We start from the raw sequence: 142301 nt of genomic DNA on the forward strand, positions 1-142301 counted from the left end.
TTTAGAAGGCGATTGTGCCGCATCTGGCCCCCGGGCCTTAGTTTGGGGACCCCTGCTCTAGATTCTCCCTTCTGCAATACTGAAGGGGGGGGGGAATGAAGATATGGCCTGGCTTCCAGAATGGTTGTGCAGATCACTGAAACAATGGGAAGTTCTTTGAACACTTGAAATATTCTCTATCAGATGCTGGATACTATTAACAGCATGTGATTGCGGCTGCATGTCAGGTTTTCAAGGTCTTCCTTGGGTTTTGGTTCCTTTTCACTAGGAAATTGAGGTCACTGGACCGTCTTGGCTGAGTCCTGGAAGACCTGCTCTCTGCATTGCAATCATTTCCCACCTGGCCTGGGAGGGCAGGGCCCTGACTCCAGCTACAAAAGCTGAGGCTGCTGGACAGAATCCTGGGATTGGGTATTGTTTAGGGATGGGCAGGTTGTTGCTATTAATTTCTTGGATTTTTATTTGGCACTTATGATTTATGTGGAAAATTTTCAGTTTGGTTGCATACTTTTTGATGTTTTGTTTATTTTCTATGACTGCTTTATGTTTGTAGTTATGTATTTTTTTATGCTGTAAGCCATCTTGTACATGGTTTTAACTTTGTAAAGGCAGCATACAAATAAAATTGATGATGATGGATAATACCACCAGAGTCAGGTAGCAAATAATGACTAGATGTTGAAGTCCAATGCGTAACGATGGCTCAGGGATGGAGTCAAGTTACCAGTTGCATGCCTGAACCATGCACTGGAGCGACCTGTGTGTACCGTACGCGAGTACAAATGTACTGCGACTTAGGAATCCCAATACAAAAGCACATGGGGCAGAGCAATTCAAACCCCCAATCCACCATGCTGGGAGGGGCTTAAATAGAGTCAACGCAAGGCACCCATCCACCCAGCTCTGCCAGCTTCCGCCATCAGAGACCCACTTTTGTTGTTTAGTTGTGTCCGACTCTTCGTGACCCCATTGACCAGAGCACGCCAGGCACTCCTGTCCTCCACTGCCTCCCGCAGTTTGGTCACTCAGCTTTGAGAACACTGTCCAACCATCTCGTCCTCTGTCGTCTTTCCCAACATCAGGGTGTTTTCCAGGCAGAAGCTTCCACAGGCATCAATCCAATTGGCAGTAGCCAGCAGAAACAGGTCAGCACAGAAACCACTGGATTCTGTGAATGTCCCACTGCAATAAGGTGACAGCAGCCATCCTGACTCAGGCCCCTTCACTGTGACAGCCTAGGAGCTGGCAATGCTCAGGGGCAGTTTTCCTGCTCCATCTACTGGCATGTGCCTGGGTATGCCTTGCTACTGCTGGCCAGGGGTTGAAGTTACACCCCAGAACAGGCTACACAAAGAGTGGGCTAACGGTAACCGAACTATATTCCTCTCAACTGGTGAGGAACACCAAAACTAAGAAACAAGCAATTGGCAGAGAAATTAAAGGAAAGGAGGGACATCATTTGGGAACAGCTTGTATTTCAAGCTTTAACTCTTAGAAGTTTAAGGAAATGATGATGGGATGCCTAATAGAAGACTGCCCTCGCCCCCTATGCAGCTGTGTGAGATTTAAAATCAGCTTTAGGGGCCTGTGTCCTGTTTCTGTACGAAATCAAAGGAGCAGAGAAAGAGGAAAGGAAAGCCTGCTTTGGAGATGAGCAATAGGAATTAAATGAAGGGAAAGAGCAGTAAGAAAAACTGGCAAGTCAAAAGCTGCAAGGCACAAGCCGCAAACTGTGGGAGGAGATAGGAAGGAGTGAGACATCTAACCATGAGTATTCAAGGTGGTTCCTAGAAGCTAAACCATTGCGAACCTCTGCAGATAAGAGACGAAAAGCCACTTGGGCTGCAAAACTCTTCCCATACACATCCCATTCCACAAGGTCACTTACTTGCAGTACTTTCACCCCCCTTTTCCACTTCACCCTCAAGGCAGCTTAAGGGCTGTATCCAACTAAGTCCCATCTAGACACATTGGAATTAATTAATTAGTCATGTCCATTAACTTTGGTGGGCCTACCCAGAGTAGGATTAGCACTGGATGCAACCCCCATTGTAATATGTGTGCATCCTTGCAAGTAACCAGCAGTTTACAGAGTTCAATCGGGGGCCTGGTCCAATCAAGTATTGTAGCCTAAAATGCATCATGGAAAGAGGTGATTCGTCTCATTCTGTGCCTCAACCAACAGATTTCTCTTCCAAGCAACTGGACACAAGTGCTTTCTGATATTATGCATACACCATGTGGGCAAAGGAAGTTGCAGCTGTCAACAGATCTCACGTGGGAGATTTACATATAGTACATATTTACCCTTGAGGAAATGCTTGTATGCTCTGCTTTGGTAGTGGAGAGAAGAAATGCCTACACACTTGCAAGACACGGGGTGAGGTGGGTGGGTGAAAGCATAGGAAAAAATGAGGCAGGGGGAATTTACATGAAGGGTACCAGGAAACGGGAAAGATTTTGTATTTCCCCATAATATAAAAAGGAACATCAATGTTGTAGAGAGGTTATCATATTAACAACAGAAGCAACTGTGAAGGCTCCAAAGCAGGCATACACATAGGAAGTTAATTTTGGTTTCAAACAAGAAAACAATTCAGTTTTCATCGATGTAATCTAGAAATAAAGGCCTCTTCCCACATCATTATTTATTCAGCGTATGTAAAGTAAGAAGTTTGTAGTACCGCACTGAAAGTGGGGAAAACTCAAAACTTCTCTCCATCAGTGCCCTCCAAAAAATAGTTACTGTTTATTCACAAAAGCAGTTTTACCTTTGCAGCCCTACAGGGCTTAGGTCTAGGATACCTGGAGTACTGTCTCCTGCCCTCAGATTTGCAGGAGAGGCTCTTCTGCACATCCTGAAGGTGAGCAGCTGGAGAGTGGGAGAAGGCCTGCTCTCCTTGGCAACTCCTAGATTACGCCTGGAACCCTGCGCTTGGAAGGTACGGAGTTGACACTTTCTCTTTTAGTTTTCTGCCACCTGCTGGAACAGTTTTTATCCCAAGAAGCATTTAGCTTATTGGGCTGATGGGGAGTTTTACTGCACTGATCCACTTTTAATTTTACCTGCCAACTGTTCTCTGTTTGATTTTTTTTTTAAAGTTACCCACAGCAATTATGAACAGTGGAAAGGCAGGGGTATAAATGCACCTGACAAGCAAATGTGGGTTTAAAAAGACAGCAAAAAACCACAGAGGAAAGGGCTAAGTTTGTCCACTTTTGCTTTAGGCATTGGGACTGGAAGAGATAGGCCGTTAAATGCTCAGTCAGGTTCCAGTGAAAAATATCCTTTAATTAGTTAACCAGGAAATCAGGGTCAATTCAAACACACACAATTTCAGCTTCTACTGGCCAAAACCTCCCTCTGTCAAGTCCCAAAGTAGCTGTGCCATGTTACCTCAAGACAGAACACTCCTGAACTAGACAACAATCAGTACTTTGCAATCCTGGAAACCGAGTAAAGTAACTTACAACATTCTATCATTACACTGCTTTTTCGTAAAATAGCAGAAGGAAATAGTAAGTCACAGCATGGGAGCAGCAGACGGCACATAGCCTCTCCTTCTTTGATTCTGAATGTAGCAGATGCTGTTAATCGACGGCTATAAACTTAGCTGGCCTTAAAAACGACAAGTGGCAGGTGTTTGTCAAATTTATCGGGGAGGGGGACACCCAAGAGTAGCTACCTCAACAACTGAAAGGCCTTACCAAATAACGGGTTTAATCTCCTTTAATATTATTCTGTATTTTGCCCCAGTCGTCTCAAAACGATCATTTTGTGCATGAATAGCAGCCCTGGAATCTTGCCTCTACTTTGTTCCAATAAGCACAATTTGCTCACTTTTAAAAAGGGAAAAACTGAAACTGACAATCTTTATTATTCCAATGCTGCAGAGATAGCATATAAAAAGTATGTGCATGTGTAGGTGTGTCAAACAATAATTTTCCCCCATTAGTGTGTAAATGTTCCTAATTGGATAAAATGCATTTTGATAAGAGATTCAGTTAACAATAGAAAAGTCAACAGTCATAATCAACATCAGTAAAATGAATTTATATGAAGAGAGCTTGGTACACGGTGTCAAGCTTTCTTTAGCTTTTCATTCCAAAAGGTGACTACCCCGTCACATAAAGTCCAAGGTGTTAAGCTTATCCTGGGGAAGGGTTTGCTTTTGGCTCTTTCTCACAACCAGCTTAGAATACCCTCTTCTTTTTCTCTCTAGGCTTTCTTTGAGTATCTCACATAATGATGAGCATTTCACATAAGGTCAATTTTATACCATCTTATATAAATGCTTAGTTTGATGAGGATAAAGCAGTGCAGTATAGGTGAAGTTTATGCACAGAGAGGGAAGGAAAGTTGCCAAGAAACTCTTAGTTTTTTAAAAAAAACTGAATAAAATTATCAAATAAACAGGTGAAAGCTTAGGCACCAAATATTAAAAATCTAGCATCAGAATGTCCATAAGAACCACCCTGGAAATGATAAAACAGAAGTCCGGTGCAATATAACTTGTCCATTTCTTCTAAGACCTTCTTGCCTTAATTCAGCAGGTTTCTTTGAAATTTACATTCTTCTAGGGTGAAAATTTAAAAAGAAGAGACCAGCCTTTCTGAGCAGATTGCTGGGTCCAGCAACTTAACATGAAGGTGTTAAGGTTATTAAAATGCAGCACTCCAGGATGCTTGTGTTAGAGGTTCTGCTTATTCTAACAGAAACCAAATGATGGGCATTTCCCACAAGTGCTTCCAAAATATCAGGAACCAACTTGCGGGTAAGTAGAGTGACTCTAGCAAGCCCTAGTTTGGTGGAAATGGAATAAGAAGGCTGGAGTAACTCTTGCAAAATTACAGCTTGCCGTTGAATTTACTGATCTTGTGGCTGTTTTGGAGATGGCGCTGCTGTCACGACAACAGTGGAGACTGCTTTTGTAGAGCCAGACACCGTTCCCTGCTGGAGATGGGAGGCTGGGAGTGTCTGAATTCGCACCTGTGCAAAACGGCATGCAGAAGGAAAGAAAATACATTTAATCATTCAGCTCAGCCTCTGCCACGTTGCAGAAACATAAATACTACTGGGAACTGAAATGTAATCAAGCAAAGCCCTCCACTCCCATCTTGCCCTTGTCTTCAAGTTACCAGTTCCAATGACCACCCCCCCCACCAAATCTCAGCTGCTTACTTGAATTTCAAAAATGAAAAATAATCAGAACATTTGTGTGGTACAATGATGTTTGGACTGTGCCATGTCAAGGCAAAGTCCTGATGCAACAGAGGATAAGGGGGAAATAAGATGCAGGCCTTACCTGTGTGGCCTGGCCTTGTTGCTGCAGCTGTTGTAGCTGCTGTGCGGTCAGGAAGCTCACTGGCTTGTTCCCAGCAATCAGTTTTGTCCCAGCTGGCATGGTAGTGAGAATGATGTTTCTACCCAGTCCGCTGATACTATTGGAAGAAACCCGTTAAGAAGTTAGTGGTGACACAGTGGGGCTGGATCTTGCTGAGGTACCTCTTGCATAATAGCAGAACTTAGAAAGTGTGTTTATACCACATTGGCCTTTCAGTACTGGTCAGAACCACCCTCAGGCTCTGAATATGCTACAAGAATGTGTCTAAACACAATCCTGTGCTCAGGATTAACCACCAGCTGCACTTTTTATCCTTCCCCTTCCAAGGGGTGGCTGCAGAATATCTGCACGATTCCATGCTGCTTTATTGGGGAACTGCCTAATGAGTAGGAAAAACAACCAAGCCTTCTTTTGAACTTTTAAAAGGGCAGCTTGAATTTGTGTAAAAAACCAGCAGGGACAGATTTTCCATGCTTAGAAACAAAACGCTCCCACCTGCCAACATCTGTAACCCTAGCAGCTGTCAAAGCAACAGCTAAAAGGGCAGGCTGAAAAGTTGGCAACCCCAGAAGGTGGGTATGTGAGGTATCCAAATCAAAACACCACCAACACTGGTAAACTCATCGGCCACTAGTTGGATTTGGGAAGCAAGACTCAGTAGTGTCCATTAGCACTTCCTACAGGCAGAATTTGTTTGACTCATTTTCTGTGACTAAGAGGAAATTTGCAAATTTGAGTGCTTTCAAGTCCTTTTAGCTAGGCCTTCCATTAATCTAATTGTGATCTGCAATAGTCGCCCATCATACACAAATGCAGTCCTGAAGATTGCACAGAATCCTCCTGTTTTACTCACTTGGCCCCAAGGTTGCCTTTGATAATGGGAGTCGTCATTACACTCTTGCCTTTCACAGGCTGGCTTATGACGGAGAGGGGCACTGTGATACGGGCAGGCAGCTTCCCCTGGGAAAAGAAGCATCAGACACATAAATTATAGAGGTTCAGCAACCACCTCTCTGCCACACAGTTACCAAGAACGGGGGGGGGGGGGGAGGCCCTCCCCTAAATTAAAGTTTTCAGGATGCTGAGGGATTCCCAAAATACATACAGTTGTTGCTAATGGCATTCAATGCTCTTCCATAAGTCAGAGCCTACTTAAGACAGACAAGGTGGCATCCCCACTTAGAAACAGATGCTTGTCAATCAAGCTTATCCTACCAAAAAACAACATGAATCATAGAATTGTAGCATTGGAAGGGACTCAAAAGGGTTATCTATCCCATGCAGGGATGACTTACTGCCTGGGAGGTGGAGACGACTGTGGTGCTCACTGGAACCTGTCGCATAGTCGTGGTCCCTGTTCCTATTGTTATGGGTGTCCCTGCTCCCCCTGACACAACAGCAACCGCCTTAGACACAGAAGCAGTCATGGTTGGCAGAGAAACAGCGGAGGTGTGGACTGTGCCAGGGACGCTCACAGACGAGGCAGCGGTCATCTGCTTGGCATGAGTGGCCACTGTAATGGTCTGCCCAGCTTTTGGTGGCATCACCCCCATCCCCTGCACAATCCTTATCGTGGCAGCTGGCTTGGCTTCAGTGGATGCCACTGTAGTGATGCCCTTGCCCTTCTGGTCTGCCACAGCCATGCCCAGAGCAGGCATCAGCCGGAACGCAGAGCCAGTGGACTCCACAGTCTTCAAGTCAGGAGTAACTTTGACCACTGTGGGCCCAGCTGGGCCTGGTGAGGCAGAGGTGGGCGTGCTGGTCTTGGCGGGAGAGTCAGAAGACTGGATGGGGCTGGAAGTCACACGCAGAGTGGCCGAGATGCCCTTGCCGGCAGAAGTGTTGCCAGTGGCTGCAGCAGTGAAGAGGTCTTGCGTCAGTTTGACAGTGGTGACTTGGGACTTGGCCAAGGTGGCCATCATGTCAGGAGTAATGCGGAGAACTGTCTGTCCCTTTGCATCAGTGGTGATCGAGGAGGGAGGCAGGCGCAGAACGTCCTTGCCTTGGATGCGGAAGTTGGAGGCGGTAAGCGGGATGCTGCTCCCAGGCTGGCTTTTCATCCCTAGCTGTCCGGTAATAGCCACCTGTAAGGAAAAATGTATTGTGCTGAATATCTCTTGCACAGACACGGACACATACCATTTCTGCAGCAGAATGCTATACAGCACTGGGTGCATGGATGAATACCATGCTGCATTAAAGAGAAACAAGGCACACCAAACTAAGCTACTAGGAAAGGGCAAGATTTTCAGCAGATGCTCACATGCCCATGTATATTTTGCCAGCCATAGCATTTTGGGCAGGGACCTGTTGATATTTTATAACCACAAAGTCATTGTGCTCAGCTTGTCAGCTTCTCAAGGGCATCTGGCTGGCCACAGCTGGAGCCAGAACACCGAACTCACTGGACTCAAATGTGATCAGCATAGGCTGGCTTCTATACTCCAAAACCATTTCTCAGTATGGTACAGCTCCTCACCTGTTTGATGATATTTTGGCCAGCTACGTTCTGGAGGACTGTGGTGGATGAAGAGGAGGAAGTTGAGGAGGAGGAGGATGACGACGACAGAGACACAGAGGAGGAGGTGGGGGCAGAGCTGCCTGGAGAACTGGTCACTGGCTTTGGGGCAGGGCTGAGGGCTGCTGAGATCCCTGTCCCAGCAACACTGACTGGGCCTGTGACAGAAACTGTTGGCCTTTGCACTTGGACTGGGCTGGTCTGAGCTTTCACCGTGACAGTGTTGACAGCCTAGGGACAAGAAAAAGTAGATGTTGTCAAGGTGGTTGTCTTTTTGCCTATTTGGTGCAACACCCTTCTATTCAGTTTCATGATGCCCTAATATTATTAGAAATCCTGAGGCAACAGTCCTCACCCTTGCAAAATTAACTACTGGGGATACTCTTTCCGAAAGCTTCTCTTCCAAACGCCCTTTAAAACCGATTTTAATCAGGAATGCTCTCTCTTCCAGTCACACTCTCTCTGCACACTTGCATGGCTTTCCTTCAGTTATAAATTGCCTATGGGATTTACTTGCTTGCAAAAAGTATGTGATGTGTCTAAGAGATGACCATAGGCCATAATTCACATAATTCAGATGACAATTTGGGAAGACGACTGCTAATCCTTACTTCTGGCTAACTTTCCACAGAGATATCCCTCACCTGAGGCAGTGCTTTGGTTTGTGCAGAAGTGGAAGGGGCATGAACCTGAGGAACAGGTGCTGGTGGGGGCTGCTGCTGGATCACTGGTGGGGCTGGCTGAGACACAGGTGGGAGGCTGGACTGTGTTGTAACCACTCGAACCTGTGGGAGTCCTGAGGAAGACGTGTGGCTGGCCACCCGTGGAGGGGGGGTTTGCTGAGGCCCAGTTTGTGCTTGGGTACTTTGTGCCGTGGAGAGCAAAGTCCCCAGCTGCGGCATGGTGGGAGACGACACCAGAAGGATGCTGTGAATAAGTTGAAAAGAGTAAGTTGATTAACTTAAAAGCACAAGTTTGTTCTAGATCAGTCCAGCAATCAGCAAAGTTTTCACTATTTTGTTTTAAGCTACCAAAATCAATCAAGCATTTAAAACGGGTATTGACAGGTAATAATTTTAGCTGCAACCAAGCAATAAATAGCTCACTGAACAGATAATTCATTGCAAGATTACATAAACGGTTTTTTTTACAACTGATTTGCAATATCTATGTGATTTTCACCTTCCCTGTCCCACTCAGGCAAGTAATCAAAGTTGAATGGTTTTGCTAATATAGACTTCTTTTTTTGGACCACTTCGGGGAAGGTTCACTTGTGGAAGATTCTGCTTAGGGCAGCAGACTGGCTGAATTTCTTTCTTAACTCCATATGTTCCTAAAGCACCCCCCCAACTGTATTTCCCCTCCTCACTAGAGATATCTATGACCCAAATCCTGTGAAGAGTTGCACCCCTGCTTTTTGCAAAGACAGGGAAAGGACTTACCTTTGGTTGGGTTTAGCTTGCTCTGATGCAACATTTGGCAAACTCTTGTTAACCACAGAGACTGGCGGTGGTGAAATGGGCATTGCTGGCAGCGGAGGGGCAGTGGGTGTCACTGGAGTCACAGGGGTTGGTGGCATGCTGGAATCACTAAGGCTCAGCTGGCTAGGCTCAGAGGTGCCACTAGTAGCCACTTTCACTGAACTCTCCTTGCTACTGGACTTCTGCAAAGGCAACAAAATAGTGGGCACCAATGGGGGTGGAAATGCACTAAGCCTGGACAACCCTGTGCGAGTGGGAAGAGGGCTGTTTAGGAATAGACCAGAGCTATCCTTGAGTCTATTGGTGATAATTAAATAAGCCCTTGAGATGAGATTGGGTGGCAACCAAAACAGTTGACAGTCTAAATCTGTGCCCCATGTATTTACATTGAGCAACTTACTATCTTTGCAGGAGGTTTAGACTTCTGCTGAAGGGCTTTTCTAGCTTTAGCTGCAGCTGCCTGAGCCTGATGAATCAGCTCTGCAAGGAAGAATAAGGAAGGGTTCTCAAACAGATGCTAAGAGTGAGGCTGCCCACCTACATAGCCAGATTCTTTTTCCTTGAAGTACACTTCTTCTTCCAAGAATTCCTACTCTGTGATCAATAGAAAACATACCAAACTAGATAATTTGCCAGCCAGGAAGAGGCAGGTCTTGCATGAAATGCATGTTTATGACATTTTCTGTAAATGTGTCCCCTGGAGGAGGCTTTTATGCCTTTCAATTTGAATGATGAATAAGAGAAAGTGATTGCTGTTCCGTCAGGAACAAGAGGCAAATTACATGTTCAATCTCCATAATGACAGAATTTACAGTAAACAGGGCAAAACTTGTTTATATCTCATTTTTACTAGCTGGCAAGGATTTTAGTTAAATACACCTTTAGGGGGGGAAAGACATACTAAAATTGGACATATATCTCTCTCTCTGTGTATATATGTGGCTACCCTAAGGCATGAACAACACCCTATATCCTTGCACAATCAGGTTAACCCAAGTAACACGTGTGGGGATATAGGATCCTTCTCCAGGACTGGGAGTTGGAACTACACCTGACCCCCACCCTGTTCCTGAATTTGTAGAATGCTGTGAGTTTTTGAAATGGGATTTTTAAAAATTCAGCACCAGTTTTCTTCTTCATTTAAGGCAAGGCCACCTCTATCCATTATATTGCAATCTGGTTGCTGTAAGGCCCTCCAGCAAACACCCACCAAACTCCTCTTCGCTCCTGTCTCGATGTAGGTATATCCATAGCTTACGTCCAATATCATATTTCACACAGGGATCCTTCTCATAATGCAATCGATCCAGTGCACCACTCACCACAGTGTTAACCTGACAACAGAATTCACAATTAAACGGAGGATGCAAAACTGATCTGCTCAGAATCATCATAGCAAATATATTTTGCACATGCAGGAAGGAAGAAAAGGGGCATGGCAATTAGAAGCAAAATGGATATCTAGAATAGCCCCATACTGAGATGGTAAATCGTCTGAGAAACATACATCAAGCTCTCAGGCTATTTAGATCAAAACAGACCTCCCCTCGTTACCATGCATAGCTTCCTCAAGTGCTGTAGTTCTACAACAAAGATGACAGCACCTGCAAGCTGTAGTGTATCACTACCAAAAACTGTTGTTTCAGTGTTCAGACTTCATTACAAAAAAAGCACTGCCAACTCCATAAGTTGGTCTACAGCTTTATCACTCTCGTAACCTATCGAATTGTAGACCTTAAAAATCAATCACAAGGTGCTTCTCCATTCAATAGGAGCAATTCTCATCAGAGAGGAACACTGAAAAGAAAATGCCTGTGCTCTCCCAGTTTACCTGAGCACTGGTGACATCAGGAGCGAGGAACTGAGAGTCTTTAAGCAGCTCACAAATCTCAGCACGGGTTCCCTCTCCATTAGGAAGACGGGCAGCAGCATCCCTAACTGAGACAGCAAAAAAGATCAAAGCATTATGAAGACCTCAACTGACACAAATACTGAAGTAACACTTGAACGATTCATGTTCCACTCACTGTGTAGGTTCCTAACTTTAACTTTGGGCTTTATACCCAAACTTTGGGCTTTATAACACTTGCTTTGGATAGCAGTCCCACACCCTGAAGAAATCCTTAAGGTCATTGGCTACTTATCACACAGAAAAGCAGCTGGATTTAAGAATAAATCTGGGTTTCTTTGCTGCTCATCTTCTGCCGGTGTTCGCATTTCAGCTTGGGCTATAGCCCCAAACCCTGCAGTTTAGCTCTCTACCAGAACAGTAAGAATGTCTTCTGTTTCTGTTTCTCTTCTGCTCTCTCTCGTTCTTCCACACCCACCCATCTGGCTGGGTTTCCCCAGCCATTCTGGGTGGCTTACAGTACATATAAAAACATAGTAAAACATCAAACATTAAAAACTTCCTGATATAAGTCTGCCTTCAGGTCTTCTAAAAGTTGTGTAGTTCTTTATATCCTTGACATCTGATGGGAGGGCACACACACTGTGTGTAATTGGTCCCTCAAATAGACTTAAAGGTTTCTGCCTATTTTAAGCAAGTTTAACAAACTTTTCTTACTTGCAGGCTTTTCAAGGACATGCTTATTCCACACCACAGGTTGTTCCTCCCTGTGTTCCCTTCCTGTGTTACACTGTAACTCAATCCCTTGTTAATCCTGGCTACAGAAATTCCTCATGGACTGTGCTTCCTACATGGAACAACCAGGTTGAACCCCTGGCATCTCCCATTCCAAAAAGGCAGCAGGAGAGGGACAGGCCTCCAAGAAGCCACTGGCATTCAAAGTAGGCAATACCAGGTTACAGGGACAAATGTTCTGACCTGGTATAAGGGAGCTTCGTATTTTCAGCCTTTTCACTGCAATCTTTTTCTCTAAACCATGAAGATGCCCTATGCCGTGTCAGAACATAAGAACAGCCCTGCTGGATCAGACCAAAGGCCTATCTAGCATTCTGTTCTCAGTGTCCAGATGACTATGAGAAGCACAAAGCAACACATGAGAGCAAAAATATCCTTCTGCTCACATTCCCCAGCACCTGGCAGTCAGAGGCATCTTGCCCAATACTGGGAATATATATAGTCATCGTGATTAGCACCCACTGAACATGGTGGCTATGTTTTAATTACCTCCAGTATCAGAGGCAACAGGCCTTTGTATAGCAGTTGCCAGGGATCACAAGAAACAAGAGTGCTATTACCTGTCTTGGTCACTATTGCCAGCAGTGGCCACAAAGGTCTTGGGTGGAAGTCTTCCTAGTCCTACTTCCAAGGGTATTTTAAATGGACACACCATTAATTGAACCTGGGACCTTCCTTTATGTGGGATAGTTTCCCCCCCTCTTCAGTGTCTAATTCTCAAGGTGACTAACACAACAGTTTATCACTGTGAACAATTAAAGCTTGACCCCGCTGCACTGCTGTGTTTCCCATCTTCTTACAATCTATTGTCACTGCGAACCTAAATAAGACTGTAACATGTTGAAATCTCTCTCTCTCTCTCTCTCTCTCTCACACACACACACACAGAGAGAGAGAGAGAGAGAGAGAGAGAGAGTGTGTCAACTTACCAAGAGACAAGATGGTGACATATGCAGGCCTGTCTGATCGCAACAGAGAATGTTCTCGGGCTTTGTTCAGAGAAGTTTCCTTGTCAAACACACCCTTCACAGGGCCGACCACTGACTCAAAGCCATGCATGCGGAAGGTGAAGGCCTTGTGGGGCTGGCTGTACCTGTAACGTTCCTGCACATGTCAGAGAAAGAGAAGTGTTCAGATCAGCAAGAGATTGAAAGGACAAAAGAATAGGGCAGGTTTCTAGATTAGTGTCTATGGCTAACACTTAATGTGAACTGAGTTAATAACAAATGCTTAGGGAAAGGCAAAGATTAGGAAGGTCAACTGCTTATATTTCAGTCATGTATACTGAGGAGCATATAGGCAGCAATCCTCTTTATACTAAGCATTAATCCCTTAGTTTCGAGCATCTCTCTGTTTTGCGTTTTCAAAGATTAATGCTGGTCAGATATAATACTGATAATATTGGTAAAGACAAATGGAGGAGAAATGTGTGTATCTTTCAGTCCAACTATTATCCCCTCTCCCCCCGAGCCTCCACATCTCTAGTTACAGGCCAGTATTATCTAATGTCTGCATAAGAAGTTATAAAGCCCAACACCTTGTGGAATCTCTTATTGCTGCAAAGATCAGGGCTTAGCCTACAATAAAGAGCAAGACTCAGCTAGGTGATGTAACATAGCCAGCACATACAATGCAACTATTGGGACATTAGTATTTGACACCTTAATACTACGAAGCAATACAATTGTCATGAGAACATAAAACACAATCTCTGTGTTTTTAGGGTTGTCTAACTGTTTATATAGGGAAGCGGGTGGCGCTGTGGTCTAAACCACAGAGCCTATGGCTTGCCTATCAGAAGGTTGGTGGCTCGAATCCCCGCGACGGGGTGAGCTCCCGTTGCTCGGTCCCTGCTCCTGCCAACCTAGCAGTTCAAAAGCACACCAAAGTGCAAGTAGATAAATAGATACCACTCCGGCAGGAAGGTAAACGGCATTTCCATGCGCTGCTCTGGTTCACCAGAAGCGGCTTAGTCATGCTGGCCACATGACCACGAGCTGTACGCCGGCTCCCTTGGCCAATAAAGCAAGATGAACGTCGCAACCCCAGAGTCGTCCGTGACTGGACCTAACGGTCAGGGGTCCCTTTACCTTTAAATGTTTATATGCTTTTCTGCTAGCTAATTTTTCAGCACCCTCTTGTCAAATGGTGTGCTGGTTACTTTTTTTTTTTTTTTGAACATTTAAGAAAACAGGTTGAAAAAAGGAGAGAAACTGAAATGAAATAAAAGTATTTGTCATTAGGAATTTCTGTTTCTTCTGTTACTGATGCAGATGAATATTTTACTCATAAAATGGAATACTTAAGCTGAAAAGCAAAATATGTATAAATTGGAAGGCAGGCATTTTAACTGATTTTATAGGTTTAAATGCTTTCCACCCACCCCGTTGTATCTTTGTAAACTACTTAGAGACTATTGCAGTTAAGCAGTGTATCAATTGTTTAAATAAACAAATACAGTGGTGCCCTGCTAGACGAATGCCTCGCTAGATGAAAAACTCGCTAGACGAATGGCATTCGCTAGCGGAAGGCTGCCCCGCAAGATGAAAAAGTCAATGGGGCTGCCTCGCAAGACGGGGGGGGGGGGGATTTTTCGCCGCAAAAACCTCTGCACTGCATTGCCGCTTCACTAGACGAAAAATTCGCTCTACGAAGACACTCGTAGAACGAATTATTTTCGTCTAGCGGGGCACCACTGTAATAAAATACAACTTCCCCATCCAATCCTAGCATAGCATAGCCAATGCATGGGACGAAATGTGTGTCATCCTCACCTGTTCCTGGAAAACACGTTTCTCTTCCCCAGTGCTAGGCCGGACTACGTAGTCAGTCCTTCTGAAACAAACAACAGCATGAGGTCGGAGTGCATACAACCACCTGCCCCAACATGGTTCACTCCAAACCTGATCAGAACCCTTCAGAGTCAGATCCCCAAACCAACTAAAAAGATGGTTGTGAGAGAGAAGGGGGGAAGAAGGTAAACTGTATCCAGAAGGTACATACTTTTGAGTGTTGGGGCTGTCCAAGAAACAGAAGGGGGGGGAGAATCTAGCAACCTGGATTACCTCACAAGTTCTGCTAGAGACTTTTTGCAGCACTTCTTTAAAAAATTACAAATCGCCTTTCTAGGATTTACCTTTTGTCATTGTAAGACAAAAGGTCATGATGCAAGGTGCAGCATGTTATTCGGACATGAGCAAGATAAAATGTAATGTAGAAAGGAGGTTAATACTTCTTGGCAAGTATGCATTCATTTGCTGCTAAATGCTGAAATTCGTTTGGTGAATGCTTTTTAAAGAAAAGTACAGCTAGCTACCCTATGCAGCAGTTAATATTTGGAAGTAAAAGGCAGCCCAACACTGAAATTATAGGGAGAATATATGGGAAGAGTGTAACTTGTCCAATGCACACTCAGTATTCTTGCCAACCTCCTTCTGCCTTTGGCATGATCAGTGCTAGCCAAGATTTTACAGTCAGAAATAGACAGATGCAAGAGAAAAGAGCAAAATCCAGCTCATTTCTGAATATTTATTGACTGGAAAAATGAACCACACTTCAGAACAATGTAATTCACACATCTGAGTAATAGTTAATGTTGAGCTTTCTCTTTAGACAACTTGTTTGTTTCGCATTAACTGATATAATAATCTTTGTAATAAAATTCAAAATAGGAAAAAATAAATGTAACCCTATCACTTGAGCAGATTTCTGAACTGAATATATACTTACACTCGGGGATTAGGTGTGGTGGCATCTGAGCTGTCTTCGTTGTCCTACCAATGAAAGAAAGATTTTTGGTCAGCACACTGAACAAGCCAGCTGGGATGCTGCCACATTCCTACAAATATCCTCTCTCACCTTGAAGAAGATTTGGTCTTTTGTTTCCAGCCAGAGCTGGAAGAGCGCTGCCAGCTCCTTCTCATGGTCTTGTGAAGAGCCTAAGGTGAGAACCGAAAAAGAGGAAAGGAGAGTTGTTACCAACTGCTGATATCTGCGCTACAGTAGTGGTACTAAAGATGACATGGGGTGCACCCACCTTAGCCAGAGCCTTTATGCAAAAGGACATGAAGCAAAGGCCTTTCAATGCATTCCCCCTTGCAATGTTCCAATTGTGACAGGGGGGCATAGTGTGACTACAGTTGCTGACTCACATGCTGTGCTGCATCCCAGTTGCCTTCCACTTATTGGAGGGCTGAATGTCTGCAGCACAGAGCTTGTTTGACTCCTGGAAGCCCCCTGTACTGCACAGAGTCCTAAACTGCACAGGGAGCCTCCACCAGTAGACATTCAACTCCAGTGCACTGAGGCAGCCAGGAGCACAGTGGAGTGGTCAGCAAGTGCGTCTTCGCTCTCCCTTGTCATACAATTGGAATTGGGATTGCATTGATACATCTCAAAGAAGTCTTCCAGTCCTTGACGCTTATTTAAAGCCTCGGCCGTGACCAAGAAGGAAGTGAAAAAATAGGGAAAGCAACATTTATTTGCCTCTTAGTAGACAACTGGGATGGTAACATAATGCAAGATCCATGCAAGAGAAGATTTTTTAAAAACACACACACACACACACACACACACACACACACACAGACAATGATTTTACATAGTCAAGAGTCTGCTACACACATAGGACTATACAGCTATAAAGGTAGTAATAGAGGATGAAGCAGAAGATGTTCAGCCACTCCAGTTCCAAATGGAAGCTAAATGCCTCAAGAGAACACCAGGCAAGACTTATTAATAGGAGGGCACAGAGAAGCGAAGTTACTTTACCTATCAGCTTCCACTGCTGGGTTTTCTCTTTGAATTCAACAAATGGAGAAAAACTGGAAGGAGCATCTGTAATAAAATATAATGTTTCATATGTCTAGACATTACTGGGATATCCTTTGTCTCTAATTTGTCTCCTGTAGGATGAGATAGTCAACTTCTGGCTATTGGTACACCTTATTCTAAAGTATGGGACAGGACCCAAGAAGTTTGAGTGCAGTTTCAGTTTTTAGTGCTGGTGATAAGCACCACCAGAAGGCTTTGTGCAGCTAGGTACCTAGAGCTCTGTCACATCCATTCATTGGGTGTCTGCATTCCCCTCTGCAGAAGCTGTCAGGACTGGGGAGAGCAAATACTCTTGTGCAAAGCTTTGTACAAGGGTTTGCACGAAATCACCACCTCTAGATTTCAGTTCACTTTTCTTATGCAATGCTCTTTTGCTAAGATGGAAATAGCCCTTCCCTGTACAGAAGTGGCTGGGCATATCTGAACCCAAGCTATCGTCTCCAAGAGCCACCTTGCCATGACAGTACAAAAGCTGTGGGGCTGCAATCAATGTAGTCACTGTGCAAGTGGAACAACCTGTGCGATGGAACTTTTTCCTCTCCTTCCCCCATGCACCCACACAATCTGTTCTGAGGACTCCCCATACCATTTGGAGCAGGTGGTGGGAAGGAGTTCTGTTGTGCAAGCAGAACTCATTCCATTCAAGCAATTACTTCACTGGATTTAACTCAAAGATACAACAGGTTGCCGGCTATTTTTGCTTACTAAACAGTTTTGAATTAAGTTTTTCAGGAACAGAATCGGATGTTGCATCAAGGTTAAAGGGAACAAATTTGGAAGATAACAATTTGGATCTCAAGAAATGTATCCCTTCTGCAAAAAATTATCATTTCACATCAAGTGGCTACTATCATAAATAAGAACAGGAAGAAAGGTCTGGATCTAAGCCATCTATGACACAATGCAATTTTATAAGCAATAGCTGTTCACATGCCATGACAGATAGCCAACTTACTTCATTCTTGGCACAGCTCAAGAAGAAAAAACCCTGAAATAATGGAAATAGGTTTCAAAGTAAATGTTATTGGTTGTTGACGGAAAAAGTGCGACTTACCTCTGCTATCACCTGTGAGATACTGCAGTGCGGGCAAAACGAGTTCTGACCAGTTGGGGGCGAAGGAGAACCAACTGTTTAATGTACTGGCAGGGGAAGACTGCCAATCCATGACTTTATCCTCAAGCTGAGCAAAAGAAGGGAGGGATGGTGATAATGAGAATTAACAGTGAAATCCCAAACCATCTTGGAAATCACAACTGAGACAGAAATATTTTAATAAATAAATATAAAGCACTTTCAAATCAAAGCACAGCAGATGACATCAAAAAGACTGCAAATCCACAGAAATCAACTATCTAATGATGGTTGAAAACCATCATTTTGGAAGGATCTCTTGGTTGGGACAAAAGGAAGGACAACAAATACAAAAAAGAAACAACAGATTGTTTTAACAAAGAATAGGCACCAATCTAAACACTCTTAGGCTAAACTTGTCAACTTAGAAGGCACACTGAATTTGATGGGACCTATTCCCACTTAAGTGTATAAATAGGGTTACATCCTATTCCATCCAACTCCCAACTCAAGAAAGATGTCCAGGAAAAACTCTTACCACTGAGAGACTCGCAGGGCCTTCTAGAAGCAGAATCTCCAGAAGCAGAGAAAAGAAGCTGAAGGAGATTTCATTTACTCCAAGACACGGCTTGATATCTTCAAGAGGCCTTTGATAGAAGATGAATTTGCTTTAACTGAATTTGCTTAACTGAATTATGAGAATAAGGAGGCTTAGCATATCTACCTGTTTCTTTCTTTGTATTCAAAGTGCTTTCATGTACAATATTTCAGCAATCTTACATACAAACCAGTAAGACAAGAGTGGGGAACCTGTGGCCTGCCTCCAGATGTTGCTGAACTCCCATCATCCCTGACCACTGGCCATGATGGCTGGAGCTGATGGGAGTTGGGAGTCCAACATCTGGAGGGCCACAGGTTTCCCCAATGCCTGCTGTAAGAGAAAGTAATACTGACCTATTTTCATGATACAATTTTTTTAAGGGGAGGTTTAAAGCTTAAGGTTGTCTAATGAATTTACAGCTGAGGAAAGTTATGAATCTATCTTACCACCAGAAGGCAGCAAAAAGGCACTAATCGGCGATGGATCTACAACTTTTTGACAAAAGGATCGTACAACATCATTATTCCTCACCTGGAGTCTATTTACACGTATACCAGTATTTTCAAATTACAGTCTTTCCTCCTGCCATCTTTCATGTGTCAGTGTGCCCTGCAGGCTGACTTTAAATTACATTACTGCATTACTGCACACCATGCATTTTATTTTCAACCACTATGCAACACAGAATACAGTGGTACCTCTGGTTAAGAACTTAATTCATTCTGGAGGTCTGTTCTTAACCTGAAACTGTTCTTAACCTGAGGTACCACTTTAGCTAATAGGGCCTTCTGCTACCACCGCCGTGCGATTTCTGTTTTCATCATGAAGCAAAGTTCTTAACCCAAGGTACTATCTCTGGGTTAGCGGAGTCTGTAACCTGAAGCATTTGTAACCCGAGGTACCACCTTATTGAATAAGGCGGACACCTTATTCATACATGCAATTTATATGGGCTACATTAACTATGCTGCATCACTTCTACCAGGACAAAAAAAAGCTTCTTTGTGCTGAACTTTTCTATTTTGATTCATTCCAGTGTGACTAGAACTGGCTTCGTTGTAAATATGCCTCATTATGTAATTCGTGGACCACAATCATTGTGTGCATTCTCTTCTGGAAGGAACTTACTCTTCTTTAACAGATGAGAGAGATGGGGGATCCCAGATAGGCGGGATGGGGGAAGGATTCTGAGACATTGAAGGCATCCCTTCAGTGTTGCCAAGGGACTCAGAGAAATCCTCTGCTTCTGATTTAATCACTTTTAGCTTCTTCTTCTTCTTCTCTTCCTTTTCTTTCACTTTCTTTTTCAGGACGGCAAGGTCAAACAAAGCTTCAGTTTAAAAAGAGAGGAAGAATTTGTATGTTGCACATTACAAGTTAAGTAGGGTATCAAATATTAGCCAAGAGGTACGTTTGCCCAGACTTTAGCTTATAGAAGAATGCAGAAGTGCAGGTGTGACTGCCTCTTCCGCCATGTCAAGAGTAACAAAAAACTCTCAGTGCAAAAGATGTAATACTCCATTTTACGACAGTTACAGCAGCTGACACTGTTTCAAGAGCTGCTGCTGAAGGAATTCAGAAATGGTTTGGGCACATTACAGGAAATAGCTAAAAAGCAAACATGGTTTTAAAAACATGTACCTCTGTGAATCACAGCCAATATGGTTTAGAATCAGAGCATTTCTTGCATGAATTGAAATGAAATATAACCCAGTTGTAGGATGTGGCAGGCAAGTATAATTAACCAAAAGAGCAAATATGATCAAGCCAGCCCAATATTCTTTGCATTTACATAAATACAAACATAGTATTTTGATTCCTAGACACATTTTCAAGAGATGTGCAAGCAAGTCTCCCTTTGAAACAAAAATGAAATATGGAGACCTCCAAAAACAAGGAACCCCAAGGGTCATCTAGTTCAACCCCCTGCAATGCATGAATATTTCAACCAAATTTATGTTGTCTGAGAAATGGTTGCTTAGAAGCAAAGGGCATTCTCAACATGGAAAGCATCATGTTATTGTGGGCTCTTCCTGATTATCACTAAGTGACACTGCAAATCTTGCCACATTTTAGTTGCTTATAGTTTTAGCTCCCATTGGTAGTAAAACCTGAAAGATACAGTGACAGATGTTCATCTGCTAACAACTCCAGCTAAAAGTAATAATAAAAATGCAGTTATGTAGCAGCCTTAGAACTTGATTCACATACCTGCCAAGGATCCCTTCCTACCAGCATTCACACGTGTCATGATATCATTCAGAGTCAGATCCCCAGTCATGAGGTCAGGATGGCTCTATATAGGACAGAGAGACATTCAACAAGGAGAACGGCAACCATAAAGCAAAACTGGAGAATGAAAGACATCTGTTGAGAATGAACTATCATACATTGCTTTTCCTGTTGTTTGCCAATACAAATTATTATTTTTATCAGTTATATCTAGAGAAAAATCTCTACTTAAAACTACTTCAAGCAAAATTGAACGCAAGCACCTCCCCACTCATGTGCGACCATTGACATGTGCATTGTTTTTGGCGTCGAAAGGGGACAGGGAGGGCCAGTACGGACTTGCACGCATCCCACTGATGTGCACAGCAACCCAGAATGGAATCCCCACATAAGCAGGGATTCCCCTGTACTCAGAAATCACAACACCAAGTCTCTTTGGGCTATAATTCTGAACTCTCTTCAGTGGGAGTAAGCCTCATTTAAGTCAATGAAACTAACTTCTAAGTAAACATGCTTAAGCTTGTGTGGCATCTTATTTAAACCAGGGATGGGGAAACTTTGGCCCCCTCAGATGTTGTTGAATTACAACTCCTTAATCTTCCTTGACCCCTGGCCATATTGGTTGGGGCTGATGGGAGATGGATTCCAACAACAACTGGTATGCCACAGGTTCCCCACCCCTTGCTTAAACTTTCAGTCTTGCTTTCTGTAAGGCAGAATAAAAACCAAATTACACCATCAAGCAGCTAAGGTACACCATTCCAGCAGGTTCCAAATTGTCTCAAGTATCCCAAGCCCTGTCCAGGATATAGGCTGGATTCCCAACTTGCCACTACAAGCTCTTCCACCTGAACACCCCAAACTTAACCTACAAATGAAAAGCAACTGAAATCTCAACGGAATCCTTTCACTCCCATACTGTACTGAGTCTGCAGTGTAAGATCAGCTTCCAAATATTACTGTGGCTGCAGGCAAAAGAGGATCAAGTTTCCTCTCAAGCTCCCTGGACTCCTTTTTTTTTTTTTTACTGAAAATCTGCTTCTCATGATGAATTCATGCTGTGATCCAAAGCACACTTATCTGGGAGTAAGCCCCACTACACACAGTGGAATGTACTTCCAAGTAAACATGCTTTAGGATAGGACTGCTAGCAAGGAAGGAGGGCCTTATTCTCTAGGTCCTTTGCTGCAAAAAGAGGCACTAGCAAAAGAGTACTGAGAAGTAGTGGCCTCCTCATGGTTTGCTTACAGGTTGGCGCTTGCGTTTTTCATGATGTTTTTTCAGTATCATCTTCAGGTCATTCTCACCAAACTCCAGTTTATCTAGGGGAAAACGAAGTCAATACTATCAAAAGTTTGCTGTAAATCTATTTACACAACACATTTAACTGAAATGCTTCCATCTTCAACAAGCTTTAGGTGCTTACAACGAACTTTTCTCAATTGACTATAAATTCCCATCAGTTACAGCCTATGGCTTGTGAAATCTTCTGCTATAAGTTCAAGCAGGTAAACAGGGTCTTATACTTTTCCTTTCACAGCAAAAAGCCTTTATAAATCAGCATCTCATATTAGACTGGCATGAATCTAATTTAAAATACATTTTCTTTTGTAAAACAATGTCATTTTCACTTGGTGGCATAATGCAGATGCATGGTTAATTAAGCAGCTATAAAATGAGCCTTGACACTTCAAAAAAAGAAGAAGGGGGGGGGAGTAGGTCAATGTGCATTAATATAGTGGCAGCTACTACATGAAAAATACAGATGTGTATTGTTGGCAATATATGTTAATACATGTCAATCAGTTGTAACAGTACAATTTTAATTGTATTTTAGTATGGTTTAATGCAGGCATCCCCAACCTGCAGCCCTCCCAATGTTTTGACCTACAACTCCCATGATCCCTAGCTAACAGGACCAGTGGTCAGGGATGATTGGAATTGTAGTCCAAAACATTTGGAGGGCTGGAGGTTGGGGATGCCTGGCTTAATGTATTTTATATGCACCTATTTTGTTGTTCTCTTTATTGTTTGTGTATGTGAATGGCCTGACTGGCTAACAAGCAATAAACCTGGCTGGAAAACTCGACTGGATCATGGATTGAGAGCAATAATGCCCAACATAGGAGGAAAATAAAATGGTCTTTATAAAATGGAAGGAGGAGGTCTCTAAATTCTAAAACTAAGAAGGAAAATCCTATGCAAAAACGTCTTTTTAATGTATAAAGTTTTCAAGATGAGTTAGACTAAGATACCACTTGAGCTTACCTGCTGTTTTCATGTCTTGGGTTGATAATGTGGGGATTACTCTGAGAGGAATAGTGGGGCTTGGGCAATGGGCTGGAGAATTTGGAATCCAGGAGCTCAGATCTGAAATGCAACACAATAGTGAGGTTTCTACAGGAATAGTAGCAGAACAGAAGAACAAACCTGAGCACAAGGCTCATTTTTCTAGGCAGTAGATGCACTCATACATCCAAGTTATTTAGTAATTTTGCTTTTTCAGTCAACTGAGTTGAAAAAGTATGACTCTTTTGAAAGGCCATAGAAAGGGGAAGTACTGTTAATCAGGATATTTTCCTAACTGTAGCTCTAAAACTGATAAAGCCAGCTGTGATGTTTTAGTATGTTAATCTGACTGAGAAAAATATTTAGGTTTATTAGAAAGCACCCAAAATAAAGAGCTCTGTGAGCACAATTTTATTTATTTATTTATTTTAAAGGACAGTAAAAATGTTGAGAAAGGCAAACAGGAAATAAGATCTGCTCAGTTCTCAAGCGGAACAGGGTTTAGGAAGAGGGCACCAGAGGGGAATCAAGAGGAGGACTACATTGATAGAAAAGATCACCCAGAAGATACACACATACTTAGAAAGACATTGGCCCTACAGGTATTTAAAAGTACTATTAGCCTAACCTTAAACATGAATATGCTTAGAGCATGAAGTTTTCCCTGTATTAGCAAATGCACATTCAGCCTAGCATTTGTAACCCATCTTCCATTAAAATCATACTATTATATAGTACAAATAAAAATATCCATGACATTGCACCATTTTTATAGGGAGACATGTCTGGGGTACCCCACTGTTAAGGACATAGTAACAGTCTCTTGGATCAAGCCAATGGCCCATCTAGTCCGGCATCCTGTTCTCACAGTGGCCAACAAGATTCCTGTGGGAAACCAGCGAGCAGAACATAAGCTCTCTCCCCTCCCATGGTTCCCATCAACTGGTATATATGCAAGTGTATATCATCACTGATTTCCATGTTCAGGTTTTTAGCTTATACTGCATTAAGGACTTCACCATACACTCTTCACTTAAGAAGCTTTTGTTTATTCTAAAGAATACCCCGCCATTACCTTCTTCATCTGAGGATAAGGTGGTGTCTCCACATTCCTCTTTCACTTCCCTGAGGATTTTCAGGAACCGTCGATGTGTTCGCCGGTCCCGTTCCTCAGCAGCACAAGCAGCTGCTGAGTATTTCCTCTTCAGGGCCAGATCTGGACCACCTTTCCTGGCAAGCTCCAACAGATGCTGAAACAGACATATGCATAGCAACATACCGAATTCCATCTAAGCTCCTGTGACTTACAAGAAACATATACATTAATTTTGTAACGTTTAAACAAAAGCCCATCGTGTAAGTCACCATGACAGCCAAGTGGATGGGGCAAGATACACATCTTCTTAATGAGTAATATGCAAGGATGGAGGAGTTCTAATATTCAGGGATCAAAATCAAAGCCTTAGGAACCAACATGACTTCATTTAGGCACTGGTCCCTGCACAATACATGCCATTGTCCCTGCACAATACAGGCTGGGATCCAAAAAGCTAATAATTTTATGCAGAAAGGATTGAACATTCCCAAAAGGTTTAAGCAAATAAAAACTTTTAAAAGGAGACTCCCATGCTGCATCTTAAGCCACTTTAAGAAGTCCCTTCCTTTTCTAATATTATTTACTTTGGTATGTGGCATAGGAGAGGGGGCACTGCTCAGACTTGTAACATGCTTTAACTCCTGGTAGCACCTCCAATGAAATGGTTCTCAGAGTGCTTTGTACCCCAGACAGCTGCCACCAAAGGAAACCACACCAGGCTAGATGGCAGAATGACTCAAGCATACAGACCCCTTAAGCGGTGAGAACTAGTTTCATAGTTCTTCAAATCCCAGCCTTGTGTGAAGACACTTGGGCAACCAAATGAGAGATTTCTCCAGTCTTAGTGACAAATACTGCACTACAGTCGTACCTCGGGTTATGTACGCTCCGGGTTGCATACTTTTCAGGTTATGAACCTGCGCAGAGCGTTTTTTTGGGGGGGGGGTTCGGTCTGCGCATGCGCAGAACGAATTGTTCGGATTACGTTCTTTTTGGGTTACGTACTGTAACTCAGAACGGATTAAGTACGTAACCCGGGGTACCACTGTAAATCTTATATTCTACAGAACATTTTAGTTTATACAAATGCTTACATTCCGGGAGGAAAGGATCTGTTTCAGCAACCGGTAGAAGTACTGCTGCTGGGAACTGAGGTAGCGCTTGTACTGAGACTTGAAGCAAAGCTGTCGATACTTCACCACTTCAGGATTGAAGTGTCCATCTGTAACAAGAACATGTACCATGGTTACTGCTGTTTTGGTGTCCTGCTGCCTGAAAGCTATTTTTTATTTATTATACAAAAGCTGTCACGTGTCAGATCTAACGAGAAGGAAGGCACTTACCCCACCAAAATAACCGGTTATGCAATAATCATCTATATTGGGGTAGAGTAGAAGGCACTTTACTAAGGATCAAGAACAAATTGAATATCTAACTTTTACCCAGTCAATGGGACCCTGACCACATAGAAAAGGGAACTGGGCTAATGCAAATTGCTGATGCTGAACTTACGACTGAATAATTTCAACACACACAAGGAAAGAAGGAAATGGGATAGACTTCCCCTTCCCTTCCCTTCCCTTCTCCCCGCCCCCCTCAAACTGCAGGACAGGACAGAGATTGGATGAGACACAGAGTGTGAATGTATTGCATATGGGAGCACTTACAAATATGCAGCACTACAACACATGCAGCAGCACATAATTAGAAAAAAAGGTGACTTCCACTTTCAGGACCTACAACTTGTCACGTTACATAGCAAAGTCATGAAGCCAGATTAAAATATAGACAAAGCTGCCACTGACCGCGGAAGAGTTTCTGGGCAATGTGCAGGGGGTTTCCAAACCGAAAGTTCTCTCCACTGAACAGGGACAGGATAAGATTGTTTTGATGTTCAGTGTTACTTTCTGGGAAGTGAGGCAAAAACTTTTTCAGGTGTTCTCGTTGCGAGTCCGTCAGCACCTCCTGCCATGTTGAAAGACTGACAACTTCAAAAAAGATTTCAGGCTAAAGAAGGGGGGGGGGGGGGAGAGAGATGAATGAAATAAATTCCTTCAAATGTGATCCAAAAATTCCACTTTTGAGAAATGCAACAGTATCATATAAAGCACAATTTTGTATTTATACAAAAAAGAACAAAACGAAAATTGTTATGGACTAATAAGATAAACTAAGAAAACCTGTTCTTTAGCAGGAAAAGCTGTTAAGTTACAGTATGTTCCATTAAACACTGTTGAAAGGCTCTGAGGAGTTTACAGACCCAATGGCCTAGTTTGCACATCAAGGTTAGCTGTGTATAATGACTTACTGTGAACAGGCAGCATCTTATCCATGCTGCGCAATCACTCATGCTTCACTGAAGCTTGGCTTGTCATTAGATCTGAACCCAAGATCTATGATTCTCCTGAACAAACTATGATGAACAACGGTTCATGAGCGTTGTTTGCTTGGGAGAAAATACAATGATCCCAGGTATAGATGTAATGATAATCCATGTTTCATAACTTGTTGCTCCTGCTTGCTGCAAGGGAGGAACTAAGCAGGCAGTGATCAGGTAGTATGCACTAACATGTCAATCACTGTTATGTCCAGGGTCAGGAACCTTGGCCCTCTAAATGTTGTTGCACTCCAACTACCATCAGTCCCAGCCAACACAACCAATAGTCAAGGATGATGAGAACTGAGATGAGCAATTAACTTTGACATGGCATGCAAATTGGGTTACTTAATGGTTTCTTACAGATAATGAAAGCAAAGACACATTATTTGGGTTTCCTTCACAAAGTCTTCACAACAATTGTCATATACCCAAGGACTGGATGCTGCCCAAGTAACAAAACCCTGCTGCCTCTCTCATTCTCTACTTGCGAGCTTTTCAGAGGTATCTGTTTCTGAAGCTGTTCTTGTCTAATTTAGTTATCAAATGTTTGCTGAGATGCCACCACTTTTGAATTATTCCTCCAAAAGATAGCAATGGTTCCTTCTCAGATCACACTGTTGTTTTACACTATATGGAAGAAAAAGGGTTACTCCAGTTCTACTTACATCTTCCAAGAGATCTTCTGGCAAGCTAATTCGAATGGATCCCAGCATGCAATCCTCCATAATCTGTGTGCCATTTCCTTCTCCAGATGGCCCCAACTCTAATGGGTCGGTGAGCATGTGATCCAAAGAATCCATTGTTCATGCCCTAATGAAACCCTAGAATAAAAAGAAACTTACTGTGACGAAGAAGCTATTTTCACAATTCCACTATAAGCAGATTTAATATTAAATAAAGTGTATGTAATTATTGTTATAGACAAACTCAGTTGGCACTTATTTGAAAATCATGTTTGTGTGTGTAGCTCTTACTGCTCTTGGAAAAGATAGCCCAGTTTAACACTTCACACTTTAAAACATACTGTTCTGCTACAGTATGGTATAGTTTGTTCTCTGTCCCTCTCAACAAAAGCTCTTGCCAAAAAGCTCAGATATGCTTACCAGGAAGCAGAAAAAGAAGCCTTGCTGAATTCCTCAGGATTTGTGTGTGGTGGAAGGAAAGTAAAAACACAATAGACAAAGTGTGAACTGCCGCCAGAGAATGCCTGGTCAACAGGAGGTCTTTCTTAGTTACAGGTAACCAAGGGAGACATGTTTTTTGCAAGCCTGTTCTATAATTGAGTATCTAAAAGGTGCAACTATTTATTATAGAACAGCTTCTAAAGAATTACGTCTATGCATACAGAACAATTTCAGTGTCACAACAGCAACATTTAACTGAAATAATGAAAATACATTACTATTTGGCAAAAGAATGTAATTCATGTTCCAAAATAATTATAGTGCCATGTCTTGAGGAATTACTAAAAAAGAAAGTTCATTACTTGCAACTGGTGATATTTACCTTTTATTTGAAGAACACACAGCTTCTCAAGCTAGGGACTTGGAACATCAGTTACAGAGGATGGAAGCAGACATATAGCTGCCATCTGAAATATATTGGTCCTGAGAAAAAGTAACATTTAAAACAGTGTATTTTATTAATTGAATACTGCCAAACCAAACAAATTTCCACTAAGTGGTGGGTTTTTTAGTGCCCCGTTACAAAAACAATTTATCAAAATGAGTACACCTCTTATCTTTGATAGAAATTCAGACAATAAAAAATGAAGTCTCTGTCTTCATCAATGTTTTGAAGAAAAAAGGGAGGGGGAACCAGAAGTTTATCTGCTATGCCAGCAATAAAAAATGCAATGCACCAGACTTCAATGAGATGTTTTACCTTCTAGTCAAGCAGAGAATTTGCACTTGAGCCCCAGAAGAACATTTAGTTGCCCACATTGCTGGGGTTCTTGTTGCCATTTGGCTAGTCTTGGGTAACATTGGTCAGTCTAGGTTAACGTTGATTAACTTTAATGAGAACAATAAGGCATTCAGTTTCTGTGTTTCAGTTTCTGTGGTCATGCATCTTTCTACTTTTATTAAGAAGAGTCACTGGATCTATCTAAACCATGGTTTGCTCAACAAATCAAGAGTTGTCTCATAGTCAAGCACATAACCTACAGCTCATTTCACTAGCTTGCTTTCCAGCTGTTCTTACCTCGTGCAGCTTGGTAAGCATCTGAGATGCAGTGGAGAAACAAACCAAGATTCAATAAGGCTGTTTTGTTCACACATGACACCAAATGATGGTTAAAACAAGCCACAGTTCATAAACCACCAACAAATCTTGGTTTCACATTGTGTTTTGCTGCCAAAAAGCAAAGCATGGCTAGTTTGACCAGTCTGCATATTTTGGGAATAATTTCATCAGGAAAGCGGCACACAAATAAACAGAGGAGTACGATGAGCAACATACAGTATAATCAAGTTAAACAACCAAGTGTTAATTCATAAGGCCCCACAATAAAACACAAAAAAGCAAAAATAATGCATCTCCAAAATCTAGATCAATCTGTAACCGATTTTAAGCATTGCAATCTTCTAATATAATATGCTGCCAAGTTACTAAGGAACAGATTTTAAGAGTTATGTTTAGCACAAATACTTATAAGAACTGTGTGTGGCAAATTTCTGGTAATTTATTTATTACATTTATGTACCACCTTTTCCTTCAATGAGCTCGAGATTGTGAGCATGATTCTCCGCCTTCCCATTTTATGCTTACAAAATCCCTGTGTACTAGGTTATGCTGAGAGACGGTAACATGGTAACTGCATGGCCAAGTGGAGATTCAAACCCTAGGCTCCCATGTCCTAGTGCAACACTCTAAACGGCATACCATCTGGGCTGGAAAAATTTTCAGAGCTATATTTCTCCAAATAATGCTTTCCACTTTGTAACGTTCATTAGTAACAATGAATGGAGCTTTGTTTAATACAAATAAAATAGACATGCTAAATTAGATCACTCTTCAGAACATTCCAAAATGTTCTGATGAAAAAATTACCCTAATTTCCCCTCCAGTAGCACCTTAGAGACCAAGTAAGTTTGTTCTTGGTATGAGCTTTCGTGTGCATGAAGTGTGCATGCACACGAAAGCTCATACCAAGAACAATCTTACCATAGTTGGTCTCTAAGGTGCTACTGGAAGGAATTTTTTATTTTATTTTGTTTTGACTATGGCAGACCAACACGGCTACCTACCTGTAACCTAATTTTCCCACAATTTTTGTCTGGAAACGTCACCACTGCAAATTTCATTTTAGAAGAGGCATTCCCTCCTTCATGGGAGAGAGAGCAGGGGACTGCCACTTCCAAGATGATGCTAGGAAGATCTAATTGCATGCATCATGCAAGGCACCCCACTTCCACTGATTCTACTGCAACCCTTCCACCAGCAGTTGAAGACTGCTTTATACTGGCAGGCTCTTGGGAACAGTTTTTAAAGGAAAGGGCTTTTAGTAGTACTGTTTTGACAATCTGCATTTTAATTATATATATATATATATATATATATATATATATATATATATATATATAATTTTCCAGTAGCACCTTAGAGACCAACTTTCACATGCATTTTAATAGACTTGGTTTTATATTGTTTTAATTCTCCTATAATCACTTTTGAACCATTACCTTTTATGTATTTTTAGCTTTCCGTATTTCACCTGCCCTGCTTTAATTTGTGTAAACCAACTTGAGCCCTGGTCTAGGAAAAATACAGGCTATAAATAATAACAACAATAATCCTTCATCTATGTTATAACCCCATCCTGTTTTGGAAAGTCACCTGACTCTCATAGGAGCAGCTTTTGGGAGCTGCATGGCTAGACAGTGGGAAGCGGGCATCCCGTTTTGCACGAATAGATGCGTCTTCAGCCAGCGCAAAATAATAATAATAATAATAATTGTGGCCAACCCCCTAATCCTCACCCACCCACCTTTGGGAGAATTTCCCTCATGATACAAGCTTAGCCTGTCAACTACACTAATCCATTCTCACTGCCAACAATTTGATGAAGCAACAGCCTTTAATGTCTGCACAGCCAGGGTAGGCTGTGCACCTTACAGGCTTGCACAGGCAAGAGCAGAGGCAGCCCCCTGCCCCCCGAGGAACTTAAGGCGAGGGGGGCGGGAGAGAGAGGGCAAGGGGAGGGCCCACGAGCAAAGACAGTTCCCCCCCCCCACACGCACCTCATCCTTGCCCCCCACAAACCCGCCTCCCTATCCTGCCCCTACCTTCCCCATATTCCCCCAGGTATATCTTAGTCGTACCCCCTCCCCAAAGTTCCAAATGCCCCCCCTCAAACTTTGACCCACAGGAGACCTTCAGCACAACACGCGCCTGCCCCGCTTGTTACCTCAGAGGCCCCTGAGGCGAGTTAGAGGATCCGGCCCCTCCGCGTTCCAAACAGACGCTCCCCCCCCCAAACCCCCGCTCACCTGCACCCGGCTCAGGCATTCCGTTTCCAGGTCGAGGTGGTGGTAGTGGTGGTGGTGGTGAGAGCGCATGCGCCGACGCACGAGAGGCCTCCCCTTCCAGGCGCGCGCGCGCGAGAGAGAGATCGGCGCGTGGGCGCGCCCAAGCTTGATCCTTCCCTGCCTCCCGCGGAAGGAAGGAAAGGAACGAGGGAACGAAACGTCGCACATGCGCGCCTTCCCGCCTCCTCCTCCTCCAGACGGGCGAAAGCGCGCAGCCGCACTCGTCGTCGTCTTCTTCGCATGCGCAGCGGCGGTACCGTCTGCCTCGTGTTCCATGTTTGCGTCTCAAGCGGCTGGAATGATTGAGCCCATTGATTGATTGACGGCAGGAGGCTGTTTCTGGGTCAGCGTGTCAGGTTGCAGCAGCATATATGATCCATTTGGCTATTTTATTTAGAGCATTCCTTTTAGAGCATGTAGAGTTCTTAGTGCATTATGATTTTAATTTTTGAGTGTTTTAAACAGTTGTTGAACTGATAAATTTATTGTTTTGTTGTAAACCTCTTTGAGGTTTCTGTTTTTACGGTCAGTTTTATGATTGTGAAATTTTATATGTTTATGAATATATATACTGTTCACACACAGTGCTTTTTTCTGAGATATGCAGGGGTATGCATACCCCTAAACATTTTGTGTATCTTTGTACTTTTGTTCATTTACTGTATTTATTTTTCCTGATTTGAACTATAAAATGGTGATTTTCATGAGTCAAAATGGTTTTAAGGGGCGGGGGGAAGCACTATACTGTATATATACCGGTATACACCGCTCTTCAGCCTGAAAGGCTCCCAGAGTGGCTAACATAAATTAGAATTAAATGGTCCCTGGGGGTGGAATCAAACTCAGGTGCTAGCTCTTCAACAGTTATTAAAATGACCAGCTTGCATAGTTCAGAGGCAGGAGGTGCCTGTTGGAATGAGCCTTGCTTCCCATCTCTCCCACCGCGGCAGGAGGCCTGATGGAGCTGGCCAGTCCTATGATGGGAAAGTCTGATGAACACCTGGGTTTAGTCAAGTGCTGCTGGTCTTAACAGCAAAAGCAGCTTGTAGCACCTTGAAGTCAGGCTCCAGTCTAAAAAGCTGATGGCTGTGCTATGTAATGAATTTGTTAACATGCAACAAGGCTCTTTGGAGCTTGATGGGGCTTCCTTCTGGGTAAGGGCATACAATGGCAGCCTTACCCCAAGATTCACACACATTTAGAAGTAAGGCTCATTTCTCCATCTGGGTAGCTGGTATTCAGCAATAGAATGGTTCTGAAAACAGAGGTTCCAAACAGGTGTAACTCTGAAGATACATTTAGTCTGCATTTGGTATGTTTTACTTTCCGGGGGGTGGGATTGGGGGGGGGGGACATTTGTATTCTAGCATTGTGTTGTTAGAGTATGTGGTGTAGTGGTTAGAGTGCTGGACTAGGACCTGAAGGAAAGTTTGGATATGAATGTATTAAAATTAAGTCCCAGAGTTCAGTGGGGATTACTCTGGAATGAACATCAAATGTGTCATGGAAAGAGATTGAATACCTTCCTATTGTACTACTAGGATGTATTTTATTTGATGCCTAGCTTATCCTTATCTGCTCTTGGAAGAAGTGTTTTATGTTTCTAGGCAAGAATGTAGCAATGGAATGAAGCCTTTTCGTTATGCAAAAGAGGCAGAAATTCAAAAGATGTAGGTTTCTCCAATATGGAGATCCAGTGGGCAAAGCTTGCCTTGCTGAATTCCTGCCTGTCACAAAGGTACAGGAGGAGCTTGTGGGCTGTGGCCAATGTTACCCCTACACAGAGTAGACCTATTGAAATTAATGAAACTAACTTAGCCCATTAACTTGAGTTTTTTAAAAAAGGGTAAAGGACCCATGGACAGTTAAGTCCAGTTAAAGGTGACTATGGGGTTGCGGCGCTCATCTCACTTTCAGGCTGAGGGAGCTGGCGTTTGTCCACAGACAGCTTTCCGGGTCATGTGGCCAGCATGAACTAAACTGTTTCTGGAGCAACGGAACACTGTAATGGAAACCAGAGCACACGGAAACACTGCTTACCTTCCCGCTGCAGCGGTACCTATTTATCTACTTGCACTGGTGTGCTTTCGAACTTCTAGGTTGGCAGGAGCTGGGACAGAGCAACAGGAGCTCACCACATCATGGGGATTCGAACCGCCGACCTTCCAATCGGCGAGCCCAAGAGGCTCAGTGGTTTAGACCACAGCGCCACCCACGTCCCTAGAAAACCTTTGCCATCACTCGGATTCAAACCGAGGTGGCACACCGTGATCGTATAGTGGTTGGTACTCTGCGTTGTAACCTCAGTAGATCTACTTTGAGTGGAACAAACATTGGGTGCAACTCTATATATTTTTGCATCAAGTAAAATGGCGGAGGGGCTTCTGCCTGTTTCCTGCCCAACATGCAATTTATTATTTCTATAGCCTTATCAGGAAATTACAATGCATACAAATAAACAGGAACCAAGGCTGATTTTTATTTTCTGGCACGGCGCTTGTGCTTTTTGACAACTGCAGAGCACTGAGAAAAGCAGCAGTTAAGGCTTGTCACATTACTGAATGTTTATACTGAAACAAGTTTTGCCTGCTGATTCTGCTGATTTATGCAGCTGTGCCAATAAAGGCACAGGGATCCTCCTATTAAATTCTACTCTGAAATACACAGGTTCAAACACAGCTCTGAAACTACTAGACTGCTTTAACACATTTCCCACGCATAAAATGGTAACTGTTCTAATTCCTGTCACGAGGGAATGTATGCATGAGCGAAAGAAGCGAAAAGACCATGCAGACGGATCCTCTGTTTACTTAGAAGTAAGTCCTACTGAATTCAGCTGGGGCTTACTTCCAAGAAATCACGTGCAGCATTGCAGTCTCATGAAGAGTGAGCATAGATGTCTGCAGTGCATGGGGCATCCCATTATAACAAAAAGAGGTGAAGGTTTAAAAAATCACACTGTTAACCCAGGGCAGATAAAGTTCATTATTATAACCATATTGCAGCAGGCATGACTGGTGAGAGTGTGGGTTATGCTAGCCCTGCAAAGTAACACTAGCAACAAATCAATATAGTTTATACCGTATATACCCGAGTATAAGCCGACCCGAATATAAACCGAGGCACCTAATTTTCCTACAAAACCTGGGAAAGCTTATTGACTCGAGTATAAGCCGGTTCACCTTTGCCGCTGTGGAGGAGGAGGAGGAACGACCAGCCCAAAAGCAGCCCTTTGGGCTGCTCCTTCCTCTTCCTCCTTTGCCAAGTTTGCATTTATGTGAGCAGTTCAGGAATGGAACAAGCTGCCTGGGGAGAGTAAAGAACCGCCGTTCTTGTACGCTTCTTAAGGAATGGTTGACTGGGGAGAGTGGGTGGCGGCATGAGCGGAGAGAAAGGGCTTCTTTCTCGCTGCCCCCACCGCCCACCTCACTCGAGTATAAGCCGAGGGCAGCTTTTTCGGCACAAAAAATGTGCCGAAAAACTAGGCTTATACTCAAGTATATACAGTATATTGGGGGGGGGGCTTTCTTTTTACTCCTGGGAAGGTAGTGCAAGAATATTAGCATGCTACATCAGTCACTGAGTGTACACTGAACATAACACTACTACTGTAAATAAGACTAGACCAGCATATTGGAGTAACTTGTGCCAGGTTCTTCTTTCATTAAATGTTGTGATTTTAATGCCCAGCTTTTAGCAGAAGAAAAGGACATTGGGTTGTATCTAACAAAGTTGATCCTATTTGTACAAGGATTTCCACTCATGCAATAGATCCCCCGCTTCTCCTCTGTTTGTCCCTTGCAGATCCGGTTCACAAATCTGTTCAGTTACATTGGTCACCCCCATCCTAGTTACTTGGTAGCCTAGTGATGTTGGTGAGAAGACAAAGAACAACAAGTTTCTGCCCTGTGGTGATGCAACATTGTTCTGCTTTTAGCAACAACTTGGAAGAGCCTTGCGTGCCCTTTCTGTTTAGGGTTTGTTTTTGTATGTTTGTGAGGTCTAATGAACACATTCTGCTTTGCCAAATCACAGAGCTCCTACTTGCTCAATGTGGTGATTGCTGTACATCTGTCCAGAGTGGCTAACTCAAACTAATAAAGGTAGCCATGTGGGTTTTTGGGTTTTTTTTTAAGACAACAACATTGTGTTATCATGGAATCAAGCTGTGGAGCATTTGCCATTTATTGAGGAAGGCACCTGCCTCCTTCCCTGCTCCTGTCTGCATTATATGTATATCCATTTCACTGGAATTAATTGGATTTTCTTCCAAGTAATAGGTTTATGACTGAGGTGCCAGGCTGATTTTGTGATAGCTGAGATGGCCCAAACAACTTCTGTTCCTATTTAAACGACTTAACACTTCAAAACAAATGGATGAAGGTGCTCCACATACAATTCATCACAGCACCAGAGGGTTGAAGAGGCCTGGAATAAAAGCAGTGTATTACACAGCGACACTCCAAGGTAGTATATATCTCCCAACAGTAGTAAAAAGAAATCTGTAGCTTCTGTTTGCCCTAATATTGCTGTTGAAATGATGCCTCCCAATTGGTTTCAAAAGCAGACAGACTCCTGAATGGGGCCAGCACACAAATAAAGTGCCTTGAAGAAACAGCTTCTCCTTTATCTGGTCCCAAACTTTATCCTTGTCTCACCTGGAATGCCTCTTGTAGCAGTGAAATGAAGGGGTGGGGGGACACACAAGGTCAGAACAGCTCTCTTGCACAACCCCATGAATCTCAATAATATGCCTTTCACAAGGGATGTTCCCATTGGATGTCCCAGGCGTACTCAGTCAGGCAGTTGTTGTTTTTAATGTCTTTTGTTGCTGCCCTGAAATAGCGGTTTGCTGTCTTCGTGTTCATTTTCCTGAGTGCAAGGTTGGTCATTTTATGAAACAGCCCAGTTATTTGCAGTTTTTATACAGCACCTAGCAAGGGTGGGAGAGGAATGGATGAAATATTTCAGGCAGCAGAGATACAAGATCTCCAGCTACGCTGAACTGAAGGTTGGGGATTTATTATCCAATACTGTGAAGTAAAGGGGTCCCTCCGGCAACAGCAACTGTATAAAAAGAACAAAGTTCAAAACAGCTCTTTAAATCAAATGCACTTACCGGCAGGTTTCAAACCCCAGCCCTGATACAAATAAGTAACATATACAATGAAAGCTGCTGGACACATTAAAACATCACTGAGCCTTTTTATTCTTGTTTAATAGGGAAAAGGAATCTTCCCCCTTGTACAGAAGGAACACAGACAACAAGGTGAAGGTTGAAACTCAGTGTTACCTTAAATGCTCCTGTGATTTGAATAGGTTTGAGACTTGGGAGGGCTCCAAGATAGCTTCCTTCATACTCTCCAGAACTCAGCACCAGGACAGTGCAGACGGTATGTAAACAGTTCACAAGGTTCCAAAAAATAAAAATTTTAAAAAAGAAAAATAACTTAACTGCTTCCGCACAGCTTCACAGTTTCACTGTCCCAACTGTCCCAAACACTGTGGGAAACAATGGTCAGTAATTGCTTCTTTCCTTTCAGGCAATTTTCTTATTTATTTCTCTCCCCCCACCCCCCTTTCCCATGCTGGTATATTCCCTTCGTCCATGGCTACACAAGAAATTAAGCCAAAAGAAATGTAATTAGCTACTGAGACAGACTGCTTTTTAAAACTGCAGGTATGAAACACATACATGAGGCATATTCTGCCAGCAGTTACATGTTCAGCAAACCTTTCATTGTTGTGAAGGCTTCAACAAATGAAAAATAAGGGTTCCCCTGGAATAAATTAAAAAGGGGGGGTCCAGAAGAATCTTAGTTTCCATTTTGTTTTACACCCTTCTTTGTTCAAGAGCTCTGGGAATTGCTGGCATCCTAACAGGGCTGTGAGTAACTTTAGGTATCATTTAGACCTGAAATTCTGCGAATTCAGCATGAGACGAGGAACTTCAAGTTATATAAACAAACTTGTTAAAACATCTCTTAGTGCCTCAGATATTCAGGATTATGAATCTAAAAAGTCAGCAGATTCAGCTGGATCTCCTCCTTCCTTTGCCACAAAGGAGAATTCATGGCTTTTCCGTGTGCACATCACTGCTTCCATTGCCATTGGTTGTGGTGGTTATGATGTATTGCGTCGTTTGCTGCTGATTCGCTGTTTGTGATTCCAAGGAGTCCGAATGTGTTGATGGCTGAGACAGACCCACTTCTATGCTACTAGAAAGTGCGAGGTTTGGCTTTACATCCAAGTCAGATTGACCTTCAGCTAATACATAATGCGTCTACAGAAAAAGAAACCAACATAGGTTATCCTGTTCTTAATATTTTTCTCTCATATCCTCAATAACTTATTTCTGCCTCAACTTCGGTTGTTGTATGTTATGAATACACAAAAAATATAGGTTAAGTCAATGAAAGTTGGAACTGTAAAATAACCTGGTGTTTGCTACACCCTGTGGCACACAGGTGATTTATTATTTAGGGCAGGTCTTTGAGCTGGGTTAGTTATTCCTTAAATGTTCCTTGATACAGTAATCCCTCATCTTACATGCATCCAACTTGCCTGATTTCAACCATAAGTAGCTGAAAGTGGGCTGGCTGAAACTGCACAAGTCCCAAGCAAGGTGGAGAGCCGAAAAGCTCGTTTCGCACCAGGTCCACTAGGGGCTACCTGGTGTGAAAATGGTTTTTAAGTGCTCCATCTTGCTTGCTGGGCAAGGCCCACTCAGCACACTGTCTGTGAAGGCTCTGGGATGCTCTCACAAGTTAATGTGAGAATCCCTAGCCTTCCAGGGCCAGTGTGCTGAGTGGCCCTTGCGCGCAGGCAAACGCGAGAACTAAAAAGCACACCTGGTGCCAAAAGAACTGTTACGTTCTTGACCTTGCTTGCTGGGCAAGGTCTGCTTAGTGCACCAGCTCTGGGAGTGCCGGGGATATTTTAACTATATGCCATTTTCACATACACATAAACCTTTGAACCAAGATGAGGGATTAGCATACAGAAAAGGGGCAAATTAATATTTCTAAAATAACAGATTTCATGAACATAACTGACTCATTCTGCTAAGCATATATGTGATCTGACTTTGCCAGAATAAGATGCATTTTTACTCTTAGGCACTCTCAGTCCCCACATCCATAATATGGGATTAATCCTGGAACATTTAGAAAAAGCCCTATACAATAGCTTCCAGTTATTAATTACCAAGAATTTTGAATGTTTCTTTGACCACCCATAATAATGCTGCTTAGGATGTATGCAACATATTTCAAATGTTCAAAGTGCTTTACTTATATTTCCTCAGTCATCTTACCTGGGCGACTGTTTTCACTTGCCCCGTGTTCACTGTAGTGACAGGAGTTCCTACGGCTGCCTCCGCAATCACATACTGGCCCTGTGGGAGGGTCATCATCTGAATATCAGAGGCTAGAGGGGAAAATTCAGAAGATAAGGAAATAGAGTTAAGGTGTAGTCCTAACCCCACTGAATTTAGCCCCAGGCCTGCTCCCATATAAGGAGGGCAGGACTCTCACTTAAACACCATGAATACCAAAAAACAAACAGACATTCAGAAGGTCAAAGTAAGCCTTGTGGGTTTACCTGAAGCTCGCTGAAGTCTACATTTCAGCCTGTGGCTTTTAAATATAAATATATTCAGAAGATCAAGTCTGAAAACACAGGGCCCTAGCATCTGTAGGCTACAAGTGCATTTAAAAAACCAAAAGGTGCCTTCTGAGATCTCTGTAAATGTTTTTGTGACTTGTCAGAGCTAAACCTGGGACCTCCTAGCGTAACCCCTCCAGCCCTAATTGTGATTTTTTACAATCTATGGATGGAATTGAAGTATCATTGGCCTTCTAATAAAGGAAGCGAGGAAAATGTGCCTCGCCACCCTCTCTTGTAGTAGTGTATTAACATAAGCATCTTGTGAGGCTTACAAAATTTTATCAGCTGTGTGATGCTATGAACATTGTTTTCAGTTTACACAACACCCTACTCAAAGCAATGCAATTAGAACAAGAAGTTGGCCTGCTTGTATAAGACGTCAGAAAATGTATGGCTTGTATCTCAACCTGGAAAATAAAAGGCTTGGATATGTAATAGAAGAAGCATTACAGCTGTTATTCTTCTTTAAGGGGCTTCTCAACCATTATTTATTAAATCACAGCTTGGAAACTGCAAATGAGGTACAGGTGCTTTTCTAACACCTCTGAGAGCAAGCAGTAGCAGAGCCTTTTTGAATACTTACGATAGCTGCGGAATGAGTTCCATGAACTGGGAAGATATGCTTGCTGGACCGAAGAACCTTGCTGTGATTGGAGAGTTTGGCTTTGTGACGAGCTGGTTGCCTGCATCTGGGAAGGGCTGAGCTCCTGCTGAGATGGTTGGGATGAAGGACTTAAGGGCTGACTTCCCACCTGGAATAATAGAAGTGTCAGTTGCAGCATAGATCTCCAGGATCTCGATACTTGTATTGGTTACACTATCTCCACTTTAAAGTTCCTGTCACTCACCTTCTCAATCAGTGAAAAACAACAACACAAGGCAAGATGAAAGTTATTAATGTAGCACTTTTCACCTACAGCAAGTTACAGCAATAACTTTCCCGTAAGCGGTGACTAAATCTACTTGCACAACTGAGCTAAGACAACCACCTGTTGTTTCAGTGCTTTTACCTTGGAATTAATATACCGGTACACAATTTAGGCCAATACATGCATACCTCATATTGTGCTTTGCTTTATCGCACTTCACAGGTGCTGTCCCTTACAAGGACGCAGGTGTAGCTGTAGGCAGCCTGGCCCCCTGCTGCTACCACCGCCCCTCTCTTCTGGCCATGAGAATAGAGCTCACTAGGGCTGGAGATGCATTTTTCCACTCCCACCCCTGCAGCCAGGGGGTGCTGGCTTAATAGACTATAGTACAGTGTGACTTTTACATGCGCTGGGAAGCAAAAAAATTTTTTTTAAGTGTGGCTCACTTTATTGCAATATTTGCTTTATTGCGGTGGTCTGGAACTGAACCTGCAATATCTCCGAGGTATGTCTGTGCACAGTTCTAATTTATAAACACTGGTTTGGGGTGTAAAGCAAAATAAACAAACAAACCCTCAGCCAAAGCAGCATTTAAAGGCTTTTCATTGTTTTTCTCACAACAAGGGTGATAAAAAGCAACCACAGCCTGCCCTACTTATCAATAATTGCAACAGATTTAGCAAAAAGGGAGAGTGTCTGGATGTACACACTGGACACATTAACACAGCATGGCTTCAGCCTGGAGGATAGGACCAGCGCTGCTTCGCTTCAGTGAATGGGAGCCCTTCTGAGCATTATTACATCCTCAAACCTCTATAACAGCTGCCTTTTTCTTTTTCATTTTCATCAGACAGACCAAGGAAGGCAGAAGCTAAAAGTCACTGTAAGAAATAAAATAATGTATATATGGCTGACCTGTGAAGATGCTGGGGCTGTTGGGCTTGATTCTGTGACCTGGATATGCTGCACTTGGATGGCATGCTGGGCGTATGTCTGAGTGTCCTGCAACTGTCCGACGTCCACTGTGGAATGTTGAGACTGGTGGGGTGAGGTAGCCTGGGAGGAAAGACATAAAAGCACAAGTCCGTCCTGTAAATGTTTGATGTCCTATTCTAATTTGTTGGAAGCCGCCCAGAGCGGCTGGGTAACCCAGTTGGATGAGTGGCATAATAATAATAATAATAATAATAATAATATGGGTCTGTAGCTGCATTTAGTTCAGAATTGCTACTCCTCTTATGGCATTTAGACCAGGGTCTGGATTCACATAATATTGGGGCCGGGGCACAATTATAGCTTCCCTGTAGCTTTATCCCACACTGGTCTGGTAATGTAAGAACAAAGAAACTATTTGAAAAATGCAAGGGTGAACAATACATTGAGGATTAGGGTTCCTTCTGCATAAGCCTATTGGCCCACCATGGCAGGTAGCTGAAAAGAATGAAATAAAACCCTTCCAGATGGTAATATTTAGTCTGTTGGGAAGGAACCACCCTTTGCATGCAGAAGGGCTGGGGTGCAATCCCTGGCATCTCTGGTTAGAAGGGTGTAATACTGCATAGCAGGACTGGGAAACTTCTGCCTGAGACCTTGGAGGGACGTTACCAATCGGAGCGGACAGTGCTGGGATAGATGTCTTGCTTCAGTATAACCCAGGCTGACAAGCCACTATCTCACAAACTGCCCCCCAAATTGTAGTGCCTGGGGCTGAAAGTCCAAATGATGGCAAAAATAAACTAAATAGCAATTTGCTGACCTTGAGAGTACTTCCTAAACCAGCCACCTAAGCAGGCCACATTGCCCTGCCTAATGCTAGGGCTGCCCTTACTGTCCTCTTGTGATTCTCATGTGCTTTCTCATTCATCTGTTATGGGAACAGTGTGCAATCTTGTCACGCAGCAGCAACCACACAGCTACCGTAATGTAATTAATGTCAGAGGCCTAATGCCTTGGGCATAGTGCCTCTAGAAACTAGCATGATATGAATATATCAAGTAATAATGAGCCATCATTGGTCTAGCAGGGCAGGACTGCTGATTAATAAACAATTTAAAAAAATAAAATCAAACTCTCCACTTAAAGCTAAACAAGAAATTTACCACCAACAGGAGGTAATTATCTTGATTTGTTCATGTATCTGAAAATGCTGTTAACATTTTGATTAGGTGTAGAATCTTACACCAGGGAAACAGAAAACATTTTTAGAATATTACTTGCTAAACAAAGCCTAATTAATTTTAGCAATTTAATGAGAAATAACCACAAAGGAAATGCAAGACTGCAATAATATGGACTCAAATCAATGTTCAGATTGATTCAACGACAGCACTGTTTAGCCAGTTATCAGCGGCAACTAAAATTATAGGGCTGAAAAGATTGTCTGCTCTGCATTTTCAAATCTATACATCTCATGTCTTTTGCAGCCTACCTGAAAGGCTCACAACTAATTATAATATATTTCATAGTTCACACTCCCATTAACCCTGCAAGGTGATTTCTCCCCTGCATCCTAATCACAGAGAATTTTGTTTTTACATTGGGACCACTTGTCAATTCCATCCCTCCAAAGCAGAGGCCAAACTTTACCTCCTAACCTGCACTATGCCCAATGCTCACTGCCACCATTAATCTGATCTGTCTCCCACCCTTTTGCCAAGAAGCTTGTGCATGGCATTTTCCTTGCATTAAAAAAAAACTTCACTGGAAGCCTGTTAGGCTGAGAGAGAGCGATAGGTTCAAGTACACTCGGAGAGCTTCATGACTGAGCAAATATTTGAATCCAGATCTCCCTGGCCAAGTCCAATACTGCACCCATTACACCCAAACTGGTGGGCAATTCATGAATCTTCCCCAACTGTCTGGTGGACCTTTCTTCCCTAGTTCATCTTCAGGTGATGGTCAGTTTTCTCAAGAGTGCCTCTGAGACAAAGGCACAGTAGAGGCATCTGTGACAACAAGAAAGACAAAAGCAAACCAGACGGAACACTCACCGGAGCCACTTGCACAACCTGCAGTTGTATGTGTTGAGGCTGCTGCAAGCCGGCTGTGGATTGTGACACGGGGATGTACTGGATTCGCGGGAAATCACCCTGCGGAGTTCTGTAGTCGGTGGTCAGTGTCTGCGACAGTTCTGTCATGGCTTGGGTCAGTAAATCTGTTGTCTGAAGAAGGGGAAGATAGGCAGAGGGATAGACAGGTGAATGCTTGGTAACCTGGTCATTATTTCATTGCATAGGACATAACTAACGGAAACCTATCACTGAATAGTTAAAAGAAAACCCTACTCATAGCTTCCCTCTACCCCCAAAAGGTGAGGCCTAGGCTATGCAGATGACAGTGTACCACAATCAGAAGAGGTATGCTAGAAAAATGGGCCTACTCAGCAAACATCTCCAGGTGTCTTCTGCAAAAGACCCTAAGCCACATTCTGTAGGGCATGGGTGAGGAACCTCGGGTCAAATCCTTTGTCTAAATCAGTGGTTCCCAACCTTTTTTGGCCATACCCCACCTAAGCATCTCTAAAATCCTGATGCTTCCACACACACACCCCTGGTGACATATAATTCTTATTATTCAAAAGTGAACTCCTATTCATGTGGAGGAAGCCAAAAAGGCTATTAACTGTTAATAACTCATTCTCGAATTGCCCCCCTTAAAAAATCAAATTGCCCCCCTGTGGGGGGGGTGCCCCACATTAGGAACCACAGGTCTAAATCCTTTAAAGTCTCTGCACACCACCCCCTTACAGTCCCAGCTTCTTGCACTCTTAAGTGTTTTTGTCTGATCGGATTGTGTCCTTGAACTGTACAAAGGTTAATTCTACATCTGTTTCTCTGCCTGCTTTCGCACCTGGTCCTGCTCTCCAATAGCATGTGGCACTCAGAAGGCTGCCCAGAAGGGAATGCGAGTAAAGGGACTGCAGGGCAATGGTTTCTAAATTTCCTGCTCTCAAGGAACCACTTTTCACATTCATCAGTCTGCTAAGAAACATCTGACGTGAGAGAGCCTAATTCATACTTTGTGGGAGACTGGATTACTGTATCACGTTCCACTTCAGGCGGCCTTTAGAGTTCTCAGAAAACCCAACATGGGACTTGTGCACTCCCCTGCTCCCCCTTCTTCATGCATGAGAGGAGGCTGGAAGCTTCAACTTTCATTTTTGAAGTAACTATAGTTTCCCACTCTGTCAGACTCAGGGAACTGTGGTTTGTTCTGACTGTGCTTAATTAAAGCAAACCAGGATGTCACACTGTGACATGATACCTTGGTTTGTTTTAACTAGTCACAAGGAACCATGGTTTGTCATTTGGTCGGAACTGGGACATAATCTTCTGGAATTTCCCAATGGTTCCATGATAGCTCTACTTCTTTACATAATTTTGTTGTGTACCTTCAAATACTTACCACAACGGTCTCCCCAGCAGTGCTGTCAGAAGTTAATACTGCAGGGGTAGCACTGATTACAGCTGTTGTCAACGGCACATGTATCGTGTTAGTTGGAATCTGAGCAAACTCAGGGTGTTTCTTGCGAATGTGTTGCACCATCTTGGTCTGTGGAGAGGTGGAAAGTAGATAGGGACAAGATAGTATGATGATGATGATGATGTATTAAATTCCTATATCACCTTCAAATCAGTACTGACCACCGAGTGGTCATTTTGCACAAGTGGCTTGGCAGGTAGCACAAAACCACAGCCTTTCATTGTTTTTTATTTATGGGATTTATGGGATTTCTAAACCCACTCTTCGCCAGATGGTATCTGGATGGGATACAACTGAAAATGATTAGCTATTCAGCACTGTGAATAAAAAGCTATGGCACTTAGGTACAAGGCCAGTCTCTATAATCTAGCCATTAAACCATTCCTGAAAAGGAACAATACGACTCCAGCGCAACCTACTAATTGCAGGTGCATCACTGCACAGAACAGCTATGTGTGTGGCAACTGGTGATATCTATTCTTCCTTAGTGCCTGGATGCGTGACTTGCTCTGGAAGGATGCAAATGGGATGCCCTTAAGAGGTGCCCATCTCAGGAGGGCACTTGTATAGCAAGCTAATGCCTAAACAGGATCCTCAGAAGTAAAAGCAGCTCAGTTAGTGAGGTGAGCATCACAATCGCGACACAAAACCAAGGAAGTATCTGATTTGAGAGTCATGACTATCAGTCCCCTAGTCTAGTCCACCATTTAATGAATGAGGTACATTTAGACATCTCTGATGCTTGATAACATGTGATACGAGAATAGACATACTGCATCTATACATTAAAACCTGTTATTGCTGAAAGTATCCACGAGCAGGATGCACATTTGGATGGAGTGTTAAGTCTCACAGTACCTTACTGCTGTACTGCTTGGAACAGTGCGGACAGCAAACTGGCGGCGTTGCTATTGTGCCCGTCAGCTGGGTGTGTGTACTTAGCATGGGATCTGGCTCTCCTGGGCCTGCTGGACGTAGCTTTCGGATGCTCGGAGGGAGCTCAGCACCTGGGTGGTTTTTCAGGATGTGGGCTTTGCGTTTGCTGGCGCTCTTGTAAACCTGTGAGATGAAGACTTGGACCGTGAATAAATAACGCTCTGCTGAAAGCAGGCATCTATCTCCCACCACACAATATGTAATCCTCTATAATAAACATTCTCAGCAGCTGAGTGCCGTGTCAGATGCATGGTTTTCTTATATGCACACAACTCACATATGCAGGTTTGGTTGTTAACTGTGTTACAGAGCTATAAAGCCCAGGGATGGGAAACCTGTGGAGGCTCTCCAGATGTTGCTAGACTACAACTCCCACCACTCCTGACCATTGGCCATGCTGGCTGGGACTGATGGGAGCTGAAGCCCAGCAACATCCAAGGGCCACAGGTGTCCCATCACTGAGCCTTTCATCTGGCGTTCTGCATCACTATGTAAGATCGCACATTTCTATTCCATATTAATGAATATAGAACAACTACCACATCAGCATGAAAAATTCAGTTAGCAAGCACTTGTAATCTAGTGTTCAAGCCCTGCTCAGGGAAGTTTTTAATATTTGATATGTATTGTGTTTTGATTTGTTAGACGCCACCCAGAGTGGCTGGGGGAACCCAGTCAGATGGGCAGCATATAAATTATTATTATTGTCGTCGTCATCATCAATCTACCCTTTTACTATTCTTTCACCATCCAGATTCTAAATACAACAGTTAAATGACATATCTGATAAATCTCTAGTATGCACCGATGCAGACTTTCGTTCTAGGATCCTACACAATATTTACTGATACAAACTTTATGGAGTACCTTACAGAACAGAGCTTAGGTCCGTGACTGGTATTCTGAGCTTATTTGAATCCAATTCAGTTTTAAGAAATATTATGCTAGGTAAATACTTTCTCCTTAGTTCTCTCAATTTTCCTGATTGTGCTCCCCTGGCTGACACTAGGTCATTCTTTCTGATTGACATGGATCGACTTTGACAAACATAGGCATTCAGTGTGAAACTACAGCTCATTCAAATCCTACAAATTCCAAGTGGGAAAATGACTTGTTGCTTGTTAAAAGCAAGACCCTTCTACACCACCCAACAACACAATACAACAAACATCCCAATTTGTAAAGCACCTTGGAACCTCTTCTATGGAAATGTGCTATTTAGATTCCTGGAAGTAGACTGTGAGCTCAAACCCAAACTTCTCTTCTTCAAGTGCTTTCCATTTAATTTATTAGAGTGGCAGAAATATATTTTTAGTCCTCTCCTCAACAGGAAAAGAAATGAATCAGAAAAGGGGGAAATTGCAAGATCTGTTACAGATTTATACATGGAGTATGATTCCATGCACGCACCGAGGGATAGGTAGGTTCATTTCATACCTTATCACAGTACTGACAGAAATAATCTCTGTTGGGCTTGATGATGGGCAATGTTAGCTCTGGCACCTCCTCTATTTTCATGTCTGGATGTCTCTTTGATAAATGGTTCACCTAAGATGAAAAAGCAGCGGAATAAAAAATATGTTACAGCAAACAGCTGGCTCATGTGGCCATGAGGAACAGAAACGCCTGTGCTTCAAGCCACTGAGATGTTGAGAACAAGTGTGGCCAGAGTGTCAGACTGGACCAAGGAGTCCCAGGTTCAAAAACCCACTGGGTCATGAAGTTCACTGTGTCACTTGGGCCAAGCACCTCACAGCTTAATCTACTGTATAAAGATAAAATGTGTGTGTGTAGAACAATGCACACCACTGTTAAGCTTTCTGGAGGGAAGGCAGAGTAACAATGACATGAATAAATACATTTCGCTCAGTGCTACAGACCTATTCAGAAGTGCTAGATCGGTGTTTCCCAAACTTGGGTCTCCAGCTGTTTTCGGACAATTTCCATCATTCCTGACCACTGGTCTTGCTAGCTAGGGATGATGGGAGTTGTAGTCCAAAAACAGCTGAAGACCCAAGTTTGGGAAATGCTGTGCCAGATCTATCTGTTGTTTAAGATGGTTAACATTCATTTGCAGATACCATCAGCAATGAAACCAAGCTATCAACCAGCCATTTAATAGACCTATTTCTATATTAGCAGGTTATGGAAAGGCAAACAAAATGGCACTAGAATATATGTGCTGCGGTGAATGATCCTATTTTATTTTTTGCACAGTCTTAAATTGTAAAACTGGAAGTCCCTGGTTTCAATCTCACCTCCCTCGTGAGAAAGCCTGAAGCCAAGCAACCCTCTCTCGCCAGTCTCCCTACTGACCTGATTTCCAAGGCTCTTGTAAGGATCATTGTGATTATGCATGTGAATCACTGTTAACTCCTTGGAATGAACTGTATAAAAGCTAAGTGTTATTATCACTATTCTAGTATGCGGGCTGGAAAATGCTGAAAGCCTAGTCTGATTTACTAAAGTGCCTAAGGAAGATGTCATGTGCCGCAGGGCCAACTCACATCACCAAACAGGAGTGTTGTGAATAGAACTTGAGTGAATTGGTATGCTTAGCACATGCCCAAGCAGCTGTGTGATTTTTTCCCCAACATGTGCTCAGCTTGTAACTCATCCTGCACTGTGCCACTGCAAAGCGTCTGAAAGCAAGTGGGTGCTGGCACAGTAAGTCGTACAAGCTGAGCTGTCAGGTGGGCGCCTGCTGATGCAGCCATAGATCTGCTTCAGGCACCTACCAAACCCACACAAGCCAGATTCACACTGCTCCAGCTTGTCCACACAGGTGTAATGTAATGTCTACATGCTGCTCAGCCATATCAAATCCACCGAGTTAGGGAAACACAAGTTCCCTGGCAGCATTTCCAAATAATTCCAAACTGGCTAATAAGCTAAGCACATGCTGGCAAAATTTACAGGGCCATAGAACAGTATCGGCCTGTCCAGAGAGGGCAAACACTTTTCCTGGACTTGTGGCAGCTGTTTTATTTTTCTCTGCAAACTGTGGGGGCTCATATCGCTCACTTGCTGCTGCTGCTGCTACTACTAATAGTAGTTTTACAGACCACTGCATGCTGGATTTGCTGCCTGGTATTCGTGCAAAGAGGCCCCAGATTTGACAACCACTCTGACGAATGGAGAGAGTGTAGCACCTGAATCTGGGAGACCAGATCCTACTCAGCTGAATGGATAAGTCTTTGAGCAGCCACCCACCATTTCACAGGATAACATAGCATAGAATCACACATACTAAACAGAGAGTACTTCCAGACTGTCGCTATTTTCAGCAAATGTAGGTTGCGCGATGAAAGGTGATCTAGAGCTATAGCACAACAAAGCAATTTCCCCAAAAGATAAGACTTTTTGTGATAAGGGAAGTGGCAGGAAAATGCATTGGAGAGCATGGAATAAAAGCACTTGCTTGGGCACATCATCTATGCTCCACGCAAACAAATCAGAATGAATGCTTGCCAAATAGCTGGCATTGCCTAAGGTCCTTGAAAACAAATCAAGATGGTTACTCAATAAAAAGGTTATTTGGAAGTGCCCCGAGTTCCTTGGAGGATAAATGATAAATGATATGGACAAGACTGAAGAACTGAAAGAACAAAAGAACTTTCTCTGATGGTGAGGAGTGGTCTCTGCAGCAGTGTGTTCCCTGCTCTAAATTTGCATGTCTATCTTAATAAATAACATAAGCTCACAGAGAAGGTTTCTTGCCTAGTGAAACCAATTCCCAATATGCAGAGATTGACTGGCTCAGACAGGCTTCCTCAAACTTGGCCCTCCAGATGTTTCGAGACTACAATTCCCATCATCCCTGACCTCTGGTCCTGCTAGCTAGGGATCATGGGAGTTGTAGGCCAAAAACATCTGGAGGGCCAAGTTTGAGGAAGCCTGGGCTAAGATCTCAAGGGAAGCTGGGGCATAATATTATAGAATTGTAGTGTTGGAAGGGACCCTAACGATCATCTAGTCCAGGCTTCCTCAAACTCACCCCTCCAGATGTTTTTAGCCTACAACTCCCGTGATCCCTAGCTAGCAGGACCAGTGGTCAGGGATGATGGGAATTGTAGTCTCAAAACATCTGGAGGGCCGAGTTTGAGGAAGCCTGATCTAGTCCATCCCCCTACAATGCAGGAACATGTAGCTGTCCCATACAGGGTTCAAACCTGCAACCGTGCTCTTACCCAGTGGTTTTCAACCAGTGTGCCGTGGCACCCTGGGGTGCCTTGAATGCTGGTCAGGGGTGCTGTTGGCAACCCTGGCCTCTGTCTCTCTTTCCTTCTCTCCCTCCTCTGATGCCGTTGCGCAGCTGTTTGTTACAGCAGCCCTGGCTACAAACGCTGCAGGCAAATGGTGCCTCTGGGGCTGGCCAGGGGGTGCTGGTTGCCAGGAGCTGAGGCAGCCTCGGAGTAAGCAAGCAAGTGGGCAAGGAAGCCCAGCCAGCCAGTCCACCAGCCCCTGGTGTTGGGAATGGACATACAAGTCCCAGGCCCCTATGGGGCAGTGTGAGGAGGCACCTCTCTTAGACGCAGGGGTTGCAGCTCAAGAGACCAGGGGTGGAAGCAGCGGCTGCCAAGAGGACTCCCAAGGAGAGGGGAGAGGAGAGGAGGCTAAGGGAACACTTTCCAAGGTGTGAGAGGGGTGCTGCAGAAAGAATGTAGTTGGCCAAGGTTGAAAACCTCTGCTCTAACCAAGTGAGCTATCCATGCAGCCCTTCCAGCATCCTCACACTAACCAGCATGCCTCGCCTCCGGAACCCCATCATGCACAGGCGGCACTTGAACATGAAGCTCTCGTAGTCTGTGGAGGCTATCCGGGGCTTGAATGTTTTGGAGCGGCTAATTCGGTCAGCTTTCTTTGCTTCTCTTTCTGGATTGTGCATTCTCTGCATGTGCTCCCGAAGTTTGTCCTTTCTCTGAGAGGTGAGGAATGGAAAAGGAAAATCACAATGATCAGATGGGGAAAATACTTACGCTTCGAGTTACCTACACGTTACTGTAAGACGACAGAATGCTGGGCAAATCACAGGGTCAAAAAATAAGGTCAGCAAAGCAGAGAAAGCACTTTGGCACTTGAGGGAAGGTTTAATAATGCAGAAAATGGAAAACGTTTCCAGGAGTCACTGAAGTTCCTTGTTAACAGCACTGCTCACAACGAAAGAGAAAGAATTCTTCACCACTGTGATCCTACCAGCATTTAGGTCCATTACAATAGGTCGAACTGACGCATCATGTACATTAAATTAATATTTTTCTTCCATGTTACTTGTGTGGCTGAGCACTAGTAAGTGCAAACTGAGATTCTTACTGTTATTACACAGCTCTATCAAGGTATCCCCTTCATGGATCACTGCTTTGTCGTGGTGAAGGGGCTTGAATAACTCCTGGTATCTGAAGAAGTGTGCATGCACACGAAAGCTCATACCAGGAACAAACTCAGTTGGTCTCTAAGGTGCTACTAGAAAGAATTTTCGATTTTGTTTTGACTATGGCAGACCAACACGGCTACCCACCTGTAACTGGATCCAAAGAAGCTATGAGGTATGCCATGCAGGGCCACCCAAGATGGACAGGTCATAGCCAAGAGTTTAGACTAAATGTGATCCACCTGGAGAAGGAACTGGCAATCCACTCGAGTATTTTGCCAAGAAAACTCCATGGACTTAAAAAAAGGAGAAGCTTTGAGAAGAAAGTGAGTTTCCAAGGCATGCTCTGGCTCATGGGGTCACAGAGAGTTGAACTCAACTAAGACAACTAAACAAATCAAGGTATAGGGTGCATTGCAGAGTGCCACAAGCTGAAAAGACACATTCCAGGCCCAAGGAATTTACAATTTAATATCGATAACAAATGGACACACTCCAGATTTCAGTTCCCTGCCAGCAGGCCTAATTTCACACCAGAAAATCTCATCCTGGGTTGTAAATAGCCACTTATCTGGTCACTTGTGGCATTTAAGAAAAACCTCCAGGTTACCGTGCAGAAAAGATTCACAAAACTTGGTTCTTTTTCTTCCCTAGCATAGGCACGCGATGGCACGAGAGCATGTAAAAATTTGTGTGGTATAGTGATTGCTACAGATTTGTTTGGAAGGCTGGTCTGATCTCATAAGCAGAAAGTGTAATGGAAATATTACGTGGACTTGTGTACTATGCTGGAATAAAAAGGAAGGCATTTGTGACTCATTAGTTTGCAATATATTTCTAACGTGACTTTTCATGAGGAGCCACTTGCTCACAAGTTGCTGAGGTAAAGCACTACCCACATGCTTGCATATGTGCACATTGCAAAAAAAAAAATGTTCACAGTGTGGGTTGGTGTGTGCCAAATTCAGCATGACTCTGTGTGCTGGCAGATTATGTCTGTTTGTGAAAAATCAGTTCTGGCGAGGAGAGAGAGAAAGCTGTCACTCTGTCCCTGCCTGTAACATCACATGCCAAACCTGTTGACCAAATTACCTTGAACTGCTTGCCACACGTAGAGCACAGAAAGTCTTTGCGGTCCGAGTGCCGCAGCATGTGGAGTCGCAACTTGTCAGGGCGGCAGAAAGCCTTGTCGCATTCGGTGCACTGGTAAATCTTTTCTGAATGGAAGCTGCGTACATGTTTCTTCACCTGCGAGAGATTATCAGTGGGGAAAACCAAAACGTTATCCCTCAAACATACAGCAAATGGACCAACAGGCAATTCTACTTAGTGGCACTAGTGGGAGACTCTACTGCTGTTATTGCTCAAGTTTCTTCCTTTGCTAAGTATCCATCTGCACATAGTACTGTAAAAGAAACCTTGAACCATTCAAGAAAACACAACGCCGACTGATTTCTTTGCAATCCAGTTCTAAACAATTCTAAGCATCCAAGAGACAAAGAAGGACAACTGTGAAGAGCTCTTTGGCCTTTTCCAGCAAAACACTGCATCTTTAAGTGGCCGGGTAGGGGTTGCTCAAGGCACCCACAGGGAAGGGAAGGGAGCAATGTGAATGAATATTCACCTGTTTATTTGGGAAACAATGTGACCTTGCTCAGAATAGTTTTTGACAACATCCAAAGTGTTGTGTCTACTACTGTAAGCAGAACAGCATCCAATAAAAGGAAAGCATTTTTCCAAACCAGCATCTTGGAATTATCATAATTAACAGAACAGGAATAGCCAAATATGGTCCCCAGATGAACTTTATCTAGCTGCTAGTAGCCCCACATTTTAATCAAGATGTGTGTGTAAAAAAAAGTGCTCAAACTTTCATTTATTATGAAAACAAATGAGACACTGTGTACTTCATGTAACTACTAGGCTGCAACATGGTCTTTGCACATTGTTGGAAAGGCACAGAGCAAATCAAATCCCCAAGGGGCTCTTTTCACAAGCATATTTGCTCCTCAATCCCATCCCCACTGATGACCTCATACCATCTCAATGCACAGGTTCTCTTCCTATTAAGTCCTGTCTGCTAGGTGATGCCATTTTTAAAAACAGTAAGTCTGCAGGAAAGACCTGTTTTATTTTAAATTTAGTACAGTGGTTAGTGATTTTAGGTGGTTTATGATTATTATTAAAGTATTAGTAATAGTGTACTGTATAACTTGATCATCTGTTAGTGGCATGGATTATTCTGGCCCACAGAGTAGTGGATAATACTGTGGATTTAGGAAGAAAGCAACTGGCAATTGGCAAATGCTGCTATCTAGGATATATGCAATTAATCTGGGCCAATGATGAGCATGAAAAATACTGGCTGTGGATAGCTGCATTCCTGGCCAAAAGACTGAGTTTTGAAGCTTTGGGGATATGATCCTCCACTGCACTTTCATCAGTAATTATTGGGATTGATGACACTGCATGACTGAGTTGTCTTTTTAAAAAGACACAATGATTAGGGAACTATAATTGGAACCAGAGATCTATCAAGGGTTTATGATTCAGAGAATGGACAAAATGAGTGATGAGCTATTTGAGAGAAATGGGAAATAGAAAGAATATTTATTTTGTATGATGACAAAAGTAATTGTGTCTGTGATCTTTGGTCACTGAAATAAAATAATTTGAACGTGTTCATTTGTTCCCCTTCCTGTCACTTGCAAGAGGTCTTGATCTGAATGGTTGGCCATGATGGCTGATGTCATGGACTGGCTGGATCCACAGGAGTGGTGGGGAGGCACCAGTTGGAACCCCCTAAGGAAGCAGGCTCAGAGCCAGGGGACTGGTGGTAGGGTGACAATGAGTAGTGAGAGGGAGAAGAGGGAGCAGACTGGGAGGAGGTGTTGGAAGCTGAAGATGCAACAGGGTTTAGTGAGCAGGAAGAGGTTTTAGCAGAGAGGAGTCCAGAATCAGAGGCAGGAGCGGAGGCTGGAGAGGAAGGGGGCCAAGAGGCAGAGAAGAGGCAGGCTGGTGAGGAAGCCAGGCTGTCTCCCCCTCCTGCTGCGACCAGCTCCTCTCCCCCCTGGTCTCCCAGAACTCACAGAGAAATGAAGCGGGTGGAGCAATGAGAGGCAAGACTGTGAAGCCTTAGGCTGCTGGGGAAGGAACTGGGGAGCAGTCTTAGAAGGCAGTGGGAAGGTGGGAACCTTCAGTCCTTGCAGCTCTTTCACTGGGGCAAGAAATACTGGGAAGGGTTGCTGTGACCACTAGGAGTGAGCTGTTTTGTCAGGTGCTTTATTGTCTTATTGCTGCCCCACGCCTAAGTCCAGTTCCTCACTAATAGCTGTCCTCTGCCTCCACAGTTGGGAGAAAGCAATGCTTTGGAATACCAGTTTGCTGGAAACCACAGGAGGAGAGAGTGCTCTTGTGCTCAAATCTTGCTCGTGAGTTTCCCACAGGCATCTGGGCCAGACTAGAGGAGCCATTGGCCTGATCCAGGAGAGCTCTTCTTATGTTCTTAACTACACATATCAAAAGTGGCATTCATTCATTTCAAGTGCTTTCTGGAATTAAGAAATTGGCTTACCTGTGTACTCTCCTCCTACTTTGTTTGCCAGACAATGGCCCAGACATTGGAAATATGCCTGAGATACCATATATACGCCAGAGCCTGGGGCTGTGGGGAACAGAGGCTGACCTTGCCTTTGCCAGTGCACATTCTGCCCCAGGGAACTTCCCTGCCCCTCCCCCTGGACGCTCAGGTGCAAGATTATCACATTCATCCAGGGCCCTCTCAAGTGATTGCAATAAGCAAACAACTACATAACAGAGCTGTGATTGAGAATTTTATCCAGCTCTGTTCAGCGTTTGGGGGGTAGAGAAGTCTCCCCCACAACTCTCTCCCAAAAAAAGCTACTAAGTGGTACCAAGAAAGAATCCTGCCTTTGTTTCATCCGAGTCGCAAGAGGATCTCTGATAAAACATCCAGTGAAACCTCAACATCTGAGCACTAAAGATAAAACAGATCCTACTTCCCCCCCCCCCCAGCGCTAATGACACCGCAGAGGGATTTTGTTACTTTATCTTTTCAAAGCAAGCACTTAGGGAGTTGAAAAGTAATAGCCACTTCACAGATAAAACATGTTTAATTATGCACACAAAACTGCATGGAATGGGGTAGTAAAAAATTTCAAAACAGAAACAAGAAATGTAGCTGCTCGGATCATATATTTACAGCGCTGTAGCACCATAAACGTTCCCACAGCAAACCAGTAACGTGAAGGATGTGTAGGCATGTCTTGAAAACTAGCTTATCGTTAACCAGTTTCTTAGGCCAAAAGAGTCTGAAGATGCTGGCTGTTTTGAATCCAAGGCCCTCTCTAGCTTTCAATACCAAAGAAGTGGTTGCCTCATTGTGGGGGAGGCTGGCCTAGACTAGCCACCAGTTGGGTGGGGAGCAGATTCCTGGTCATTGGACCCACGGGCCTCCAAAGAGGAACCCTCTTCCTTCAATGATGGCACAACAACAGGAGCTGAAGGCTCAGCCTTCAACACAGCTGAAGCCAGATCTGTCTTGGAATATGTCTTAAACCTTTTTGAGATCTTAGACTGGACCCTGTCAGACACCTGAAGGGCCTTCTCTAACAATGAGGCTCAGTTTCTTCTGTGCCCACCTTGTAAACATCTGAGCAATGGCAAGTGTCTACCTGTGACAACCAGCATGGTGTAATGGTTAGAGTGTCAGACTATGGACCTGGAAGACCAGGGTTCGAAACCCCCCTTGGCCACGAAGCTTACTCTCTCCAGGATCAAATTTTAATTTGCCAGATGGAGTGAAGGGCACTGTTTGTCTGTTTTTGAAGTTATTTTGTTTCTAAAGTGCTACTGTAATGAAGAATAAAATAAAAGTACAGAATCAGAATCAGAGAAAAGCTTCTGTCTGTTAAATTGTGTTTTTGCATTTTTGTAAATATCCCTAAATGAATTCAATTTATTATTCAATTAATTGCTATGAAGGCAGGTGATTAGTCAGTTAAAATGTTGTAACTGGTTTCTAGCCCTTGTTTTAATTAGTAAGTCAAGCTCTCAAACCCCTGCACTGAAAGCGGAGTAAACTCTCAAAATGAATTTCATAAATGACTGTGTGCACATTTTTTCCTACACATAAATTACTGTGCAAAGGAAAGGTCTCAATTAATCTTGCAGCTTGGCAGCTTGGGACTCCTTACAAATTCTCAGTTGTGAGAAAACAACACAACAAAGAGACTCAGCTAAGAACAAAGCTGGCAAAAGCCTTGGAAGTCAGTGCTTTTGATTCACCTACTACTCACCTGGATAAAATCTGGAAAGCGCTTTTTACAGGTAGGGCAGGTGAAACAACCATCGTTAACGTGGATCGCCACGTGATCTTTCAACAGATCCAAGCGGTCAAAGGACTCTGGGCAGAAAATGCAAGAATAGGTCTTCTGGTCCAAGTGGAACTTCATGTGACTCTCCAGGGCACTGGTATTAATGAAGCCTTTGTTGCAGATGTCACAGGTCAGAGGACAATTTCCTTCCCGCCCGTGGAACCGTAAGTGCTGATCTAACTTTTCCTTATCACGGAACGCCTTCCCACAGTGCAAGCATTTGAAGGGACGGAATGACTTTCGGATGAACAAGTGCTGGAGAGCTGCGTTCTGAAAAGATACATTAAAAAAACAAAACAAGCCGTGTCAACTAGCTAAGATTCTAGCTAGCTGTGTTTCCATAAAAAGCACCTAGAACCTATCTGCAGTCTGCACACGGAGAAACAGAAAGAGAGGTAAATGGATTTGCCTAAGGACACAATGTTGAGTCGGGAGCAGAACCTAGGAAGACACAGGGCTTTAGTGCTTGAATTATGACTCCCCATCATTTGCACCAAGACACATTTTGACAGATTCTTGCCCTGATCCAGCAGTCTGTGGCATCACACATAGATCACTGGGTTGCTGCCCAAAGCGACTCTCCTGTGTTAGGTTCCCCCTCCTATTTCTGTTAAGGAAACACAAGACAGGGCACCATCATATTAAACATTTCCTCCTCACTTAGCAAACCCACTGCTTGCAAGCAAGAATGTGAAACTGGGTAAGGGAAACCCTAGATGTGTGAAGACATCACATCAGAGGAACACTGGGTGTCACTTTATGCCAGGTCGGATTAATTTGTCCATCTAGCCCAATAGTTTCTGCTCTGACTGGCAGTGACACTCGAGGATCTCAATCAAAAGAAAGAAAGAGAACCCCTAGGTGTTTGAAATGCAATTTATTCCAGGCCCATTGCATTATGGAAGAAATCCTTCCATGGTGTGGGGTGGTGGTGGTGGCAGTAATTCTCAGCAAATGCATGGTGACTCCTGTTCCCTGCGAGCTGCCAGGGATTAAACCTGGGACCTTCTATGAGCATTGCTACCACTTGAGCTATGGTCTCCTTAACTACAGATTAACAGGAGGGGAGGGGAGGCTCTCTAACCAGCACAAGTTGGCCTAGCACAGGGATGGGGAAACTGTGGCTCTTCTGATACTTCTGAGTTCCCATCAGCCCTAGTCCACATGGCTAGTGATCACTGCTGGTAGGAGTTGTAGGACAATGATATCTGGAGCCCCAAAGCCACCCAATCCCAAGCTTGACACCTTCTGGTCCAAGAATTGCAAGAGGCAAACAGGCTACTCATCCTTTTTGGCTTCAGCTAACTGTTACGAAGGTTTCACAGGACTCCAGCCGAATCTAACAAAGGATCCTGTTGAGAATTAAATGCATGCCTCTCCCACAGTGCTCCCCCCCGGGGGTACTCAAGGATACACAGTACCGGAACCTCTTTTTTGTTGTTAAAAAGTGTGGCACATTTGTAACAACTTAATGGTGAGTACTGGTACCTATTTTTCTTGGGGGGGGGAAGCACTGGTCTCCCAGATTATTCAAAAACTGAGGCATCCAATAGATTAGGCACTAGAGCTGCAGCTCCTTAGGTGCTAACTTGAATGCTCTGGGATTGCTTCTTTCCTTCTCAATGTTTTGTATAGCTAAGCAAAAAGAAAAATTCAGTTTTCATTCTGTTAATTAGACATACATTAGAGAACCCATCATTTTCTTTTAAGTATGACTCATGATCTCTGGAAACCAAATTAATCTTAACAATGATAGCGTGAGGCAAAATATTAACTACAAACAAAACATTATTTATTCAGACTCGGGGAAACACAGGCTAATCAAACTTAGTCACAGAGAACAAAATGTGTTTAGTAGTAGAGAACCTAACGATAATTGGCTGTCATTAATACATGTGACAAAAACTCATTAAAGTAATTATGGAGTTTTTTGTCTGTAGCTTTCTCCTTTCTTGGAGCCATTTTGTCCCTTTTCTTTCTCTTTAAATATAATTACAAATACATGCTATACTAATCTGTACGCAGGTTGTAACATCTATCCTTCCTTATAGCAATAAAGGGAGATTTTACTGTACCAAGCCTGGAATCACAATTTAAAAAGGGGGCAACAGATAAAAATTAATGCCTCCAGTATAATATTTAGGGTTGATTTAGAGTCACTAAACTCAAGGAGAATTTTTGCATGAACTTAATTGGGATATAGATTGAACTGAGCCACAATAGTCTTCTTCCCACCCTGTGTGTAATTTTTAGGGTACATGCATGTTTCCACATCACAAATGAGTTAATCTAGAACAGGGGTCAGCAACCTAAGGCCCATGGGCCAGAAGCGGCCGACGGAGGCCATTTAATCAGCCCACAAGCAGCCCCCGAACTGAGCCACCCGCTCAGCGAGTCCCCACACGCTGCATTAAACCAGCACAGCACGGTGCGGGGACTTTCTTCCGCAGCACCAGAAATCACTTCTGCACATGCCCAGACGCCAAAAATCGCTTCTGCGCAGGCGTAATTTTCGGCGTCTGGGCATGTGCAGAAGCAATTTCTGGCACCACAGACATGAGCAGACACAATTTCTGGCGTAGCGCTGTGCCGGTCCAGCCCACGGAGGATCTATGCCCCGTAAGCCTTGCCAACCCCTGATCTAGAACAACTAACCTCTACATTATCTATGCTCACAAACAACACTGCAAATTTGGACTTAAACATTTATCCACACTGAAGAGAAATGCATTTTGTTTTCTGCTAGTGCAAGATCTTAATTATGCACTCTTCACTAAAGATAGATGTAACATTAGGATAAATAGTCAACGTTAATTCTTCTAAAGTCTTTTGGTTACCATGGCTCCTATTCAGTCTCAAAACTGAAACAACCAAAGAAAAGGTGCTAAGATGTTAGCTTTGTTGCTGCAATAAAAGCTTCAGTGCTCTTTTCATAAAATAATATTCAGATGTTTGCTACATGGTGGAAAACAGAAATGCACTCCATCCACTGCAAAAGGTTGTGGTTTTACGTTGTTTTTAGATGGAAGAAGAAAACAAGTCACTTTCTATATCACAGGGCAATTCTGTGTGAGCAAGCACACAACCTTGCAAGGTTTTTGTTTGTTTAATTGAGAGGCACGTGTGTCTGTCTTTTGCATTCCAAAGATTATCAGAATAATTTCAAGAATGGTTGACTTTTCTGAGATGCAGGAAGGGAAAGGGAGAGAAGGGTATTTGTGATGTCACGGGTGCTAACCAATAGGCACCCACCACAATTAGCATTTGTTTCCCTAAAACAAAGTAAATGACTTTCACTTGATTCAACCTTGCCTATACCCAAAACATGTAGAACCACTTCATTATTTCTTCACAGCTCAGCATAGGACAAAAAATAATAATAATGCATGTGTGTCTGAAGGGCAGTGAAGATGCTATCATACCACCTCTGTTGCTCTTCAAATGCTATGTGTACCTTCACTCTTAGTATCCACTAACACTCATTTTAAATAGCACTAAAAAAAAAAATAATCCAACACACACACACACACTTATGTCCTTCTAGATTAACCCACTGCAACAGAGTCATCTCTCTTAATCTCTGCTTTGGCTTCAGTGGGAACAGTTCACAGCTGGCTTTGCAGCCTTGCTTCCAAGTGTCCTGCGTGCTTCAGTAATTAAAGAGGAATTTTGAAGTTGGCAGGTAGCTGGTGTGGGAGCCATTTCTATGTTTTTGTACATGCAATCTCCAATTACAAGACACCAGCCCAGCAAAAGATTGAAAAGGCAGCAGGACTCCGTATACCCCCACCGAGTGGGAGAAAACAGCAAAGGAAATTTGCACTCTTGGGCTGCAATTTCTCTTCTATTATTAACCATTGTCTGTTTTCCACTCTACTTCTCAGACATTAAATATTAATTCTGATCCATACCAACAAGGAGGGGGAGAAATCGCAGGGCGAGACAGAAGGAGCAACTGTATTTAACCATGTAAGTTATTAGCATGCACTGCACATCCCCACACGTCAGGCTTATGGAAACGCTTTCACATTCCCAAGTTAGCATTGCAACTAAGCTGTGGTGAAGGAAAGTTTAATGCCACATGGACAGAAACTCTGCATGGAATTGGAAAGTGCCTGTCAGATGTGTAGAGCTGGGGCTTGAGAAACATCCGCCAGGGTCTCTCCTTCAGGTGTCCTACCCAGCCTCTTAAAGAAGGTGCAGGGCAGTACGTGGTCGTAAATGTTTGTTGAAATCAGTTTAGGCTCCTCTGGTGCTGGCTATGAAAAGAAAAAGAGTATTTACCTACAGCTGTTGCACAGCATACCATAGCTGCAATCCAAAGGACTACATGGAAACTGGTTTTTCCCCTCTCATTCCTACACATCTCTCTCCTCGCACTGCTCTCAATGATTAGAGCACCGTCTGGAACAGCAATTGATGCTGCCCAAGGGGATAGGGTCAGAAGGAGAATTTAGACTCCCTTTGGGGTACCTATAGAAGCGCCTGAGCCGTACACAAGGGAGTCTTTGAGCTCACAGTCCCATCATCTGCACTATGCATTTAAGCCCCCGTGATGCTGCTTACAGCAGCTGTGTCTTTCCCCAAAGAATCCTGGGAACTGTAGTTTGTAAAGTGTGTTGAGAGTCATTAGGAGACCCCTGCTTCCCTCCCAAGGGGGTCAAACCAGTGATGGCCAAACTTGGCTACAACTCCCATGATCCCTAGCTAGCAGGACCAGTGGTCAGGGATGTTGGGAATTGTAGTCCCAAAACAGCTGGAGGGCCAAGTTTGGCCATCACTGGGTTAAACGAACAATTCCTCTTCCAAGGGAACTCTGGGAACGATAGCTCCATCAGGGAAATAGGTGGCTCCCAAAAACTCGCAGCACCCTTAACAAACAACCATTCCCAGGATTCTTTGGGGGGAAACCATTAGTTTAAAGTGCTACAAAAGTGCTTTAAATGTGTAGTGCAGATGGTGCCCGAGTCAAATATGGCTCCCCCCCTAATTACAAATAATCCTAATGTTCCACAGCCACTTACTTGCGTGGAAAAATGTTGACTACTGCAATCACAACTATATCTGGCATGTTCTTGGAATCCCAGCAGCATTTTTTTCTGCCACTGCAATCGCTGCCAGCTGTATCTGTGATTGCTCAGTTTGCTTGCTAAAAACCTCCCCCATGGAAATGCACATCCAGAATAGTCAGGAAGCTCATTCGTAGGCATAACTTGTGTAAACCAGTCCTGTGTGTCTTTAGGCCAGCCGCTACCCTCCTCAGCTTTTATCTCCTGAATGGAAAGGGGAATAATAAACAACCTACCTCAAAGGGTTGTTGAGCAGATGGATATGAGAAAGGGTATAAAGCTATACTGCTATAAATAGCTGTTCTGGAAAAGAATCTGGCAGTTCATTATTTGCCCCAGAAACCTAATAATTGGAGAAAAAGCTCTTGCACACTTGGAAACATAAGGTGATGTAGCCTACTCTCCCCAAGGACGATTACTATTTAAGGCCATATGTGGGGAAGCACATATCTGAATTCTTCCGTGTGTGAAAAAATAACAACGTACCTTTCCTGCAAACAGAAAACCATAATGTCAGGGAGAAAGGCTCTAGCCCAACATCCTAGTTTTCTATGATACAAACCACAAAATGACTGATGAAATCTGTTACCTTATAGCAGGAGGAAAAATGGGACAGGCAAATCCATTGGAAGCTAACAGGAAGTGACATGGTAGGCAGTTTTATGAAGTTATGCAGGGCGGAGGGAGAGAGGGGGTAAAAAAAAAAAACAACACCAAGCAAACAGACCTGCACTTCCAACTGAGCAGAAAGCACTGGGGTGGGGTGGGGTAAATATCTGTTACAAATCAGACTGTAAAACAGAAGCTTATGCAGGGAACCATTACAAAAGGGGTTTTGTAGCCTGATATTCTAGAATCAAGACACTTAGGGTTGTATTCAACGAACTCTTGCTCAGAGCAGACACACTGAAGTTAGTCATGGCCATTCATTTCAATGGGTCTACTAAGGGCTGTCTTTACCTAGGGGTGCAAGGGGTGCCAAATTCTGGGGGGCACCAGGCGCCCGCGGTTGAAGCCGCCTAAGCTCTTAACTATCTACCTGTTATGAAATAATAAATAATTTCGATCAAGCTAGAAAAACAAAATACATATGTACCTAGGTATTACCAAAATGTATACCTACTGTTTCACTAAAGGACTTCCAACTTTGTGCACTCATTTACCAAACACACGCCGTGCCAGCGGCGGCGCTTGTCATTCACAACAGTGGAGCTTGACTCGTAAACTAGAGATAAGGCATAAGCGTGGTGTCTGACATAAGCATAATAAAAGTTAATTTGGGGGCAAAACTAAATTTTGGGGTGCTGGGTGGATCTTTGCACCCCGGTGGTGCATATGCTAAAGACTACGCTGGGTCTACTCTAGGTAACAGTTAGCAGAATGCAACCCCGAAGGGGCCCAAGAGAAGTGTTTTCCTAGAATGGGGCCTTTCAGAACTAAGGAGCAAGTGGCTGCTGGTTTTTTCCTGTGCCTCTGCTGTGTCCCATAGGCATCTCTGTAATTTCAGCCCGAAGAGCCTCAGCAGGGTGCAGCAGCACTCTCCCCTCCTGAAGTTTCCAACAAAAGGTATTCAGAAGCATACATACAATGGAGGAAGAATTTGTCCATCAGGGTTGGTGAACCTTGCTAGCCTTCTCCTCCATGAATTTGTCTAATCCTCTTATAACCCCATCCAAGTTGGTGCCCATCACAACACCTTGTGGGAGCAAATTCCATAGTTTTGACTATGCACTGCGTGGCTGCCAAGAAAAAAACTAAGCAGAGAAGCTCAGGCAAATGAACCTCACCTAACACTGCAGAAGACGGAAACTGCATACAGCAAAGTTTAATCATGCTGCAATGTGAAATACACAACCAGACTACAGATGCCTATATAATGTAGTCCTCCAAAATGTTTTCACATAAATGATGCATTTAAAAACGACACCCGGTCTTGAATACTCAGATACTTCTCACAACATTCCATTAGAGATTCTAACCCAATGCATTTGAAAGTGAAGTCCAAAGATTTTCAGGGAATGTTGATAAACAGTTCTTGTCCAAGCTAGTTCCATATTGCTATGCAAAAAAAAAATCTAAAGACAGAAAACGAGTGATTTTTTAAAATACCGGTAAACTTTTGTATGCGAGAAAGCTTCTTGTGGAACAAATTATATTTTAAAAACCTATTTGATATGCATTGCTACTTCTGTATTGGAGGAGGTGAATGTTCTTCGGCCAGTAAGGAAGCATTGCCAAAGTTTACTCTTAACATGCCATCTTGCATGTGGAGCAAGTTCTTTGGTGGTGTTGAATTCACCCCGGTGCAATTAACTTAGATCTTGCTCAATCTCTTTCTTTAAGGCATCCACACACTTTTTGAAAAAGAAAGAAAAGCCAGCCCTCTGAAGCTACAAGCGAATGAAAGTTCAACCTGTTTGCAGCTGTTTCTTTTTGCAATCAAAATATCACACACAGAAAGAAGGATGGGGAAAGAAGTATTTAAGCTACACAAACTGATCTCCCAACTGAACAGTTTGGAGGATTACTTGTCTAAATCATTTCCCTCTTAAACTTGACAGAAGAGTAGCACGCAGCTGCCAGAAAGCACGGGCTCAGAGTATTTGTTTTTGGTATACAGAGTTCTCATTGCAGGTTTTAATATCCCAAAGGTCTGCAGCCCCCCGCAAAAGAACTTTATCATTAAATGAAATCTTTGCCTTCGAAGGAAAAATGGATATGGGCCAAGGTCATGGTGCCTCTTTGCCAATGTCTTCCAACACCAAGAGCACAGCGACATACACACAGATGGTGCTGCAAGCAGCCTGCTAGTCCACCCCACTTCATGCGGCAGATTGGAATACGCCTGTCTGCCAGACTGGATGTACTAGATTCTCAGGAAGGACTAGCTGAGCATCATGAATCTAATCAACTTCAATTGCTGCCCAGTTCCTCCTAGCATCACGAGAGGCACCGAGCAATTTGTGTGAAGTTTGTCTTTGCAGGAGCAGTGGGATGTGCTCAGCTTGAAATGTCACGCAAGAAGTTTAGAGATTGACACCAATTTAAGGTAAAAAGGTCAGCAGTAACCAGCAGGCAAATCAAGCATCCGCAAAGAGGCAACAACTTCTTAGCGCCAAGTCTGTCTTCCTTTTATGAGCGATGAGATGTTCTCTGCCTGAAATGTCGGGTGTAGGAAGTTTAGAAGCTGACACCAATTTCGGGTAAAAGGTCAGCAGTAACTAAGAGGCAAATCAAACCTCGAGTGGAAAATGGCAACTGAGGGGCTGTGCAGTGGGGCTGTGCATACTTTACAGCAAACCACCCCCAATTTTGAACAAAGGACACTAATTCTATAACCCATATAAATTAAGTATGAATATTAAACATGTATGTCTTATCCGGCAAAAGTTACTGTTTAGAAGACACAGATTTTAATACAATTTCTTTTTGGAGCAGGAGAGCAAGAGAAGGCAAATAATGAAAGGAATAGGGAGGAAAGGTATGGTAAATAAACCAACCAACATAGATGGCCAATGGAAGTTATTTGGGGCACTGAAACTCCAGCCACTGACTGCTAGGTCTATCAGCTTCTACCTTCTGGTGTCTGAGTCTGTGCCCCAAAATTGCTAAAGCTCTTTGTTTTACAACGTGAAATCTGAGGTTCTCAGGGCATCAGTTTTCCCACAAAATGCCAGACTCCACACTTACAAATAAGGCTACCAATTATTTTTACTAGCCCTGCTGCTGAGCCTTTAGAGCAGGGGTAGTCAATATGGTGCCCTACAGAGGTTGTCGGACTACAGCTCCCATCCGCCCCAGCCAGAATGGCCATGGTGTTTATTAGATTGCAAGCCTGCGGGAAGGGACTGGTTTTAACAGACTGTATGCATGCCGTTCTGGGAAACTTTTTTGGCTGAAGAGCGGTGTACAAATGATCTAAATAAATAAATCATCAGCACAGATAACGAGAGCTGAAGTCCAGCAACATCTGGAGCACAGCATATTGGCAACCCATTCTTTAAGAGATTAGCCTGACACGCATTAATTAAGGAGACAAAACCTTTTAAGCATGGAAATATAATTATGGGGTGGGGTGTGGGGGACATTGCCTGCTTAACTCCTGCATATCAGTCTGCTGTCTAAAGGGGTTCGAACAGAGCCAGTAAAAATGGTGATGACCTTAACAGTAAACCCACAGGCACGCAGGGAGCACACACAGCCCCAGCCAGCTGCTGAGTTCTTCGCTTACCCGGATACGCTTAGCTCTCCGCATGTCGTCTGCTGTCATTGTGCTCTGGGTAGCCACCACAGTCTGTTCATGCGGCTGGAGCTGTAAGGGGTGGCTCTCGGGCTGCTGATCCAAGGATGATGGCGTCTCTTGTGGCACCGGTGTTTGTTCCTGTTGGTCCAGTCCATTCAGCGTGGCTTGCCCAGCCTCATCAAACTGCCCCTTGCTGGAGAAATGCAGCAAGTCCTGAAATTGGAAATCAAATGGATGGTGGTCATATCGCCGCCCGTCGTATTATGGTATAGCAATGACGGTTAGGCTATACTGGTTTTGCAGAACTAGGTCCATTTCATACCAGAAAAAGAAGGGGCATGGTTTTTTTTATTTTATTTATTAAATTTGTATACTGTGTGACAATTCAAGATTGTCCTCCTTGTTCTGCTGATTTTTTGCAGCACAGAATTGCCGATGGGCAAATGCTGCTGAGGATATTTCTGATGCAACTTCAACATCCCTTGTATGTGTTCAGCAGTGGAAATTCATTGCTGACAGAAGCTACTGAGATACCCCTTCCCAGGCTAGTTCTGATTCAACTTTATAAGGACTGGGGGGATGATCAGGAATGCAGTTAAGCAGACTCATGCTCCCAATTTCATTGGAAACTCCTTTGCCTGCTCCTACCAAACGATACCTGTGTCCCTTCCACACATTTTCCTCCATTTTCACTGGTTACTTCTAAGCGCATAAATTTAGGAGGGCGACCCGGTCGCCTGCCTGGTCCAAATCTTCGTTTTCCTCGTCCACGACCTCTGCCTCTTGCTCTGCAAAATATATAGGAAACTGAGTTAGAGAGGGGAGCGATCTGTATTCCTAAGTCTCATGGGTCCAGTCAATTTAGCAAAAGTTTTTCAGACTTCTATCAGATGCCAAAGACATATATTCCTGTGGTGAAACATGGGAACAGGCTGTACAATAGGGCTTCCAGAAACGAACAGCCAGAGGCTTCCAGGTAGCAGGCCACAAAGGCAATAACCCTCCCCTCTTGTTTGCCCTCAGCATCTGGTACCCAGGGATATGCTTCCCCTGGAACATAGTCCAGATCACTGATGTAAACAGGAACATCTCAGTTTTGATCATGGGTGAGCAACCTGCAGCCCCAGGATCATATCCTCATTTAATGTGGCCCCAAATATCTCTTGAAATTGCCCTATTGTTCCATTCCATCAAAGGGTTGTATCCAGTTTAGCTTTACTCAGAGTAGTCCCACTGGAATCAATGTACCTAACTTAGCCGTGTTCATTAATTTCAAGGGGGCTACTCTGAATATGAATAGCACTGGAGACAACTGGAGGCTATACAGTCATAACTCCGCCCAGACTGGCTGGGGAAACTCAGCCAGATGGGTGGGGTACAAATAATAAATTATATTATTATTATTATTACCTCAGAAGTTGAACGGAATCCATTCCAGAAGTTCATTCGACTTCCAAAACATTCAAAAACCAAAGTGCGACTTCTGATTGGCTACAGGAAGTTCCTGCAGCCAATCGGAAGCCGCGGAACCCCCGTTGGACGTTCGGCTTCCAAAAGAACATTCGAAAACCGGAACACTCACTTCCGGGTTTCGATCGTTCGGGAAATGGGTCAACTTATGAAAGCCTAGAATGCTCCCTGAGCACCTCCCGTATCTCCCACTATTCAGCATGGGGGATTCCAGAGCAGAGGCATAGGAAGGTCAGGTGGTACCCGGTGCAGAAAATTTCTTGTCAACCCCCCCCCCCACATTGATTATTATTTTTTTGCCTGCAAAAATCGTTTTACATTATTTCATATTTTCTTACAAAGGAATGTGGATTCTGGATAACAAGTAGGCGACTATGGACAGATACTTAAATCTACAGGATGGATTGTGTTTTGGCTTGTGTTATTTTATTTATATTTACTGTTTATTTATTTAATAAAATTTATTTTTTAAAAAACCTGCAAAGTGGTTTACCGAAACAAACAAACAAAAAAACCGCAGCAGTAAAATCAAGAAAAATTAACAATCCTACTTTAAAACATACAAAAGCTAAAATACTAAGATTAAAATTACTTCAACTTCCTAAGCATCTAGGTATGCTTTCCTAAAGAAAAATGCTTTTAGCAGGTGCCCAAAAAGAGTCTAGCAAAGGCACGTGCTTTGTTGAAATTCCAGCCTTCACGACATAGGAAAACGGGCAAGTAAACAGCTATTTTCATGGAGGAGGGTCAAGATATTAACTGATGTGCCTGAAATTTCATATGTAGCTATATAATCCCTAGTGTAGTAAAATAAGACCTTTGCAGCAGGCATTAAAAAAAAAAAGTTTTTTAAAAAAATGAATTGCCCTAGTAGGGCAGTAATTGTTCCTTGATAATTTGTCATCCTCCTCCATGATGGCACGGCCACCCCCCACCCCACCCCCTTTCCTACGCCCCTGTTCCAGAGGTGAGCTGCAACATACTAGCCTCTCAATCCCAAATGGACCTTGGACAAAGGGGAGAGGCATGAAAGAGGGAAACAAATACGATAGCACTCCTGCAGTCAAGGAGGGCACCAGCCTGAAACACACTCTATGTGGACATTATGTGATGGCCTGGGATTTGGGCTCAGACTCGGAACCAGAGGAGGCTCAGTCCTCTGCCACAGGCATCAGCTCAACCTAGTCTGGGGCCTGATCCAGAAGAGCCTCAGTCTGCACAGCCTCCCCTGCAATAAGCATCAGCTGAGCCGAGTCTGGGGCCTGAGCTTGCCCTGGTTCCAAATGCAGGGGATACCTTGTTGCCGTCAGCCGAGTTGTCACCAGCAGCTGGCCCACTACCAGCTGGGGCTGAGGCAGCTCCTGGGTCCAGTAACTCTCCGGCGTCTCCTGAGCTGCAGAGACTCAGGGCTGAGAGAAGGAGGGACCTGAGTTCTCGCAGGAGGAGTGCTCGCCTTCAGGCAAGGCAGGGTGGTGAGTCATCAGGGGATCAGGACCGGCCATTACCTCAGCAGAGATAAAAGGGCGGTCAGATCCCACCCCAGGTTGTGGGAGCAACATTGCTGCTTGCCAGATCCTGCCCGTGTACCTGAACCTGCTTCCTGCCGGACTGACCCCCTGTTGGACTCCTGGATATAGGACTGGACTTTGACCTTGTTTCACGGACGAACCCCCGAGGCCAGCACACATTAGAGGCCATTCTGCCGTTTAGTTAATTGGTTGTGGTCCTGACCCTTTGAACCTCTGCAATACATAAATGTGCCCCACTTGGTTCTACATGGCACAAGAGCAATCCAGCCCATTACTGGAGAAAGGGGCTCTCATCTTTGAGCTCAGGAGACTGTGGCACACAACCTTCAGGAGAAAATAGTCTGTACATTCTTCTTAGGAAAACTAATTCTTTCTCTCTCTGTGTGTGTGCTTTCAAACAAGAACCTGCAGGGAACAAGTCAGCTTTGAAAAGCTGAGCTTCTGCACACTTATAAATACCTGCTGAAGAAATCCAGCTTTTCATCATGGGAGTTCAGGTGCTGCTGGAGCTGCTCTGAGCTCATGAACCGTCGGTTGCACTCATAACATGGCCAGTTTTTTTCTTGCTCTCGGAGAACTGCATTTTCAAGTTAGACCAATCGATAAAGAAAACTTCAGACGCCACCAAGCTTTTCAGTTTTGTACCAAAGATTCCCCCCCCAATCCTCTGTACTTTCAGGGGGCCACAGAGATCAGAATGACTAAGGAATATGCTCTACACACCTTTTGCTCATAGTCTGTACCGTATTTTTCACTTCATAAGACACACTTTTTCCCTCCTGAAAAGTAAGGGGAAATGTCTGTGTGTCTTATGGAGTGAATGGTGCTCCCTGAATTGCCCAGGGGCCAAAAGCAGATCGTGCTTTTTTTTTTTTTTACAAAGAGCGAAGGGGGTGTTGAAAGGAAGCCGCTGATCAGCAAGAGATCAGCAGAGAGATAAGGCTCCTTTTCCGCCCTGCCCCCTTACCCAGGCCTCCATTGTTGAATGTTCTGCAGAGGAGGCTGTTTGTGTCCCCAGCGACATGTGACTGGCTGGTTAGATTATCTGTCTGAAAACTGTAGAAACAGCTCCCTTTCCTTTCCTAAAGAAGCTGCAGAACTGTGAGTTGAACCCCATAAAAATGGGGCTTTTCCTCTTTGCAAAAGAAGCTGCACAACTGTGAGCTGATCCCCCCCAAACAAGGCTTTTCCCCCTTTGCAAAAGAAGCTGCACAACTTTGAGCTGATCCTCAAAAAAAAACGGGGCTTTCCCCCTTTCTGCCTCTAAAAACTTGGTGCGTCTTATGTTCAGGTGCATCTTATGGAGCGAAAAATGCGGTATTTTATTCCCCTCTAAACATGGGTTAGGCACACAGGACAGAGAAGATTATAAGAAGACAGGGGATACTATATCTACATTCCCTATAGTAACTAGTTCTTACACCTTACAGAAGTGCTCAGCTGCTCTGTAGTTTACCTACTGGAAAAAGCCTTTCTGGCTGTTGCTGCAACTTAAATTCTGCATTCCAAATAAATTATTCACTCCTACATTTATTTTGCATACACTCACTCAGTTTGAATATTTTACTCTGAATTCAATGGTGGGATATATTTTTTTTGCATAACACGGGATTTTTGGCCAGGAGAGGACAGGAATTAAATGTATAAGACTACCAAAGACGGTAGGAATGGGAATGGGGGGGGGGGGGAACATGCCTGGAATGAAAGAAGGAAAGTTAGGAAATCAAGCAGGGTCTTTGCTCCTGTCTGTTGCAGCTTTGGAAAATACCAGCAGCCAATTGAATATGGTTACTGCACAGTCTGCTTGAAATATATATGAACGGCATGCATTGAACCCAGGATCAGCACATTTTCAAACCTATCTCAATCATGAGAACTAGATGCTTGAATTTTTGTTTTAAAATAAGTGCAAATTCTGTGCCAAAGTGCAGCACAGACGATGAAGAGCTCAGTCTGTAGATCAGACTACAGAGGTTTAGTTTCTATCAGAATCTTTCCATGAAGCAACTAGAACTTATATTTGTTTTCAAGCTCCTTTTTTGCATAAGGAGTCAATCTGATAATGACTGTGCACCATCCATCATAGTGATGGAACAAAAAGGGTTTTTTTTTGGGGGGGGGGTACTTTGATTGCAGGCCATGTTTGCCAACAGCAGCTATTACCATGTGCATCAATAAAAGGCAACCTCTTCTAATGTGTACTGCTAATTACGTAGAAGCATATTTAACAACAAACAAAACTTGGCAATGCAGCCTTAACCTAGATCCAATTATTATTTGAGTCTAGCTGGAGCTAGGCATGAAAAATTCCACCTGCTAGTGCTAATTCAGTGCTGCAATATACTCTATGATTTAAACAATCAACTGGAAAAGTAAAAAGGAGATAAATACCTTTCCTTTCCTCTTCGGATACATCATGGATTTTCTGATTGACAAATTCAGCATATGAAGCAGCATACCACACCTGCAGCAAATTCACATTAGAATTTTCACTGGAGAATCTAAAAAATTAACTGCTTGTCTATCACAGCTATATCCTGCCCTTCCACCAAGGAAATGAGGGCAGCATACACAGAGGCCATCCTGTTTGGGAGATAGTGGCCTCCCAGCATTGCTAAGAAAGCTTCTTGGGTGAGCTGTGACTCTAAGCCATGTCTTCCTGGTCCAAGTCTGACACTCAATTCACTAAGGTAAAGGACCCCTGGACAGTTAAGTCCAGTGCTCATCTTGCTTTACAGTCCGAGAGAGCCGGTGTCTGTCCACAGACAGCTTTCTGGGTCATGTGGCCAGCATGACTAAACCACTTCTGGTACACGAAACACTGCGACGAGTGCCAGAGCACATGGAAACGCTGTTTACCTTCCTGCCACAGCAGTACCTATTTATCTACTCGCACTGGTGTGCTTTCGAACTGCTAGGTTGGCAGGAGCTGGGACCGAGCAACGGGAGCTCATCCCGTCACGCAGATTCAAACTGCCAACCTTCTGATCAACAAGACCAAGAGGCTCAGTGGTTTAGACCACAGCGCCACCCATATCCCGCCTCAATTCACTACAACACATCTGGGCAGACAGTGGAATAGGATCTACTGGTAGATCTGCAAAGATTTCAGACTCCCAATTGCTTAACAATGACAACAACAAAATGATTCCACCCACCCCTGCTACCCAAATTATACAGCTGAAATGAAATAAGATGGGATGAGGGTAAGCAGGAGTAATTTTTGTGTGTGCAGAAGGACAGCAAGTTCAATTCTGGTACTCAAAGAAAATCCACAGGCTCAGGATTATATAATTCCAAATATGCTGTTTGCACTAGGCTCCAGTGAGTGGATCTTGGGGAGTTATAGTAACAAACAAAGTCTACCCACTACATCACACCGGCTCTCACTTGAATCAGCTAGCATTTTATAATTCATTTTATACATGGGTGACATTGACCTGAAAGGGAAAGAGATAAATTCAAGTACACATGTCTTTAGTAGCTCTAAAAGTGATTTTATTGTACACGTGTCAAGAGGCCTTTTAAGTGTGCCAAGCCATGAATATTCTGAAGAGGCTGTTCCTTTAGCAATTTATTTCATCTTATTGCACATGCTGCATGACAGACACTTTTGCCAGACAGTGTGGCTGAGTGGTTTGATTCTAATCACAAATCGTCGTTCACTGATTGTCACAATAGTGAATGTTATGTATTGGTTTAATATGCATACATGAGTTTCGCTGCTAGTTCTGTAACTACTTTTCCCACTCCAGGGTAATTCAAACGGGTGCGGTGACAGTTGCTATTGGTTAAATTGTTGGCACAATTTGGATCCTTACTCTGATTGGGTCCTGCCAAAATCTAAATGTATCCTTTCCCCAACTCCTGTTCCTGAGAGTATAAAAGGAGCTCGCCCTTTCCCTCCAGTCAGTCAAGTTCCTACTGCAATAAAGGAGACTGTACTTGTTAGACTTGACTCCTAGCATATCCTTGCTAGCATGTTGAATCACTACCCAGAGCTGATTACACGAAGAGCTGAAATCATATAGACTTAACAACTGGCAACAAAGGTGGGCACCCATGACTTAACAGTGAAAGTACGGCAGGAGGGTCAAGCACTTTCCAAAATGCCACAAGTTATACTGTGGGGAGGAACGAGGGAAATACATGACTCTCTTTTGTGTCTTGGATTACACCTTTCATGTTTTCTCCAGTAAAACCATTAAAAACAGATGGAAACAATAAAACAGTACTACTAACTGTAATTCTAGCGGCTGCGCTTGTGTAATGATTCAAATGAAGGGGTGAGTGGGTGTGTAGTCCACAGCAGCATCTCCACCATCCTGTGGACCAGGGGTGCAGTGCCAACTTGAATAAAATATTTTTTGGGGGGAGGCAGGTAAACCATGACCCACATAATAGGTCACATGACATGACACCTGCACACTATTTGAATGGCAATGCCCATTAATGTTTGGGGGGACAGCGCCCTCAAATGTTTCATTTGGGGGCAAAGGGACCTCAGCCCCTAGGAGTTGGCTCATATTCTGTGGACAGAGGGAAGGAGTGGGTAAGTCAAGAGTCACACACTACAGATTCCTTCTCAGTCCTGTCAAGATCTTGCACATTTCAAGGACTTGCAGGATTAGGGCACAAGGCAGAAAAGAAAGTGGAGAAGGCAAAAAACAGGAAAAGCCCAGATGGCGGCACTCATCTTTTGACTGCCCTCCAGATCTCAAGCTGTAAGCTTAATATAAAAAGCTATTCTCCCAACTGTTCCAAGTTCCACTTGATTTGTTTTAAGCATGGGATAAAAATAACTTCGTGGTGATTGGAATCACAAGCAGAAAAGTCAGATTATCACACACACAGGCCAAACTGCAAACCTCAGAGGTACGCTGATTGAAGTAAATGGTACCTCATTAGTTGTCAAAGCCCTTGTCATGGAGAAAAGCCAATCCCATTCATGGGCGGGCAGGGGAAAGGGAGAGAGAATTAAAATAAACCAAGATGCTTCAGTGCATACAGGAGGTGTATGATATCAGGCTCATCTCAACCTCCAGTGTGCTTACACGTTCAAGGTGAACCAGTGGTTGGAGTGAACCGAGAGTCAACAGACCCAAGCAAGATCAAGAATTCTTGACCCACATTTCCAGTGTAAGTGATCAAATGGGCTGTTATTTCTGGTAGGTGAAGACCAATAGTGATTCAATACAGACAACAAAACATGTCGCCCATACACCCTGGAATGCCATGGTTGTACAGATAGGGTAGACATCTCAGAACAAGAACCATGGCAATTATGAATGAATAAATCAAGCCCTAAGGCTTTATCTCTCTGCTGAGTTGTAGGGAGCCCTTCTAGCAGGTTGCGAAGCTGTGCTGTTTGACTCAGCAAAAAGAAGCTATATAATGCAGGTTGCCCCATACCTTGAGTTCCTGTTTGGGCTCCACGTTCTTAATCGTTGTGTAATAAATATGGTGGCCATACTGGTAGGCGACCAGATTCTGCTCCAGGTGATTCTGGGCTGGCCGCACAAACATCATCCAGTTGCAAAGAGCCTCGCTAGACAGTTCAAACCAGAGATCCTCCTGCAGACCCCGGTCTTTTCTGTCACCTTTGTCAAGGGACACCTAAGGCAAGATAAAATATATTACCTATAAACGTACACACACAAACAAAGCAGGTCAGTGAGATGTGGCTGTTGTGTCCACAATGGAAGAAACAGCTTGCATCATGAATCCAGGTAATTAGAAGAAGAAAAAGGGTTTACGGGGCAGACAGAGCATGAAGCTGCTGAAGACTGGCAGATTTGTCAGCAGCTTTTGTTAGCTTGCATCACAGTCTAGGTTGGTGAAGTCATTACAAAGAGATTATCTCACAGGTGATGTTGTGCTAATTGAGCACCAACCTGCAGGACTGAGTATACCTGGACCCATTTACATCTATGGGCTTAGCACAGAATACTTTATCTCAAGTCATTTATTTCAGCTGATTGATTCAAGAATGCAATCTATGCTTTCAACTTTTTGAAGTCATCTTGCGAAACAGTCCTTTTTTAAGTGCACTGGGTCTCTGCTTGTGTGAGCACACGTGCATATATGTGTGTCTATCTATCCACACACAAACACACAATTTTGGCAAGTTACAAATAAATAACAATAAATAAATAAATAAATAAATAATATGTATGTGTATCTACACACGCACAACACACACAAACACTTTCAAGGGTGCCATGACCCAAGGGACAACCATGGAAGGCCTGATGGAGGCTGCTTGATCAGTCCTCCCCAAGTTTAAGTCATGGATGGGGTCAGCTGCGGTGAGGAGGCAAAAATGAATGCGAGTTGAGGTAGCCCCTAATTTTGGAAGGGGCTGGCCCTGACCTGACATAAGCTTTGCAAGGGAGGTGTTTTTCAACAGCTGGAACTTGGAAGCCCCTTGATTTGAAGTTCAGTCCCATCACTAACATTTGCTGTTGAATGAAACTTGAATTCTGTCTGCAGAGATCTATGCTTCCGGCTGTCACTGTGAGTCCTCCCCCTCCTGAAAATTGAAACCCAAAGAGGCTATAGAACTCTCACGTCCAAGTACTACCAGAGGGATTTCAATACCTCTGTGAGTCAGTGACCCATGCATCTACATATAGACAGAAATATATGCCCATTGTTTTCACTTTGTGTATCTCACAAAGTAGGCTCTTGTCTTCTAAAGCTCATGCCACAATAACCAGTCTTTTATTTAGCACAAGGCTTATTGTTGCTCCTGATCGTTATGAGCTAGTTCTCCATAAGGAAGTGGGAATCCTGCATACTGAATGCCAAGATGCTTCTGGCACTAGATGAAATGTCTTGCCTCTCCTCTATTTGCACTGCGTACTGGATGTGTATGATCACATAGTTATGCCGATCCCATTTCTTGCGAGTCCCTGGAGTTCCTTCTGCACAAAACATGTGTCTCGAAACGCATAGGTCACACAGCAAATGCGTGGTGCCCCTTTACCTTTAGATGGATATAGCAGTCTTTAAGCTCTGACTGTCTGACCAGGGGTCCTTCCACAGGGCCAAACTGGGTGCGCTTGGGAATGCGCCGCTTGGAAAACACTCCTCCGAGGAATCGGTCTATGTGAAGCACTAAGGGAAGGCTGGCTCTTGCTCTGGTCAGTACAGGCCGGTTTGGGATTGGGTGTAAGGGTCCATGCTTTGGGCAAACTGAGGGGTGTGCATTATTACACTCTTCACACCCTGAAAGACATAATTGGAAAGGACAGGAATACATGACACAGTCCCACATCCCATTTATATTAAGGTTACCAGATTTTTTTCAATGAATCCGGAGACACTTTTCAACTTCAATGGGTTCTGTATGGGGACTGATTTGTAAATCCGGTGACAGTCCCTGGGAAACGGGGATGTCTGGTAACCTTAATTTATATACTAGAAGCAGGAGGCACAGAACCTGGAAACTCTCCACCAAATCCTAGCAACGAAGGCCTCCACATTCAGAGTAGCTAAAGGAACCTACTGCTTGAAAGGGTTGTCCCCACTGCACAAATTCTCAACCTCATGGGCTTAGTTAGAATCAATCCATCTCCAGATCAGTTGGATCTATGGGATAGTGGAGGAAAGATTCTCCTCCTCCTCCTGAGAAGCAGCAGCACCTGGTTGTTGACTTTTAATGCAGAGAGCTTTGCCCTAAAGATTCCAACAGGGAAAGGTGGTAGAACAGCTCAGAGGAAAGTGCCCCAGTCCACTTGGCTTGTTCCACTGCCTTCCACTCCCCTCTGCCCTCCACAACCCCCCTGCACAATTCAGATGAATAAACGGTTCTTGGAGCAACCACCCACTGGTGCTGAGGAGGCAGCTTGTGCCAGCACTAGTAGCATTGCACTAGATCCTGTGTAGCAGGGAGCTGACTTAGGCCACTGAGAGCAGCTAACTAAGTAGACAGATCTATTTGTAGATCTCTGAGTGATTTGTAGTAGACTGCCAAGGTTTTCTTGACTCCCAACAGTTTAACAACAGTAGCAACTAAATGACTTTCCCCATCTTTATTAGGCTGCTAAAATGCAGAAAGCTAACCAGGAGTAAGTGGACTGGACTGTGAGCTCGGTTCGAGTACGGAAAATCTATTCCTAGAGTCAGAATGTGCTCAGAAACAACTTGCCATAGGAACATAGCAAGATGCCTCATACCAAATCAGATCATGAGTCCACCAAGCTCGGTGTTGTCTGCACTGATTGGCAGTTTCTCTCGGAAGGTCTCTGACATGGATCTGTGTCCATTCCTACCTGGAGATGTCAGAGACTGAACCTGGGACTTCTGCAGATGCTCTGCCATGGAGCTATGGCCCTTCCCACATTCTCTAATTCTAAATGTTTGTCTTTGGTGCCCGGCACTGGTTGATAAGATTTCAGGGTTCAACTAAAAACAAAGTAAATCCAACAAGAGTGACCCTATTTCTCTGGCTCAGTGGGGCTAGTTTCAACACTCCCCTTGCTTCCAAGTACAGATTCCTGGAGTGAAATTCAAACTAAAAGGCTTTGGGTTCATTCCCATATTGCAGTGGTAAGCCAGTGAAAGGGAGAAGAGGCATAGCAAAAACAAGACACCCTCAAATGCTTACACAGGTCATTTGGGTCAAAGGGATGAGGTGGATCTGGATCCCATTCATCCATGTCGGTATCTTCTCCCTCTTCTTCCTCATCTTCCTCATCCTCGTCGTCGTCATCATCCTCATCATCCTCATCGTTTTCCTCTTTTGCTTCCGTATCACTTATTGGGTTGTGCAAAGGTTCCAGAGGACCAGACTCATCCACGGCCTCCATAGGAGGCAAAACTTGGCTGTGCACTGGTATTGATACCTAGGGAGGGCAAATCAGCAAAAATGTGCTGTGATCCAGAACAGCAAACCAGAAAATAATAGTGATCATATCTCAGCTAATACCAGTGGCATCTGGGGTTGTACCCCTTGCTAGCCCTGCTCAGAATAAACCCAGTGAAATCAAACTGCTTTGAGTTTTGTTTTGTTTTTACAATCAAGCGGTGTGCTAAATTTATGAAATAAATAAATAAACAACAAGCATGACTAACTTAGGTTCATTCATTTAAATGGGTCTGTTCTCAGTAGAAGTTAGTTGGAGATGACCCAAGTTTGGAGAACCTAAACAGGGCTTCAATTTTTGCCTATAGCAGGTAGGACAACTGGGTGGTGTGAGAGATGGGTGGCAGGCAGCATGGCGGCTGAATCCTCTACTGCCATGTTGAATGTTGAAAGGGATGCACGCTGGGCCGGCCCTACCATCAGGTCGATGGAGGCAGCTGCCTTGGGGGTGGACACTAGGGGAAGGAGAGAAGTGTTGGGGGATAGCGCAGAGTAGATCACACAGGCTTCTGTTTGCTCCCTAAATTGCCCTGCTGCCATTGGACACTGCCACATTTCTAACTACAGGTGAGCTCAAATCTCACGTAGTTCACTCTCCACATTGTTCAGGCATAGGAGACAATTGCCAGGTGGGGAAATTTACTAAGGGTGTGAAAATATATCTCATAACTATTAGAGGTCTGGTGGACAGTGTTACACTTGATTCTAGAACAGCTGGCTTCAAATAGTTTTGCAACCATGAACACAGTAGGCATCTTGAGCCAAGCCACCATCTCAGGTCTATTTGCTATAAAGTGAGAGAATATCAAGAACCTGCTTTCATGAGACCAACGTATTATTAAGCCTTGCAAAAAAGTATTTAGCACACTAATAATAATGGAGAATGGCAAGAAGGCGGCATTAAATCAGAAAAACCTTTGGCTCCCCAGAAAGGCTTTTCGCAACTCAGCTTACCCCTTTCCTTATTCCATCTCCAAGTGAAGTCACCCAGGGTCTCCATTTTCTGCTTTAATTAGTTTGACATTAAAATATGCCCTCAAAATGATCCTGTCTATAATTTTCTCACACCATGAAAGCAAGTGAAAACAACACCAGTGCACTCAAAACACAGGGTTCGGTTAAGAAACTAGCTAATTAAAATCTAAAACCTTTGTAACGAAAAGCAACCTTCTAACTGCTTAAGGGCAATGGGTGCTCTAATTTTAAGGAGTGTTATATTTTATTTTCTATGAAGAGAAGAGTTAAATGCCCATAGTGCACTCGAGATGAGGCAGAAATCAGTATAATGTGTGTGTTTGTGTATGTGTGTAGGGGGAAGGGAATTGCTGTAAGAGAGCTTAAGGAAAGGCTACACACACACACACACACACACACGTCACAAAGCATTACAGTCTTTCAGTAAGTTAGAAGTGAAACCTGAATGCTAGGCATGCTTAGAGCTATGCATACTTGGCATTTAAATAAAATGGACCCAAATTCTGGGTCAAGGTAGCCAAAACGTTGCTTTTTTCAAATAAACAAACAAATAAATTTGCGAGCTGAATAAATTATGCAAAATTCTTCAATCCGAATACATGGTGCAAATAAAAATGTGCCTATGCTGGTTTATTATACTTCTTCTCGGCCTAGCTGGAGAATAAAGTGGAATGCAGATGGATGAAGTCCCCACAGACAAGCTGCAGGAAAGCTGGCTTCTGAGATTCCACAAGGCATTGCCAGATGTCTATTTAAGCTTATCTTCACAGTCAACAATAAGGACTAGAAACCTGCAGGGGTTTGCTCTTATTGGTTTTTACCACAGCTTATTGGAATGCTGAATTGTGCACTAAATAACAGAACTCCCTGAGGGTGTGGCATGGCAGCAAAAGTATAGAATGCACATCAGCATTTTCCAAACCATGTTCTGAGAAAGCTTATAGGAATTCCTCAATGGCAGATAGGCAATCTGAAATCCAGCTTGCCTGCCACTGTCAATCCTTTCTGTACTGACACGGGTAAATGTTCAAAAGACAGTTGAGCATAATTTACCAGAAAATTTCTGGTTAAATTATCAGTTGTTGTTGTTTTTAAAATAATAATCTACCATTACTAGCCATGAATGAATCCGTTATCTCTTATCCTCATTATTCTTTAATTGTAAAATATTAATATTACTTGGTTGCTTTTGCCTAACTCTTCTGAGCAGTTTTAGAGTTTCTGCTCAATTCCCCGATCCGTAGCCACTCAGAGGCAGATTTTTACTGTATATGCAGCTTATTTTATCTAGTCCATATGAATTACACAAGTTTGATTGTTTTTAAATTATATCCACCTTTAAGAACAAGTTCCCCCAAGGAGGCTAACTAAAAAAAGGAAAGGGATAAAACAGTAATACAGTGGAACCTCCGGTTATGAACTTAATCTGTTCCGGAGGTCCATTCGTAACCGGAAACTGTTCTCAACCTGAGGCGTGCTTTCGCTAATGGTGCCTCCGGTGCATGATTTCCACTCGCATCCTGGGGCAAAGTTTGCTTCCAGGAGCACATACTTCCGGGTTAGTGGAGCTCGTTACCCGAAGTGTGCGCAACCAGAAGCCTTCGCAACCAGAGGTACCACTGTACAGCACACAAAAGATGCAGCAGGCAATTTTTAAAGTCAAATTCAAACCAACATCAAGCAACATCCAAAAGCTGATGAAAAAGGGGACTGGCAGGGCACTGGGAAAGGGATTGTGCAATGCTGGAGCCACCACAGAGGAAGCCATGTTCTAATCCCTGCTAATCTAATCTCTACCAGTAGTAGGTGAGAGAGCAGAGCCATTGAGGCAGATAGTAACATTAAGGTAGGGTGATGTGGGTTATCCTAATATATGGTTCGCTGCTGATGCGATGCAGTGCATAACTGGTGCTGCCCTTGCAGCCATTATTTTATGTCTGAGCTAACCCCCTTCCCCTTGCTATTTTACATGGGGGCTTTTAATGAACACAAAAAGCCAATCCTCAAATTTCTATTGGTTTTGTTGGGTCCTGGTTTCTTTTAATGGGGGCATGAAAGGGAGAGCTCAAATTTAAAAGCAATGGGGCACCTGGCAACTTACTCTGTCTGCTTGAGGGTCCTGCTCCAGAGCCGCTGAGGGGTCGGCAACGTTGCCAAGCACAGAGAGGTGGGTGGGATTCATGCTCTGAGCAGCAGCAGCAGCATCAGGAGGAGGAGGAGGAGTAGCAGGCAAGAGCACAGTTACCTAAAATCACAGGCACTCGTTTTAGTCCTGTGGCATCTCCATCATTCAGATTTGTCTGGCTACAGCAAGTCCTGCAAGCCAGGTCTTTTAGGTTGCAAAATACAGTATCCGAAAGGTGTCTGAATGGGTAGAGGTAGGTGTCAGTAATTATTTAAAACTTCGAGAGACAATGCAGATATAACATCCCCACCCCCATCCCTATGTGAGTTTCCTTTCTGTTATAAAAAATATAGTGGAGCTGCCTGTGTAACTGCTGTAAGTTAGGAACTAGAGGAAGTGGCCTTATCCTGAGTCAGTCCTCTGGCCCATCTAGCTCAGCACTGCAGGCACTGACAGTGGCTCTCCATCACTACCTGGAGATGCCAGGGATCGAACTTGCGACCTTCTGTATGCAGAGCAGATGCTCTACCACTGAGCTACAGCCCTTCCCCAAGTTAATGTGCCAGAAACAGTACAGGTCAGAAACAAGTTTTATTTATTTATTTTATTAAATGTGCATCCCACGTTTCTTCCCAAAGCAGCCCAGGGTGGCATGCTTTGGAGGGGATGCCAGTCTGAGAAGGGCGAGAGAGTTGCCCGAGGCGTGCACAATGGCATGTTACCAAATCTCATATTCCGCAAATCCTCCTTTCCCTCTGGATTGATAACTGAGGAAGCGGGATGGCAACCCTCCCCCCCCCTCAAAGAGCCTGATTTCGACTAGAAGAATATGCAATAAAGTGACCACAAATAAGGGGGGGCAAGTAGAAAGGGGCTGACGTGAACAGAGTGATTTTCCCCTGTTGCCAGGCGCACACCCACAAGGCATCATTAGCACACTTCCAGGCGTGCTGGCAGGGAGAAGTCAGCACAAATCCTGCCACTGCAGGGTATCAAAACAGCTTACAAGCAAAAACACCCTTAGTGAACTCTTGTTTCATCCTGGTTACATATGTTGGGAGAAATCAAGAGACGAATACACATAGGCTTTTGAAGCGCTAAGATTTCAATAGGTCTTTCCAAAAAAAACAGCAGGGTCCTCGATTATTATTTTAGCAGCTATGGTAGTTCAGGGAATTCTCACAGGAAGAGGGTACATGCAACACCTGCAGGGCTAGCAGCTGCTCTTGATAAAATGATAACCACTCACAAACAAACTGGAAATCTCTCCATGGGAACATTTGCTTTGCCAACAGTGCTGCTGTCTAGGCTGCGCCAGGCCTTTAGCAAGAGGACTGAGGATACAGCGATAAGGCACTCGTGACACTTGCATGCTTTTCCTATTATCATCAGTCCGCGTAAGGCATGCGTGCACCAGTATTAAATATACATGACCTGCATCACATACGAGGGGTGTGTGTGTATGTTTAGGCTGTTGCTACTCTTGACCACTGCAAGCCTGCTGAAATAACACACATGCACAATGAGAAAGAGGCAGGGTGCAGTTTGTTTCTTCTGGCCTAAAGAAATGGACTGATGGAAAGACTTGGATGCCATCCTGTTTTCACCACAGAACAGGAACGCAGCATGTTACAGCTTTCACTTCATGCTGGTTAATGTCGCAAAGATCAAACTGTGAATTGGTTAATGTCAAATATGTGGTATTGGACTCTGTCATCTATGGACTCCTGTGTCTCGACTTTGAAAGGTTTGAGAGATGTTCATTCCTTTGGCCCACTCATAATGCCTCTCCCTTTTCACAGTGAAATTCAGAGTTATTGTATTGTTCCAAGTTCTTTTGGTTATACTGCTCTGTAAAGCGCCATATACAATGATGATACTAATTATAATAGGTTTAGGAAAAATGTGGGGAAATTGGCCTGTGTGTACAGTGGTACCTCTGGTTACGTACTTAATTCGTTCCGGAGGTCCATTCTTAACCTGAACCTGTTCTTAACCTGAAGCACCACTTTAGCTAATGGGGCCTCCGGCTGCCGCTGCGCCGCCAGAGCACAATTTCTGTTCTTATCCTGAAGCAAAGTTCTTAACCTGAAGCGTTATTTCTGGGTTAGCAGAGTATGTAACCTGAAGCATCTGTAACCCGAGGTACCACTGTATTCTGTCCCTACTGTTTGTGTTGATTCCCCCCATCACTATTTATTACAAATTAAATGCAACATTCTTTTGATCCTGAATATTGTTTTTTATTCTTGTTTATTGAACATTCTATGCATTTTTTATTAAAAGAAGCATAGAGTTGTAAATAATAATAATAATAATAATAATAATAATAATATAATTTATTTATAGTCCACCCATCTGGCTGGGTATTCCCAGCCACTCTCAAGGGTCATCTAGTCCAACCCCCTGCAATGCAGGAATCCTGTCCACAGCCATCCCTGCATGGGCTCGAACCACCAACCTTCTGGTTAACAGAAGAAAGAGCTATCAATCTGTCAATCCTTTCCATGTCCAGGCTAGGTATTTATTACTGCCCCCCTTTTCTCTTTTTCCATAAATTAATTCTTCTATTTTTGACCAAAAAAAACTTTCAAAACTTACATTAACATTTTTAAGAAATGCAAGCTTAATCAAACATTGACACAGCAGGTGTATGTTGCCAGTAATTCACATGTATTCCTTCCCACCATCTTTTCTTCCTTTAAAACATCAGTCATAGTTTTCAGCTTATTGTTCGGTCCTTCCACTGCTTCCATTTGCCTTTTTAGTGTTTGAAGCAAAAAGGATTCAAATTCAAAATGATTCTTCACGACACTTGCCTTAATAAACCCTGTCATGCTGTGATTCTCTAAATTTGTCTTTCTTATTTCTGCTCAATGAACATGCAATTTTAAGCATGTATTTCTTTGCTGTTCTTTTTCCAAAATAAACCTGTATTTTTTGTTTGTTTGTTTTACTATGCTCCTAAAAAGTTTGCTAACGTACATCCCCTCTTCTTCACTGCTGGCATTTTCCTATTGTTTTTTATAGCTAACCTTGCACTATGTGTTTCTTAGGATGCAATCCTGTACAGTACTTGAGATCTGCTTGCTGATGGGCTCTAGCAGGAGCCCCACAGCACCAGTAGAACTTAATATGCTTTTTAGGGTATACTTGAAGCTTTTGCTAGAAACTACTTTGGAAATCAAGAGAGTCACCTGGGACTAGCAGGGAGATGGGACAGGGTGACAGGAATGAACACACACACACACACACACACACACACCCTCTCTGGGATTCTAATCCTGGGCCCTCCTAACCCAGGCAAGGACCGTCCCAGCCCACTAGATCTCTCCCCAGAATCACTGGCTAACCACTCCCTTCCTCTACCCTGACTTGGCCAGGCCACTCCCTGCAGGGCCCATGAGAACGAACCTGATCTGAAACAGAGACTGACTGGGTCCATTCAGTTTACCAAAGATCTTGTTCACTGCCCACAAGTGAGCTTTGGGCTTTACTAGATACGAGGTAGAGATACAATCTTCCATTAAAAATAAAAAAATGCCTGTGCTTCTCATATTTTTGTCTTTGGACAAACAGCCCGGCTACACATTACACTCACCAAATAGAAAACTGCCAGGCTATAGAGAGCTCTGAAGGCTTCCTCCCAACAGCTGGCAGTCAAGGAAAGCTGAAGGCACCTCATTTGAAGTCATACTAAAAAGGAAAGAGACATTCTAGTTATCTCATTCAGCTAATCACCCCAGCTGGTTGGGGAGCAGGGGAGATTAGATGAGAGAGATTAGAAAGAACCACAAAAGCCCACCAGGTAGCTACCTCTCTTTCTCTCTCAGTATGAATACGAAACAAAATAGGAAATTCTTTCCAGTAGCAACTGGAAAGAATTTCCTATTTTGTTTTGACTATGGCAGACCAACACGGCTACCCACCTGTAACTGGAAGTATGAATACGTATAAGCTAAAACCCTCCCTTAACTGTCAGGAGGGAGGCTGGAAAATTCAGAGCCACCAGAATCTGGCTGCTTTTTTGCTTGGTGAGGGTAGCATGAAGCAAAGCACTAAAGCATCAAACCATTAATTTGGGAAAATCCCATCCAAAAAAACACCCTAGTTGTCTTCTAATCAGTGGTGGGTTCACACCTATAGTACCAGAGGTATCCGGAATATTAACTGAAATGTATTGTCTCACTTTATAAGTCGCTAACACAGCTATCAAGTCATTTCGAGTGGCTACTTCCACAAACCTGTGTTGTACATAGTGGTTTAGGACTGAAAGGATCTCAAGCCTTGGACCTTAACCATCCAGTTTCCTGGGAGATTAAATGAGAAGCTAGACCTTTTCAAATACAGGGTCCCCCCCTTCCTTCTGCATCCTTGAATCCTCACATCCCCAGTCCTCAATTTCATGCTACTCCTAGTCAATTTCACACTAGTGAGCACATCAAGCACAAAACTAGGACTATATACATCAGACACAGCAGCAAGTAATTGGAATTTTTAGCTTTTACAGTTATATCCCAAATAAAAACTCGAAAAAGCTTCTGCCTGTATAAATGAGGAAAAGCTGTTATCTCCCAATTATGTGGGTGTACAAACAAAACAATAAAACAGGTTGGGGGTTTGTTTGTTTTTTTGATAACTTAAATGAAAGGTATAGTAGTATGTTTTCAGAACAGGAAATCTTAGTTAAGCAGTCCTCTTAACATTCTTAAAACTGACTTTACAGGACATCCTTTAGACCAGGGGTTGTCAACCTGGTCCCTGCAGCCCACTAGTGGGCATTTCAGGATTCTAGGTGGGCGGTAGGGGGTTCTAGGACACAAGCTGAATCCTCCTTCCATCGAGCACTGGTGGGCGGTAGGTATAAAAAGGATGACTACCCTTTAGACACTAAGTGGCCTTTCGTCATGCTAGCTGGCCCAAGAGCACCTTAACAATTTAAGAAGACACCTGCCGGATTAAGCCAAAGGCCCACCTATTAGCACAGCATCCTGTTCTCACAGTAGCCAACCCGATGCCTATGGGAAGTCTATGAGCAGGACCAGTGGCGGAGAGCAGGCGGGAGCTGGGCTGGCATGCGTCCTGGGGGCGGGGCATGCAGCCTGCAGGGATGTGGCGCACGTCTGGGGTTGTGGCGTGATGCTTGCAACCTTGGCATTATCGGCACCATGCTCTAACCCAGACGTCTCCAAACTAAAGTCCGCGGGCCAGATACGGCCCAAGGGACTCAGTTATCTGGCCCGCGGCACCAGCCGCCGCCCACTGCTGCCACCCGCTCTGACCGGTGCGGCGCACGGCTACCCACTTCCGAGTCGGCGGAGCACCGGAAATAATAATAATAATAATAATAATAATAATAATAATAATAATAATTTATTATTTGTACCCTGCCCATCTGGCTGGGTTTCCCCAGCCACTCTGGGCAGCTTCCAACAAATATTAAAATACATTAAAATGTCACACATTAAAAACTTCCCTAAACAGGGCTGCCCTCAGGTGTTTTCTAAATGTCAGGTAGTTGTTTATCTCTTTGACATCTGATGGGAGGGTGTTCCACAGGGCATGCACAAGCTATTTCCAGCACTCCGCAGACCCGGAAGTGTGCTGGAAATAGCATTTGCGTATGTGCAAGCGTCATTTCCGGTGCACATCCAGGTCTGAGGAGATCGTGCGAATGCACACAAGCTATTTCCAGCACTCCGCCGACCCAGAAGTGCACCGGAAATAGCGTGTGAGCACGCGTGTGTGTGCGCACTCCCCTGGCCTACGGCCCACCATGCGATCGGCACTGGAGGAACCGGTCCAAGGCCTGGTAAGTTTGCCGACCCCTGCTCTAACCACCTGAGCTATCCACTCTCCTACCATTTTTCTAAACTAAAAATTTTCTCTGTGATTGCCACCGTGCTAGAACTGCATGACTATGGCAGGAAACAAATGAGTTCCTTCAGAAAGGTGAATGTACATTCACGCCAATCCCACTATAATCTCTCATTGAACAGGTTTTGCAGAGTTAAGAACAGGACAAAATAAATGCATAGCCCATCAATAGACACATGTAAAGCTCAACCGAAAGGCCTGAACCTTACCTGCTGTGTCGCTGCATCCTGCTGGACGTATGCCACTTGGGACGGGTCTGTAAACAAAGTCTGAACAAAATAATAAAGAATGATTAAGAGGGTCTCGGTAACGCGAAGCTCACAGTGACGGAACAAACTTGCTGAAAGGAAAGTGACATTGGACAAATGGCTGATTTCATTCAATTTTCATAAGGCCAATTACCTTGGCCACCATTTATATTTCTGAAATGCACTCTTAGTGCCATCTGTCCACCTATAAAGTGTGAGGTGGTGTTACACTGACATAGCAGCTTCCATCTCGAAAGTACTGAACACGAATTCCAAATTGTAGCACGTTGTTTGCACGTGCTTTCTCTCTCTCTCTGCGTCAAGACTCAAGAGTGCTCCCATCAAAGCTTAAAAGCAAAATCCTGCTTGACAATTTAAGCCAAGGGGTAAAGAAGTAGAAGGACCTGATTAAAACAGGAACAGTAAAGCACCAAAATGGAGAGCAATGGAGATTAGGGGGCGGGGGAAGAAATAGGAATGGGCACTGGGCAGCGTAAGGATATTATAGAGGGTGGACTGGGATTTGGGAATTTAGTAGGCTACTGTTACCAGCAGCTATATGGCTTGTCTAAATTAAAACAGTGGTTTTCAAACCATGTTCCTGGGGTTCGTTAGAAGCTTTTTAGAGGTCTCCCAATGAGAAGATCAGTAACAATAGATACGCTCTCCTGAAAGACAGCTTTCCAACCACTACTGATCTTCCTCAGCAATGTGCAAACACAGAAGTGTTGAGTGTGATGTTGCATTTCTATCTAGAAAGTACTAACACAAATTCCAAAGTGTACCAAGTTGTTTCCTATCTCTCGCTCACATGAGCCACTGCAGAATCCAAACAAGTCTGATCAGTAAAGATGCAAAGGGCTGTTGCTCAGCAGCACTGCAATGCTTTGCATGCAAAAGGTCCAAGGTTCAATTGCTGGCATCTCTAGGCAAGACCGCCATCTGAAACCCTGCAGAGCTGCTGCCAGTCAGTGTAGGCAGTACTGAGCTAGCTAGCCAGTGGTCTGACTTGTGTCAAGGCAGCTAGCTCCCTGTGTTTCCCCCCTATGAATGCACACCCTAGAACAGGATCCAAGGTCCTCCGCAATGCACAAGTAATGCATAGAGCATGCAAACAAATCATTGTTTCAAATATTTCCTAAAGGCACAAAGTTTGAAAACCTATCAATAGATTTGTCCAATTCAAGTCTACGGACTAGTACAATTGTTAGAAAAATACAAGTTCCAATGCCCGAATTATTAGTAGCTACCTAAACTTGGCTATGCAAATAAGGAATCTGAAAAGAATGGATTAGGAACCCCCTTGTTTTACAGAACACTGTGATGGCTGATATTGTTGCACTGATTACTCGTGTCATCTTCTGAAGGGGAACAAAGGCTAAATTATTCCAGTTTCAGAGAAGCGCAATGGACAGGGCTTCATACCCCATAGCCTCCCAGCATTTTTTGATTACAACATCTGCACTCTCATTTAGCATGAAAAGTCCAAACTCCCCCTTCGCCAATGGCTAGATGATTATGCACAGCTGAGGACTATTAGGCATTCACACAGCTTTGCAGGCAGCTGGCCCAAGTTCTGAATGAAATTATTGCTCTTTGCAGCCACGAGTAGACAGAGACAGGGGGTGTGAGATGTCACATGCCTGAGTGGCTTCCACGGGGTGGATGTACACCAGTGTATGCTCCGAGGTGTCCACAGAGGTGTAAGATGTGCCGTCGGCAGTGTAGACCACCTGCTGTGAAGGACGGTCCTGATCATCGCTGTACACAATCTGAGCCACAGTTCCACCTTCAGGGACAAAGTGGACCTGGAGAAAGGGAAGGTGAACAAGGACAGAGAATAAATGTCAGGAAGTGTCCAGACACAAAGCTGTGCATAAGAATGTACGGGAACATACAGGCTACTCCCAGTTCACATACATTTCAAGGCACTGTGTATGTCAGTGCAATCATATATTTGAAACACCATTGAAAAAGCCTGAAAACACATGCTAAACTTCTGAGAACCCCTGGGGAAAAAACCTTAAAAACCAGTAGCACTTACTAGGCTGGTCAAACTCCACAGTCACTCCTTCCAAACCTCCCTGTTCAAAGAGCAACTCTCCACAGGCCTCAACGGTCAGTGCAAGGGCTCCTGGTTTTGCTAGGCACTGTTTTCACACTTTTCTTGCCCCTTCTGGGCTCTTCTAGTGCCGTTTTTGCACTTTTATATTCACTTCTCGGTTCAGCACAATGCACGCTTGCGCGGTTGCGTGTCAACTGCATGCACATAAATGGGGAGTTGCCTGTGTATCCCTAGTACAGTAATATCCAGACTACATTGGCAACTCATACAGAATCAGCACAGAAAAAAACCAAAACTAGGTGAATAAGAAAGCCTAACCTAAAATGCCACTTTTGTTGAAAATTGGGCACTGAAATCACTAACAGTTCAATCCAAGACCCAGTTCAACTGGGATACTATGAACAAAATCAGTTTAGTACCACTGAGGTCAATTACAGCTGTCTTGTTTCCTAAAAGGCTGTGCACCTCTATCAGCTTCATAGTACATAAAAATCCAATACATATAATACTTGCAGGCAGGTAGGTGCAGTGAAAGAAACTCGGCCTGTTGGATTTCTATCTGTTATGCAGCTGTTAAAAGTACAAATCCTGTTATCAAGGGAAAAGGGGACAACCCTAAGGATAAAAGGTAAAGGTAAAGGAACCCCTGACCGTAAGGTCCAGTCGCGGACAACTCTGGGGTTGCGGTGCTCATCTCGCTTTATTGGCTGAGGGAGCCGGCGTTAGTCTGCAGACAGCTTCCGGGTCATGTGGCCAGCATGACTAAGCCGCTTCTGGCAAACTGGAACAGCGCACGGAAACGCCGTTTACCTTCCCGCTGGAGTGGTACCTATTTATCTACTTGCACTTTGACGTGCTTTCGAACTGCTAGGTTGGCAGGAGCAGGGACCGAGCAACGGAAGCTCACCCCATCGCGGGGATTCGAACTGCTGACCTTCTGATCGGCAAGCCCTAGGCTCTGTGGTTTAACCCACAGCGCCGCCCTAAGGATACCTGGACCAAATGAAATTTGAGCCTAATTGTTAATCTTCAGTGGCCCTACCAATACAAAACAGTCATCAACAACTATTTTGTGAAGTACAGCTATTAAGTTATAAATGACAGAATGTGCTATCCTCAAACCCTCCGTTTCCTCTCTTACCTAAGTCTATATTACATTATATATGTATAAGAAATACAACATAACTTTTTAAAAGTAATGTAGACTGATAAGATTTATGGGAAAGGTGATATTTCTAATAAGCTGGAACACAAATGATAATGTCTCTTTTCTTTCTTGTGTTATAGCCAATTTTTTTATAATAAAAACATTTTTTTAAAAAAACAAAACAAAACCCCAACATATTTTATCTGGTGTATCTGAAACCTTAGGAGAACTTCATAGAACAAAATCTATAGCCAGGGAAATTTCTGTATCATGCAAAAATCCAAGCCTCAAGACAGTTTCACATATATCCAATAACAATTTACACACACAAATCCCTTTAAGAAGCAGGCTGAGCTGCTGTAAGGATGCCCTATTCATATACACAGACTGCGTGAACACCAGCAGTTATAAAATGAGATAAGCACTAGTCACCTGAGCAGTATTCTGTTCCTGCTCAGCTGATTCAGACCACACCTGTGCGGTTTCCTCTTTCAAGTCGATGTCATCCCTGCTGTCAGGCTCCATAGTGTGATAACTAATTATCGAAACTGAGCTTGGCTGAAAAGATTCATCTGGCTGTTTTGTCTCGAGACAAGGTAACCTTCTGTACCATGGCTATACAGAAAGAGAGGGGAAGAGAATATATATCAAAGAACTGCATACATTACAGTAATACAAAGGGAACCATGAAACTTGACCACCCACCATGTTTTTTAAATCTATACAACTAAAAAAATCCAGCTCTCTAGGCTTCATTGGGCTCTAGTGTGTTGCTATAAAGAAAGGGAATAGCTCAGTTGTCCATGGTTCCCATTGATTTCTATGGGGGAAAAGGAACATGCAATCTGGGTCACAGCAGAGAGAGAGAGAGAGAGAGAGAGAGAGAGAGAGAGAAAACACAAAACTAGATGCTGCAATCAGTCATGAGCAGCTGAGCAGGTTTAGCTGCCACTGCAATATACAGCCACTTTTCCACACACACAACCTTTGGCGGGCACAGTGATGGGCATCTTGCTTCTACCATAACAATACAAATCCTTTTTTTATGTAAATATAATCAGAGCTTCGGCACCTTTCCCAAGAGATCCTCATACCAGTGTCAGTTTCCTATATCAGTAGTGAGCAGGGATCAGGATAGATCTATAGTATATCTCTGGGTGATTTGATCAGCAAGGATTTTGACTTTCAAACATTCAATAATAGCAGCAACAAAATAACTTGACACCACCAAATATTGCTGAAAGGAAGAAGTCCTGGGGTAACTTGGGAGTGGGGTTTTGCATGTAAGGACTGTGAGCTCTATTCAGTTAGGGTACTCAGAACAAAAGCCTGGGTTCAGGATTCTTTAATTTTCAGTGTAGTGTATATATTTTGCACCTGGCACTAGGTGATGGACTCTGTGTGTGTGTGTGTGTGTGTGTGTGTGTGTGTAATGAATGAGAGAAAACTAAAGCAGATCCTTCAAGCCTGAAGTCTGCCCATCCCTGTCCTAGATCTCGAATACGGTGTCACGCAAAGCCAAGCTGAACATGTTCTAATGTTCATGTTTTTGTGTTCTTAGAAATACATACCTTCCAACATTTCTCCGATGAAAATAGAGATGTCCCATTCCATAATAATTTTACTTTTTATACCCCCACACATCTTACTGGATTGACCAAGCCACTCTGGGTAGCTTCCAGCATATATAAAACCATAATGAAAATTAAACTTTAAAAAAAAAAAAAAAAAAAAAACCTTCCCTACACAGGATTGCCTTTAGACGGCTCGGGGGTCGGATAACTCCATACCAACATTTCTCCAATGAAAATAGAGGCATCCTAAGGAAAAGGGGGACATCCAAGGATCAAATCAGAAACTGGGGCAGCTTGTCTAAATCAGGGATGTCCCTGGAAAATAGGGACACTTGAAGGGTCTGCAAATATCAACCACCTTCCGGTATGTGAAGGCCACAGGGCTGTTTCCCTGTGGCCAGTTATGATGATTGGCCACTGACAGCAGGCATCCAACGCTGGCTAGTCCCAAGAACAGAAACAAAAATACGCCTGTCAGGAAACCCCCCTCGCCCAGGCAGGTAGCGTTCCCGGGGCATTTGCGATACAGGGAACCACCATCCCCGGTGCGCAGTTCGTCGTCTTCCTCAAGCGGAGGAAGCGACTGATCCTCCAGTGGGGAGGGGGAGATGGAAGCAGGAAGTGGGGGCAGGGGCTGTGTCAACATCGGAGAGCCTCAGCACCAAGCAGGAAGTGGGGGACAGGGACCTTTTCCCGCACCCCATTTTCGCAGGGAGGAAGGACGTGGAAGGGGGAGGCGGGGGTTCAGGATCCCGCGCCTCTTATGTTGGACTAAAAACCGGAAACGGACATTCCCGGACTCTGCAGAGGGATGAGCTGGACGTCTTTACAGTTACTCCACTGTAAATATCTGCACAATAAAGAACTTAGTTTGTAGAAGTTCGGAGTCAGCCTGTTTCCTCAGGAGCAACCACTGAGAGTCCTTACAACGCCCCTGGTGTCACTTGTGAAAATATATTCAGTTATTCAATCCTGAAGCATTTAGAATGCAGCATACATTTAAGAGGAGCACAAACTGTTGTGTTGAACAGTGATGATAGGCCTGGCAGAGACGCACACTCGATTCAATTATTTGCCCTGACTGATGCTGCACTCCCCTAACAGGGAGGCAATAGAGCAGGGGTCAGCAAACTTTTTCAGCAGGAGGCCGGTCCACTGTCCCTCAGACCTTGTGGGGGGGCCGGACTATATTTTGGGGGGGGGGATGAACAAATTCCTATGCCCCACAAATAACCCAGAGATGCATTTTAAATAAAAGGACACATTCTACTCATGTAAAAACACACTGATTCCCAGACCGTCCGCGGGACGGATTTAGAAGGAGGTTGGGCCACATCCGGCCCCCAGGCCTTAGTTTGGGGACCCCTGCAATAGAGTTTGCAAACAAGTTATTCCTACCCATTTGCATTCCCCAAATCAAAATGAATCTGCAGCAGACAGAAAGCCAGATTTGCATGGAAAGTCAAGACACAGCACTTGCATTCATGCTGTCCAGGAGGGGGTGCTCCATAGCAACAAAGTTTGCAGCTTATTTGCAGGGAGGAAACAACCAGTGGACTTGTCCGCACACTCGGTGCTATTTCACTGAGCAAATTATCTGATTATAACTAGCGTTATCCTGTTTCAAATGAGCTCGTTCAATGCAACATTTCACATTCATGAATGACATTTGGAAGTTATGCAGATTACCATTCCAAAATAACTACCTCTCCTATGTGCTCATTAGATGATGATGAAGAGTCATCATGTAAGCATGAAATGTTACATTGAAACTTGCCTGTTGCTGTTGTTTGTTATTATTATTATTTTTTAAAAAAAACTTCAGTCCCTAATTGACTTGTTTTTATTTTCTAGTTCAGCGTTTAACCAGCCCCTCCACTCAGGGGCTTCTCTTCCTCCTGATCCCAAATGTGCGGTCCCTCTTGGCAGCTGAAATGCTGAGAAAGAGAGAGAATTAAAAATGAAGCTTAAATTCCAATTTACGTAAGCTCGGGAATCTTGACAAATTGCTTCCATGTACGGCTTTATCCACCCCTTGCGATTTCAACCACACGTCTCAATCTGCCACTGGGAATCTCAGAAGTGTAATTTACAGCTTTGCTGATTGGTTTAGACAGTCATTCAGCACCTTTCCAGTCCTTCGTCTCCCGTGTCATTATTAAATCACAGACTTAGGAATTAGTGCAGGGCTGAGGCCATTTGATTTTCGGCAAGTCCAATTAACTTTATTTTATAGTGACTGGCTGGCTGAGCTGATCTAATAGTTAGTAACCCTTGCCAATGCACACGAAAGAAAGGAAAAGGCTCCTCGATGACTGCTCCACCCATTTCAATTTTAAATGCAAATCATTTTTAGACATAATTTATGCCCATATAATGGCATTTGGCTTGTAAAGTAAGCCAAATACCACCCCTTCCATTCATCTTGCTTGCTAGCATTTTAGAACTCTTGCAGGCTCAGAGTCAATACATATTTTTTTCCCCTGCGTGACTTTTTACAGAAGACTCAAATCAATAATGCAGGAAAGGCAAACAATAATGTCCCTCAGTGGAACAGTAGAAAAATCAACACGGTACCAGCATCTGAATGCAACACAACACTGCCTTCTCTACATTTATCGGACTGCATATAATGCTCTAGATAGATGCCAAACAGTGCCTCCCTCTCAGGCTTAGTGCAAAATCCCAGCCTGCCAAACCTCTCTCTCCCCACTACCACCACACCATGACAATAAAGAGACACTGCAAAAATAGAGCACTGTGCTATGAAGTTCAGGAGAGCTGCAGCAGTTGTAAATAAGAAACATCCATTATAATTTATTGCAGTTGAAACGGCCCCTGGAAACAAGGAACATCTGGCAAGTTTACATGCATCACAAGCAAACCCCAGGATAACTGATCTTAATATGCCAATACATTATTCTTACATGGCGAGGAGGAAACATCCACAAGTGTTCCTAGGGCTAGGATCCAAAGAACTACTTTACGTGTGCCTAAGGAACTCCACATACCCTCGAGAGTGTTTACTTTAATCCTTTGACCAAAAGCCCCCTGTGTCGTATCACAGACTACATGAGAAATGCTCTTGAGTTTCCAAACCAATTTTTTTATATACAGCAGCTGAGAAACAGTCTCCATGGGCATATATTGATAAGTGAATGATGAAACAGAGATAGATTTAACACTCTTTAGCAAGTTAAATGTTTCGACTCCTGCCTTCCTCAGTAACGCAGTTGGGATTTCAACTGAGCAATGTATGACAAGAGCCCAATTCAGTCATCCTCGCTCCATGGCTAAAAATAGCGTGAAGGTGAGAATAGGGTCCCATCCCATACCACTGCCAGCTCCACCCAGCCATCTACAGCCAGTCTGATGTAATGGTTACAGTGTCTACCTAGGAGCTGAGAGAAACAAAATCCCTACTCAGCCATGAAACCAAGGGTGGGTGGCCTTGGGACAGTCAATGCTTCTCAGCCTAACCTACCTCACAGGGTTGTTGTGGGGATTAAATGAGGATGGGGATTAAATGAGCCTGTTCTCTGTATGTAGGCAGATGTAGAGCAGGTGCCCTCTATGCACCCCACTTCCTGTGCATGGACAGCCAGCAGGTGTGCAATGGCGGAAACATCAGGCGCAACCCTGCTTTTCCAATCATGCAATTGTGTGAGGGGGAATGAAGAGGACTAAGGGGATAGTTTTAGGATCCCTCAGGATAGAATTGTTTCTAAGGCATGTGGCTTACCCAAGTAAGGCGTGTGTGTTTTAAAAAAGAAGGAATATCTCAGTCAGTAGAGCAGGAGGCTCTTAATTGCAGGGTCATGGGTTCGAGCCCCACATTGGGCAAAAGATTCCTGCAGTTCAGGGGGGTTGGACTAGATGGCACTCATGGTCCATTCCAATTCTACAAGTCTATGATGCTATAAAGGGAGGGAAGAAGATCAAAAGCTAAGTTGGGAAGTGTTGTCTTCCCAATTGAGTCTTTGGGGTGTTACAGTATTCTATTTATACATCCAGAAAACAGTCCAACAGACAAATACACAACCAAACATTGAAAGGAGAAAACGACAAAAAAACTGTGTTGGATGCATAACAAGCAATAGTAATAACAGCAGCTACTACTTCGTTCAATATCTGAGCTGAGCTCTGCTCAATTATGTTAGGACTGTTATTTCAGAGGCATCATTGAGGTGCTGGGGTCCTAAACAGAGGAAGTGTTCAAGAGTTTCAGCTGTGGGTGGGGAACCTGTGCCCCTCCAGATGTTGCTGGACATCAGCTCCCATCAGCTCCAGCCAACCTGGCCAATGGTCATGGAAAATGGGAGTTGGAGTCCAGCAACAAGGTGTCCCCAGGTTTCTCATACCTGTTCCAGGCATTTTATTTCCTCTGTCACTTTGGCAGCTTGCAGGTAATATGGAGGAAGCAGCTCACCTGATCTCTGCTGGTGTTGCAGCACCACTTCACGTGGCTGGAGGCTAGTACTGCCACTACCAGCCCAAGAAGGATCAGATGACACACAGAGCCGATAGAGTGCCCTCCTGGATGCTATAAGATAAAGCTTCCATATCTGACCTGGCTCTTCCATCTGAGCAACCTGTCAGGCTGGTGCAGACTGAGCTGCCTACTGAACCACCTCCTTGCCCCTGGGTCCCCACCTCTGACTGCATCTGAGCAAAGCTATGAGAGAATCATCTTCATAATGCAAGCTCTTCTACTGCAACTCTGAGCCAATAAGCTTAGAAATGTATTGATAAAGACTGGAAATGATCCTCCCCCCCCCCAAAAAAAAAGGTTGTGCAGAACACACAACACTGGACACTGCATGGAGCTCTGGCACAGAACCAGAATTAATTATGCCAAACAAGCCAAAAGTGTGTGTGTGTGTGTGTGTTTGTAACTGATTTTTATAAAGCTTTATTATATTATTCCTTATTATCTTATTTGGATTGGTTATTTTCAATTGCAAATCCTATTGTTAGCCACCTTTGGTATTTTTATAATGGACAAGTGGCATAAACTTATAAACACTAACTAAATGTGCATACTCTGCTCAAGTTGAAACATCCAGGGTTGTATCCAACTAAGTTCTACTCAGAGTAGACTCATCTGAATAAATGAACCTAAGTTAGTTGTGTCCATCTATTTCAATGGACCTACTTTGTGTAAGTTTAGCACAGGATACAGCCTCTAGAACAGGCTTCCTCAACCTTGGCCCTCTAGATGTTTTGAGACTACAATTCCCATCATCCCTGACCACTGGTCCTGCTAGCTAGGGATCATGGAAGTTGAAGGCCAACAACATCTGGAGGGCCAAGGTTGAGGAAGCCTGCTCTAGAATATGGATAATTTTTGTGCACACAATTCTGTTGTTCTTGATTTTTCTTTTTTAAATGACTGGTGTGCTAGTTCTACTCATCTCATACGTAGCTACCAGAGTGTGGCTCTTCCCCGCACCGCCACCTACCCATTGTAGGTTTCCAGGGAGATGACAGCATACAGAAACAAAATTTATTTCATAGAGTGATAGTGTTAAGCAAGGACATTGACCTCAGCCTTGTTTTCATTCTGTTCTGTGACATGACCCCATAGGGTTGAAGGTAAGTCCACGCGAGCAACAATAATTAGAAGAAATTAACAATTACATTTTTTTCATAAGCTGAAACACCTTATTATTATTATTATGCAAAAAAATAGTAATTATCTCCTTGGGCTTCTAAAATCATTAGAATTTGTCTCTTCCTCCACACAGCAGGCACAGTGGAAGAATTCCCCCTCCCCATCACCACACTGCCCCTGTATAGAACATTTGTGTTTCCTTCCCTTATTGTTTTCACATAGCACATAGCACACAGACACTTGACAGCTACCACTGCAAAACAAGGAATGCCAACAGCATGTCTGTGGCAGCCTGTGTTGGAGGGGTGGAGGGAATGAATGCAGTCTGCTGCATTGCGAGGCTGATGCAAGGACACCAGCCAATCCCTTGCATGTCTGCAGCATCCCCCAGGCTAGCATCTTACGGCAAGGTAGCAGTGTGGGTGTGACGAGAGCAAGCAGCTATGCCGGCATGAAAGGAGGCTATGCCACTAAGAGCAGATGCAAAGAAAGCCAGGCGAGTGGCAGGAGGATATATAAATGCATTGTGTCATCTTCCTAGAGTGGGAAAGCAATACAACGCTGACAGAAGGCAGTGCAAACAGTACATCAGGGCACCAGAGGAAGCCCACACAGTTCCCTTGCGTCAAGAAAAATCTTTGTTTTAAATTCAACGCAATGCCATATCAGGAGCGTTCCCTAACAACACTTTCAGTGATTAATGACATTTGTATCCGGCCCTTCTTCCAAAGAATTCAGAGTACTGTAGTATTTTTGGCCTCACAGTGCGATGTAGGTAGTGACTTTCCCAAACCCACAGCATGAGCTTCATAGCCAAGGAAAATAGAAGAAAGGGGGGAACTAAATCTGTGTTTTCCCCATCCAAATCTAAAACTTTTGTGGTTGCACTGTATTGTGTGTAACGTAATATGCAACCACAGTATTTGCATTATTATGTTACGGCTTAATATTCTTGCCCTTGACTTTAAACCTAATGATCTCTCACACAACAGTAAGTTTCACTAAATGAAATATAGTGTGATGTAGGGGTTAAGAGCAGGAACACTTCAAATCTCACCTCAGTCATTAACTCACTAGGTCGTCTTAGAGAGCCCCAAGTCTGAATACTGGTCTGCCTTACAGGGCTATATAGTTAATAGCTACTAAGGTAGTATATATATGATTTTTTTTGGAGCACTTACGAGGGGGAAACCCCTTTGAAACAGATATCATCAACATTCAATACTGTACATGATGTTGTGATACGAGAACATGTAATCACTGGCTCTCTGTTGTGTCAGAATATAGAGCAAACTATGCTTCTTTCTTAAACCAACCTAAGGATTAAAATAATTATTATTCTCACACTCTAACCTCCCACCCACTTTTTTTAAAATGTTGGCAGAATGTTCTCCCCTCTAAAGCTCTCTTTAATCTATCCTCCCGTCTCCTTCCAAATTATGCGAGAAGGTCATCTTTTCTCTTTTGATGTTTCCCCATCTTCTATTTTCACACACGCTGTCTGTGCTGTGATTCTACTTTTAACCAGATCCCATATTACCAGGTCCAAGGGCTTGCTTAAGGAAAAACCATGTTACTAAATTCTTCAAATTCAGTTAAAAGGAAGAACCATGTGTAATCATACCAAGATTCCAAACTTGAAAAATTGAAGTGCAAAATACAGAACCTACTACTACTACTACTACTACTACTACCACTACCACCACTCTGCCTTCAGATAGTTGCTCAGAATGACATGTGGCCCTCAGGCTGAAAAAGGTTTTCTGCCCCTGTATTACACTATCACAATGCAAACACAGACCAAGAAGTCAAGCACAGTGGAGATACAGCTACCCGTTTCCAGAAACAACATGGGCATCGCCATGTTCATTGCCAATGATCCTACATAGTTTTCACTGCTATCTCCGGCCTACCTCACATATGACAAAAATCCAACACGAGCATTAATTTCCATATTGGAAACAACATATGTCCTGATCAACCAGCTTCACACCATAGGAGACCTCCACCAGTCAGGGCTTCCTGCTGCAAAATGACACATGTATCTCACAGTATACATGTGAGATGCAGTTTTTACTCTGGAAATGACACATGTGGCCCTCATTAACTGAACTGCAAGTGATTCAAGATTCTACACCCAATAGAAGCATCCAAAATCACCCTTCCAGACAAACTCTAGCACCAGGTACAAACATCTCAACATATATGCTGCACAAAACTAGTTGCATCCAAAGACACAAAAAGTGAATAGAATTTTCTCCTCATCTTCCTCATAAGAGCATCTCAAAGTTGGGAAGTACCAGTGAGGCAGTGCTTGAACTGATCTGGGGCTTGGACCTAGCTTTGTGAGCCATCTCAGACTGTGTGTGCTCTGCCCTCGGGCCCTTCTTCAGGAACAGAAGATGTGTGTCATCTTGATTTGGCCAGATTTGATAGAGTAATAGGAGTTTGTCTTTGCCTTGTGGAGCAGCTTCTGCCTATTGCACTGCAGGTGTAAGCTTAGAACCCTAGAGTAAGACACAGCCACCCACAGCCCTAGTCTGGCTCTGGGAGAAAATCTCTGTAGAGTTCTAGGCCTTGTACTGTAAAATTACCAGCAGACCTACCCAGCAAATGGGATGTGGATGCTGGGATTGAAAGAATGTGGAATAAGGGTTAAGACTTAATTTTGATACAGGACTTTGCAATTTTCTTTTCCTCTTTCTTTCTTTCTTTCTTTCTTCTCTTCCTTTCTTCATCTTTTTCTATTTTTCTTTTTTAGATTAGTGTGATTTTTATTGTATCTTATGCAGAAAACTTTTAATAAAAATTGATTTTACAAGTGGGGGGTGGTGGAAAGCTGCATTAGGGTGGCAGGAAAAAGTTAATAGTAGTGTGAGGGTGGTAAAAGCAGCAATATCTCCCTTCCTTGGCCTTAACCACTTTTCCTGGCATTTCCAGTAGCATAGAACGCCTTCTACAAATGACCAGGTAGGCTGCCATGTTCTCTTAAAATACCTGTCCCAAAGGTGCTATTGGGAGGCAAAAGATGTTGCCCCTCACTTTTCAATATGGCTTCTTTCAGTGTCAACTTACATTGTGAATGGCAAGACAGGTTGTCTTTTGAAGTTGGTCTATTACAGAAACACTGAAATTAAGGAACAGCAGAAGCTTTGCTAAATTGCAGTGGATGACAATGAAGTCCTACAGTTCTCTTTTGATGTAGTAAACAAAGATCCATCAATGTCCTGCAAAAACAGAAGTGCACTATCTGTTTCAGTGATAAATAAACTAGGACCACTGAAAGAAAAGACCTCTCTCTCCAGTGCAGATACTGGTGAACAGATAAATGCATTAGGCAGCTTCTTTTCAAAAGAACCCACTAGGCAATAAACTGCTCTTATAGCGATTCAGGTGCAGGCTTAACCAATCTTCTATTTTTGTGAAATTTTGTTGGAAAATAAATCTGCTCAGACATATATTGAACTGATGATAGTCTGAATTGGAGAATGAAAAATGGACCTTTTGCCACACCAAATAGCAATTATACAGAAACACCATTTCTCTTTCAAAGAGTCAGAGCTCACAAGTGATAAATAAAGAAACCTTCACTGTGAGCATAGATCTCTAAACCTAATCTCAGTGGGAACTAGAAAACCAGTACTATGATTGAGTCTATTTGATTCATGTTAAAATATTCTTGAGTGGATAATTCTGCTTTTAAAAAATAAATAAATCTGTAATTGAAAGGATGTAATGCTTTGCACAGGGGTAAGTATGATGCAGTAAAAAAAAAATCCTGTTATCCTTAATAGAAACCTGTGTCTTCTATTACAATTTAGGGAAAAATCACAATTCTGTATGCAGCAATATGGTATGATATTCCATGCTAGTACATGCAGTGGGTATGTTCATGGGGCCACAGCCAATGGACTCCCCAGTATACATATGTCCACTTAATTTCCCTAACTGGAAATTACTTTTATAGGGTTGTTGATGACTTTGTTCTGATGCCACACAAGTATCAAAGAAGGAACCTTTCAGAAGCTGGGTCAACAACCAAGAACTCCCCAAAGATTCAGCAGTTGGCAGTTGGGGTGGTCTCCGTGGGATCCACACAATGATGATGAGGCAGTCCAGTGGTATGGTGAGGAATAAATAAGGGAGGATAAGGCTAGAGAGAGCAATCAAATTGTCACAAGATTTATTTTCTAGCATCCTAGCTAGTTCTGCTCACAGAGAGAATGCTATTAGGGGGTCCCAGTCATTAAGGGCCATGAAGATTCCATAACCATCATAAGAATCTGGGCACTGATCCCTTATCATGCCTTCCAAGTTGGCCACGTGGTGGAGGCTTCTGCCTCTAGTCTAGGCCTTGTTCCAATCCCACAGTGGGTAGCCCTTGGCAAAACCACTTTTGGTAGCTAGGTGCAATATATGAAGACCTGCTTCACAATTTGTCTGGAAATGTTTTTGGAATATTCTCCTAGGAAATCCTAAGAAAATATGATTTACTTTGCACTAATCATAGAAAGGGACGTGGGTGTCGCTGTGGGTTAAACCACAGAGCCTAGGGCTTGCTGATCAGAAGGTCGGCGGTTCGAATCCCCACGAAGGGGTGAGCTCCCGTTGCTTGGTCCCTGCTCCTGCCAACCTAGCAGTTCGAAAGCATGTCAAAGTGCAAGTAGATAAATACCGGTAGGTACCGCTCCGGTGGGAAGGTAAATGGCGTTTCCATGCGCTGCTCTGGTTCGCCAGAAGCAGCTTAGTCATGCTGCCACATGACCCGGCAGCTGTACGCAGGCTCCCTCAGCCAATAAAGCAAGATGAGTGCCGCAACTCCAGAGTCGTCCACAACTGGACCTAATGGTCACGGGTCCCTTTAACTTTATCCCATAATAACAACAACAAGAAGAACGATAACATTTATACCCCACCCATCTGACTGGGTTGCCCCAGCCACTTTGGGCAGCTTCCAACATATATAAAAACATAATAATGGTCAGGGGTCCTTTACCTTTTTAATCATAGAAAAGGCAAGACATGTAACCACGTGGCCTAAAACTGTCCCTAAATTGGGTGCTCCCAGGACACAGAGAGTCTCAGTAAAGAACACTAACAAGAAAGCATGTGGAATATTAAAGGCATGGGCTATCTGTATGAGGGAAAGCGATGTGCACCTCTGCACAGCACCATATATGAAAATCATGTTGGTACATTTGGTGCATGCAGATATGTTTTTTGGGGAAAACACTTTACAATGCAGATCATCAGTCTTCTGCCCAATGTCATAATGCCACTGTTTTATGTCAAAGCCTGTTCACAATATCAGCACAGTGAAGGATTTACTGGATTTAGCCCCGGGATACAGAGGATCAGGCACCCAGGTTAGAGCTCCCTGAAGCAACTTCAGCAATTGCTATTCATTTTATGTTGCTGCTGCCAAGCCCTGAATGCTCTTTCACCACAAGCCATATGCAAAGGCTGCAAGATTACCGCGAGAGGGAAGTTTTGTATAGAATTATGCTGCAGGTCCTTGTGCAGACTTTCAGATCAAAGTGGTTCATTGAGCTTAGAAACAGCACCACGAATGAACGCCTGCAAAAAGCTGCATCCCACACTTAGCTTAATTATCACAGTATGTACAGGAGGGGAAGTCAGTGCACTTCCTGAGAGCCTTTGACAAGGATATGGCAGCAAAGTGCTATAGGTTTATAGCCTCATTGACTACTGGGTCATGACTGCTGTCTCCTTTCTGCATTGTCATTCATCAAGCACACCTATTATTTCAAGAAACTGGCAGTGGTGGTTTTTGGCTGGATGGCTGAAATCAGGTATTTACGACCACAGAAATTATATATCATTAGTGGGGCAGAAAGAGAATTTGGACACAAGATTGAAACAGGAGAGGCTGGCTATAGCAGGAAATGGCTTCAGGTAGTTAAGCCAATTGTGTTATCCATATGTGTTTAGCAGATTAGTTGGACAAAACCCTCCTTTGTCATGCAGAGATTATTTTTGAACTATGTGACAACACAAACGGATTTTCTTCTTCTTTTAACCATTAGCAAAATTCTTTCTCCATCCCACCCCTCAAATACTAACAGTTACTAGCAAAATTATGCCAGGTAAGGTACAGATAGAGTAGTTGGTGGCACCAGAGGGGGGCAAACACTTCCCCAAACAAGGAGCTCACACACACCCTGCCCACACATTGCTGGACTCATTATTGATATATACTTTTCTTTCAGAGATCTTAACATGTGGGACACAACTTGTGCACCTAGAAATATACTTTGCCCCTTCTGTGCCTCCCAATTTTTTTTCTGCTGCTGCCACAGGATAGGTTTTCATAGTGTACATATTTGCAGAGAGCAATATATAGTGCATATATTTATAGTTATAGTTGTTATATTTGAAGGAGCAATATGTGAACTGTGTACCAATTTGCACTGAAACTTCCCTGCTTAAGTGTCCAGGCCATTCAGTATCAGGTGTGGTGGGCAGGTTTCAGACCCATTGCTATTGTCCCCCAATGCAGCACTTTGCTTTTCTGTGTGAGAACAATTGGCAGCTATTAATGTCATAAATAAGGTATGTATTTGAATCATCACGGGATGGTCCGCTGTCCTAAAAGATATTCCATACCGATCAGATCAGATCAGATCTGCATAGTCGCACTTGCATTCCGTTGGGATGGGATGCTAGGGACCTAGCAATTATAGATGCAGATGTTGAAGCATACTGCTCATATCAGTATTATAAAAGTGCCTAAACTATTATTCTACAGGAGGGGAGAGAAGCATCTACACTAACAGCAAACTCAGGTGCTATGACTTCTATGCAGTCAAAATGGGGCTCCTGAAGGGAAAAAGAGAGGAATGTATCAGTGTGTCCAGGGGAAGGCCAACGTTTGCAGAAGAAGAAGAAAATATTTAAGAATGAAAATCTAAGTGGGGGTGGAAATCATCCCCAAATCGTACAGACTTGACTGAGCATGCTCAGTGGCTACAGAATGTTAAGTATCTTTGGTGAGATGGAATGAAGTATTTTGAAAGAAGGAATGATAGGCTGGCTAACACCACACTGGTGTTATCATTACATAAGATGGACCAAATGACTAATATTTTCCAAGCACTGTACAGACTGTACCACAAAATTTCTTTTATTGTTGTAGGTCTCACTTGTTTTCTCTAATTCACTTCAAGATGACAAGGAAAAGGTACCAACTTCTGTTGAGCTTCCCTTAAAATCAATGAAGGAAGAGGGAAGCCCATTTTTCTATCCCAGCAAACTTTAGGACTGCTGCTAGAGTTATATAACAATATATTATACAATAAAAGGCCTTCAAATCCAATAATGCAATGCATGATTAGGACATTCATACTCCTGCTCTGTTCAGTTCCATTGAAAAGCAAATTGCTAGTCACTTCTTCCCACCTCTCCAATCCCCTCATTACTTTCACACAATTTCATGATTGCAAGAGATTCAGCTCATGTCATTTGAACATCTAGAACAGGCAATGATGGGAACAATTTCCCTTCAAGAAGCAGACACACTCAATGATTCCAAAATAATTACATCTGCTAAACTATCTCATTTGCACAGGATTTGCCAAAGAAGAAAGGTAACTATTTAGTACAGAAAGCCACATTTTTAATTTACTTTCCAACAATTTCTTTCTTCTTCTATTACTTATTCAGCACACAAAATTGGTAAGCAGATCTATTAACATTCTCCACAGATAAAAATAAATAAACCCCTGGTCTTAAAAGTGCCTTGCACTGCAGCTGCCTTTGCAAGTTCCTTACAATTTGGTTTGCACAGCTGGCAATGACTGCAGGTGGCCAGAAACACATTAGAAATGTGCTTGACTACTACCGGGTAAGTTAATGTGAAGGAAATCATAATGGGTTTATTTTGCATGGATCCAAACAACAACCAGCAGGTTTACCCAATGTAATATAAAGCATATACCTGGGGAAATACAAGACATGTCACCACCCACCTGCATTATGTAAATGACATACCATATATTTTTGCCCTAGTCATTCTCAGTTTTCAAACGTGCTACAACAGAAAATCAGTGCTTAACAGTGCAATCTACAGATGTCAACTCAGAGGTTATCCCCACAGTTCAGTAAGTATGCTTGTAACCAGGTATGAGTTTTGAAGCATGTGTGTATAGGACTGCAGCCCAACTCAGGGTAAAACTACATAGCAACAGCACAATAGCAAAAAAAATCAATGTGTGTGTGTGTGATACCAGCAACATAAAAGCCCCTGACCAAAATATTTTTCAAATTTCATTTATAAATGTTGGCCATTCAATGGCTTTCCCATGGGATCCTATACACTTGCTAAGCAGCCCTTTTTATCCAGCTTTTTGTAAATTCCATTCATATGTATAACTGCATCACAGTATATGGCATGTGGACAGTTATGTTTGCTGTCGTTTTCTTTTTAGTACACGTCTACAGATTATGGCTGCAGAAATCCAAATCAAGCAGCAAGTGACTAGTAAAATCCAAGAAACTCAAAGAAGGGCTAAGGGTGAGAATTTAGTTCCTCGGTGTCTTGAACAGATCATTGCCCTTCATCTATACCTACCCATTCTTAGATTCAATCCAGAGATAAACCACTGAAGGAAAGGAAGGCCTCGGGTTAAGCTAAAATTTGGGGGCCCAAGTCTCCGCTATGGTTATTGTCACTGTCTTGACAATAAGTACTGTTCTGTATGCTTATATATAACTTTATTAAAAACTGTGTGTGCTCACTGAGTACATATTAGCCTGAAAACAGCCCATAAAGTGGGGGAAAGCATCAGCTGCCTTATTTCCAATTAGGCCCAAGATCTACGTGGTACTAGACTGGGTGTAGTTCTTTAGGGTCTTAGGTAGATGTCTCTTCCTGTTCTGCTGAAGTCTTTCAGCCAGAGGTGCCAAATCGCTCCTGAACACAGATACTGTACTCAGTGCCTCAAATACTGTACAGTATACTGTAGTTGTTTCTCATTTAGCACGAAATACATTGACTTGTTCCTACAGCTCTCCTATTGCATTTCCCCATTGTACTTCCTATAGTACTAATCACTACCTGTATTCCAAATTCTTGAAAAATCTAGAATCTTGATAGCAAAATAAATTATGCAGTATTCTTAGCCATTTGCATGTTTGCTTAATTTGTATAATATTGTTGCACACCACCAGAATCTCTGCACAGTGTGAGATTCCAGGGGTTCCAGGTGCTTAACAGGCGTTTGTTTCCTTTAGGAATGAGGCACAGCAGAGACTGTGGGGTCTCTTTATGACATGGTTTATTTACAAATATATACAACCTGTGCCTGTGATGGAGGGGTTAACACCCCGAAAGGGTCTTGTTTCTCCCACAGCTGCAGTCTTGGATTAAAACCGAAATCAAACATTGCCCTCAAATGTTGCTCTGACTCTCTCTAGCTTGCTACTTCACTTCTACGTCACATCACTGCAACTCAACTCTAAACTCAGGCTTTGTCCTTCTATCTATGAGTTGTGGGAGGTTTCCCACCCATTTACCGTCTCAAATAGAGCCCCTTTTCTTTGTTTCCCTAAATGTCCCATCACCCAGCCTATCACTACAACACAGGAAGCTAGTCTGTCTTATATTTTAACGCTTGCTGGATCCAAGGGATTAAAAGGATTTCACATACAGCCTACTACTACCCAACCCTGCACTCATAACAATATAATCTAGATCAGTGTTTCCCAACCTTTTTCTGACCCTGGCCCCCTTCTGACCTAGTTTCCTTCCTGTGGCCACCCACTCTGTCATACTGGTAGAAAGGAAACTATTTAAATGTTTTGTTTGTAAACAGAACATGTTTTATTCATAATTTTTATCATTTATACAAAATACCATTACATAAAATGATAGGAACATAATGAAATATTGTTGAAGCAGAAAAACATAGAATCATAGAGCTGGAAGGGTCATCTTTCTAGTGTACTCCCCTGCAATGTAGGAAACTCAGCTAAAGCATCCATGACGGATGGCTATCCAGCCTCTGCTTAGAAACCTCCAAGGAAGGAGAGTCCAGAACCTCCCAAGGGAGATCTATTTTCCATGTATTATAAAAAGTAAACACCACTTAATTGACTCCATTTATTTCAGATACAGTCCAAAAGGCTTACAGGGAGTTCTGCATACAGTATATGGGAGAATTTTAAAAAGCAAGTGGTCCTCACTGACCTGGTGTCATCCAGAGGAGCCCTGGCTGTCTAGATAACACACTATAGTCCCACACACCCTTGCCTAGGAGTAAGACCCACAGAACTCAGTGCGGGCGGCTTTCTTCTGAATAATGCAAGTCAGCAGCACCTGACCTCACTCAGCTAGATGCTGGGGTAGATTTCACCCCGCACCTTGCAGACCCAAGCTGACACTACCAACGGGCCCTGTGCCCCCTGGCAACATCCAAGGGGCCTGATCCACTAGGCACTGAGGTGGATTGCAGCGCCTAGTGAGTCAGGTCCAAGCTGCCACCAGGCCCAGCACTCGCGGCAGCAACAAGCAGCTCTGGCTCGCCCAACCCTACCCCTTGTCACACCACCACCACACTTACTTGACTTAGGGGATCTGGATCGTGGGCTATACTGGTCAAAATGGGAGTCTCAGCAATCGGCCACTCCCTTCAGAAACAAACCAGGAGTGCTGAAATAAAATGCATGTGGCAAAAAGGAGCGCTAGGCCCTGGTGGGCCACCCCCTTACCCACTTGTGATTGGCAAGCGGATAGCCAGTCAGTCAGGATATCTTTTAATTAAAAAAAACGATTCCCCCCAACACTTCAATCTGTGGCCCCCTAGTCTTTTGCTGTGGCCTCCCATTTACGTGATTTTCACCTTTGGCCCCCTTGGAATACACTGCTCTAGATGTGACACATGGGTTTACTTGACTCAATTTCTGTTACATTGATGCATAATTTAGTACACAGAGTCTTGCTTCTTGCAGTGTATTGGTACAAATTCATGTAATCCTACATAAGAGGGGATTAGAATGAGCAAGAACCTTCATCACTGCCATTTGTAGCAAACAGATACTGGGTTTTTTGTAACTAAAATAAATCGACTGTAGTGAACATGTACTTTTTTGTACAGTATTAATCGTGATGCATCTTCCGCATTCAACACTGGGGGGAAATGTCCTATTTATACGTTTCAATTGTGGTAATTTATGGTTCACTTTCCCCCTCTCAAGACAATTCTATGAAAAGCATTCAACCTATCCCAAAAGACAGCAGATCCAATAATGGCTTTATTTTCAGAAAATGAGCAAAAATATCCAAAAAGTAAAAGGACACAGAACAATTCTGAGTATATTCACTATATGCAGGTTAATACGTGGTGGCAGCTAGTGATTGAAACTGAGATGCTGAAATCAATGTAATTTCTCTTTCCATTAGAGAGACTTGGAACTAAGAACATAATGGGGTACTTAACATGGATAGATGGCATAGGTCATCACTCACTTTCTGAATGCACTTATAAAATTCTTTAATAGCCAGGTGTTTAGAAAGCATCATACCACTTTAAAATAAAGGAAACTGGAATAAGAAAGATAAGCCCACTGGGGCAATGGCAGGGGTAGATAGGACATGAACAAATCAGGGGTGGTGGAGGAACTTATGGTAAAAAAACATACCAAGTATGGCTACAGCCCAACACAAACTGGTAAATCATGTGACCAAAGCCACGCCAGTGATGCATAACCTGGGTTTCAGGTACTGAACAGAAAGCAATAATTGGCTATGATGATCTATGGATGAAGCTATAACTCACCACTGTACAGTTTTTTGGCACTAGCCATATACAGCTAGAATTGGAATCAAAGTAGAAAACAAATTCAGTGTCAATCTCAATGACATTGAGAATGGACCCCTTGGGTAAAACTGCATCTTGCATTGCAAACATGTTTTATGTTTAAAAAACTGGCCCGTTGTATCTGCCATCTTAGCTCTGCCTTTTTATAAGCTCTTCCCTGACTCCCCAAATTGCATTGTGCAACTGAATCACACGCTTGCATGGAAGAGCCACAACTCACCTCACCCTGCTGCAGCTTCTAAGGACCACCTGCCCCGCCCCCTTCCCAAGATGACTTGTATCCCTTTGTGGATGGTGACACACCGAGTTTATGTCAATACTACAGGGACTGCAGTAAAATGTGCAAGTACTAACAAGCTGATAATGAATTACAGTATTGGAATATTTGAACAAAATAGCTCATGTTAGCAATTCCATACTGCCATCGACTTGAATGCCCCCGTTTCTGCTGTGGAAGTTGTCAGGTGGTTGCCATGGGGTAGTACAGTTGCTGTAGCAACCATACATCACAGAAGCTGATATCATCTGGTCAAAAAATCAACCTGTTCATTATCAACAGGTTATATTTATACACACACAGAGAGAAAGACTAAGCTCTGTATGCCAATGTTTTGTTTTATACTCCCTGCTTCCTGTGTCAAAGAGAGGATTACTATGTTGCCTGCCAACTACCATCAAGGTAAGATGGCTTTCATCACAGGTGGAGTGAGATCCAGATACGTACAGTACTCAGCCCCACTCAATTTTAGTGGGATCTGCTTCCTGGCATGAATGAGGTTGAAGACAAGAAATGCTGAGTGAATTATCCTGGTTCGATATGAATTGGATGCTATGTCAATTCTGTTCCTGTCCTAGATTTGCGTGAGATTTTGAGAAAGTTTTGGGTGCTGCTTTGAGCAGTTTCTTTCTTCACACAGCACACAATTAAAACTACAGAATTTGTTCCCATAAGTAGTGATGGCTATCAAACAGGGTGGTTTTAAAAGATTAGACAAATTCATGGAGGAGAAGGCTATCATTGGCTACTAACCATGATGGCTATGCTCTACCTCCACAGTCAGAAGACAAGATGGCAACCACAGCAGCATTAATCAAACCCTCGAGCTTTTAGTTAAGTTTTATGGTTTTAGCTCCATTTTTTAAAATGCTTTTAAATGTTTAAGGCTTAGGCTTATTGCTGCACTGCCCTTCCCAACTCGTTTTACTTTTTTTAAACCTCCATAGTTGGAGGAAGTACAGCTCTATTAGTTGCTGGAATTGTGGGTGCAAGAGCACTTGTTTCGCTCAGGTTCTGCTTCTGGGCTTCTCATGGGCATCTATGTCTGGCCCCTGTGAGAACAAGATGCTGAACTAGACAGGCATTTGAATTGAACCAGCAGGCTTTTATGTTCTTTTAAGTACATCTTGGGGCTATAGGGCAGAATTTAAGTATTCAAAATGAACAAATATGACTTAATGCATTTACAGTCATGCGTCCCCCAAATTTTACAGCATTCATCACATAGCACCACGGGAAGCAGGTCTTCTGCAGAAACACTAAGAGAACCATTGGCAATGAGAGATGGAAACAAGCAGCTCAAGCAGTAGGAAACTCATATGATAACAGGCAACGTGAGGTAAAGTGTAGTAAAATACTGGGGAGAGTTTGACCACCTGCATTAACCCTTACTGAATGGTAAGGAAATTTCCCCCAAGTATCAGCTGCCTTTATGTGATTCAAAGGTTTGGTCATCTGCACCATCCTTTTTAAAACAACTGCCACATCAGATGAAAGCCCAAGGAGTTGTTGAAGAACAGCTAATTTATACTATGGATCAACAAGCATGGCATATTCCTGATCACTTGGGTGAGCTACACTCAGAGACTTGTATTGTGTAAACACTTTAAAATAAACAAATAAAAAAATGAGAGCAAGTCAGATGTCCAATTCATCCTTAACAAATGGGAAGGAAATTTGTTGCCACACACCAACTGCCCACGTGCAGTGGAAATGTGTGGTAAAATGGTTGTCTCATTCAAATTCACAATGGAAAGGAAAGCTTTTACCATGTGCCAACTGCCAGCGTGTGAAAGCAATGGTACATTAAAATGGGATTTGTATCAATTCTGTCAGATGGTATAACCACGGCCAATATGTGTGAAGAGATGTGTGGTACAACAACCATCACTTTCAACCCTATTGGATAGCAATAAAATGTTTTAATGGGCAAATTTACCAACCACACAGGTGGCAGGGAAACTTTTTACCACGGCCCAGCCTCCAACAATTGCTTAGAACTGTGGTAAAATGAGTGCCTTTACCAGCCATATAGCTGACCACTTTTTAACACAAACACCACCCCCGCTGTCATACAGAGACGACGACATGGACGTTGTCATTCAACCAGTATTAAACGTGAGGGGCTTTTTGTTTTATAACCACACATAAACAATCAACGAGTGGCAAAAAAGCGGGAAGAGGACACTGAGCGAGAGGCCTTTTTGCCCCTCGCACAGGCCCACCATCCCCCCCTTGCCCCGCGCAGCCTGAGGCGCGAGAGGCGCGCAAAAGTCTGCAGCCAATCAAAGGGAAGAATCAGTTCCGCGCCTCGGGCGCCTCCGGCTACCCCCCTCGCCTGCCCCCAGCGCGAGGGCGTCAGTAAGGCCCATCCGCTCGCGCCCAACGGCCACCCGCGGCCGTCCCAACCACTCTGGGCGATAGAAGGGGAGAGAGATAGAGAGGAGCTCGAGCCTGCACCGTGCGGAGGTGTTAAAGTGGGGGACAAGTTGCACAAGCCGCCGTGAAGAATAATCCAACCGCGGGGGGGGGGGGAAAGAGCTGCCTCGGGTGGGGTAGGTGGAAGTGTTGGGGAGGGAAGGGGGCATTAAAATGGCTTCGACACCCCCCCTGCTCCAGTGAGGTGCTGGGGCCCGGACTATACCAAGCGGGGAGGGGGGAGAGGCGCAGACGGGGGCAGCCCTTTCTCCCCCCGTCCGGGGCGGATGGGGTATCCCGATCAGGGCGGGGAGGGGGGAGCGGACTGTACCTCTCCGGCAGGGAGGGGGGAATGGCAGCGCCCTAGCCCTTATCCCCCACCCGCGGGAGCGAACGGTTTGTCCCGGTCCCGGCGCCATCTTGGGTGCGACTAAAACAACAACCCCCAAAACCCTTGTCGGAGCCCTGCGGGAGCCCCGGTACACGTTCCCTACTCGGGCCGTCCCATCGCATTACCTGAGGGGGTTCAGTGGCGGTGTCGTGTCCGGACCGTCTCCCAGGGCCCGCCGCAAACCAAACCCGCCCACCTGTCCTCACCTCACAATGGTAGCTGCAGAGCGGAAGGGGGGGAGAGGTTGCCCAGACTTATTACCATAATCTGCCTAGCAACCGCAGCCGGGGGCGCGAGCTGATTGGTACGCCGCCACGCTTATTTTAAGGGATGACGCGAAAACATCTCCGGGATGACTACGCAGGCTACATGATAAAACGGAAACCTTCAGGGAGGGTGGCTTCTAATCTGTGGGGAGAGAGACCCCACACACTATATTATGCCTTTGGGCCAGCAGAACTCGGGGGCCTCGGTCTGCCAATCACGGCAAAGCTCTCATCCTGCCGCATCGTTGCAAGGGGGCCGCCCACCAATCGCGAACATCGTCTTAATTCGAGCGTTTCTAGCAGGGCGGTAAACGTGACACGGGCCAGCGCCCCCTGTAGGAAAAAGGGAGCGACCGGAGCGCGTTTAGCAGCGCCCCCTGCAGGTGGGGTGGCGAAAAGAGGGTTATGGCTGCACGCAGGGAGTGGGAGGCGACACCTGCTGGTGAGGAATAAGAAAACCCTCATTGTAACTTCTTGTCCGACTCTTCGTGACCCCATGGACCAGAGCACGCCAGGCACGCCTATCTTTCAAAGAGGATTAGGCGCATTAAGGGAGGAAAGGGCTATCGGCGACTACGAGCCGTGATGGCAGGGTTTTACAGAGGCATCTCGTTGGCCACTGTGAAAACAAGATACTATCCTAGATGGACCACAGGCTTGATCCAGCAGGCTGTTACTATGTCCTTACCTCTTCTGTTTGAAAGGCTCTCACACCCAAGTGCTATGCAAACCAATAAAACCTTAAGAAGGGAAAGCAGCAGCGGCCCTGAAGGTGCACATTAATAAATAGCACATGGGCAGCAGACTCAGCAGATACACAGGTCACTTGTTCAGAATCTTGTTCCACACAGAGATGTAAAGGTAAAGGGACCCCTGACCATTAGGTCCAGTCGTGTCCGACTGGGGTTGCGGCGCTCATCTTGCGTTAATGGCTGAGGGAGCCGGTGTACAGCTTCCGGGTCATGTGGCCAGCATGACAAAGCCACTTCTGGCGAACCAGAGCAGCACGGAAACGCCGTTTACCTTCCCGCCAGAGCAGTACCTACTTATCTACTTGCACTTTGACGTGCTTTCGAACTGCTAGGTGGGCAGGAGCTGGGATTGAGCAATGGTAGCTTACCCCATCGCGGGGATTCGAACTGCTGACCTTCTGATCAGCAAGCCCTAGGCTCTGTGGTTTAACCCACAGCGCCACCCGCGTCCCTGTACATGTAGTCCAGGCATGCCCAACCTGCGCCCCTCCAGATGTTTTGGCCTACAACTCCCATGATCCCTAGCTAACAGCACCAGTGGTCAGGGATGATGGGAATTGTAGTCCAAAACATCTGGAGGGCCGCAGGTTGGGCATGCCTGATGTAGTCTATTTAAATTACAAAAATTTTAAATTTGCATGTTTTAGCTCATGTAGATCAATTTCCTCTTTTGGCTGTGCCTTTGTAGGAGCACCTATACCTGTCAGCAGCGCACTAGTTCTGCACACTGACTAATGTTCTAAGTAACTGAATGAGCTCACGTACTCAGTACACTTGTCAGAGGCACATAGCCTAGGACTACAACTCCTACCAGCCCCAGCCAGCATGTCCAATATACCAAGGGTGCTACATTGGCAATCCCAAAGAGAACCTGCAACTAATGCTTTAAAAAAGGAAAAGGAAATTTCTTTCTTTGCAAGTAACAATTAAAGAGCAGGCCTTTAAATGTTGCTGTGAATCTTGGGACTCTAGTTGTGAGGGGAACGGTGCTATGTGTGTGTGTGCATGTGCGTGCGTGTGCGTGCGTGAGTGTGTGCGTGCGCTAAAACAGCATCTTACTCTTTGCTCAGAACTGGGAGCAGAGGCTACTCCTTTGCCCATCCTTCTCTGCTGCAAATGGTATCATCAGGATTCAGGAAAGCCACACCCCAGGCCACCACATTTGTGTGAACAGTTATCTCTGGTTTAGCAAACACATCTATGAGTTACGTAGGCTGTCACAGATGTTGCTGCTATCATGCAGAAAAAATTGAGGGTTGCGTTAATCAATCTGGCATAACTGCTTCCCCTTGGTCCAGACCATGTTCAAGGGTAGTGCCATATAATGTGCATTAGAGTAAACTGGGAGTTTGACAGGGCATGGATTACTGTGGCTGGGCTATCCTGGTCCAGGAGTAGCTAGTGAACCAGCTAGAGCTGGAGATAAGTACTCCTAGCCACTTGAACTTCTAATGACAACACTGGATTCAGGATTACCACCAAGCTACGCACCTCCTGCTTCCAGGCCATTGTAACCCTATCACAAAGAGGTTGCCCACTCCCAATTCCCAAACAGAAGACACACCCACCTTCCACCTTGTCAGCATTTAGTCTCTTGGTCCTACTAAAAATCAACCAGCTTTGGCATTTCTGCCAAAGCCCAGTTGAAATGGGTCACACCAATGTTTCCTCCATGCACATCTCAAGTTGGACAACCACCACCCTCTCAAGAGCATTGCACCTGATAGGAATATTTGTGAAACGGGTGGTAGCTGTCACACTCTGGATCTGGGAAGGGATTCTTAAGAAGCAGCTGCATCACCTCATCCATGACAACCTGTACCACATATTTCTCCCCCAAAGAAGCATAAACCATTCCCCACATCCACTCTGTCAGCTTCTTCCTGCTAACATAGAAGTCAGTGCTCCAATGCAGAATAAATGAAGTCACATATGGAGAGGAATTTGGGCTGTTGGGAGTTCCATTATCCCTCTCCTGTTTGCACTGGGAACCATTGAATTTCTGACAGCACCCAGGAACATCCATCTATGCTTGCAAAATGTAAGTTGAATTTACCAGCATTTAATAACGTATTTCTGTCTTGGTATCAGATGATATGTGTGTCAGTGATTTCTTGGGTCTACCATCTGCTCACATGCTTTTATCAATTAGAGGGCACTAAGCAGAAAACAAACACCTTGGCAAGTATACGGATTTGATATTAAAACTGCTACTTTTTCTGTACTGGGAATTGTATATAATGACACTTCAGCATGAGTTCTAGCAGAATCCTGGCCTTGAATTTGTAAGTGGAGTGGGTGGGTGGGGTAAATATTTCCTGAAAGAAATGGTATGTCTGATCCTGCAGGTCCTTAAATGAATAATTGCACAATGAAAAATTTAACTTTACTGGGACTATTCATGTACGTAATGGCTATTTGTATGAAGGAAGTTCTGGAGTTTGAGCATTAAAATTGTATAATCCATCATTGGTTTGTCATTTTCCTTCGGTGACGTTCAGTCTTGTTTCTTGAACATTTGAAACAAAAAAACATATTTACCGGTAACTCTGCCAGAACCATCTCGCTTGCTACACTTGCCCTCTGGGTTCAGTTAAGCATCTGTGTTACAACCAAAGTGGAGATGGGGCACTTTAAGGTCACATGCACACCAGATTAAACGCTTGTCTGTTTAGCCCAATATTGTCTACCCTTGACTAGCCAAGGCTTTCTGGTGTCTTAAGCAAACGACTTTCTATTTGATCAGATTAAAGACAACAGGGAACAAACTAAATCAGACCCGAGTTCCATCTAGCCCAGCATTCTGTTTCCTGCAGTGACCGACTAGATGTTTTGAGGAAGCCAGACTTAAGGCAGTTGCCTTTTCCTGCTGTTGCCGCCAAGTGACTGCCTGGTGTTCACTGGCATACTGACTCCAAAACTTGTTTCCATTAAGACTATGAGTTTTGATCAGAACTGTATCTGGCCAAAGGCCCATTCAACCACAATGCTGTTCCTACAGTGTCCGGCCCCAACCAGATGCCTATGGGCAGCAAGCAATCGGAACATGTTTCACTTGTGTTCCACAGCAACCTATGTTTGGAGACATACCACCTTTGATGCTGGAGCTGGTGCACAGCCATCATGACCAGTAGCCACCAATAGCCCTGTCCCTCCATGAATTTGTACTGTATAGTCCCCTTTGAAAGCCAACCCAATTGGTGGCCAACACTAAAACTTGTGGTAGCAAATCACAGAATCATAGAGTTGGAAGAGACCACAAGGGCCATCCAGTCCAACCCCCTGCCAAGCAGGAAACACCATCAAAGCATTCCTGACAGATGGCTGTCAAGCCTCTGCTTAAAGACCTCCAAAGAAGGAGACTCCACCACACTCCTTGGTAGCAAATTCCACTGATGAACAGCTCTTACTGTCAGGAAGTTCTTCCTAATGTTTAGATGGAATCTTCTTTCTTGTAGTTTGAATCCATTGCTCTGTGTCCGCTTCTCTGGAGCAGCAGAAAACAACCTTTCACCCTCCTCTATATGACATCCTTTTATATATTGAACATGGCTATCATATCACCCCTTAACCTTCTCTTCTCCAGGCTAAACATACCCGCTCCCTAAGCCGTTCCTCATAAGGCATTGTTTCCAGGCCTTTGACCATTTTGGTTGCCCTCTTCTGGACACATTCCAGCTTGTCAGTATCCTTCTTGAACTGTGGTGCCCAGAACTGGACACAGTATTCCAGGTGAGGTCTGACCAGAGCAGAATATAGTGGTACTATTACTTCCCTTGATCTAGACGCTATACTCCTATTGATGCAGCCCAGAATTGCATTCTGTAATGTAACTCTGTACTGTGTGTGTGGGGGGGGGGAGTGTTTCCTTTTGTCTGTCGTGGGTCACCCACAAGCTTCTAGTATTTTATTTATTTAGATTTAGATTTATGTACAGCTCTTCATCGCAAGATCTCAGGGCGGTTCACAAGTTGAAAATACAAGGTTGAAGTACCACTAATAGTTCAAACAATAATCCACCCCCACAAGCCTATTTAAAAGGCTGCAGAATATTAAATCAGCCTTACAAAACAAGACAAAAATTGAAATACAAATTAGCATTACAAATTAGCATAACACTTAAAAACAATTTAAAACAACCCCACCCCAATAAGACAACACCCCCCCCCAAAAAAATTAATGTCGGAATGTGTAGGAGAGGATATATTGATTAAATATGATCCCTCCTCACTCAGCTAGTGAGCAAACAGCAGAGCACATTCCCTTGCAGTTTGTAGGAAGCTGTTGATGGTTTCAGTCTTTTAATTAAGCAATCCAGGATGCCTTTGTGCAGACTGGGATTCTTCCTGCCGATTTCCCCTCTTACTCAGTTCACAGCAGTAATCTGAAGGCAGGCTTCATCTTGTGGTACAGTTACATTTGTAGGGTAAAACATGTAGAGAAAACAAGTCTGAGCCTCGCACCACGTGTGGCTTGCCTCCTCTGTAATGGATGAGCCCAGGGGTTGGCTAAGAGCCAGGAGCTGTAGAGATCCAATAGAGGAAGTCCAAAAAGAGAAAACTGAGGCAAAGGGATAGATAGTATGAAATCTATCCACTTTCTCTGCACCATGCATAATTTGATACTCCTCTGTCATGGCTCCGCCCCGTTTTGCCTTTTTTCTAAATAAAAAACAACAACACCCATGTTGTAGCCTTTCCTCCCTTAATAATTAAACTTTTACAGCTTCATGTCCTTCATGCCATCTCAGGTGTAGTCATCATTGCACCAGTTATCATTTAGAGTTTAGACGGCAACACAAGAGGGTGCCTTATACCAGGAAACATGGCACAATATCCAACCAAGCAGCTCCATTAGCACAAGGACTTGCACAATGGAACTTCCTTTACTTCTCGTCTCCCCACACACCCGCCCCATAGCTGGTGTAAGAGAAAAAATAATGTGCACATTAATCTAGGTCAGTTTTTCTCAAACTTTGGATCTCCAGCTGTTTCTGGAATACAACTCCCATCATCCCTAGCTAGCCAGACCAGTGGTCAGGGATGATGAGAACTGTAGCCTAAAGGCAGCTGGAGACTCAAGTTTGGGAAACATTGATATAGGTGATGGATAATTTTATGATTAAGGGAAGATCAAGGGGGTTCAAGGTTATGGGGACATGGAATCATGGAATTAGCATCGAGTTTCAGCTAAAAGCAAATAGGAATTTAGGACAAAATTAGAAGTATACCGAGGAACATGCAAAACATTTCCCTAACATTTCAGTTGTAGAAACTGATGAACACAGGATTTCAATAGCTAATATGCTTACATTACAGATTTCAGCAATAAACTGCTTAGCTAAGGCGTTCTAGCTTGATGGCTGTCTCAGAGAGAATAGTGGAACGAGGCCAGATCATGTGTATTGCAAGACAGGATGAAGTCATGTTCTTGCCCAAGACTGCAATAAGCAATGAACTGGGTTCAGGAGACGAATGGCAGGTTTGGGAACCAATCAGAAAGAGGCACCCTGAGTTGGATGGAAATAGGGCAAAGCTATGGTCAGATAGATGCAAGAAATATCTGGAATGGAGGAACTAAGTAAGCAAAAAGGACTTTGGTCTCAGACATGCGAGAACCTTTGTATGAATTGTAGTTTATATTCCATTAAAGTTTTAGCTTAACAAATCTTTGTCTGACCCACCACTGCTTAGTTCAGAAGGTTTGGAGACTCCAGTTAGCTGCATGTTTGTATCTTCAGGGAGGGTAGCAGGATCCCTGTGGGAGCATGTTGGGGGGGGTCACATTCTAAAATATCTAATAAAGTAAAATTCCTATAAGGGTTGGGGAAACCCCAGAATAGATGTAGGGTGTAATGCAGAGAAATCATAGAAATAATAGAATTCTTGAGTTGGAAGGGAGAGGGAGGTCCATTTTGCTACTAGAAGATGGAGATGCCATTAAGGACTGGACATGGGACCTTCTACTTGCGAAGCAGGTGCTCTGGCCCTGAGCTGCAGCCCTAAAGTGCTTTATAAATGATAAATATTATCAGATATTAGAGGAATGAATTGGAAACAAGCTGTTGCAGCGAAAGGCTTGCTTGCACCTCCCCACTCTTTTTGTTGCAGTGCCAGGAACTTCGCTGGAGAGAGAGGTTCATCATACTTTTCAAATAAAAGAACATTATGACAAAAGACTATAAAAACAAATGAAGCCTTTCTCCCTAGATCGGTTCTCAAATTTTCTCTAAAGTACTTATCTTTCCTCTTGGCAAGGAATATTAATTATATTAGTGTTATCAATCAGAAAACATCATTAAAGGAGTTACGGCTGAATGTGCAGTTTATAGTCCCCAGCTAATTCCCTCAAAACTCTTACCTTGCTTAAACAAAAGTCCCTCTAGGTTTACATACGAAAAGTCAGTTTGGGGAAATAACTCCGTTCCGATCAGTTCATTTTTCTTTGCCGTAAACCCTCACATGGCGCAACAATTTATTTATAACGAACTTTGTTTTAAAAAGCTGACAAAATTTGTGCAGAGGTGGGAGCCATAAAAAAGCCGCCCACATCAGAATACTGCCCCAAATAGCTTTGTCACTTGCTGCATAACTACACGTAGGGGTGATATTCTGGATGCACAGGGTCAGATTCAGCTACAGCGCAAGGACTCCCACTAGCCCAATGGGGCTTTCCTGCCTTTCCTCCCACATGGTCCCCCAAAATCTGCTCTGGAGGGGGGCAGAGAGAAGGATGGTTGTTCAGTCGCATGCCGAATTCCTGTGCTGATGAAACAATCTCTTTAGTGCTATACTGAATTCCACTCGTAGCTCGTGAACAGGGCTGCAACGTTTAGCTGATGAATTGGTTCCATTAATCAGTTAAAACCCTATTAATCAATTTTTAAAGATGCTCTCAACTCAGGTTTCTTTTTCCTAATTTTTTTAAAAATAGTATTGTTAGAGATTCGGGGCAAACCCTAGAAAAGAAATTAACAAATCCCAGGGTTTTGATTCATTGGGGAATGGATTAAAACATGAACTGCTGGGCTGTGCTAGGCAGGGAATTCCTGGGCTGCCTTATGCAAACCAGTCTGGCTGGCTCAGGGAAGAGCTTACTAGCCTGTTAGCATTACAGTAGAAAACCATTCAGGGTAATCAACAAGACAAGGGTAACTTCTTGCCCAGGTGTGACCAGAGACTGGAGATTTGGAAGGTTGCCAGGCTAACTGCTCTGGGGGAGGGCAAGGGGCTTCTGGTGTTATAAGAATTTTAAGGTCTCAATTTATTGAATAAATATTCATAAATGCACACATATCTAAATATATGAACCACGTGTCTGAAATAGTATGGGAGAGCAATCCTGAAGCCATTTTGACTCTCCCAATGACCTCAAATATTCCTCTGCAGTAAGGGAGGCAAATGGAGATAGCCTTCCCATTGTCTTTTTGCTTGCAAATCCTGTCTTAAGGGCCTATTTGTGTATGAATAGGGTGAGCCTGTGACCTGAATTCAGGAACTAAAGTACAGTATTAACCATCAAAACAGAATGGCCAGGCTGCCCAGGTAATGCAATCAGTGACCATTATCAGGTATCCTGGCAGACAGGATTTCTGCTGTAGACCGCCTCCTTCTGTGATGTAAGTATGATGTTTCGGGGTGGCAGTCTTCAGCTACAGGGTGGGCAATTTCAACCTTCTATATAAGGGCTTGCGCGCCATTGTTCAGGGTGCTCCTCCCTGTGGTGTGGTGAGTAGGGACCCTGTTGCAACAGTTTGTTTTCCTTTAATAAAGATCAGGCTTACTAGCCACTTTGCTTCTCAAACATACTCTGGTTGGCCTCTGTTATTTCTTCCTACCAATAGGGAACTGTCAAGGCCTCTAGACGGGCTCTGGAATACCCCATAAGGGAAAGGGAGCAGTTTTTTCTTATAACGCTGGGAAGAAGAAAGGGAGGAGATCCATCTTGGCAAGGGAGAAGGAAGGGCTGCCTGCAGTGATTTGGGCCATGCTGTAAGATCTGGACTCCCTCCATGCAGACTAAGGGTGTAAATAGGTGAATAAACCCTATTTCTTAAAGCTACGACTGTCTCCACTGCGTCTTCTGTTCTCCAAAAGGACACAGACCCTGTGTGGGCGCCTGAGATCCCATGCGCTCTTGCCACTGCTTGGCAGAGAGAGGGGGCAGGCAACGGGCTTTTGCAATGTATTTTCAATGTGAGCACTCGCAACAAACACGGTAGGCAGGAGCCATCTTACTGGAGAGGCATTCCCATACCTTCCAACATTTCTCCAACGAAAATAGGGACGTGCTATCCCATAACAAAGGGACGCGGGTGTCGCTGTGTGTTAAACCACAGAACCTAGGGCTTGCCGATCAGAAGGTTGGCGGTTCGAATCCCCGTGAAGGGGTGAGCTCCCGTTACTCGGTCCCTGCTCCTGCCAACCTAGCAGTTTGAAAGCACATCAAAGTGCAAGTAGATAAATAGGTACTGCTCCGGCGGGAAGGTAAACGGTGTTTCCGTGCGCTGCTCTGGTTCGCCAGAAGCGGCTTAGTCATGCTGGCCACATGAGCCGGAAGCTGTACGCCGGCTCCCTCAGCCAGTAAAGCGAGATGAGCACCGCAACCCCAGAGTCGGACACGACTGGACCTAACGGTCAGGGGTCCCTTTACCTTTATCCCATAACAACAACAAGAAGAAGGATAACATTTATACCCCACCCATCTGACTGGGTTTCCCCCTGCCGCTTTGGGCAGCTTCCAACATATATAAAAACATAATAAACCATTAAACATTTATTTTAAAAACCCACTTCTCTATACAGGGCTGCCTTCAGGTGGCTCAGCCATTGCATAACTCCATACCCTCCAACGTTTGTCTGATGAAAATAGGGACGTCCTAAGGAAAAGCGGAACATTCTAGGATCAAATCGGAAACTGGGATGGCTTGTGTAAATCTAGGACTGTCCCTGGAAAATAGGAACACTTGGAGTGTCTGTATTCCTGCCTTTCACACAGGAAGGGATGCTTCTTCTAAGATGATGTCTTGACTGACTGAATTGATGCTGTATAGTAGATACAACTTTAAACACATTTTACTTCCCTAGCAAAACTGAATTATATTTATTTAATCAAAATACCTTTTTGGATTCTCAAGTCATGTTACAACTTTTTAGCACCTCTCATTTTTGGAATTTGAAATTGGGGGGGGGGGGAATTGACACGCCCTACTAGATCAGAACAGGAAAACTGGAATAGGATGAAAGGAAGTAACTTGAAAAGGGCACACTGCAGCGTTTTGTGGCAAGAAGGCCTGTTCATTCTATTAATATGCAAATGTATGCAGATATAATCAATTAAAACTCAAGCAACACAGATTTTTGAGATCAGACAACAAGCCTATTTATAAATACAGCCGCATTTGGTTGGAAGAGGGCTGCACACTCAGACTGACTGAATCAAACAAAATGTACACTTGCACATTCAGGCCTTCCCTGTTTGACATGTACGTGCCGTGCAAAGTAAATGGGATTTGTGCTTCTGAGTGGCTTAGGTGCTTTAAAAAATCCCAGCTTTAGCTCTCACTAGAAGGCTTTCATTTTCTATTATATTCAGATTACTTCTCTTCTTTGTTAAGTCAGTTAGTTATGGTCTTTAGAAGGCTGCTGTCGGCAGAGGTGGCTCTTCTAGGGACATGCAGATGTACACAGACTCTTAGGTCTCATTCACACCATACACACAAAACACCTTTATACCACTTTAACAGGCATGGGGGCTCGCTTAACAAACTACAGTTCCCAGGGGTTTGGGGGCGGGACGGCCATGACTGTTACAGTGGTATATAAAAGTGCTTTAAATGCATGGGGTGGCATGCAACTAATTTTGATTCTAAGTAGACCACCCACACTTGATGGTAGTACACACTACTTGGCTTGAGTACTGCACTGCAAAATTGGCTGTGTTTTGCTTCAGGGATTGTTCCACAAAGTTGATTTTCCTTAAGTTTGTAGAGGTTAGCGTGCCAGATTAGGAGCAGGGAGACCAGGGTTCAAATGCTCACTCAGCCATGAACTTCACTGGGTGTCATTGGGGGCTGCTCACTGCCTCTCAGCCTAGCCTACCTTACAGGGTTGCTGTAAGGGGATTAAATGAGGAGGGGGAGAACCATGGATGCCCCCTTGAGCTCCTTAGAGGGAAAGAGTGGGATGGATGGAGTGAGTGAGTAAGTAAGTAAGTAAACTGCCCTATAACCATAGATCTCAGGTTGGTTCACATCATAAAATCACAATATAAAAACCACACGATACATAATATGGGAACCAGGCAGAGGGCCTTCTCGGTAGTGGCACCCGCCCTGTGGAATGCCCTCCCATCTCATGTCAAAGAGATAAATAACTACCTTATATTCAGAAGACATCTGAAGGCAGCCCTGTTCAGTGAAGTTTTTAATCTGTGACATTTTAATGTATCCTAATATCTGTTGGAAGCCTCCCAGAGTGGCTGGGGAAACCCAGACAGATGGGCGGGGTACAAATAAATTATTATTATTATTATTATTATTATTATTATTATTATTATTATTATTATTATTAGAACAACAGCAAACCAATAACCACCTCCCACAACACATTTAAAAGGGCATCAGATGTCAATCAGCCAAAGCCCTGGTCGAAGAGGAACGTTTTTGCCTGATGCCTAAAGGTATACAATGAAGGCGCCAGTCGAACCTCCCTGGGGAGAGCAGTCCACAAATGGGGAGCCGCTGCAGAAAAGGCCTGTTTTCATGTTGCCACCCTCCAGACCTCACGGGGAGGAGGCACACGAAGAAATAATGCAATAAATACAGTCGACTCACTGAAGTGTCCATTAATTTCAATAGGTCTCCTAGGGAGTAGGACAAGCATTGGAGCCAACACTTTGTCTCCATTGTCAGTGCATGCGCAGGAGCACTAAAGTAGCACCCAGTGCATGGGCATTAAGGCAGCATCACACACTGCAGCTGGGCAGGTATCTCTGATAACCAGCTTCAGAGCAACTGTTTTCCTAGCACATGTCTGATGAGCAGAGCAAGGGGAAGGTGGAGAAGAGCTGTCAGCGATGTGTAAAAGCTGGGGAGTAATTTGAAGTGCAAGCAATTAGTCAAGATTTTTTTTATTATTATCAGCGTGAACGCATGAGAGTCTTGAACGCAAGTGATTCCTTGAAAGAAAAGGCAGATCGGTGCAAGGAAAGCTCCATCAGGTTCAGAGCTGCCAAATCCTATGTATAAATTCATTTGAAACATATTCCTCCTCCTCCTTCTCTGTTATCATGGGCAGTTATTTCCTTGCATATCATTTCCCCAGACTAAATGCTGATGTTGTAATGCAGCACCCCTGGAATCTGGCTTGAGCAAAATATAACTGCCACCTGCAACTTGGTCCAGAATTCTCCTGTCGGGATCTGGTGTGAGGTAATGCAACACTCAAGCTGGGTCCAAAGCAAAGTTCAGGTGTGGTATAGATCAGACTGAAGCAAGACAAGGGCAACATTCACACCATGAATGTGAAGTGCTATGATACTGCTTTAAACAGTCATTGCTTCCCATGAAGAATTCTGGGAGCTGTGGTTATTTTTTTAAGGGTGCTGAGAGTTTTCATGAGGCACCTGTTCTCCTTCCAAAGTGGTTTAACCATGAATCCCTCTCAATGGTTCACACCACATATTAAATCACACACACACACACACACACACACCGATAACCCTGGGGACTGTACTTTGCTAAGGGCCGTGGGAATAATAGTTCTGGAGGGATAAACTACAATTCCCAGGTTTTTTGGGTGTGTGTGTGTGTGTTTGTTCCAGAGCTTTACGTACAGCCCTGGACTTTTTCTGTGTGTCTCTCAACAAGAACCACGGGTTCATCCGGGGTTGTGGTGCCTGATGTCCTCTTAATTTCTTTGTCTCATCTGTCAGATAGAAATAATCTTTCCATAAATGAGGCCCAAATAACACACCGTAAATAGTCACGAAGTAGCTGACATTCGCCAGCTAAAAGGGCTTGGGTGAATCATTCACTTGCACAGCAGGTGTGGAATTCATTACTTTAAAAAAGCTTTTTAATGGGCTTGTTATGAAATGCAAGCCTGGCGATGAGAGCGACCCGGAGCCAGTATCCTCTTGGTTGCCTAAGCCGAACCAGCGACTTGGCAGTTCAGGACACAACAGTTACCATCTTCTCCTTTTCTTCATTTGCTATTAAAAGCTCAGGAGAACAGGACAGACTTAGCTCGGTGCCTCTAAGATGGCAATAATGGCTCCAGGCAAATCTTCTCAGGGAAGGTATTCCAGTGTTTGGGCAAAAAGAGAGCTCAAATGTTTGGGGTAAGGCACCCTTCATGGTGTTGGAAGTAAAGTAGCAATGCTTGTAATACGTTACCTGTACCAGTGGGGGCGATAGAGAGTAAGGCAGCCTATTCTTCTCTCACTGATTCATTTTTAGGAACAACCTGTAGGCTGTTTTTCTCTCAGCCTTCCTGCTTACCTGTCAATTAGTGTTAGATCTTCCTTTCGGTAACCACTGGCGGGGGAAAATTCTGCACACACACACCCTGCTTGAAAGAGGAGTAGATGCGGTCCTGTGGGAATTAGCAAGCTGAAGTCCCATTTGTTCTTTCTTTTCCTCCACAACAAAGATGTCTTGACCTGACAGCGTTTGTGGGGTCTTTTGACCAATTGAAGCTACAGAGAAGTTGCAAAAGCAGTTAAATCCCTGCCCTCTCCATCTCTCCAGGGATCACATTGCAAGTGGCTTGCCTTTGCCTCTGCCTCCAGGAACTTTCTGTCTCCAGTGGGAGAGCCCGTTGTGTTCTGAGGAGACAGTTTGGCGCGGCAATAAAAGCAGACAAAACAATTTCCTTTTCCTTGCGTCCAGCAATTTTTCAAACTTCCCCATGTGAGAACAATATGAATTTTTCATTCATTTATAATAGGGGTTTTTAATGGTGAATGAACACCTTAGGCCAAAAACCACCCCTGGGCCTTCTAGAAGTGACTGTGCCATATTTGAATGTTGTCACGTTAATGAAGTGTGCAAGAGAGACCACAGCAGAAGTGTAAGTGGGTTCTTCAGGCCATTGGAAGTATTGCATTTGCGTTCCAAAAATTGTTTTTAATCTTCCCATCTACCCCACAGAATACTTGAGTATCCTATGGGGACCTTATGCATTTCCAGCCACCTTCCTTCCTCCAAGTAGCTTGAGGTTCTCTTCATCCCCATTTTATCCTCACAACCCTGTGAGGTTTCCTTAAACGAATTGCATAGGTTTTTAATCAACTGATCTGACTCAGGGGGTGAGGAACTTTGAGGCCAGACGGGGGCAAATGTGGCCCTCCAGGCATTGCATCTGGCCCTTGGGACTCTCCCTAGCCCACCCCCAGCCACACCACTCGTTGGCCTTGCCCCATCCCCACCTCAAGTACTTTTGCCTGGCTGGAATATGCCATTGAGCTGCGTCAATGCCTCTTGCAAGCCTGACTGGAGATGTGTGTGTGTGTGTGTGTGTAGAAACCAGAGGCGGTTTTAGGGTGGAACAATCAATATAGTTACAGGGGACAGCAAAACCATGCTGTAGAACAGAGCGAGGTGGTGGGTGCACAAATTTGAGAGTCCAAGGTCCGCAGAAACCTTTGACTCTGTGTGAAAGCTGCTGTACAGAGGCGAAGAGCTGTGCCCCTTGCTCCACCCACATTTGCCTCTGGCCCCTCCCACCACTGGCATGACACCCCCCCCATGTTTACTTTGAAGGAAATCCTGCTGTGCTCAATAGGACTCAACTCTGTCCACCCCAATTGTATGCACAGAAAATGGTTGGTCTTCCTGCCAAATAAACATGCGCTCCTGTCAAGATTGGAGCGTTGCTCAGGATAATTCCAGTTACAGGTAGGTAGCTGTGTTGGTCTGCCATAGTCAAAACAAAATAAAACAAAATAAAAAAAATCCTTCCAGTAGCACCTTAGAGACCAACTAAGTTTGTTCTTGGTATGAGCTTTCGTGTCACTTCAACGAAAGCTCATACCAAGAACAAACTTAGTTGGTCTCTAAGGTGCTACTGGAAGGAATTTTATTATTTTTATTTGTTTTGGCTCAGGATAATGTGCAACCAGTGTGCCCTCATCCCTAACCTTGCCAGCTGGGGCTTGTGGGAACTTTATTTCCCCAAAAGACCTAGAGAGCAGTAGGTTGGTGGTGTGGACAGCAGAGTCTTTCCCCTTATCTTCCCAATAACCCTGTAAAGTAGCTCAATGCTGAGAGACAAATAAGCGGCCCCCAAGGAAACGATGTGGCTGAGAAGGATTAGACCTCTCCAGTCTTCAGCCCAGACATCATCCACCACACCACCCCAAACTTTCCACTGTCTCTAATCTTGCAAGGTGGTGAATCAGTAGGTGGACACTGCTGCCGCCCCGTTCATAATATGTTTAGAATGTTGCAACTAGTTTCCCTTTGACCAGAATATTTTAACTGCTCTAGTATGTTTTTGCTTTGTTTTTAAAATGTCCATCAGTTTGCAACTCTGGGCTCCTTGGGAGGAAAGGGAGGGATATAGATAATGGTGATGATGATGATGATGAGATGATGATGATGATGATGATGATGATGATAACAATAATAATAATAGTTGCAGCCAGGACTATGGTGTGCAGTCACTGGTAAAGTACCTTGTGTTCATCCCCGCACAGGGTTTTTTCTTTTGCAGAACTCTCTCCTCCCTTCAAACTCCAATGAAGAATTAACTACCAGCAATTTGCATTCTAAAGGAACTTGAACCTCTCCGCAGGCCTCTATATACCCAGCAGCTATCTCCATCTCTGCTTGTAAACCTTTGGGGTGCTGGCCAATGACTGAAACAAGCCAGTGAAATTTAGAATCAGCTGCCTTGGCGTTCATTCCTTAAAAACAGAGTCATTCACTGACACCACATGGGCCTCTTTGAGCTGTGGCTTCTCCTTCCTGGTTTGTTTCTGTTCCTACTATATCCCCTGCTGTTGCTGCTGCTGCTCTAACTGGTGTTCTTGACTTGGAGCCCAGATATCTAGCCTAGTAGTGAATTGTTCCTGAAGACCCTGAGGCAGAAGCGTCTTTCATAATTGGAAGTGCTGAGCTCCAAAGCACTCAGCCTGCGCTCGCACACACACACACACACACACACACACGCCTTATATTTTTTAACGCAAGCAGTTTCAAAGCAGACGTTGCAGCAGCGAGGAGCGGGTGCGAGAGGAGGCGTTGTGCACTCTGGCGGAGCTCAGGTGCTGTCTTTTGAGGACCTTTGCATTGCTGTAGAACAGGAATAATAATAATAATAATAATAATAATAATAATAATAATAATAATATAGGGCCTTGTTTTCCCTTGGAGAAAAGCTCCTTTGTGGAAGGAGTTCCATCCCTGCCACCGACGACCTTCAGCCTGGAGACATGGAAAACGTCCTCCTTGCCAGATCCTCAGTCTCTCTTTCTGTATAGCTGTATCGCTCAGTGGCAGAGCATCTGCTGCACATGCATAAGGTCCTAGGTTCAATCACCGGCAACATCTCCAGGTAGGGCTAGGGTTGTCCCTTGCCTGAACCCCTGGAGAGGTGCTGCAATTCCTGTAGGCAACCCTGAGTCAAATCAACCAACGTATGACTCAGGATAAGGCAGATTCTTGTGGCCCCATAAGACCACAGGCAGAGCTGTCTTACCCACAGAGTTTAGTGGTGTGCTGTGCCACAGCACCACCCTCTCAGGGGCGCCCCAGTGAGTGGGGGAGCTGTTTGCCGGCGGCCTCCCCTTTCCCTGCACACCTGGGCGTGCAGCTTGCCTCCCAAGCCTCCTGTGCATGGCAGGAGCGCGGGAGGAGAGCCCCGAAGAGGCGGGTGGGAACAGTTTTGACAGGGAAGCTGGAGCCTCTCCCAGCAGCTCCCTGTCAAAGCTCCCCACCAGCAAGCAAAGACCTCGCCTCTCCCTTTTCGGTGTGGCGGCTTCCCGGAGGGCAGAAGGGAACTCCAAAGCGTTTGCAAAGACTCTCCTCCTCCTCCTCACCCAGCAGCAGAAAGAGCAGCTTTGGCTGCTGCCCCTGCGACTCAATCCACGCTCTTTTCTGGAGACCAAGCTGAACTCTGACTGAAATAATTATTTCATGGGGTCTGCCCAAGGTGTGGTGTGTGTGGTCGTGGGTGAGCACAATCTGCTGCTGTCCCACCGCATCCACCCACCCACTCACTTCGAGGGGATCAGGGAAGCCTGCGTGGGAGGGAGGAGCGACGCTATTTCTGCCCCGGGTCAGCTTCCCGACCCCCACCCTTCTCTCTGTCGGTGGTTAAATGCCCTCTCCTTACTGCTTTCCTCTGTCCCACTTTCTCTCTCTCTTTTTATCCAGTAAAAGAAGGGGTAGGTTCCCCCCACCCCCAGCTCTTGCCTCTCCTTCCCTGTAGTGAAATCTTGTGGAATTCCCAAGTTCAGGTCAACAACTCTGGGAAACTGGGGGGGGGGGGAGGAGGCACCAGAGGGATCTTTGCACCACGGCGCCAGATATGCTTAAGACGGCCCTGACCACAGGAATGGGTTCTATATAACTGGTGGATTTGTGGCCTGAACTACAGAGGGGGTTGGCGTCTGGCCACAAAATCCTCAGGTAGTCATTCTTCTCAGCATCTGTCCCAGGAATGGGTTGGCCCTGATGTGACACTGTTGTTCCCTGATGGACTTACCTTACAAAGGCCACTTGCTGCTGAGCCAGGTCCAAGCTTCTTGAATTAATTCACAAAACCCTGAACAACATGGTTCCGCGGTACCTCACACGGATCACTCGAACCCTTCTATCGTAGCTCGGGCACTGAGATAATTTCCAAGAGCGTCACTGGGCGTCTTCTGAGTTAGCAAGGCTCATTTGACAACAAAAAGGAACCAAGCCAAGCCTTTGATGTCATTCGCCCAGCCCTGCGGAACTCTCTGCCACTAGAGATTCAGCAAGCACCTGCATTTAAACACCCGCTGAAAACTTTACTGTTCTGCCAGGCAATTAAGAACACATCGCATACAGTGGTTAACTGATGTCTGCTTTTAACCTTTTAATGTGGATTTGTATTGTATGGTTTTAAGTTTTTATTGCTGTAAACCGGTTTGATATTTTTTTTAATGATGCAGTAGTATAAGGACATTTTTTTTATAAATATCAGGGTGTTGCACTGAAAATGGATGTTTTCTGCCGTTGCCCCGGTGGTATTCTAGGATGCTGTTCCCTCTGCCTTCCGTGAAACATCATCCATCAGTTGTTTCAGAGGTCTTGTAAAGACATCCCTTTTTGTGCAGGCTTTCCATGACCCATAAGATCAGACCTTGCCACTACTGTTTATAATAACGTTTTGCTGGTTTTTTTTGTCTGCATCCCTGTTTTTATGGCCCTCTGCCTCTTCTTGTAACGGTAATTTGTTTTAAACTGTTTTTAATACTGTGTTCTTAAATTGCCCCAGGACCTCATGTTGGAAATTGAAACAATAATAATAATAATAATATGTTGCATCCAACTAACCTTTACTCAGAGCAGACCCACTGAAATTAATGTATGTAAGCTAGCCATGTCTATTAATTTCAATGGGTCAACTACAAATGGGGCTATTAATGGATGATGGTGACTTATTTTTGTGTACTGCTTGGAGATATTAAAATATTAGGTGGTTTTAAAAAATACTTATAAATGGAACAGTTTGGGAACAGCTGCAGAGGAAGATCAGGGAAAGCAAGGAGGGAAAAAATGCTCTTGATGATACGGCCTATATAAAGAGATGAATCTTTATATCCCTTGTATCTACGAAAAAACCTTACACTGCCTTACAAACACTGCCTACTGGATGGGTGGCAACAATTAGGTTTCTTCAGGAGGTGACGTTTGTGCGTCATACATTCTAGGTTATCACAGCCTTGCCGCTCATGAAATGAGTAACCACAACAATGATGAGGAACAATAAAAAGGTGACTTCATGATGTCTTAAGAAAAAGGCCTGTCGGCACAGGTTCATTTCATGGTGTCTGGATGAACAGCCGATGAATCAGGCCCCAAAGGACTTGGTTTTCCGAAAGCGGGTAGAAAGAGAACAAAACAAATCCCGCCCCCCAAACCTGGGCTTGTACACTGTGCCTCCAAGTTCTGTGGCCTATGGGGTAACTTTCTGTGAGCAGGAACTTTGGGTTTTATTCATCTCTCACGATGCATGGCACAAGTCCCCCAGCAGGGATTCCAGTGCTGTATTACCAGGGTTCCGTTTCCTGCAGAGTGCACTCACTGCGGACTGGCTAATCTCTGGCAATATTTGCATTTATTTACAAGTATGCGGGCTGAGCGTGGGTGGAGGCTCACACAGCTTAAACCACACCAGCAGACACCCCAGACATCTTGCATAGCTCCATTGAGCTCTCTGCCCCTCACCCTGATCTTGAGAAGTCTGCAGTGCTTACCGTGTTCCTTAGAGGAGATGACTGCCCTAATGTATTTTGCAGCTTGAGGCAGGGTGGCCATCTGTCCTACTTTGCAGAGGACCTGTAGGGCTGCCTGGCAGTCCCACATTCTGTTTCAGCAAAAAGAACCCTACGAAAAGAGAGTAAGGGCTGGCAAACAGCTCAATGGGTCACAGGCACCCCACTTTGGTGAGATGCAGTGTATTTTATTTGTTTGTTTGTTTATAGCAGGGGTGGCCAACTTCCAAGAGACTTGTGATCTACTCACAGAGTTAAAAACTGGCAGTGATCTACCCCCTTTTTGGAGGGTTCATATAAAAGTTGTTGAGCTTCTTTGGGGAAGAGGAAAGCGACATTGAGCTTTTCTTTTTAGGAAGGAAAGCCCTATTTTTGGTGGTTCAGGTCATTTTAGGGGTGTAGGGCAAAGATGTTGAGCTTTTTTTAGGGGAGCCAAAGTTTTTTTTAGCTTCTTTGGGGGCAGCCACTGATCTACCAGTGATCTACCACAGACGTCCAGTGATCTACTGGTAGATCACGATCTACCTGTTGGACATGCCTGGTTTATAGTAATAGGGCTAGATTCAACTAATCCGACGCACTAGCAGAAGCCAGAGCAAGAATGCTGCTAATGCAACAGGGATTTCCTCTGCTCCCCTCATGCACAACCCCACAAATCTGCTCTGGAGTGCCATAAGAACCCCCAGAACAGCACTCAGGGGAGATCATTCTGTTTCACAAGCAGAAATTGATGGAATGATTCCATGGTGCCATATTGAATTTCACCCAAGCTTTCTAAACATGCATCTATGCATATAAATCAACCCAGGGAAATGGTTATATGAATCTGTGTCCTCTTTTTGCCCCCCCCCCCCCGCAAAAACCAAGATGGCGTCCCTCACCTTCCCATGTTCAGAGGCTGACTAGACTAGCTGTTGAATCACTGCTGGAGACGGTGAAAGGCCACCCTGGACTCCTATTGGCTGGAGGGAGGCACATAAGCTGTATAAAGAAATATATAAATCTCCCATTGAACCTGAGAGCTGCAGGCTAGTTCAGAAGGCGAACCCATCACAGCCGCTTCCTCTCAATAGTAGGGCCCTGCCCCGCCCCGCCCCACCCCGCCCCCTGAGCAAAGCCTCCCACTTGATTTGGATAGAGCCGCCAATTCACATTGTTCTCTGCAGGATGACACAAACAGGAAGTCAAGGCTTTGCCCCCCCCCCAGGAGCTTACAATTAAAAACGTGTTGACAATGCAGGAAGTGAAATTATGCACGACATGGAGAAAGCTGACAGACTGAGGAATGTTTTTCTCCCTGTCTCGGAACACTCATGGACATCCAACGAAGCTGAACGTTGGAAGATTTGGGGCAGATAAACGCAAGGACTTCTTTGTGCAGCGCCTGGTTGAACTATGGAACTCACTCCTACAGGAGGCAGCGATGGCCACCAAACCTTGTTGTTGTTGTTCAGTCGTTCAGTCATGTCCAACTCTGTGACCCCATGGACCAGAGCACGCCAGGCACGCCTATCCTTCACTGCCTCTCGCAGTTTGGCCAAACTCATGTTAGTAGCTTCGAGAACACTGTCCAACCATCTCATCCTCTGTTGTCCCCTTCTCCTTGTGCCCTCCATCTTTCCCAACACCAGGGTCTTTTCCAGGGAGTCTTCTCTTCTCATGAGGTGGCCAAAGTATTGGAGCCTCAACTTCAGGATCTGCCCTTCCAGTGAGCACTCAGGGCTGATTTCTTTAAGGATGGATACGTTTGATCTTCTTGCAGTCCATGGGACTCTCAAGAGTCTCCACCAGCACCATAATTCAAAAGCATCAATTCTTCGGCGATCAGCCTTCTTGATGGTCCAGCTCTCACTTCCATACATTACTACTGGGAAAACCATAGCTTTAACTATACGGACCTTTGTCGGCAAGGTGATTCTCTGCTTTTTAAGATGCTGTCTAGGTTTCTCATTGCTTTCCTCCCAAGAAACAGGAGTCTTTTAATTTCGTGACTGCTGTCACCATCTGCAGTGATCATGGAGCCCAATAAAGTAAAATCTCTCACTGCCTCCATTTCTTCCCCTTCTATTTGCCAGGAGGTGATGGGACCAGTGGCCATGATCTTAGTTTTTTTAATGTTGAGCTTCAGACCATATTTTGCGCTCTCCTCTTCACCCTCATTAAAAGGTTTTTTAATTCCTCCTCACTTTCTGCCATCAAGGTTGTGTCATCAGCATATCTGAGGTTGTTGATATTTCTTCCGGCAATCTTAATTCCGTTTTGGGATTCATCCTGTCCAGCCTTTCGCATGATGAATTCTGCATATAAGTTAAATAAGCAGGGAGACAATATACAGCCTTGTCGTACTCCTTTCCCAATTTTGAACCAATCAGTTGTTCCGTATCCAGTTCTAACTGTAGCTTCTTGTCCCACATAGAGATTTCTCAGGAGACAAATGAGGTGATCCGGCACTCCCATTTCTTTAAGAACTTGCCATAGTTTGCTGTGGTTGACACAGTCAAATGCTTTTGCGTAGTCAATGAAGCAGAAGTAGATGTTTTTCTGGAACTCTTTAGCTTTCTCCATAATCAAGCGCATGTTCGCAATTTGGTCTCTGGTTCCTCTGCCCCTTCGAAATCCAGCTTGCACTTCTGGGAGTTCTCGGTCCACATACTGCTTAAGCCTGCTTTGTAGAATTTTAAGCATAACCTTGCTAGCGTGTGAAATGAGCGCAATTGTGCGGTAGTTGGGGACTGGACAAGTTCCTGCAGGAGAGGGCTATCGAGGGCAACTAGCCACAATGGCTACACCCTGCTTCCATAGGAGGGGATAGGGCTCTTGTGCTCGAATCCTGCTTGCGGGTTTCCCACAGGCATCTGGTTGTCCAGTGTGACAACAGGTTGCTGAACCAGAGGGGTCATTGGCCTGATCCAGCGGGCTCATATTACCATATGTTCTGATGTGTGTGTGTGTGTCAGCAGGGTAGGGAAGAGATAAGAGGATAGAGGAAAGGCAGAGGCTGCGAGGGTGAGCTCTTTCCACAAGTGTGCTCACACGCTGTTGCTCCGTCGCTGTTCCACGTACTATTACTCCTTCCATGCATTGTATTCCTCGTGAGCAGTGCTGCTGAACTGCCAGGCAGCGAGAGGAGCGGCCTCACGAAGAAAACCAGGCCGAACAAAGAGAATTCCTCCCCTCTCATTAAGAAGCTAGTCATGATTTTGCTGGCTAAGTGCAATTTTTCATGTGGCATACATTATGGCCCACTTTGAAGGCCAGACCACGGTCGCTTCTGCTAGGGCGCTGGCCCAGACTCAATTTCCCTTCTCCCCCACGTGCGTCCGTCGGTGAGCTCTTTGTGCTTCTTGCAAAAGTATCACAGATTCCGCTCGGGAAAATAAGGAGGCAGCCGTCGTCGGCTTTAAGGAGCCCGCTCCTCGCGACAGGATCATCGTAATCCATCAGCATAATAGAACATAAGCCACTATTAGCCTTAAAAAAAATATTTTAATTAAAATACCTGCCTGGCGTTGCCAGCTTGGAAGCCAGATTAATGGTGCGCTTTAGAGTGAGAATGCAAAACAGAAGGAAAGAGGTCTTCAGATGTCAGGGAGCCCAGAGGATTCTCAGCACCGCGCCCCGTTCTCCACTTACAGACCTGCCCTACAGGGCAAATGGGGAGCCGCCCCACCAACCTCAAATTTCCAGGCACATCTGCCTCCTTATTTGCAACCTGGCCAGGGGGTGTCACTCCTGCCTGCAAGCTTCCTCATCGGTCTCAAGGATGCTTTTGCAATACCCATCTGGCTCAGGGACAAAACTAGACTCAGTTGGCTCTGCTTGCCATTCACTCTGGCGCCCCCTACAGTTGGGCTCCCCGCCTTCCACCCTACCAGTTGCAACGGGCACAAGACACCACTGCCAAGGGCAGTGCTACATGGAAAATGGATTTATTGACTGCATTTAAATCCCGCCTTTTTTATCCAAGGAGCCCAAGGTGTTGTGCACAGTTCTTCCCCTGCTCATTTAATTCCCACAACAACCCTGTGAGGTAGAATGGAGGTGAGAGGAAGCGACTGGCCCAAGGTCACCCAGTGAGCTTCATGGCTGAGTGGGGATTTGAACTCTGGCCTTCTGGGTTCTAGCCTGACGCTGTTGGGCTACAACTCCCATCATTCCTAGCCAGCATGGGCAGTGGTCAGGGATGATGGGAGTTGTAGTTTGAGAACATATGGGGGGGGCTAAGGTTGAGATATAGACTGCTCTACCTAACTATGCCACATTGGCTATAAAATGAAACAGTGGTGACGTGGGGGGGGGAACTGTAGGAAGGAACAGCTACAGGACTATTTTTCAGAGCAAAAGCAAATGCTATCATCTGCTGTAGCACCAGGGAAATTGCTGGTCTTTCCTTGCTCTGGCAAGTGAATGAGGCGATGACGAGTCTTTCAAGTTTCACTATCATTTGCGACAGATTAGCATACAGGAAGTCAGAGAATGGGGGAAAGAATCCAAGAGAGGCTGAATACTACTTCTTTCCTTCGATGGGGTTCCAAGCAGCTTAAATGGTAACACTACTGTGCAAGACGCCTTACATGTCTAATTAAATACTCAAGATTGCATTGAAGCTGTCTGAAGACCTTTTGTTAAAGGTCCATAGGCTTTATTACAACACAGACATAGGAAGCTGCCTCGTGCAGAGTCAGACCACTGGCCCACCCAGCTTTGCCTTGTCCACACTGACCGGCCGTGGGTCTCCGGGATCCTTCCTAATTCTACCTGAAGGTGCCGAGATTCGAACCCGGGTCCTGTGCAGCCAGACGTCAGCTCTGCTGAGTTCAATGGAGAAAAGCCCCAGGAAGTTACGCCCTGGATCACAGTCACCCTGATCCTCAGAAATCTGTTATTACACTGTGTGGTGCTATTTGATGTGTGCATGTAAAAAAAAATATATGGATCTACACAGCAGCCTGCATTTCTGACTCTCCTTGGGGACGCGGTGGTGTGGGTTGTCATGGTGAGAGCCTGCTCTTCAAAATTTAACTGCACCCAGAAAAAAAATATGGTATATACCCAGGGTTCCCAGTGCTGCATGTTCCTCCTAAGGAAAAGGCACGAGGAGGTTTGACAGAGGAAAAAAGGGCAGGCCTTGACTCTTCCTCACCAGCTTGTAAATATTCCTGGGGCTGTTTTAAAGCTGCCTCCCACCCACCCATCTCAGGCTGGATCCTGTAATCCTGAGGACACTGTAGGCAGGTTGTGCTCTTGTAAGGGATAATCAACAGGCGGGGGGGGGGGAGAGGGAGGTTTTAAGGCCCCCTCCCCCTGCCAATCATCTTCTGCAAATGGGCTGTTTTGAAATTGTGCCCCCCCAACAGCGGATGGCAGGCAGGGAGTTTGTTATGTACTGCAGCTCTCCAGATGTGGCCAGGCGTCAGGCAGCATGGCCAGTGGGTCAGGGATGATGGGACTTGGAAGTCCAGTAACACCTGGAAGAGATGAGAGGCGGTGTGGTGCAGTGGTTAGAGTGCTGGACTAGGGACCTTGGAGAACAGGGTTCAAACCCCTTGCACTCATCATCGAAGCTTTGGGCGCTTCACCGAACCTACCTCACAGGGTTGGTGTGAAGATAAAATGGGGAGGAACGGAATAAAGTCCGCCACCTTGTGCATCCTGGAGGAAAGGTGGGCTATAAATGCAAGCAATAGATAAATAATACAGGGGGCCACAGGTTCCCCCCCATCCCTGGATTCCTCTATCAGTTCCCCCTTTACAAATATCTCATCATCAAATGTGAGTAGGGGTCCACACACATTTCCTATGGCAATGGTTACTTTCCTCAAAGGACCCTACTTAGAACTGCCCTGCAGAACTACTTAGAAAGCAAAGTCTACTTGTCGCAATGGCCGTGGGATAATCTGCCAGATCCAGAGGTATCATGCGTCTAAATTTCAGTCGCAGCGGGAGAGGGTCTCTCACTGCGCTGAAATCCTGCTTGCAGTCTTCCCAGGGGCATTTGCTTGGCCACCGTAGGAAGATGGCTGCTGGACTAGAGAGGGCTCTCTGGTCTGAATTGCAGGACTTTTCTTGGGTTTTTCTTCCCAGTTGAACTGAGGCCAGCCTGGGTGGAGGGGAGCCGGCTGGCCCTAGCTCAATGGCAGAGCATCTTCTCTGCATGCAGAAGGTCTCTGGTTCAGTCCCCCATGGCATCTGCAGGAAGGTTGGGAAAGACCCCCATCTGAAACCCTGGAAAGCCACAGTCTTAGATAATACTAAGCAAGATGGACCAATGTTCTGACTCAGAGGAACGCAGCTTCCAAAAATAGCTTTTTTTCCTTTCCTTTTCTTTTTTACAATGGAACAGATTCTCTTAGAAGGTGGTGGGCTCTCCTACATTGGAGGTTTTCAGCAGAGGTTGGGTGTCCATCTGTTTCCTGCATTGTAGGGGGTTAGACTGGATGACCATTGGAGACCCATCCAACTCTACGATTCTGTGATGGAAAGGCTCCGCTGCCTCACCTCTCCTTCTGTTGAAACTGGGTTGCATGACTGCTATGAGGGACAGTTCTGGTGTGGAAACCTTCTGCTCAATGTATTACACTTTTATTACAACCTTGCATATAGCTGGATTCCTTTTATATCTTGCATTGCCATTGAACCATCACTTTTAATTAGAATTATCCCTCTGACCTCGCAGTCAGTGGTCTATGAACCAAGTGTCCTTCTCTCCAAATTATCCCCCAGAACCAGAGCTGAAATTAAGCTTTCAAGGGTAATTCAGGTGGTCAGGATCCTATCCAAATATCTGCTCCAAGGGGGCACCTTTCCCAAGTGCAGATCTCACAGGTAGTTCTCACTTCTCATTGGAAGTGACCAATGATATAACATGGCAATTCTTCATGGCTGCATCATAGGATGTTGGAGTTTGGTAAATATATTGCAGTTGGGTAAGGAAAGGAAAGAGTCTGGTAGGAAGGAAAACTTCGGATTTACGTATCAGTCAAGGCAAGCAAAGCCATTCTGCACACATACTGTTTTTTTGTCTATATCCAAATAGAAGATTCAGCAACCATCTCCCTGCTTAGGTCATATCCTCCCATTGTCAGCAAAGTCAACTTTGTTCTCAAGCTTCGCGGATAAGCCTCTGGTTAGTCCTGCGCCTCCCCCCCCCCCGTTGCTTTCAAACTCCTGGAGTCAATTTTGGCTCCATCTCTGAACTGTCTCGCCTGTACGGATTATTACAAATGATCTCACCTTCCGTTTCAATATTCAATCAGGGGCCTAATTAAAGTGCTCCTACTTTAAAAAATGTACTGAAGGCTGACCTGATTACATCCTTTCAACTGAAGTGCTTAGAAAGAGAATAGAGGAATTGTATTATTTTTTTAAATTTCACACTCACAGACCTCCCTACAAGCAGCAGCCTGAGTCTGAAAAAAATATGAAGAGCCTGCCGGATCAGGCAAGTGGTCCAGCATCCTGTTCTCACAGTGGCTGAACAATTGCCTGTGGGAAACTAGCAAGTAGGATTGGTAGTTTGTGGTTTCCAGCAAGTGGTATTCAGAAGCATCGCTGGCGCTGACTGGGAAGAAAAATTCACAACTGAGGAGCCACCACCAAGAAGACTCCATCCCTGGTCATCTTCACCAATGGTGGCCAAAGATTAGGAACTCTGAGGCAGATCTTAACACTCAGGGAGATGCACATGGGTTCTGGTATTCCTTCAGAGAATTTGGTCCTACCCAGTTTAAGGCAGAGGCGGGGAACTTGTGGACCTCCAGATGTTGCTGGACTCCAACTCCCACCAGCCCCAGCCAGCATGGTCAAGGATGATGGGAGTTGTAGTTCAGCAACCAGCCCTGCCCCATGGCTCTTTAAAGATCAGTGCTCCTTCTGCTTCAGAAGATGTTGGGAACAGATGCTGCACAGCACAACAACCCCGTGCTGCCTTATTAGCAAAAACTTGATTCGCTGTCAGATGTGGGCTCTCAAACAAGTCACGACAGAGCTACCTACACACGACACCCTTTGGAAACACCTCTAGCTTCCCAGTTCCAGCTCTGTTCCAGCTCCGCCTTTGCAGTCTTGACTCTGAAATGCAAACAATTGTGGCTATAGGCGTTTCCTGTCTGCATCATTCCAAGGGCTCCTCCTTGAACTTTGGCTGCCGTGATCATAAAGGGAGCCACTCTGAGTTTTAAGTAACCAGCACCATCACAGTTAGTTATTGATTAACTCGGCAAAAACATCTTGAAAACTGCATCTGGAGAAAAATCCATGGATAATTATATTACAAGTTGCTTGGGAAAGCCAAAATGCCTTCCTCACTTTGGATCAATGTTCTTAAGCTACAGCTTCATTTTTCCTTTACTTCCATAACTGGCTCTGGTCTTCTGTGAATTCCAAACAGCATTTTTACACTACTACAACTCTATAGTACTACAGTATATAGCATGTTTGCTCACAAATAAGTCCCACTTGGTTCAATGATGTTTACCCCCAAGTGTGTGTAGAATTGAAGCCTTAAGCACTTGACAATTTCATGACCTCTCAACATTTCTCCAACGAAAATAGGGACATCCTATCCATACCCTCAAACATTTTTTTCTGATGAAAATAGGGATGTCCTAAAAAAAAAAACGGGACATTCCAGGATCAAATCAGAAACCAGGATGGCTTCTGTGAATCTGGGACTGTCCCTGGAAAATAGGGACACTTGGAGGGTCTGCACTTTATATATAATTTCTTTATACAGCGGTACCTTGGTTGTCGAACTTAATCCGTTCCAGGTGTCCGTTTGACTCCCGAAACAGTTCGAAAACCAAGGCGCGGTTTCCGATTGACTGCATGAGCTTCCTGCACTCAATTGGAAGCTGGGGAAGCCACGTCGGACATTCAGCTTCCGAAAAACGGTCTCAAACCGGAACACTCACTTCCGGGATTGTGGCATTTGGGAGCCAAAACGTCCGAGTACCAAGGCATTCGGCAGCCAAGGTATGACTGTATAATCTCCTGCACAGGGACGCATGAAGCCTGATTCTATGCATGCTTACTTGGAAATAAGTTCCACTTAAGATCATAGGCTCTTACCCCCAAGTAAAGGTGCACAGGACTGCAGCCTTAGCAATGTGACTTTTTAACCTGCAAACATCCTGCATTACATCTCACAACAACCACAAACTGGGTATGCAGCCAGTGTGGATAATAACTGCAGGCCTACCTCAAACCACAAATGCTGTGATGATTACTGGCATAATGAGTCTCAAATGCTTTTTAAATTTCAAATGTGCTATATATAAGCATGTAAATACTATTAAGCACCAGCTTATCATACCTGCTGTAAAATTCTAGGTGCGCCTTAATAGGTTTACATCTAAAAGCGACATCCCTCCCTCCAGAAGCATAAGGCTGTTGCAACAAGTGACTGACTGAGGCGGAAAGAGGGTGGCCAACTTTTTAGCAAACCTTGCTCCTGTGCTTTTTGTAACAGCTGAACCTGCAGGCATTGCCAAGTCATTGCACTTTTGTGGCAGGAAGGCAAGTGATTTTGCTTGCTGATGTTTGCAAACCAAGTTGCTGTTACAGGTGCATTTGCACGGCAACTGTGCTGCTCAGATGCAAACCTTTTAACCTGTACCTTTCAAACCTTGTTTCCAAGGACTAGCAGCACCAAGAAATTAATGTCTAGTTTTGGGTGTACCAAGGGCTGTGCCATGGCAGTTTTGCAAAGCATGACGAGAGCTTGGCATTTGCGCGACATTCTAGTGGTGCTGCAGGCTCGCACGCTGGCATAAATGCTGAGGATTAGGGTGCCAGTGGCTCATATAATAGAGCTGCAGAGCTGGAAGAGACACAATGGTCCTTTTACTCCCAACTGCTGGTTGTAGCAAAATAGTTTGTTCCGAAAGCAGATGCCCTGGAAATCTCCAATGAAAAAGATCCTCCGGCCTCCTTTGGCAGCTTTTTTATTACCAAACTGCTTTTACGGTTAGAAAGCGTGTCCTAGACCACACACAATTCCTCTAGCCTAGAAGGACGATAGCAATGGGGAAGAAGCATAGCGGAGTGGCAGAATATCTCTTTGTCACGCAGAAGGTCCCTGGTGCTGGGACAGCTCTGTTGCTAGAACATGAAACTCTTTATCTCAGGGTCATGGGATTGGGGACCACATTGGGCAATATATTCCTGTAGCCCCTTCCAATTCTACAATTGTATGATTCAATCCCTTGCAGCATCTCTGGGGTGGGGGCTGGGGAAAAACCCCTATCTGAGGACTTGAAGAGCTACTGCCAGTCAGTGTGGAACAATACCGAGCTCAGATAAACCAATGAGCTGACACTATAAGGCAGCCTCTTATGTTCCTATGTCTGGATTAGAAAGGTGATTATGTAGTGGCTCCATTGCCCTTTTTCGTTCAGGAGAGCCTCTGTTTCCAGGAAGGCCCGCTTCCCTAGTAAGCGCGTTTCGTGTTGCGCAGCAGCCCTAAGGCAGTGTCTCCATTCATCCTCAAATCAGGAATCACGCAGCTGTGTTGCTCCCCTTTAATGGGTAGGTGCCCCTGGCCAGGGCTAATGTCAGCTGCAACCCCAAAGAGCTGCAGGTCTTAGCTAAGCCATCCTCCTGAGAACCCTATGAGCTAGGTTGTCACAAGAACATAATAATATAAAAAGCGCCAGCTGGATCAGGCCAGTGGTCCACCTAGTCCAGCATCGTGCTCTTAACAGTGGCTGAACAATACCTGTTCAATACCTGCAAGCAGGACCAGAGCACAAGAGACCTCTCTGAATATGTGGTTTGCAGAAACTGGTATTCAGAAAGATTGCTGCCTCCACCTGTGGAGACAGGGCTAGTAGCCATGAATAGTCTTCTCCTTCATGAATTTATCCAATCCTTTTTCAAAGTGGTCGGCCATCACTGCCTCCTGTGGCAGGGAGTTCCATAGTTTAACGATGCGCTGCGTGAAGGACTTTCACGTACCTCGTCCTGAATCTTCCAACATTCAGCTTCATTGGATGTCCATGAGTTCTACCGTGCTAATTACCATTTTTAAAAATTTCGAATGGAGATTTCAATTGAGACAGCATGAAAAGCGACATTTGCCGTATTCTGACGCTTAGCACACCCTCCCCCAATACACCCACCCACCCTGACTGCGATGAATTTATGCCTCTCATTTTTTCTCAACGCAAAGACACCCTCCAAGTACAGTTGGAACTACAACTCCCATCAGCCTTCGAGAGTGGCCCAACGCCCACTTAGGCTGCTGGGAGTCGTAGTTCAACGAGCCTCCCGGGAGGGCGGCGCCAGGTTGCGCAAGGCCCTCCGAACACCGCATTGTCCTGGCTCTCGCCCTCGATTGG

At 44.3% G+C, this 142301-nt stretch overlaps 2 protein-coding genes across 8 annotated transcripts; both read right to left on the bottom strand.

Annotated features, from left to right (window-relative positions):
• Positions 1-4033: 4033 nt before the first annotated feature.
• On the bottom strand, positions 4034-31076 carry NFRKB (nuclear factor related to kappaB binding protein). 4 transcript variants are annotated; one of them, XM_033171403.1, is made up of 28 exons: positions 30982-31073; positions 28694-28843; positions 27998-28098; positions 27157-27312; positions 25917-26118; positions 25206-25333; positions 24091-24265; positions 22995-23096; positions 21975-22048; positions 20706-20790; positions 19623-19824; positions 18432-18540; positions 17876-18002; positions 16759-16824; positions 15847-15926; positions 15718-15761; positions 14763-14823; positions 12918-13092; positions 11176-11282; positions 10555-10678; positions 9745-9824; positions 9306-9526; positions 8508-8790; positions 7825-8094; positions 6641-7429; positions 6199-6305; positions 5307-5442; positions 4034-4990 (listed from the first exon to the last, which is right to left on the bottom strand). In XM_033171403.1, exons 4-28 carry the CDS (start codon positions 27289-27291, stop codon positions 4868-4870), a joined length of 4005 nt encoding a protein of 1334 aa, XP_033027294.1. In that variant the 5' UTR covers positions 27292-27312; positions 27998-28098; positions 28694-28843; positions 30982-31073; the 3' UTR covers positions 4034-4867. The 4 variants fall into 4 exon arrangements, with proteins under 4 accessions (XP_033027294.1, XP_033027297.1, XP_033027293.1 ...); XM_033171406.1 differs by lacking the exon at positions 28694-28843 and having other exon boundaries at positions 14763-14820; positions 30982-31076; XM_033171402.1 differs by lacking the exon at positions 28694-28843 and having other exon boundaries at positions 30982-31076.
• Positions 31077-36205: 5129 nt separating this feature from the next.
• On the bottom strand, positions 36206-111798 carry PRDM10 (PR/SET domain 10). Of its 4 annotated transcripts, none has more exons than XM_033171398.1 (23): positions 111596-111798; positions 89834-89974; positions 87791-87955; positions 86109-86168; positions 79999-80142; positions 76665-76902; positions 75042-75283; positions 73466-73669; positions 70445-70517; positions 68513-68630; positions 65713-65842; positions 65043-65267; positions 55665-56012; positions 51439-51594; positions 49717-49896; positions 46413-46523; positions 44898-45098; positions 43962-44108; positions 42548-42718; positions 40473-40613; positions 39272-39440; positions 38336-38448; positions 36206-37303 (listed from the first exon to the last, which is right to left on the bottom strand). In XM_033171398.1, the coding sequence occupies exons 2-23, from the start codon at positions 89882-89884 to the stop codon at positions 37091-37093; spliced, it is 3600 nt and encodes a 1199-aa protein (XP_033027289.1). In that variant the 5' UTR covers positions 89885-89974; positions 111596-111798; the 3' UTR covers positions 36206-37090. The 4 variants fall into 4 exon arrangements, with proteins under 4 accessions (XP_033027289.1, XP_033027288.1, XP_033027290.1 ...); XM_033171397.1 differs by having other exon boundaries at positions 89792-89974; positions 111596-111797; XM_033171399.1 differs by lacking the exon at positions 79999-80142 and having other exon boundaries at positions 89792-89974; positions 111596-111796.
• Positions 111799-142301: the final 30503 nt, after the last annotated feature.

Source organism: Lacerta agilis, chromosome 15, assembly GCF_009819535.1.
Source record: "Lacerta agilis isolate rLacAgi1 chromosome 15, rLacAgi1.pri, whole genome shotgun sequence".
Taxonomy (NCBI): domain Eukaryota; kingdom Metazoa; phylum Chordata; class Lepidosauria; order Squamata; family Lacertidae; genus Lacerta; species Lacerta agilis.

Coding starts and splice junctions, on each gene's coding strand:
- NFRKB (XM_033171402.1), bottom strand. CDS start 27,291: ATGGATTCTTTGGATCACATGCTCACCGACCCATTAGAGTTGGGGCCA. Junction 16,825..17,875: donor TCTCACAGGTGATAGCAGAG/GTAAGTCGCACT, acceptor ATTTTATTACAG/ATGCTCCTTCCAGTTTTTCT. Junction 10,679..11,175: donor CTGATGTCACCAGTGCTCAG/GTAAACTGGGAG, acceptor TTCTGTTGTCAG/GTTAACACTGTGGTGAGTGG.
- PRDM10 (XM_033171397.1), bottom strand. CDS start 89,884: ATGGAGCCTGACAGCAGGGATGACATCGACTTGAAAGAGGAAACCGCA. Junction 45,099..46,412: donor TCTGTCAGTACTGTGATAAG/GTATGAAATGAA, acceptor TTCATCTCACAG/GTTTACAAGAGCGCCAGCAA. Junction 39,441..40,472: donor CAGCCCCAGCATCTTCACAG/GTCAGCCATATA, acceptor CTATTATTCCAG/GTGGGAAGTCAGCCCTTAAG.